Source organism: Metopolophium dirhodum, chromosome 1 (genome assembly GCF_019925205.1).
Source record: "Metopolophium dirhodum isolate CAU chromosome 1, ASM1992520v1, whole genome shotgun sequence".
Lineage (NCBI taxonomy): Eukaryota > Metazoa > Arthropoda > Insecta > Hemiptera > Aphididae > Metopolophium > Metopolophium dirhodum.
The window spans coordinates 96,518,267-96,662,445 of record NC_083560.1 but is presented as its reverse complement, the minus strand read 5'-3'; the positions used below and the strand labels follow the sequence as shown (position 1 = coordinate 96,662,445).

Genomic DNA, 144,179 nt, shown 5'->3' with positions numbered 1-144,179 from the left:
ATCGACAATGTATAATTTTGAACGGTTTAAAATTATATACATAAATTTTACACAACGAGAATTAACTGAAAATTTATTAAACACCGGCGATCGTGTTCAATCGTTAACGATAACATACAGTTTTTTGGAAATTGTAAATCGCTGTACTTTCCAATGCGAAAAATCAATTGAAACAATTGATTTATCTAATAATAAAATTAGTTTTATAGAAATGGATACATTTAAATTTTTAAAGAAATTACAATTTTTAAATCTTTCAAATAATATGGATTTATTTTTTGACAAAACATTTATTTTGCGATTACAACCACAGTTTTTACAATCGGCATCTTTGTCGTCATTATCAGATTTAGATAATTTAAAAGTTTTAGATATACAAAATACATTAGTTATTGATAAATATTTAGATGTATTTGAATCTTATTCTTTTAACGATGAACCAATTATACAATCCATGATCAATCGAAGCTCTTTGGTATTATATACATCTAAACATTTTATCGTTACGTCAAAAAATAATTGTACAATGTGTGATTCAAATATGTTTTCTTATTATACATCAAAAAACGTACAATTTTTTTGTACAACGACAATATATTCTTATATTATAAGAAATCGTGAACAATTTGATAATATTTTTTGTTACAACTTATTACAAAAAAAAAATTTCAACGACACTAATGACGTGGTGGTAGAAACAAGAATCAATAATTTCAAAACAAAAACTATGCATCAGATATTGTTCGACACGTTAGTTATTGCAACTCCATATTTACCAAGTAAATCTTTATTTTTGAATTTAACCACTGAATTTAAGAATTTTGTTTGTGAAGATACAAATACAACTGTAAAGCAATTATCAATTTTAAACTGCAATAATACATCAAAAAATGACAAATTATCAACTATAAACGTTTCTGATTACAAGTTTAATTCAACTACACAGATTAGTCCAGTTATTTATGTAAACGAATCGTTCGGCGGTACCGTGAATGGTACCGATTTGGATAATCGTAGTTTTGAACAACAAATACATTTAAATACGACTACACAATCTGATACAATTACATCAATACATAACAATACTGTTCAAAAGACACTTTTACACGATCAATTTAAAAAAGAAGAAATAGAAACGATCACAAACGTGTCGTACACGGAAAATAAAACCGAATCGGAAAGTGTTTTTGATCGTGTTTACAATGAAAATAATTCGGATATGAATCCACAAGTTGAGAAAAATTTAAATCTTCAATTTCTTACAGCCATAGACGATAAATCAAATAATTTAAATATATTTGTTTCGCCAACAATAAATGAAACGTGGAAAGAAAATAATCGTAATTTAGATTTAGACAACAACTATTCGGATACACCTACACAATTTCGTTCTTTTTTACCAAAAACAAATATAACATCAACAGAAAAAACCGACGTCGTTGCGACATCTTCTGCGACAAATCTAGAACAATCTGTTTTGATATGTTTTCTCGAATTTATTATTATTTTGTTAACAATTATAAGTACATTGATTGCTTTTTTTTTTATAGGAAAATATTTTGCAGATAACTTTTACAGAAATATCACGGAAATGAATTACACGCCCGGACCCGACATTGAAATCGATGGACCTAATACCTACGAAGCTCTACGTCCTACAACATATTCATCAACTTTATATACAGTTGACGATGACATCACATCGATTACTACGGAAAATCCAATAACGCTTATAAAAACAACAGAATTGTAAAATTGTTTAAAAAAAAAAAATTGTATTTTAATTTTTCGTCATTTAACGGGTAATAATTTTTATTATTTTATTCAATATTTTTTTTTTTTTGGTAATATTATGATATAATATGTTTAAGTTGAAAGTTGCAATCCTTTGTTACACAAAAAGTTATAAATAATTTACAATACGTTTAACTCTATTGTATTTTATTTACTATTAGATTATAGTATTTGTATTTTAGTTTTTAGTTATTTAACGGGCAATAATTTTTATTATTTTATTTAATAAAATTTAATATGATAATATTATATAATATTCATTGTTTTTTTTTGTTGGTAATATTATAATATATTTTTATGCTAAAAGTTGCAATCCTTTGTTACACAAGGATAAAACATAAATAATTTACAATTTAATACAATAATCATTATGGTTTAAAAATTTCTAATTTCTATGTTAAAACTTAAGATTTATGAAATAATGTATTCAATATAGTGTATACAACAAAGTACGAGTATTGGTAAAGTAAAAAAATATATTTTCTTTTATTTGGGTAAAAAATATCGTATGTTTCCTTTATTTAACTCTTCATGTCTTTCTACAAACCACCATTCGGACGGTATCAAAGTTTCTATTGTTAATTCTTTGTTTAAAAATCGTACATCTGTAGTAGACGATCGTGAATATGGCTCACGTGAATCGGTGCATTGGTTAAAATTAGACACTTTTATAGTTTCGTATTGTGGAAAATTCGGAACGTTTAACTGTGGTAATTTTATAAATTGATTTTCATCAGAATTTTGTTTTTTTGTTTCGGGTGAGTCAATTTTGTAAGACGTTATAAAATCTGATAAATTAGGAACCATATTTTGTTTTATATTTGTCTTGGTTTGTGATTCTTCAAATCTTACAGATTTACCAATAGATTTTCCTAAATTTTTACAACCTTTATCTGACGACGATATGTAATTTTCATTGAGATTACAATGGTTTACGTCTTTTAAATTTTGTTCACACATTTGTTGTTTACAAAATATATTTTCTTCATTGTCTACGTCGGCCATTTGTCTAAAAGAGTTAGGAATTGAAAGTATTGGTGGATGTACTACAGAGCTAGTTTCGTCGTGTTCACGATGATTTGCAAACAATGTTGTGGGTCTAGTAAACGACGTCTGTGGCTGCAAGTCTGGATGTAATTCATAATACGCAAGACATGAATATTTACCGTGGGTCCCGTTTAAAATGATACCGTGATCGTAATACCACCATTCTCCAGAACAACACATTGTATAAGGTATAAAGGATTCGGGACATTCTGTAAAATTTTCGCACTTATCAAAAGATACGATCCATTTGTCGGAACAACAAGTGTTGACCGACCGATCAATCAATCGTAAAACCTCGTATGTACAATGTACTTTACTGTTGGCTAATTTTGAAGTAGTTTCGCTGCGTACGATTACCACTGTGTTTTCAGAATCGGAGGTGTATAAACAAAAATGATTACGATAATTTAAGATTCTATTAGTAAATCTAATCTTGTCGTTAGAACATAAATAAACCATAGACATTATAGATTTATATTTAGAAGATTTTGGTACATTTATGTAACCGGTAAACTCGCGAGTATTTATACCTTTTTCTTGGTTTAGAATTAAAGTTTTTATTTTTTTTGACGAGTTATTATCATTTTTTGAAACTATTTTTACAGTCACATTGTTAATTTTAAAGAAATCATCCGTTAATTTTGAACTTTTTTCATTTAATTTACAAAAGGAAGACATTGTTTTTAATTTTTTTTTTTTATAAAACTTGTAAATTTGTATTATAATAACTATATTGAAAAAAAAATACATAACACATTCAGATACAAATAATAATTTTTTTTATTAAAAAAATATGCAATCGTTATTGTTGATTTACAATGATGATTATGGACAAAAAAAATATTAAACATATTATATAAATTTGACTGTTGTAAAAAAAAATACAATTTTCAATACAATACAATTTCAATGTTAAAATTCATAGGTTTTAGTCCTGTTACATTGTAACAGTTCTGACATTATCAGCGTAAACAACTTCGAATATATTATTTTCATTTTGATGATTATATGTTTTCAATACGATTCGTAAAATAATTATTAAAAATACAATTAAAACTATAACCACTGTAAACATTGAAAATGAAAATACAACGTACGTAAAAAAAATTTAAAAATAGTATTATTATCTATATATATATATAATCTAATTACAAACTGTTTTCAAATATTTCCGTGTAGAGATTTTCTTCATAATCTATTGATTTATTTTTGTAATCTCTATTATTTACGATCACGTCAACTGCATCATCATTATAACAAATGAATTCGTTGTGTAAAACATTTCGATTGTTATTGTTTTTTATTTCATCTACACCGTCTGCTGTCCAACGACCATAAGACGTGTCGTGGTTGTCTTTTTGAAGTTGTAAATTTATGAGAAAATATATAATCCAAATCAGCGCTATACACGAAATGAACAAAAACACTGTCATAATTATACAAAACATTACCAAGGTCCATATTAAATACAAATAATAATTTTGAAACGTCATTGGAAAAAATTCAAAATCTTCATCAGAATATGTATTTTTTATATTATATTCTTCGTCGAGTCTAACCAATTGTTTTATACGATTTTCATTCAACGCGTTTGGTGGAAATAACAAATCGTCCAAACAAGTTATTTCTTGGACAACTAATTCATCAGATTTGTTTTGCATATTTGTCGATGAACATTCAGCAGATAGTGTATTATTTTTATTCAAAAACATTACGTGTCCACATGAAATGTTTTTTTTTAAAAACAAATTTAAATAGTAAACATTTTGTTGGCAATCACAAACATAACTTATCGCTCGAGTATCATTGAAGTCTTCGTATGTTATACATAACAAAAACCATGGTTTTATTTCTGACAACGTTTTCAACGTTCCCAATTGAACAGTTTCTCTGAAAACGTTTGTCATCATTAAATTTAACGTTATTAAATTTTTCATCGATGATACGTCGAATAATGGTAAACTTTTCAACACCAACAATGGGTTGTATGATAAATCCAACGTTTTCAATTTAAATTGGTGAACAAACATTAATGTATTTACGTGCTTGATACAATTGTGCGAAATATTTATATGTTCTAAATTATATTCGTGTTTGAATAACGCTTCGGGCAAGTATTTTAAACACTCGCTGTATGTGAGTTTGAATGATCTAACTCTGTTGTTTGTGTTTAACAAAGTTTTATGTCTCATCAACCGTTCTCCTCTAAACGATATTATTTCAATATCAATGTCCGTCACGTTGAATAAAATTGTACGATCAAAAGGTTTGAAAATCTTATGGCATTGCACCGAATTCATTAGACATTTACACGTTTCACAAGTAGTGAACATATTTGATTTGGTATCCGATACGATTTCCATATCGTTTGTCATTGTTTGGATTAATTTATTGAAACGTTTCATATTTGCAGATAGATTATTTTCTATATAATTTCGTTTAGTCGTATAGATCGACGGAAAAATTAAAAAAAATGCGTAAATAAATGTAGAAAAACGCATTGTTAATAATTATTATACAAACTAGAAAAAAACTATATATAGAATATAATTTTATAAATAAAAATAACGTAAACAGTTTATTTTTTTTTTCAATCGGTTTTTAATTTCTTGATAAAAGGCTCTATACTCAACTGTTGACTAGTGCCGTGTCTTTCGAACTGGTTAGGTATTGCAAATTTCAAATCTCTTTTAACACTTTCTGATGGTGTCAAATTATTCGTCACGGCTGTTGTTATTTTCCCCTCTTTTGATTTTTTGATTTTTATATCGTTCAGTCGCCGTTTTAATTTAGAATATATGTCACAATCGTCAAACTTGACCGTTAACGCGTAGACAAAAGCGTTGACATATTGTTTCATACCGTTTTCCGCAGTTATTTCTACAAATTCGCATTCCGGATATTTTTTAGTGATTTGTTCAAACGTTTGTTCTTCAGCGATTGTTTTTAAAAAATGTTTTGTATTTTCATTGGCGGCATACGTATTAAATTTTGTCAAATCACAAACCCTGTTAACAATTTCGAATCGTATCAGATCTCTGTCTTGTACGAATATATCATTTTTATTAGCGCATAATGCATCTTGCATACGAGATTCTTTTAGACATTCGTGAATCCAAGCACGACTTTCAACGAGCGGTAGACTGGCTAAACTCATTATTGTATTTTTCATGCGTAACAACACCGGCATTGTAGTACTGTATGTGAGTTTTTTTTTTTTTTGTTTCTGATCGCGTGACAAAACCCGTGTCGGCACACGTTGATTGTAAACTAAAAATTGCAAATGTTCACGAGCTTTACATCTTTCTTCAAAAGTATCTTTAGAAATAGAATTTATGGCTGCAAATATTATGTCATTTGCTCCTACCGGAACGTCGTAATATAAATAATTACCGTAGAGCAATTTTTCGCGTATTTCGTCCAATGTTATTGGTTTCAGATCAGTAACGTTAAAATTTAACAATACCGACACCAAATGTTTCAATTGATTTGGAATTTCGACACAATTGATATTTTTTGCAGACGTTACTCTAGAAACTGCAACGTACAGACTTTGAAACGTCGATTCGTGTAGTAAAAAAGAAACTTTATTAGATATAGTTCTCCCTTGACTCATATAAATTGACATAGTAAACGCAGGGTATATAGGAAAATTAAACAGGTCACCACGATCTATTATATTTTTTTGTGTATCGTTTCCGTCATTTAACATGTAACTTAAATGTTTTTCAAACACAACGTTTGAACATTTTCCGCGTTGAATTTTTATTAATTTTTTTGTCTTGTTCAAACGTACAACCAAAGTTTGCGCGGTATCCGGCTCATCGCTACGAAATTCTATTTTTTCCAAAATGCATAGAGAACGTTCAGTCATTTGATTCAAAAAATATATATTACCCACGACGAGTGGTAAAAATGGAAGATATTTACCGGGACACCATTGTTTGGAAAATTTTAACAATTTCAGAGGTTTGATTGACGACGATGAGCCGCCTTCCGAATTAATAAGTTCTACGGCTTGATGATATCTAAACGTCGGGTTTGGTAAATACATACCAGAATTGCAGAAACGTTTTCCGAATATCTTCTCGTGATCTACACTTGGTTTTTTTTCTATAACCCATTCGGACGTGGGTATTTGGTGTTCGTGTACAAGAGCGTGAACTTTGTCTGTCAGATATTTGTGGTACATTGACAATATCGTGTCGTCTGTGTTTACACTCTGTGTCATATTTTCATAAAACATGGCACTTATCAATGCGTAACCCCAGTCGTCTAAAATGTTTTCCGACGATAAAGTTCCGATAAAATTTACTTTTTCATTGTACGATTGATCGGTACAACGTTCGTTACGAGACAAATGAAATATTTTAGCGGAAAAAGCCGAAACGATGTTGAATGCAGAACATTGACCAGCGTGACTAGAGTTGTGTATATTTTGTAATTGATAACGATCACCACATATCACCGCTCCAATATTGTATTTACGTAATGTCATCATTATTAAAAACAAAAAAGGTTTCGGTATTACGGTATATTCGTCTAAAATCAATAACGGGTTGACAAAGTCTTCGGAAAGTATGTTCAGATCAATAATCTTCAAAAGACTGACAATAGCGTTTATAAAATGTTCAACACTCATGCAACTACTGAGTTGCATTTCAAGCGTTTGATATGTGAAATATTTTATTTTCAATAAACGCATTATAAACGACGCCGTAGTAGAACCGTTAGCAGAAAATCTATAAGTATGTAATAAATCACGTTTGTAAATTACGACATTTGGGACGATTCCAGTGACTAACGATAAATGATTAGCCAACGTCAACATTGTAAAAGTTTTACCAGTACCCGGGCCTGCTTGCAAAATTACAATGTCTTTGGATTGAGATATCACGTAATCGAAAACAACACTTTGTTCTTTATTGAGATTACTACGTGCGTATAATTGTCTTTCGAATCGTATGTCTTCAATGTCTTTTTCCGGAGTAGTTTTCGACATCGAGTACTCATGTTTGATTTTTAAACCATACGGTATTTTGTAACGTTCTCCGGTTTCCAAGTCTAATATCGTATATGTCGGCGAGCATTTTGGTATTAACGGTTCGGGTTTAGGGACATCGTTGATATTTAACTTATCGACAATTTTTTTATAAACTTCGGAATTTTCCATTTTCCAAAACAATTGAATATGCACTAAACTGTATATTGTTGTAAAAAAAAAAAATTGTCACGTGTACGAGCCAAGGCGGTCATGCGGTCACTGATTGCGATATAAATAAATCTCGTAGTTTTATAACAGTATCGTCATTAATTAAATGTCTATTTATACCCAACAAAATCAACAAAACTATTAAGAATAAAAAAGCCAACAAGTATACACCTGAAAAAGCAAAAACCAACACACCTATAGCCATCAAAGTCGCGTAGTCGGTACAGCTACCCGTAATGGACACTCTGTCTAGAAATTTTTTATTAAACGCGTCATAGTCTTTTTTGTCAAAAGTAGATCTTTTTACAAGTTCACGTAAACTCGCGTTCGTAGCCATCTCATTCAAATCTATATCCATACCTTGAGAGAGATCATATACTTCAGATTTATCTATAAAAACACCGTCACTATTTGTCGATAAACTATTTATGTACACCGCACGTTCAAAAAATGCTAAAATAGTAAATTCCAAAATGTCATCAGAATCCAGTAGCAAATCAACAAGATGTTGAAAATTGTAATCAACCGTTGCCATGTTAAAACGTTGCCGTTGCTCAATTTCACCGCTACGCATAAAAGCCATCGGAAAATCGACTGGGTTTATGCTTTGATATCCATAAGGATCCCACCAACCAAAAGCAAAATCTAATGCCATAGCTACGAGTAAAATCCAACTTATAGGGTTGGTCGCGTACAAAGTAACTTTGGCCAACATTAATGCAGATTTTGCGGCGATTTTTAACACTACTCTGGTTACCATAGTTTTAGCCATACTTCGCACCACAGCCGTGATTACTGGTCGTGAAAAAGATTTTTCCATCAATGTTATCATATTTTTTGTCAGCACCGGTTGAAGCGTTTCAATGGTTTTTACACAAAATTTTCTGAGTTCAGACAAAGTCGTTTCGAACGCCAGATTTATTGCAAGACTTTCCCAAAGCTCTGGCGATTTAACCATTTGTATCAAAGATTCTATTGTAACTTGTATAGTTTTTTCAACTTTTTCAGATGTAGTCATTATAGGTTCGTTGTTTTCTACGTCGTTCCTGTTGTTGTCGTCGTAGTCGTCGTCGTCGTCGTCGGTGTTGTTGTCAATTATTTGTGTAGATGATTTTTTTTCGACATTGCGTTTGGAACGTGTTGATTTAATAGGTTTTTCGTACGGAACATTCATTAACTGTGGTAATTTAAAATTTGTGTTGACATCCGACCGCCAACCTTTGACCGTTAATAACGGATCGAGTTTTTCGGGCAATTTTACTAGATCTGTAGGCAAAGCGAAAGGTTCTTTAGATTGGTTAATTACGTAACTACGTACTGTTGATTTTACAGTATTGATGAGATTCATTCCAACAACCACGTCCAAAACGTGTTCTGTCCCCGTGTACGAACACGGCCCGTATTGTTTACCTTCTTCTTTGATCATAACGGTATCGTAATAATTACAATAAGTTTCGTTATTTACGTACGTGAAACCGCAACCGTATGGGTCAGAAGTGTCTTTTATTCTAGAATAACCGGTCGGCATGTCGTTTACACGTTTTTCGTATTGAACATCGCTTCGATAAAATGGTTTTTCTAAAAAATTTACAGTCTCTTGGGGTACCACACGACATTCCCCAAACGCATAGTTCAACCAAGGTGTGACGGTTCGAGCTTCTCCATTTTTTTCATACGTAGGTTTATCCGTCATGTTAAAACACGCGGGCTGACATTGTACGTCCCATTTATCGTCGCCGACTCGGTAATAAGAAGCTATATGATCGGGTGTGCACATGTCTTTTTCACGAGTCTTATTGCATGATAATTTTTCGCATAATCGTTTCGATATTTTAATGTCAATAATTTTACATTTGTTTTTCAGTGAAATTGGTATATAAAAATCTGCAGAAGTCGCGTCACGCACAGTGTATTCTAAATAGCTGGCCAAGTGAGGAGCTTTTTTTAACAAACGTTCCAACATTCTTACTTTAAAATTATATTCCGCGTATTTTTCTGCATTCTTGTGATCTACGGAAGTATATTCCATTTTATATTACTTATAAGTGTATTTGAAAAAAAAATCCGTCGAAATAGTTTTCTATATTATATAATCGTAATTATATACGTAAAATGTGTGAACCTACTAATATTATGTCGTCGTCGTCGTCGTCGTCGTCAAACGAATCTTATAAAACAATTTTAAATCGGATCGAAACTATATTGGATAAAACTATAAAAAACTCTAAAACAAACGTATTGTGTTTAGACGGAACTTCTTGTTGTAAAAAATCATCAATATTACAAGCGATTACAAACGGCCCAGTGTTAAAAGTTCAAAAATTTAGAAACATTGTAAACAGTACAACTTACGCACCGTCAACAATGGGATACGTATGCGCCGGTATGTTAGATGTACTTAAAAGTACAAATGTAACCGTGATGGATAGATCACCGTTGAACGTTTTAGAATGGCATTTGTTGTGGAAACTCATGGACGCGTACGTAAAACAATTTGGAAATACAACTCCAAATCTTCAGAATAAAAAACATGTTGAATTTTTCGATTCTTTCGATGACGTTTTTGATAATCTAAAAGACACAAATTTTTATAAATTTTTTCGCTGCCGTTTAGATATCTTGACCGTTATCGATAGCAACATAGTCCGATGTCGCAATACACATTTGACTCGAAACATGGGTTCTGACTCGGAAAGAGCCAATTGGAAATTTTATACATTTTTTCAAAATAGAATGTATACACGGTTATACGATTTTATAGATTTATCTTGGTTTGACGAGGACGATACGTGTAATCAAAGAGACGCAATCGATACAATTTCGACAATATTGAAACGATGGATGTTAAAAACACCAACAATAAAACCCGCAGACGTTGTTTACAGACAAATAAAAATGCCGAATTCCATGGTTACAAAAGATTTGACGTTACGAAATTATAGTTCTTTTGTCTATAGATCTATGATTAAAAGTCATGTGAACAAAATTGTGAAAAAACATAAAACGAGTTTAACGTGTGACGACGATGACAATGATATTATTTTAGACGTACCAAAATTGGCAACTATTGCAGAACCCATTTCAGGTTTGTTAATAAAAAGTGCTGAGTTTACAATACCGACTAAGAATTCAAACGATTACGAAGACAAAAACATTAATAATGATTGTACGTACAATAGTGATGCAGACAGTTTTATCGAAAATACCAACAACGAAGACTATTCTGATGAGTCTGAAGACGAAAAATAGTAATATTAATTATTTACTCAATGAAAATTTCAATAAATATAAACTTTATTTATAATTATATTTTATACTTTTACATTATAAACTTTTACGTTTATCAAAATATTAAAAATATGCTCTACTGATTATATTATTATTGTGTGTGTGTGTGTAAAAAAGTATAACATGTATAATGTATAATTTATAATATAATATGTTATTGACGATATAGCTTTATTTAGACGTTTATAAGATATTTTTTTTTTTTAAAATACAAACATTTAAACAAAAAAAAAATAATTCATATATTGAAAGACTATATTATTATAATATAATTTAATAAAATTGTATTTGTTATAATTATTTAATTTTTTATTATTTAAAAAAAAGTGTGTCGTCAGTGTCGTCGTCGTTGTTGTCTCTCCTTGTACGATAATAGTGGATAGTATTGTCGTGCGTGTTGATTCTGTTGTGACAAAAAATAAAATAATAATATTGTAACAAAAAAAAAACATATTATTAAAAATATTTACATAAGGAATATATGTTTACGACAATTTAAACAATGCTTTACGCTTCGGCGATTGTGTATTTTTGTGTTTTGTCCGGATGAATAACATGTTAAAAATATCTGTACATCAAAATCTAGATACACTATCGGAAAAACAAAAAATACAAATCGATAATTTTTCAATCGTACACGCTGTCGGATTATTAGATAGACACGGCAATGGTTATAATTTTTACGAAACGCATGTCGCTACACTTTCTTCTGATAATGATCGAATTCACAATAAATTTCGCGTGAAATATCCTCACGACATTGTGCCATTCTATATGATAAAATTTTACGGAATTGAATATTTCATAGACACAGACACGGACTATGATCGAAACAGTGTTTTAAAACAGAATAATGTCACATCTACTACACTAGGTGAAATGTTTAAAACTTATGGAATATACGATACCGACATTAATATGCATTTTTATGAGTTATCGAATTATTCGGAAAACAATTTGTTTCAATTGTTATTGAAAAAAATTTACGAAAACAAATACTTTTTTGTACCGATATTTTTCTGCGAAGCGTTAGAATTTTTAAAAGACGATCAGAGTCAAATTTATCAATTGAGCGCTAAAGGCGAATTGGATCCACGCATAATTGAAAACAATGAAAAAATTACTTACAATTTTAATAAATACAAAGATATATTGTATTTTTACGAATCTTGTAAATCTTTGAAATATAAATATGTAGGAGCTTGTAATTTATTCAGTACTAAAACAAATCGTAAAATTTTTTCAAATGACACCGCAAGATTAATAAAATATTTTCGTATTCTGACGAACAAAAACAATAGTAACGTGTTTAAACTCAAAAACAAAAACGGTAGACCTGGTGTAAGAATTACTTGTGATTACATTTTAATACGGTCAAATGCCACAAAACAGATGAAAATCAATTGTGCAGCGTCGATAAACGAAACTTTTAGAGAAAGATATGAAAAATTCCGCAAGTAATGAATGAATCGGACAATAATATTGATTTTACATTGGAGCATAGAAATCGTAATAATAATAGAGTTATTTTTTATTTTTATTTGTCGTATCGGCAAACAGGTAAAGTAACATCCTTTATTGATCCGGAGACTCACCTACTGTCTCTTGGTATTTGAAAATATTTTTTACTGCTTGTTTTCCAAGGCTGAATATTTTACGATACAGAGACATACCTACCGTCTCTTTTTGGAGACTGTAAGATTTTTCATTATTATTCGACGAGTAATGTTTACGATTTTTCAATTCAGAGACCTACCTACTGTCTCGTAAGACTTTATTATTAATTTTCTACGATTGAACGTTTACAATAATTTTCGACTCGGAGACCAACACTGTTCTCGACTTATGGAACAGCGTTTAAAACTCTTTGTTGTGGTGACTTACCGCGTTTACCTATAATATTTTTAAATTTGGAGACTTACGTACTGTCTTTTGAAATTAAATATTTTTTTGGGTTTAGAATTTTTGATCTGGATACCTAACTACCGTCTTTTTCTACGTGAAATCATTGTTAGTACATGTGAATAAACCGTTGAACCCGCGAATTTAAAATTAATTTTTTTTTTTTTGTTTGACAAAATCTAAATTTAGAATATTTTTACTGCGGAGACTCACCTACTGTCTCCCGAAACTTGATATAAATATTACAATTCAATTTTTTCTCGTAAAGTGTTTTGATAATATTATACAGACTTTTGCGATAGAGAATTATTATAAAACGTCTTTGAGTACGTATAAATATTATGTAATAATGTTTAAAACCTAAATTTAACAGATTCAGAGACCTACATACTGTCTCTCAAAAGTTAAAAAATTTTGTTATACTTTTCGATCTATAATTTTATTATAGAGAATTACAAAACGTCTTTGTGTGTGTATACAATATTAATATTATGTAAAAATATTTTTTTTTTTTACAAATTAGGTTGAAAATCTAAATTTAGAACGTTTAGAGACCTACATACTGTCTTCCAAAAGTTAAAAAATTTTTTTATACTTTTCGATCTATAATTTTATTATAGAGAATTACAAAACGTCTTTGTGTGCGTACAATTAATATTATGTAAAAATATTTTTTTTTTTACAAATAAGGTTGAAAATCTAAATTTAGCACGTTTAGAGACCTACATACTGTCTTCCAAAAGTTAAAAAAATTGTTTTTATATTTTTTAATTAATAGTTTCATTATACACTGGTTAAGTACATATTATTATTATTATTATTATTATTATAAATATTGATACGTAAAAATTTAGTACAGAATTAAATCTAAATTTATCATATTTGGTTTCAGAGACCTACGTACTGTCTCTAAAAACTGAAAATATTTTTTTTCACGTGTTACGTTCAGAATATTAATATACTCAATATCGACATGCCGAATGTAATATTTCTCTTTGTCATATACAATTAACATTTCATGTAATATTACCTTAATAATTAAGAGACCTACGTACTGTCTTTTTTTCAGGGGACAAGAGTACGTACGCCGCGTACCGGTTCCGCCGGCGCGCGACGGTCGACGTCGTCCCCACTTTTTTTTTGACAGTCGTCGGTACGCGCTTGCGCCGTTCCTTTCCCGCGCAACAATTCACCCCTCCTTCTCATAATATGTCTATAGACTTTTTATTTTTTTTTTTTCGTCAATCGAAAAGCATAAAAATCGCTGAGAGTCTCACCCTGTTCGGAACATACTTTATTTATTCTACATTAATTGCACTTTGAGACAACCGTATGATCCAAAATTTGATAAATATCCGGTAATAATTAGATACCAACCTGGTTTTTTCAAAACTTAATCAATATTTTTTTTTTTTGAATTAAACTCATAAAATAATCATTATTGTTTTATTAAAAATAATCGCATTTGATAAACTGTAACAACTTGATTATTTGATGTAAAAAAAAAAAAAGTACAATATTCGTTATTAATATAGCGTTAAATCAACAATACATTACATTACATTTTTCATCACAAATATAGATTAGTCTGATTAACGAAAACGTTTTCGTGTTACGTAATCCATAACTGCAGAATAGAATATAAATTATTATAAATATATGGATATGGATAATACTCGAAATGTAATACATCGCGAAAAATGTATACAAAATAATAATAATATATAAAACTAGTCAAAGCAAAAGATTATGAAGAAAAAAATAACGTTAAAAGATCAATCGACAATGACGTTTTGACGGTAAATCCGATAGCAGAAAAACATCCGACCGATGACGGACAAAAAATTATAGACGTTGATTCGAAAAATAACATGGAACAAATTTACGAAAACAGTACAATAATATCGGTAAACAAAGACGTGTCGCTTACTTTAAATAAAATAATCTTCGATAATAATCAACAATTTACAGAAAACATGACAATCGATCGCGTGTTAGATTTGAACCGAGCCCGTCGATATATACCACAATACCCTCGTTTACCAACAAATTTAAACGGTTATAAAATACAAAATGTCGAGACTCTGACAAACACTGGAATATATAAAGATTGGAACACCAAAAGTGAAGATTGATCTAATATATGTACGGTCATGTTGGAAGCCGTGAGATTTTTACATACTCAAAAATTAAAAAATATCTCAGAATACGAGTCTGAAGTTTCGACAATAAAAGCGTACGTTGATGATTTTATTAGCAGAGTTTTAACGGTTTTTGACGTTAAAAGTCCAGCAAAATTTGAAAAACAACCTTGGGGTAAAAATCTATATAGTTTTGTATTGATGGCCTCGTTTTTGGCACAATATTTATTGCTCAGAGATTCGATTAATCGTGAAAAGATATCAGAAATAATAATGAAAATAATACCGGACCCAGCGCACGTTTTTAACACAAATCGTCATTCGTACCATTCGGCACAACTACTCGGACCGTGGTTATTAGCATCTTATTTTCTCAACTCTTTGGACACGGCTGTTCAAAATAAACAATACATAAATGCTCGTAAAAACGTTTTAGCTACGATTACGTATAAAGTTAACGATTCCGGATTGCATATAGACGGTTCTTGGATCAGTTACAAACCACCAATTCCAACGTATTGCACGCTTTTAGAAACTATTTCTGAAAAAACTCTTTATTATTATTACATGGATAATTCATTACGCGATAAACAAACATTAAAAGATGTTTGGCCGATTGTCAATAAAATATTACTACATCCCACTATACCTCTGGGCAATATTGGGCTTTTTGGGTGTAAAACTACAAATAAATCATTTATAGAACCAGACGCTCCGTTTGGCATCCGTGTTCGGCCGTTTTCCCGGTATATACGGTTTTTTACGTCAGACAGACAATTTAACGTACGAGCACAAGCATCGCATTTGGCTTATTGTCAATCAAACGCCAACACGCGGTATTTAGCTCGATTTTGGGTACAATATCGTGTTGTACACACAAAAGAATCTGTCGAGGAACAACTTAAATATCCAATGCCCGGCTTAATAGGTTTGTTTGGCGAAACGTCTGTTCCCAACGCACCTACGGCCCAAGTCAAACAAAACGAAAGTTTAGTGGGAAATTTACCCGTATCTGCAAATTCTTTCGTGATGCATTACAAAAATTTAGGATTTATGTATCAAACTTATGAAATTGCAGAATTTGGAAATTATACTGTTACAGAGTACATAGTAATGAATAGCGAAACAAATAAAATAATTTTACGCATAGATATTGTGAATAAAAGCAAAGACGTCGATTTGGAATACGTTCTGCCAAACCGGCCAACGTTGACTATTGAAAGAAAAAATAAAAAAAGTATACATATAGAATACGATTTATACGGTCAAACCGAAGTACGACAAATTGATTACAATATAACGTTTCCGTTGATTTATTCAAATATTATATCGATTTACAAACACGAAGAAGGATCGGCATATGTAATGAATCTTGACAATATTCCGATTATAGCGTCTTTTGAAGACTTGGCAGACGAACAATTATATCGAGTATTGAAAATAAATAAGACCGATGTAACGTTTTCGTTTAATACTGAATTAAATCAATATGTATGTGATAAAACGTTACAAAAATGAAATAAACCGTTTGTTTGTAAATATTATACAACAACAACTATCACCACCACCACCACTTTTTTTAAATTGTAATTGTAACATCTGTTGAGTAATAGACTATAAATACTGTAAGTAAGTAAGTGTAAGTCACAGTTATACAATCGAACATCCAAGCGTTGTTACAATGGATATTTTCTAAAATATTTACATTAAACTTAATTAAATGTAAATATTTGAGTTTTTATTTTTCGAAAAAAAAAGCAAAAGTTTGTGTTTTATTTATATTTTATTTTGCATTGTCTTGTTTTTATAAATCTACATTGTCAATGAATGATTAACTGAAAATGTACAATTTGATTAGAATGATGATGATGATGTGCATGAAAGACAGCGAATTCAAAAAAATTAAAAGACTACTAAAGTACTAAGTATTTATCGGTGAGTGTTATTTTAAATTCTGAGCAAAACAATGATTTATAATGTACATATTTTTTTGTTTCAGTGTCCAAACATATTCAATTTTTATTAAAGTTTTTGTAAAACACTGTACGAAATCGGGTAAAATGGTTTAATTCAATATTTTTTTAATTCATTTTTTAAACATTTAAACATATAATAACAAATATAACATACAATAAACCATATTCTTCAATATGTTTAATTTAAATTGTAAAAATTTTTAAACAAGTTTTTGATAATTTATTTATATTATATAATAGTATTATTCGACATCCATATCTTTAATACGTTTGTTTACTAATTTTTTTTATTTTGAAAAATTTATATTATATATATTAACGTATTGTAATTTTCTAAAAAAAAAACTATGAATAATAATAATAATAATAACAGTAAAAAATTTTAATATTATCCCCAATTTTGCAAAGATATTATATTATATAGTTTCACTATACGCGTTTACTGTATTAATACATAATCGATACAAAATGGATAGTTTAGTTCTATTTAATTCATGTTTTTTAATATTTTAAACTGGACTGTAATCAATATTATGTAATATGTTTAAAACCTTTTTGAATTTAACATAATATGTTTTGAACGCAACGTATTATAATATCATTAATATTGTTGACTTCAATTATATTATGATATATTTAGTATATATGTTTATAAAATTTTTTTACAATCTTTTTTCAAATATAGATCGCATATTTGTATACATATTAAGTTTTTGAAAGTAACTCAAATGAAATCTATTATTAATATACTAACAAGTTTTATTTATTTTATAATATTGTATTTTAATCCCATATCAATACCCAAAAACGTATAGTAGATCTTTTTACTGTTTATATTTTTTTTCTTGTCTTTTGAATATTATCTATTTCTATTAACGCAAGTCGTTCTCGATCTAATACATACATTTAATTGTTCTTAATTGTTTTTCTTTTACATACAACTCGTTTTATTTGCATTATTATGTACTTTGTATTTCAATAAAATCAATATTAGAATATTACAATCTTTAACATTAATTACATGTTTTGTCTTGTTTTGTATATTGAGAATTTTAACACCGAAATTGTTTCGTAGTGATTGCCGCTCGTTAGTAGTAAATTAAATATTTGGTTTTTCTTTTTATCAAAAAGTATATCTTGATACGTTGCGTTTTCATTTTTTTGATAAATAAATTGAATATACTTGTTTTTTTTTTTGATAATATAATAATTATACATCAAAGTTTTACTACTTTAAGATTTTAGTGTATTCAGTTCTTATCCTTAATTAATGAACATTTTCAATACTAACCCGTAATAATAGATAAATATCTTTAGTAATCTGTACCGTCAATTGAATATATTAGTTTTTTTTTGATAAAATTATTCTAATAATTATACATTAAAGTTTTTAGAATATTCAGGTTTTAATTTTTACTTAATTAATAAACATTTAAATACTTTTTTTTAATAATTTATATTGAGTAATTCACAAAAATAAATTTCACTCGATATAGTAGTAATGTCAGTAATATCCAGTAAATGTTTTATCATTTTTACAGTCTTATTTTATTTATGGGATTAAAATACAGATGCGATTAATTTACAAATTTTTTCTATGTTTTTATACTTTTATATATATTTTTATTAATTTTTTTTACGTATTAAACATAACTAAAACTATATCAACAATAATTTTTTATCTATGGTGTACGGTGAAATACATCTTTTATTTAAATCGTTGTGAAGTATTCAAACACTTTTTTTAAATGATTTTTTTTTTTCCACAACCCAAATATATTATGGCTGTATAAATATTTTTTTTTGTATTATAATTAAATAATTTTTTTTTTATATTTATATTAATAACATGTTGCATTTTTATTTGATGGTAATACATTTTTATTATTTTATTTTCACGACACAAATATAAACAAGCATGTAAAAATTTTTTATTTCTATTAATAGCATTTTCATTTTTATTTAATGTAATACGTAGAAATAATACTTAATTTTATTTCTTTTTATGTAAAAATTTTGTAATAATGTAACGTAATATTGTAAACAATATTACATATTGTTTAAAAATATATTTTTATATAATAATGTATAATATTTTTTTTATTTCTGAACACAAACCCCAGCGTCCATATATTAATAATAATAATAATATAGTGTAATCAATACAAAACGAAAATTTTTGTCAATTGTATTTTTTTTATAAAAAAAAATGATTAACGCCACACCGACGTGTTCTTCGTTTTTTGACGAGAGCGTTTTCATGGATTGTAATGTTTTTAAAAACTATAATAAACCCATATCGGTATTCAATCGTGCCGACAAATTTATAGTTGGCGATATATTCGGTATAGACGTAATGACTGTTTGTACGCCAAACGAATCTGGATTTAGTTTAAACCCCATTACGCCTTGTGCAAAAATAAACATATATAGTTTGGACGCTTCTCGGTGTAGAACACGAGACACTTATTCTCACAAGTCTATAATGGTCGTAGACAAATGTGCGGAAAACGGCAAAGAAACAGAAATAATAAAATTAGAAAAATTTAATTTTGACATAACTGAAAAAATAGTTTTAACAATTAACGAGAATTTAACAGATTTTGAAATGGCTATAATGTTAAAATATTTTACTATACAATCGGCTTATCTGAAACCTGAATATCATATAAATATCACTAACGAATTATATTTTAGAGTGTCTAAGTTTTTTGCATCAGACAAACGTAATTGGTTTGTGATGGATAAATCTAAACGTTCGATAATAATGCGTAATGATTTTGGTGAACTTATCTTGGATAACCGTATAATAAATGTACCCGAACAAGACTTTTTATATTTTTACGATAAGTCTATAATATAAGTCTGATTGGAATCAATTAAAACACATACGTTTTTATAATATATTTTTTTTTTTATTATTAATAGTGTTTATTGACAATGTTTAATTTTATATCTTTAACATAATATAAAATAATATCATTGTGCAGAACAAAATGCAACGTAATGCGTATAATATAGTCTAAAATTACAAATGACAAACATTACCTGAAAAAAAAAATATAATAAATAATGTAATAATAATAAACGAAACGTTTTTTTTTCTATTCAAATAAATACTAATAATTTTTTACAAACAATTGTTTTCTTTTATTTTACAAATACATTTTATCATTTCATATAGTCACATGAGTTCTAGACTTTTGACAAAAATTTCGTATTCTCTATAAGTACTACACAATAATTGATCTGTACGTTTTCGTAAAATTGATAGTTTAGGCGAAAGTTCATATATACAATCCACTTCACATTTTTCTTCTGCACGTTCACTGGCATCTACAATTATAGTTATCAATTTTGTTCCGTTACCGACCATAAATTTTCTTGCTCCTAAATATTTTGCATCGATTGTGGGTTGTTTCCATTTAATCAACATGGTGTCTTGCGTTAATATAAAACCATCGTAAAGAGACTTATCGTAATCGTCAGGTCTAGGTGAATCGTAAAATGTTTGCACACATATTGGTAAATAAGTAGAATTGTCAAGACTTTGCACGGCACATGCGTCCGTCAACAACGGTCTCAAATGATCTAAAAATTTTACACTCGTAGACGGTTCGATGACGTATAATTTATCAAAAAACGACACACATATCGCTTGTACCAATACAATACACATTGACATTAATTCTACTTGAAAATTGATAGAATCTAATAATTTTAAACCGTTACCGATATATGGTTTTGTATGAACAGCGTCGGCGTCTGGCCACACAAAAGCCATATCGTTTTGAATCATCATTTTTGCTTTTACTCCATTCCACTTGTACGCCCATTTATAAGATTTTATAGGATCAAAGCATGACCATATCTGAACTTTTGGCACAACACATGCAAACAAGTCGTTTAAATTTTGATTGTCTATCGGACATTTTATATATTTTAAAAATTTTAAAAATTCTTTAAGCATTTCATTTTCCAATTTTACTAACATGTCGTATTCTGTATCTACATTGTATTCCGTTTCGCACGCAATGTTATAGAAAATTCCATTTTCATCGATTTCTTTGTTGTACGACAATCGTGTTTTATACTCTGACGTTGTTTCATCGGACGACGATATTGGCGTGAGTATTATTCGATAAATACTTTTTACAATTTTTCCCAAATTTTTCATCGATTTTGGTAACGGTAACAATGTCTCTATGGCTTGAGTTCGTAAAATTGGAAAAAATCTACCGTCAAACAATACAGCTACGTGATCACGAGTTTCGATTTTTTTTGTTTGATACACTCTAGACGCCAACCGTGATCCGTCGTCAAAAATTAATATTACAGTTTCTCGAAAAACATAACTTTTATCGTGTAAAGTTTCACAAACACACTGTGAAACCGTATCACTGTTGTTTATTGATTCTGCACTGACTGAATCTTGAAACAAAGCGTGTACTTTTTTAAACAAGTCTTTGTGTATGGGTAAACGCAACGTACTCTCGCGTTCGTATTCAGAACGTAATACGCGTCGTTGATTTTGCGTTATTGTTTCGCCGTCCATATTGTGTAATTGTGGCTACGACAACGACTGTAGTGGAAAAAAGTAAATCTACAATATTGTAAACGACCGATGTCGTGAAAAAAAAAATTAATGATTGTCCTATGTCAAATTGTTTACTGTGCATATGCTGTCTCTTGTCGATCTTTTTATACTTAAAACGACAAAAAAAAAAATAAGTAAAAATTTATTCATTTATGGCCGGGCATGATATAATTTTATTGACATTTGGTATGGCGTAGAACATTGCGGCCACTGTTAGCAAACTTGTTGTCATACTACTATAATAGCCTAAGTACAATAATTTAGATTTTGCGGCCATACCTTTTTCGTCACCTTGTGTAATTACTTTATAATAATTGTACAAATAACAACTTATTATTATAACGCTGGTCATTATGCATAATATTAAAATCAAACTCATGGTGAATCTTAAAGGTTTCCATGCTTTTTCACAAGCAGTTGGTATTAATTTAGCACCCAGCTTAGTGTTTCCAAACGAAGTTGATTGCATTTTCAAAACTTTCTATATAATTATCGTCGCAATTAGTGAAATACAATACTTTATATTTTTGTAATAACTCGTAAACGTGTTTGGCCTGTGTTTTTGTAATAAACTCTTTAGAATAATCAACGCTACGATAACTATATATAGGAACTTTCCAAATTGTATAAACGTTTTCCGTTTGTATACCAAACGTTGTGTTTGTCACGTTTTCTGCGTCAAAAACTGGAGGTGTTTGTTCTTCTTCCTACATATAACAACATTAGATTCTATTATTATTACTATATAAAGACATTTTATTTTAAATTATATTCTCACTATGACGTTATAATACACACAATACATATTATTCATTTCTTATATTAAAATAAAAAACGACAACGACTCACATTTTTTTCAAAACGCGTTACAATTTCTAACGCTTGAGTTCCATGTAAAAACACAATATCATATGACCCAGACTGTGGTAACAGAGTAGTATTAGATAAAAAAATACGTTTTGAATTAAATAATTCTTCTTGCGGTTTAAATGAAAAACAAGATCGAGTGTTTACGTTTAAAAGTACGCAATATAAAGTCATAATAATAATAATAATAATAACAACAACGACAAAGCGTAGTGTCGGAATAATTTTTTTTACCAACGACTTGAAATTATTATGTTAAAAGAATTTAATATGACGATGATATTATTATTATTATTATTATAAAAAAAAAATAACTAAAATTCCACCTCCTATTTTTTTTTTTACTATCCCCACCTATAAGTAAAAATACGAGTTGTAAAATCTGAACATTATAAATTTGCTTAAAGACAAAAAATGTCTACGGACATTATGCATTTTTGACAAACGTTCGCATAAAATTTTAAAAATTGTAGTTTAAAATAATTTCTGATATTTTTGAATACGTTTTGAAAAAACGCATTAAATTAAAAAACGTGAATAATAATGTCTGCAAATGTCAACCGATTACCGTTTGAAACAGCAGCCGTACGTCGTCGAAAATTATACGATCAGAACCCTAAGGTGTGTTTTGACCAAATCAAAACAATGATTAATTAATTATTTTATTGTGTTTACATTTTTTTTTTTTCAAACAGTTATACAATTACATATATTGTAAATCACCTGCGTTATTATTTTACGCAACCAGTGCATACGAGCGTAAAAAGTTCAAAGATCAATTTAATGCTACAAATGTTCAAATTGTTTCAAGTCGTGATGCTGAATTATTATCCGGACCAGTGTTCATGGACAATCGGAAAATAGTAATTGTCACATATTCTTGGTACAACGTACCGAATAAAGACATTGTTCAATTGATACGTCTTAATTAATATTATAGTATTATGTACGAAATAAAAAATATATTTATTTCAAATATGTTTTTTGTTTTTTTTTATTAAGTTGCAATAGTTGCACATTTAGGACAATGTTATAAAAAAAATATGATCGACATATGAATATAATTTTTTGTATTCTATGTTGTGATATTTTCTATGAAATAAAAAAATATCAATCCGATATAGATTCTGCAGAACTATTTGAATCCATAAGAGTGTCATAGTGTTCTGTTTTTAAAATTTTTAGAAATTTGCGTTTTAAAAGTTGTAAATAGTTTTTAAAATCTCTAAACGAATGATGATCTGGTAATTGAGTTAAAATAGAATTCAAATGGTGAACATCACTTGTTAAGAAATCTATATTGTTATGATTTTTTATTAAATCATATTCAAAATGTTTTTTAACCTCATTTTTTGATTTTGTTACCATTCTCTCCAGATCTTGAGTAAATACTTCAGGTAACATATGAGACTTTAAATGTCTTGCGATTCGAGCCGCAATGGTGTGTATAAACAAAGCTGTAATGTCATCATATACCCAACTATGAGATATAACATTAAAAATCGATACCAGCCGATTTAGTGACGTGATTTCCTTACTAGTTTCGTTTATATAATCTTTCATTGTTAAATCACATAATTGTTCTTTTTCATTACAGGTCAAAGCGTCATTGTTATACTCGAACGGCCATGTATTGTTTACCGGGGGATATTCTGTTTCGGGAGGAGCAACCGTTTGAAGTTTAACAAAATTTAGAAAATCATCATAGTTGGTGAAACATTTAACCGGTATATCGTTAAAATTAGTTTCTTCGATTATCGCAGGCATTGCGATATTTTTAAAAGATTGCCGTTGTAAATTGCTTTGATTTGTCGATATACTAGATAAACTACTGTTAGTATCGGAATCCGTGTTTGAATAGTCATTATCCCATAATTTTAGTATTTTATTTTTTTCTTCTTGTTCAGCCGTTATTAAAGATTTTTTTTTATTATTTTTTTCGTTATAAACTATGGATCTCATTTTTGGTATATGATTGGCTTGTTCGTTTTCGGAAATATCTAAACAAAGATCAGATCCTACTTTACGTTTACAAGTTTCCACAGCTATATCGTTTACGTTTGATGACTCGGACGGTAAATCTGATACATCTGACATTGGTTGATCGTCATCTGACAATATTGGCAAATTTAAATCTGACGGCTCGGTTGGAATCAAAAGAGCCGTATCCAAAGGACTTTGTTTAAATATGATTTTATTAAGTAAAAATTCGTCTTTTGATTTTTTATCTTTTTTTAAATCTTTATTGTAAGGTTTAGTATCTTTTATAAAAATGCCACTCCTTTTTTTTATATCACTATTTTTCGGTAATATTTCCTGTTGTGGTACAATATTTTGATTAATTTCTATTTTTTCGTTTTCAGACATTGTTGACGGTATGATATTATTAGATTCCGTTTGTATGTTTATGTTATCGTCGATATTTTCATCAGAGTTTAAAAATAAGGAAATTGCGTTTTCAAATCTGTTTTCAGAAATTGGTAACAATGTTGTTTCTGGCATTAACGGTAAATTAGATTCAATATGCTGTCGGTGTGCGATTTGTGCGTTTTCGGTATTTGAATTATTAACAGTTATTATATCATCATCATCATCATCATCATCACTGTCGTTATTAAATTTCCATGTTTTTGCAACGTCTGCGATATTGAAATTTGTATCATTTTCTACTGAAATAGGCCACGATAAAGTTGGTGATAGTTCAATATGTTGCGGTTGTAAACTAGATCCTTGTTGTTGTCTATCAGTATTGTTTTCAATTTGTAAAATTTCCGACTGTTGGCTTTCAATATCCACGTCGGCGTCGTCTTCGTCATTTTCCGAATTGTCAGAATTGTGTAAATAAAATTTCTTAATTTTACGTATATTTTTTTTCTTGAATTTTTTTTGTTTTTCAAACAATTTACCCTGTAGAAACTTTAATTTTCCTATTACCCGGGTGTGAGTCTTTTTCAAAGCTACTCGTGCCTTATATAACGCTTTTAAAGGTTCTTCAAAAACTTTTGAAACGTTCGGATCAGTTTCAATATAGTTTAACAGCATAATTATTATTTGTTTGGTATAAGATTCGTATTCTTGGTGTTGATTCATTAAGTCTTCTATTAATTTTTGTAAAGAAATTTTATTTTCATTTTTACGGCGGCTACCGTGCTGTACTGGTGGTAAAGACATGGAAATGTTATTAAACATGTCCGAATCGAATGTTGACAATTCATGTGCCACAGCGTTTACATCTAATTGGTCCAAATCCATAGATTCGTTTGTGTTATTTATTTTTTCCTGAAGAGCATCGCGTTCGTTTATCAATTTTTCTATAAGCTCGATATGTTGATTAAATTCTGGTCTTTCATAAATTTTTGCAATTTTATCACCTAATTCACTTATGGTTTGCTGTAACTGCGTTATAAATAATTGTAATTGTGATATAGTTTGTGTTGATATCATTTCGTCGTTTGTCATTTTTTCTTTTGTTTGTACCAATTCTATATTTAAATTTTCAATAATCTTTGAATTTTCGGAATTTTGCAACACCGTTACATTTGTATTTTGTAACTCTTTTATTTGTTTTTCTAAATCTTGAATTTTTTCCGAATACATTTGTTTTTGTTCTAAACGATTTTTGTTACAACCATCTAAACTCTGTCGTGTATCGGATAATTGATCTTTTAATTTTTGTATTTCATTTTTTTTCACCTTGAGTTCTTCCGCGAACTTTTCTAAATTCTCTCTGTTACGTTCTTGCATATGCAGCTCAGAATTGTCATATTTTTTTTCATTCTTGTCTAAATCTACAGTTATTGCTCTTATTAAATCATTCTTTTCTGTTTGCTCTCTACTGTGTTTCTCTTTCAAGCCAAGTATTTCCATTTCTAATTGTTTTATTTTATTTTTTAAAGTTTCTACCGCAGCCTTGTCCATCGTTTGGATTTTAATTGTTGACGGTTTTTTTGCTGTAATAATTTTACGATTTGGTTGGCGGTCGTCAATACTTGGTGGTGGTGGTGGTGGTGGTGGTGGTGGTGGTGGTGATGTTTTTTGTATAGAATTTTTTTCGACTATTGTTGGTTTTTTATCTTTCATGTACGTGTCTAATATATGATTTACTACAAGTTTACAAATTTCTTGTATTTGGTGGGAATGTAAATCAGTATTGGGCAAAGGTGGATTATTTTTGTTACCAAATAATTGCGAACAAGTATTATTAGCATAACTGGCAATAGCCGAAAATTTGTCAAGTTTATTTTTAACGTCGTTAAAATCCGTTATTATATGTTTCGTTATTTCTTCGGCAGAAGTTGTCGTGTTGTTAGATTGAAAATTTATATCCGACAATGTATCAGGTTTGACGTTATTCCATTTACGAGTATCGATATTTAAACCGTATACACTATTTAATAATTTATCGTCAGTTTGATATTGGTACATGCCTGCGATTAAAATTTCTAAAGGTATAATATTTTGTCCAGAAACGGATTTCATTACGTCGTTTATAGCGTAAATATTTACATAATTACCGGATATTTTATTTGTTGGTATGTGTCCCCGATTGAATTCTTTCACAAGAGTTACAAGTTCTTTAACGTGGTTATGTAAACGTTGGTCTTTTTCAAAAAGTTTTTCAGTTTCTTTTTTTATACGGTTCATCAATGTTTGTTTTTTGTCAAATTCTAATAATTTAAAATAATTTTCATTGTTTTGTTTAGTTTCTATGTCATGGTGCAATTTTATTAAATCATTTTTTACACGGTCGTACGCTCGAATAGCGTCGTAAATGTCTATTACACAATCGTTATAAATATTTATCCAAAAATCTACTGCTGAAAAAATTTGTTTAGTAATATTTACGGACACGTCTAGTTTTTCTTGAATTTGTGTGGAAACTTTCTTATGTTGATACGCATCCAAAAAACGGTTTTGAACGGTAATAATGTTTGTTCGAAACTCCGTTACGTGTTTGTTTATATTTTCTATTGAGATTTCTAGGTCTTTAATTAATTGTAAAGTATCTATGAAATTTATTGTGGTTTGGACGTCAAGATCAGGGTTTAAACGTATTTGAATAACAGAATATGTATTTTCACTACTTTCAGATGTTTGAGGTACAAAATTTGTTGAAAATAATAAACTCATTATTTTGCTAATTAGTAGTACTGTTTACGTAATACTCATTAAAATTTTTTACCTTTATTATTTCAATACTACTATATTCTGAATAAAGCGATATAATTATACGTTTTATTTCTAATAAATCAACGTGTTACAAACATATTGTACATTATATATATATATATATATATAATTTTTTTTTTTTACTAAACAATAACGAAAAAAATACAACTTTTTACAGATCTTTATTATTAATTTTTATTTGTGTTTTATAAAAAAAAAGTACAATATATTACAATCATATTTTCTAAAAAAAAAAATAAAATTTAAACAAAATAAAAACGTTACTATTACGTTACTATATACGTTACTATATACGTTTAACAAAAAAAAAAAAATACAAACATAAAAATATTATAAATTATGTATATTCATTAAATAATTATCAATAATATTATCCGGTCTTAATATCGAAAGAGGTATGTCTTGTGCGCGAAAAGATTTCAATTTATCGTTTAACGTTCGCACTCGGTCTATTCTTGAAAAATCTACTAACCAATTGTGTACATGTATAAATTCTTCACGAACATTTATTAAATTATATACAATTCCACCGACAGTTTTATTGTAATAATTTAGAATTATTTTATGGTTAAGAACCCACATAAAAGCTCGCATAAAGGGGACGACGTTTACGGGAAATTTTCTATAAAATTGTTCGTCAGCTAATATATAAACGTTTACTGCCATTTTTAGAGATTTGAATAGATTTTTTATTCTTTGTAATATAAATTTTACATTACGTACCGTACAATTACACAATTTTAACAATATTTCTGCAAATTTTTGAATTATTTCATTAATCAATAAAAATCCAACGGCTCGAAGTTGTAACGAATTTGCAGTAAAATTTTCTGGGATTATGGATATTGGTTCAAACGAAAATAAATCGGTATTATAACTTCTAATTGTCGAAGGTATTATGAGATGTTTTTTTAAAGAAAAGTTACGAACAGGGGATACGTTTATTTTATACTCTAAACTTGCTCTATCTGCGTCATACGTTTCGTAACTTGTTATATCGCCTCGACATTGTGGACAAGTGCTTAAAACCGTCGTACTAAGAGATATTATCTTGTCTAAACATTCTTTGCATATGATGTGTTGACAATGATTGATTTTAGAAAACTTTTTTACAATATTTGAATCCATGCATACAGGACAAAAATTTGCATTCAAAAACCATACACTGCTGGTTACATGATTTTCAACTTTTGAAATATCAAAATTTGTTATAAATTTTTGAAAATTCTTAAATCTTAACAAATTTGGATTTTCTTCAAAAAATAGTGTTTGATCGTTGACCGTCCAATTCTCTATTACCTTTTTTTTAGACACCGAACGATTTTCATTTGAATTGTTTTTCTTATGATTATCGAGTTTTATTAAAAAATTTTTCAAAATATTTAATCTTGTTGAATGTTTAAATCGGTCGGAAGAAAATTCTTTTTTTTCTTTAGCCATAGGATACGGTTTAGTTGAATACGGTTTTACTAAAAAGCTTTGACGAGTACGTTTTAATTTATTATTTACCATAATTTTCGAAACACCAGCCAAAATACCGTTATTGTTTACGACCGTTGGAATAACAGCAATTGTTGTTGTTGTTGTTGTTGTAGTAGTAGTAGTATTTGCAATCGTTGTAGGTTCGATTGATGAATCATTTGTAGTTGTATTGTTTAAATTCATTTTTAAAAATAATACTTATCGTTGTTTTTAAAATGTAAATTAATATCAACTATTTGTAATTTTAAATGTACCGCGTTTAAAAACGCAACTTATAAGGTTTGAGAGACTTTATTTTCTTTGACAATAATATTTATAAAGTCTCTTCAGCTGTTTATATACAAAAAAAAAAAGAAACTTGTGTTACGTACGCACATACCCACACTCGTATATATATATATGTGTGTATACTGATGCCCCTCCCCTCGCACAATAACAAAAAAAGATTAAAGTACTGATAGGGTTTTAGTAATATAAAATTATAATAATAATTGTAAACTCTTTAATTGATTGTTTTTCCACAACAATGAAAAAATATACGAGTGTATTAATACTATTATCGATAATAATTTCTTGTATAGTCGTTATATCATATTCGTTGATATTATATCATGATTGTATTGTTTCTACGCCACAAAGATTGGCACGTAATACGTATAATTCTAAACATAAAATGGCGTTAAAAAATATAATGTATTCCGAACCGTTTAACGTGAACGTTTCTGCTAAAATTCCGCTATATTCGCATAATGGTCTTCCAAAAGATATTAATTATTATAAAAATATCGATATGCCGATTCAAAAAAAATACACAATGACTGTGTACGATACATGTCACGATTTAATATCTTTAGAACGACTACGACGACAAAAACAACAAGAAAAAAAAAATCATCAGTCTGTCATAGATTTTTCGACGAAAACTTTGAATATAGACGATTTTGATACTTTGACAAATTACAATTGGTTAAATAATTTTATCATAGACACGTGCATAGATATATTTATTAACGTTTCAAGTTTACAAAATACGTCATCGGAAATAGAAAAGTTTTCATTTGCAACATTGTCGTGCGGATTGATTTCAGCGTTTTTATCCGCAAAACAAACACCAGATCCTTGGATAAACAGCGAAAAGTTTATAATACACGAAGACACTGTCCTCATTGTTCCAATAAATATCGACCGAATTCATTGGATTATAGCTTTTTTAAATTACAAACAGTTAACTTGCACGATTATAGACCCTAAAAATCCATACGCTAAAAATCGAAAATTTTTCAACAGTATCATGAGCATGATAGCGCATACTTGTATGTTTATTAATCGTGTCCACACTTTGGAAACGTCTACATTGCTCAAGAACAATAACTTTCCGGAATTGTACTTGGAACCTATGAATAGTGCGTTAAAAATTCCAATACAAACAGATAATTATAATTGTGGAGTTTATGTTTTATATTATGTACAAATGATGATTGTTCGTTTGAAACAAATAGAATCGGATTCAAAAATAGTTACGATTAACGACGAATTTAATCCTTCGGAATACAGGATTTTTTTAAAACAATTAATTATTAAAAATTCAAACGCGTTGTTATATATGTGTTTATATTGTAGTAATTTATATGATAATCACGTAAAAACCGAATGGTTACATTGTTATCGGTGTTGTCGTTGGGTAGGACTATCATGCATACCTAATGATTTAAATATGAATAAATGTTTAAAAGAAAAACGATTTACTTGTAAATTGTGCGCATTTGAATAACGTTAACTTTTAACACCGGCAATTCCGGTATTGTATTTTTTTTTAATATTAAAATGTCGTCATTTATCATGTTTTGATAAAATACATAATATAATATCTGTCGTATTCATAATTTAATTAAATATTGTTTATTTTTTTTTTGTTTTTGTAAAATATTTTATTAAAATAAAAAAATGATTTTTATTAAATGTTGAACAAAAATGTTTAACTATTTAGTATAAAATTTAAAAATATATAATGTTATAATACGTATATACAATTTATTTAATAAAAAAATTTTATATTTTACAATATTGAGTTGTAATGATGTGTTGATTATGCTTTTGGTATCTCTGATGATTTTTTCTCTTCTTTTTCTTCTTCTTTCTTTTCGGGTACATTATTCAATACGTATATTGCTGATTTTACTCTCATCATTATCCAAATGATTAAAACAAAAACCACAATTATACCTACGACTATACCTAAAACATAAGGTATTCTTATACAAGGTTCGTCGGTTAACAAAAGTTGACCACCGGGCGTTACAGAATTTGCCATATTTTTTTTATCACGTTTATTTGACAAATTTAAATAATTAGCTTATCAGAAAAAACGTACAATTTTTTTTTTACGATACTATATTACTATATTGCTTCAAAATCAATTTTTTTTTAATTTTCATCATTGTATTTGTGTGTGTGTGTGTGTGTGTGTGTGTGTGTGTGTGTGTGTGTGTGTGTTACAAACGTATATATATATATAAACAATGTTTTATAGAGTTTTTTCTATAGCCGAATAATATTTGTTCAATTCCTCAAAAGCTCTTGGATTTTCATTCGTGGGTTGTGTTTCTGTCGCAGCTTTTCTCTCGGCGTTACTCAAACAAAACATTGTCTCGGCAAAACAACGACCGACTATCACTTGATCGTCCAACATATAAACCGAAAACATCGGTATAACTGCAAACATAAATTCTGCGGCAAATTCTGTATTTTGTGTCGTACGTACGTCTGTGAGTTTTGCATACGTTTGAAGTTGTTTGGCCGAAGTGTTTATGTGTTTAGCTGTGTGTCCGCAACATTTTGAAATAAATTCTAAAATTTTATCCGCACTGTCGACTACGTTATAAACATAATTTACAACCGACCGTTTGTTTAGTCGACATAGTACGGGTATTGAAAACCGTATTTCTGCTCCTTTTACGTCACGTTTATGCGGTTTAGAATATATTTTTATGTTTGCCATTTTTGCCACAGCTTCGGATATCGAAAAATCCAACGGTAAAATAAATTTTGATATTACGCTTCAATGTATGACAAAACGTTGGTGTTATACACTAGGTACACTATTTGCATTGTCACAACTCATTTTTTACTAATCACTAACTTACAATTAACTTACTCGCTCATGTTACACTTACTTTATACTACATACTTACCATAGACACTACACTTTACATAATGTATAACTTATTTCAATTTCGTTACTGCTGTCTCTGATTAGATATTGGTTTTTTTCTATTTCATTTATAATACCTATGCTCACAGCTAATAATTTCTATACATTATTTATTTTTTTGTGCATTTTGTGCGTACACTACTCCTATGTACAAAACTCAACTTCTAATTCAATATTTCTCATTTCATTTCAATTGAACACTAACACACGTGCCTAGAGTTAGAGTAATGAATTCTACGGATTACTTTTGTTTGTGTTTCTTATGTACTTAAATACACTTCAACTCAGTGTATTTAAACAAAACACTTTGTATTCTACATTGTAATACATTTTGCATTATGCTACTCTTTTTCATTTTTTTACACCACCACATTACTTTTGTTGACATTATGTGTGAGCATCAATTAAATAAGACTCTGTTGTTGACACTTCTGAGAACATCAACAATACACCAATGTATGCGCTACAAACATGTACCTACACAAGGATTAATCAATTTCAATTTTGTAAAATAAATCAGAAAACCGTGTTACTTTGTTACAGAACAATGCGAGAAGTGTGGGCTGGAGAAAACGCTCCCGGCAGAGATCCTCAGTTGCTTCCAAGGAGAGTGAGAATGCATTTTGTCGCCGACGGAAATGTGGACAGGAGTATTGTAGGGCCCGCCACTTTAAGTGCGAGGAAACAAGCCCGAATCATTTTTCTACATGCTGCAATAACGGTCTGATGGCCGTTTCAGGACCGCGTGTGTTGACACCTGCACCGCATTTACTACAGAGGTTGTTGGTTGAAGATTCGGTAGAAGGTAGACACTACCGAAATAACATCCGCCGGTATAACAACACTTTGGCATTTGCTGCTTTCTCCACCGACCTCAAACACACGGCGCTTGCCAGGTCGGGGACCGAATGTGTTCACTGTTCATGGGCAGGGATATTGGACAATAAGTAATGACTTGATCGGGAACGATCCTATCCAACGCAGATTCTGCCAGCTGTATTTCGTCGAATCCGGCGAGGCAAACCGGATTCGTAGGGACCAGCAGCAATTACTGCCTGCCGCACACCGTCTATTGCCAAGTGTACTCGAAGACTTAGACGGGCTGTTACGGGACATCAATCCATTCGCACAGGCTTTTGAGTAGGTAATATATTTAATTAATTTTACTGAACAATTCACATTTGCATTACACTACACTATAGACAAATCATGTTCACATTGACATTTAGTTTCTCAAAATCGGCTAGCAAGTACGCATGTCATTATTCCAATTACCAATTGTTATAATTAATTACACTATTTGATTAACCTTATCACAGTGTAGATTTACCTGCCTACTTAAACTAGGTATACATTTTGGTTGTGTATTTTTTACTTTGTTTGCATTCATACATTTTCAATTAGTTACAAATACTTACTTTAATAAGTAACTAGAAAAAGATAAATTCTTATTCGCAATCACAACACATTATTTCCTAAATATATTAACAATGTTCAGTCACAAATTAAAAGTTAATTTTATTTTGTTCATTTTCAGTTACGGATACAGATTAATTTCTCTTAAAAGTATTGATATACTTGGTAGGTACACGGAAAATTCTTTACATACACTGCTTTTTAATATATACTATGCTACATAAGTTTCTGATTGATGTCAAGTGCTGGTTCTCTATCCCAATAATTGTTGGTCAGCAATTACATATACTAGCGTCATTACGCTTCAATGTATGACAAAACGTTGGTGTTATACACTAGGTACACTATTTGCATTGTCACAACTCATTTTTTACTAATCACTAACTTACAATTAACTTACTCGCTCATGTTACACTTACTTTATACTACATACTTACCATAGACACTACACTTTACATAATGTATAACTTATTTCAATTTCGTTACTGCTGTCTCTGATTAGATATTGGTTTTTTTCTATTTCATTTATAATACCTATGCTCACAGCTAATAATTTCTATACATTATTTATTTTTTTGTGCATTTTGTGCGTACACTACTCCTATGTACAAAACTCAACTTCTAATTCAATATTTCTCATTTCATTTCAATTGAACACTAACACACGTGCCTAGAGTTAGAGTAATGAATTCTACGGATTACTTTTGTTTGTGTTTCTTATGTACTTAAATACACTTCAACTCAGTGTATTTAAACAAAACACTTTGTATTCTACATTGTAATACATTTTGCATTATGCTACTCTTTTTCATTTTTTTACACCACCACATTACTTTTGTTGACATTATGTGTGAGCATCAATTAAATAAGACTCTGTTGTTGACACTTCTGAGAACATCAACAATACACCAATGTATGCGCTACAAACATGTACCTACACAAGGATTAATCGATTTCAATTTTGTAAAATAAATCAGAAAACCGTGTTACTTTGTTACAGAACAATGCGAGAAGTGTGGGCTGGAGAAAACGCTCCCGGCAGAGATCCTCAGTTGCTTCCAAGGAGAGTGAGAATGCATTTTGTCGCCGACGGAAATGTGGACAGGAGTATTGTAGGGCCCGCCACTTTAAGTGCGAGGAAACAAGCCCGAATCATTTTTCTACATGCTGCAATAACGGTCTGATGGCCGTTTCAGGACCGCGTGTGTTGACACCTGCACCGCATTTACTACAGAGGTTGTTGGTTGAAGATTCGGTAGAAGGTAGACACTACCGAAATAACATCCGCCGGTATAACAACACTTTGGCATTTGCTGCTTTCTCCACCGACCTCAAACACACGGCGCTTGCCAGGTCGGGGACCGAATGTGTTCACTGTTCATGGGCAGGGATATTGGACAATAAGTAATGACTTGATCGGGAACGATCCTATCCAACGCAGATTCTGCCAGCTGTATTTCGTCGAATCCGGCGAGGCAAACCGGATTCGTAGGGACCAGCAGCAATTACTGCCTGCCGCACACCGTCTATTGCCAAGTGTACTCGAAGACTTAGACGGGCTGTTACGGGACATCAATCCATTCGCACAGGCTTTTGAGTAGGTAATATATTTAATTAATTTTACTGAACAATTCACATTTGCATTACACTACACTATAGACAAATCATGTTCACATTGACATTTAGTTTCTCAAAATCGGCTAGCAAGTACGCATGTCATTATTCCAATTACCAATTGTTATAATTAATTACACTATTTGATTAACCTTATCACAGTGTAGATTTACCTGCCTACTTAAACTAGGTATACATTTTGGTTGTGTATTTTTTACTTTGTTTGCATTCATACATTTTCAATTAGTTACAAATACTTACTTTAATAAGTAACTAGAAAAAGATAAATTCTTATTCGCAATCACAACACATTATTTCCTAAATATATTAACAATGTTCAGTCACAAATTAAAAGTTAATTTTATTTTGTTCATTTTCAGTTACGGATACAGATTAATTTCTCTTAAAAGTATTGATATACTTGGTAGGTACACGGAAAATTCTTTACATACACTGCTTTTTAATATATACTATGCTACATAAGTTTCTGATTGATGTCAAGTGCTGGTTCTCTATCCCAATAATTGTTGGTCAGCAATTACATATACTAGCGTCATTACGCTTCAATGTATGACAAAACGTTGGTGTTATACACTAGGTACACTATTTGCATTGTCACAACTCATTTTTTACTAATCACTAACTTACAATTAACTTACTCGCTCATGTTACACTTACTTTATACTACATACTTACCATAGACACTACACTTTACATAATGTATAACTTATTTCAATTTCGTTACTGCTGTCTCTGATTAGATATTGGTTTTTTTCTATTTCATTTATAATACCTATGCTCACAGCTAATAATTTCTATACATTATTTATTTTTTTGTGCATTTTGTGCGTACACTACTCCTATGTACAAAACTCAACTTCTAATTCAATATTTCTCATTTCATTTCAATTGAACACTAACACACGTGCCTAGAGTTAGAGTAATGAATTCTACGGATTACTTTTGTTTGTGTTTCTTATGTACTTAAATACACTTCAACTCAGTGTATTTAAACAAAACACTTTGTATTCTACATTGTAATACATTTTGCATTATGCTACTCTTTTTCATTTTTTTACACCACCACATTACTTTTGTTGACATTATGTGTGAGCATCAATTAAATAAGACTCTGTTGTTGACACTTCTGAGAACATCAACAATACACCAATGTATGCGCTACAAACATGTACCTACACAAGGATTAATCGATTTCAATTTTGTAAAATAAATCAGAAAACCGTGTTACTTTGTTACAGAACAATGCGAGAAGTGTGGGCTGGAGAAAACGCTCCCGGCAGAGATCCTCAGTTGCTTCCAAGGAGAGTGAGAATGCATTTTGTCGCCGACGGAAATGTGGACAGGAGTATTGTAGGGCCCGCCACTTTAAGTGCGAGGAAACAAGCCCGAATCATTTTTCTACATGCTGCAATAACGGTCTGATGGCCGTTTCAGGACCGCGTGTGTTGACACCTGCACCGCATTTACTACAGAGGTTGTTGGTTGAAGATTCGGTAGAAGGTAGACACTACCGAAATAACATCCGCCGGTATAACAACACTTTGGCATTTGCTGCTTTCTCCACCGACCTCAAACACACGGCGCTTGCCAGGTCGGGGACCGAATGTGTTCACTGTTCATGGGCAGGGATATTGGACAATAAGTAATGACTTGATCGGGAACGATCCTATCCAACGCAGATTCTGCCAGCTGTATTTCGTCGAATCCGGCGAGGCAAACCGGATTCGTAGGGACCAGCAGCAATTACTGCCTGCCGCACACCGTCTATTGCCAAGTGTACTCGAAGACTTAGACGGGCTGTTACGGGACATCAATCCATTCGCACAGGCTTTTGAGTAGGTAATATATTTAATTAATTTTACTGAACAATTCACATTTGCATTACACTACACTATAGACAAATCATGTTCACATTGACATTTAGTTTCTCAAAATCGGCTAGCAAGTACGCATGTCATTATTCCAATTACCAATTGTTATAATTAATTACACTATTTGATTAACCTTATCACAGTGTAGATTTACCTGCCTACTTAAACTAGGTATACATTTTGGTTGTGTATTTTTTACTTTGTTTGCATTCATACATTTTCAATTAGTTACAAATACTTACTTTAATAAGTAACTAGAAAAAGATAAATTCTTATTCGCAATCACAACACATTATTTCCTAAATATATTAACAATGTTCAGTCACAAATTAAAAGTTAATTTTATTTTGTTCATATTCAGTTACGGATACAGATTAATTTCTCTTAAAATTATTGATATACTTGGTAGGTACACGGAAAATTCTTTACATACACTGCTTTTTAATATATACTATGCTACATAAGTTTCTGATTGATGTCAAGTGCTGGTTCTCTATCCCAATAATTGTTGGTCAGCAATTACATATACTAGCGTCATTACGCTTCAATGTATGACAAAACGTTGGTGTTATACACTAGGTACACTATTTGCATTGTCACAACTCATTTTTTACTAATCACTAACTTACAATTAACTTACTCGCTCATGTTACACTTACTTTATACTACATACTTACCATAGACACTACACTTTACATAATGTATAACTTATTTCAATTTCGTTACTGCTGTCTCTGATTAGATATTGGTTTTTTTCTATTTCATTTATAATACCTATGCTCACAGCTAATAATTTCTATACATTATTTATTTTTTTGTGCATTTTGTGCGTACACTACTCCTATGTACAAAACTCAACTTCTAATTCAATATTTCTCATTTCATTTCAATTGAACACTAACACACGTGCCTAGAGTTAGAGTAATGAATTCTACGGATTACTTTTGTTTGTGTTTCTTATGTACTTAAATACACTTCAACTCAGTGTATTTAAACAAAACACTTTGTATTCTACATTGTAATACATTTTGCATTATGCTACTCTTTTTCATTTTTTTACACCACCACATTACTTTTGTTGACATTATGTGTGAGCATCAATTAAATAAGACTCTGTTGTTGACACTTCTGAGAACATCAACAATACACCAATGTATGCGCTACAAACATGTACCTACACAAGGATTAATCAATTTCAATTTTGTAAAATAAATCAGAAAACCGTGTTACTTTGTTACAGAACAATGCGAGAAGTGTGGGCTGGAGAAAACGCTCCCGGCAGAGATCCTCAGTTGCTTCCAAGGAGAGTGAGAATGCATTTTGTCGCCGACGGAAATGTGGACAGGAGTATTGTAGGGCCCGCCACTTTAAGTGCGAGGAAACAAGCCCGAATCATTTTTCTACATGCTGCAATAACGGTCTGATGGCCGTTTCAGGACCGCGTGTGTTGACACCTGCACCGCATTTACTACAGAGGTTGTTGGTTGAAGATTCGGTAGAAGGTAGACACTACCGAAATAACATCCGCCGGTATAACAACACTTTGGCATTTGCTGCTTTCTCCACCGACCTCAAACACACGGCGCTTGCCAGGTCGGGGACCGAATGTGTTCACTGTTCATGGGCAGGGATATTGGACAATAAGTAATGACTTGATCGGGAACGATCCTATCCAACGCAGATTCTGCCAGCTGTATTTCGTCGAATCCGGCGAGGCAAACCGGATTCGTAGGGACCAGCAGCAATTACTGCCTGCCGCACACCGTCTATTGCCAAGTGTACTCGAAGACTTAGACGGGCTGTTACGGGACATCAATCCATTCGCACAGGCTTTTGAGTAGGTAATATATTTAATTAATTTTACTGAACAATTCACATTTGCATTACACTACACTATAGACAAATCATGTTCACATTGACATTTAGTTTCTCAAAATCGGCTAGCAAGTACGCATGTCATTATTCCAATTACCAATTGTTATAATTAATTACACTATTTGATTAACCTTATCACAGTGTAGATTTACCTGCCTACTTAAACTAGGTATACATTTTGGTTGTGTATTTTTTACTTTGTTTGCATTCATACATTTTCAATTAGTTACAAATACTTACTTTAATAAGTAACTAGAAAAAGATAAATTCTTATTCGCAATCACAACACATTATTTCCTAAATATATTAACAATGTTCAGTCACAAATTAAAAGTTAATTTTATTTTGTTCATATTCAGTTACGGATACAGATTAATTTCTCTTAAAAGTATTGATATACTTGGTAGGTACACGGAAAATTCTTTACATACACTGCTTTTTAATATATACTATGCTACATAAGTTTCTGATTGATGTCAAGTGCTGGTTCTCTATCCCAATAATTGTTGGTCAGCAATTACATATACTAGCGTCATTACGCTTCAATGTATGACAAAACGTTGGTGTTATACACTAGGTACACTATTTGCATTGTCACAACTCATTTTTTACTAATCACTAACTTACAATTAACTTACTCGCTCATGTTACACTTACTTTATACTACATACTTACCATAGACACTACACTTTACATAATGTATAACTTATTTCAATTTCGTTACTGCTGTCTCTGATTAGATATTGGTTTTTTTCTATTTCATTTATAATACCTATGCTCACAGCTAATAATTTCTATACATTATTTATTTTTTTGTGCATTTTGTGCGTACACTACTCCTATGTACAAAACTCAACTTCTAATTCAATATTTCTCATTTCATTTCAATTGAACACTAACACACGTGCCTAGAGTTAGAGTAATGAATTCTACGGATTACTTTTGTTTGTGTTTCTTATGTACTTAAATACACTTCAACTCAGTGTATTTAAACAAAACACTTTGTATTCTACATTGTAATACATTTTGCATTATGCTACTCTTTTTCATTTTTTTACACCACCACATTACTTTTGTTGACATTATGTGTGAGCATCAATTAAATAAGACTCTGTTGTTGACACTTCTGAGAACATCAACAATACACCAATGTATGCGCTACAAACATGTACCTACACAAGGATTAATCGATTTCAATTTTGTAAAATAAATCAGAAAACCGTGTTACTTTGTTACAGAACAATGCGAGAAGTGTGGGCTGGAGAAAACGCTCCCGGCAGAGATCCTCAGTTGCTTCCAAGGAGAGTGAGAATGCATTTTGTCGCCGACGGAAATGTGGACAGGAGTATTGTAGGGCCCGCCACTTTAAGTGCGAGGAAACAAGCCCGAATCATTTTTCTACATGCTGCAATAACGGTCTGATGGCCGTTTCAGGACCGCGTGTGTTGACACCTGCACCGCATTTACTACAGAGGTTGTTGGTTGAAGATTCGGTAGAAGGTAGACACTACCGAAATAACATCCGCCGGTATAACAACACTTTGGCATTTGCTGCTTTCTCCACCGACCTCAAACACACGGCGCTTGCCAGGTCGGGGACCGAATGTGTTCACTGTTCATGGGCAGGGATATTGGACAATAAGTAATGACTTGATCGGGAACGATCCTATCCAACGCAGATTCTGCCAGCTGTATTTCGTCGAATCCGGCGAGGCAAACCGGATTCGTAGGGACCAGCAGCAATTACTGCCTGCCGCACACCGTCTATTGCCAAGTGTACTCGAAGACTTAGACGGGCTGTTACGGGACATCAATCCATTCGCACAGGCTTTTGAGTAGGTAATATATTTAATTAATTTTACTGAACAATTCACATTTGCATTACACTACACTATAGACAAATCATGTTCACATTGACATTTAGTTTCTCAAAATCGGCTAGCAAGTACGCATGTCATTATTCCAATTACCAATTGTTATAATTAATTACACTATTTGATTAACCTTATCACAGTGTAGATTTACCTGCCTACTTAAACTAGGTATACATTTTGGTTGTGTATTTTTTACTTTGTTTGCATTCATACATTTTCAATTAGTTACAAATACTTACTTTAATAAGTAACTAGAAAAAGATAAATTCTTATTCGCAATCACAACACATTATTTCCTAAATATATTAACAATGTTCAGTCACAAATTAAAAGTTAATTTTATTTTGTTCATTTTCAGTTACGGATACAGATTAATTTCTCTTAAAAGTATTGATATACTTGGTAGGTACACGGAAAATTCTTTACATACACTGCTTTTTAATATATACTATGCTACATAAGTTTCTGATTGATGTCAAGTGCTGGTTCTCTATCCCAATAATTGTTGGTCAGCAATTACATATACTAGCGTCATTACGCTTCAATGTATGACAAAACGTTGGTGTTATACACTAGGTACACTATTTGCATTGTCACAACTCATTTTTTACTAATCACTAACTTACAATTAACTTACTCGCTCATGTTACACTTACTTTATACTACATACTTACCATAGACACTACACTTTACATAATGTATAACTTATTTCAATTTCGTTACTGCTGTCTCTGATTAGATATTGGTTTTTTTCTATTTCATTTATAATACCTATGCTCACAGCTAATAATTTCTATACATTATTTATTTTTTTGTGCATTTTGTGCGTACACTACTCCTATGTACAAAACTCAACTTCTAATTCAATATTTCTCATTTCATTTCAATTGAACACTAACACACGTGCCTAGAGTTAGAGTAATGAATTCTACGGATTACTTTTGTTTGTGTTTCTTATGTACTTAAATACACTTCAACTCAGTGTATTTAAACAAAACACTTTGTATTCTACATTGTAATACATTTTGCATTATGCTACTCTTTTTCATTTTTTTACACCACCACATTACTTTTGTTGACATTATGTGTGAGCATCAATTAAATAAGACTCTGTTGTTGACACTTCTGAGAACATCAACAATACACCAATGTATGCGCTACAAACATGTACCTACACAAGGATTAATCGATTTCAATTTTGTAAAATAAATCAGAAAACCGTGTTACTTTGTTACAGAACAATGCGAGAAGTGTGGGCTGGAGAAAACGCTCCCGGCAGAGATCCTCAGTTGCTTCCAAGGAGAGTGAGAATGCATTTTGTCGCCGACGGAAATGTGGACAGGAGTATTGTAGGGCCCGCCACTTTAAGTGCGAGGAAACAAGCCCGAATCATTTTTCTACATGCTGCAATAACGGTCTGATGGCCGTTTCAGGACCGCGTGTGTTGACACCTGCACCGCATTTACTACAGAGGTTGTTGGTTGAAGATTCGGTAGAAGGTAGACACTACCGAAATAACATCCGCCGGTATAACAACACTTTGGCATTTGCTGCTTTCTCCACCGACCTCAAACACACGGCGCTTGCCAGGTCGGGGACCGAATGTGTTCACTGTTCATGGGCAGGGATATTGGACAATAAGTAATGACTTGATCGGGAACGATCCTATCCAACGCAGATTCTGCCAGCTGTATTTCGTCGAATCCGGCGAGGCAAACCGGATTCGTAGGGACCAGCAGCAATTACTGCCTGCCGCACACCGTCTATTGCCAAGTGTACTCGAAGACTTAGACGGGCTGTTACGGGACATCAATCCATTCGCACAGGCTTTTGAGTAGGTAATATATTTAATTAATTTTACTGAACAATTCACATTTGCATTACACTACACTATAGACAAATCATGTTCACATTGACATTTAGTTTCTCAAAATCGGCTAGCAAGTACGCATGTCATTATTCCAATTACCAATTGTTATAATTAATTACACTATTTGATTAACCTTATCACAGTGTAGATTTACCTGCCTACTTAAACTAGGTATACATTTTGGTTGTGTATTTTTTACTTTGTTTGCATTCATACATTTTCAATTAGTTACAAATACTTACTTTAATAAGTAACTAGAAAAAGATAAATTCTTATTCGCAATCACAACACATTATTTCCTAAATATATTAACAATGTTCAGTCACAAATTAAAAGTTAATTTTATTTTGTTCATTTTCAGTTACGGATACAGATTAATTTCTCTTAAAAGTATTGATATACTTGGTAGGTACACGGAAAATTCTTTACATACACTGCTTTTTAATATATACTATGCTACATAAGTTTCTGATTGATGTCAAGTGCTGGTTCTCTATCCCAATAATTGTTGGTCAGCAATTACATATACTAGCGTCATTACGCTTCAATGTATGACAAAACGTTGGTGTTATACACTAGGTACACTATTTGCATTGTCACAACTCATTTTTTACTAATCACTAACTTACAATTAACTTACTCGCTCATGTTACACTTACTTTATACTACATACTTACCATAGACACTACACTTTACATAATGTATAACTTATTTCAATTTCGTTACTGCTGTCTCTGATTAGATATTGGTTTTTTTCTATTTCATTTATAATACCTATGCTCACAGCTAATAATTTCTATACATTATTTATTTTTTTGTGCATTTTGTGCGTACACTACTCCTATGTACAAAACTCAACTTCTAATTCAATATTTCTCATTTCATTTCAATTGAACACTAACACACGTGCCTAGAGTTAGAGTAATGAATTCTACGGATTACTTTTGTTTGTGTTTCTTATGTACTTAAATACACTTCAACTCAGTGTATTTAAACAAAACACTTTGTATTCTACATTGTAATACATTTTGCATTATGCTACTCTTTTTCATTTTTTTACACCACCACATTACTTTTGTTGACATTATGTGTGAGCATCAATTAAATAAGACTCTGTTGTTGACACTTCTGAGAACATCAACAATACACCAATGTATGCGCTACAAACATGTACCTACACAAGGATTAATCGATTTCAATTTTGTAAAATAAATCAGAAAACCGTGTTACTTTGTTACAGAACAATGCGAGAAGTGTGGGCTGGAGAAAACGCTCCCGGCAGAGATCCTCAGTTGCTTCCAAGGAGAGTGAGAATGCATTTTGTCGCCGACGGAAATGTGGACAGGAGTATTGTAGGGCCCGCCACTTTAAGTGCGAGGAAACAAGCCCGAATCATTTTTCTACATGCTGCAATAACGGTCTGATGGCCGTTTCAGGACCGCGTGTGTTGACACCTGCACCGCATTTACTACAGAGGTTGTTGGTTGAAGATTCGGTAGAAGGTAGACACTACCGAAATAACATCCGCCGGTATAACAACACTTTGGCATTTGCTGCTTTCTCCACCGACCTCAAACACACGGCGCTTGCCAGGTCGGGGACCGAATGTGTTCACTGTTCATGGGCAGGGATATTGGACAATAAGTAATGACTTGATCGGGAACGATCCTATCCAACGCAGATTCTGCCAGCTGTATTTCGTCGAATCCGGCGAGGCAAACCGGATTCGTAGGGACCAGCAGCAATTACTGCCTGCCGCACACCGTCTATTGCCAAGTGTACTCGAAGACTTAGACGGGCTGTTACGGGACATCAATCCATTCGCACAGGCTTTTGAGTAGGTAATATATTTAATTAATTTTACTGAACAATTCACATTTGCATTACACTACACTATAGACAAATCATGTTCACATTGACATTTAGTTTCTCAAAATCGGCTAGCAAGTACGCATGTCATTATTCCAATTACCAATTGTTATAATTAATTACACTATTTGATTAACCTTATCACAGTGTAGATTTACCTGCCTACTTAAACTAGGTATACATTTTGGTTGTGTATTTTTTACTTTGTTTGCATTCATACATTTTCAATTAGTTACAAATACTTACTTTAATAAGTAACTAGAAAAAGATAAATTCTTATTCGCAATCACAACACATTATTTCCTAAATATATTAACAATGTTCAGTCACAAATTAAAAGTTAATTTTATTTTGTTCATTTTCAGTTACGGATACAGATTAATTTCTCTTAAAAGTATTGATATACTTGGTAGGTACACGGAAAATTCTTTACATACACTGCTTTTTAATATATACTATGCTACATAAGTTTCTGATTGATGTCAAGTGCTGGTTCTCTATCCCAATAATTGTTGGTCAGCAATTACATATACTAGCGTCATTACGCTTCAATGTATGACAAAACGTTGGTGTTATACACTAGGTACACTATTTGCATTGTCACAACTCATTTTTTACTAATCACTAACTTACAATTAACTTACTCGCTCATGTTACACTTACTTTATACTACATACTTACCATAGACACTACACTTTACATAATGTATAACTTATTTCAATTTCGTTACTGCTGTCTCTGATTAGATATTGGTTTTTTTCTATTTCATTTATAATACCTATGCTCACAGCTAATAATTTCTATACATTATTTATTTTTTTGTGCATTTTGTGCGTACACTACTCCTATGTACAAAACTCAACTTCTAATTCAATATTTCTCATTTCATTTCAATTGAACACTAACACACGTGCCTAGAGTTAGAGTAATGAATTCTACGGATTACTTTTGTTTGTGTTTCTTATGTACTTAAATACACTTCAACTCAGTGTATTTAAACAAAACACTTTGTATTCTACATTGTAATACATTTTGCATTATGCTACTCTTTTTCATTTTTTTACACCACCACATTACTTTTGTTGACATTATGTGTGAGCATCAATTAAATAAGACTCTGTTGTTGACACTTCTGAGAACATCAACAATACACCAATGTATGCGCTACAAACATGTACCTACACAAGGATTAATCGATTTCAATTTTGTAAAATAAATCAGAAAACCGTGTTACTTTGTTACAGAACAATGCGAGAAGTGTGGGCTGGAGAAAACGCTCCCGGCAGAGATCCTCAGTTGCTTCCAAGGAGAGTGAGAATGCATTTTGTCGCCGACGGAAATGTGGACAGGAGTATTGTAGGGCCCGCCACTTTAAGTGCGAGGAAACAAGCCCGAATCATTTTTCTACATGCTGCAATAACGGTCTGATGGCCGTTTCAGGACCGCGTGTGTTGACACCTGCACCGCATTTACTACAGAGGTTGTTGGTTGAAGATTCGGTAGAAGGTAGACACTACCGAAATAACATCCGCCGGTATAACAACACTTTGGCATTTGCTGCTTTCTCCACCGACCTCAAACACACGGCGCTTGCCAGGTCGGGGACCGAATGTGTTCACTGTTCATGGGCAGGGATATTGGACAATAAGTAATGACTTGATCGGGAACGATCCTATCCAACGCAGATTCTGCCAGCTGTATTTCGTCGAATCCGGCGAGGCAAACCGGATTCGTAGGGACCAGCAGCAATTACTGCCTGCCGCACACCGTCTATTGCCAAGTGTACTCGAAGACTTAGACGGGCTGTTACGGGACATCAATCCATTCGCACAGGCTTTTGAGTAGGTAATATATTTAATTAATTTTACTGAACAATTCACATTTGCATTACACTACACTATAGACAAATCATGTTCACATTGACATTTAGTTTCTCAAAATCGGCTAGCAAGTACGCATGTCATTATTCCAATTACCAATTGTTATAATTAATTACACTATTTGATTAACCTTATCACAGTGTAGATTTACCTGCCTACTTAAACTAGGTATACATTTTGGTTGTGTATTTTTTACTTTGTTTGCATTCATACATTTTCAATTAGTTACAAATACTTACTTTAATAAGTAACTAGAAAAAGATAAATTCTTATTCGCAATCACAACACATTATTTCCTAAATATATTAACAATGTTCAGTCACAAATTAAAAGTTAATTTTATTTTGTTCATTTTCAGTTACGGATACAGATTAATTTCTCTTAAAAGTATTGATATACTTGGTAGGTACACGGAAAATTCTTTACATACACTGCTTTTTAATATATACTATGCTACATAAGTTTCTGATTGATGTCAAGTGCTGGTTCTCTATCCCAATAATTGTTGGTCAGCAATTACATATACTAGCGTCATTACGCTTCAATGTATGACAAAACGTTGGTGTTATACACTAGGTACACTATTTGCATTGTCACAACTCATTTTTTACTAATCACTAACTTACAATTAACTTACTCGCTCATGTTACACTTACTTTATACTACATACTTACCATAGACACTACACTTTACATAATGTATAACTTATTTCAATTTCGTTACTGCTGTCTCTGATTAGATATTGGTTTTTTTCTATTTCATTTATAATACCTATGCTCACAGCTAATAATTTCTATACATTATTTATTTTTTTGTGCATTTTGTGCGTACACTACTCCTATGTACAAAACTCAACTTCTAATTCAATATTTCTCATTTCATTTCAATTGAACACTAACACACGTGCCTAGAGTTAGAGTAATGAATTCTACGGATTACTTTTGTTTGTGTTTCTTATGTACTTAAATACACTTCAACTCAGTGTATTTAAACAAAACACTTTGTATTCTACATTGTAATACATTTTGCATTATGCTACTCTTTTTCATTTTTTTACACCACCACATTACTTTTGTTGACATTATGTGTGAGCATCAATTAAATAAGACTCTGTTGTTGACACTTCTGAGAACATCAACAATACACCAATGTATGCGCTACAAACATGTACCTACACAAGGATTAATCGATTTCAATTTTGTAAAATAAATCAGAAAACCGTGTTACTTTGTTACAGAACAATGCGAGAAGTGTGGGCTGGAGAAAACGCTCCCGGCAGAGATCCTCAGTTGCTTCCAAGGAGAGTGAGAATGCATTTTGTCGCCGACGGAAATGTGGACAGGAGTATTGTAGGGCCCGCCACTTTAAGTGCGAGGAAACAAGCCCGAATCATTTTTCTACATGCTGCAATAACGGTCTGATGGCCGTTTCAGGACCGCGTGTGTTGACACCTGCACCGCATTTACTACAGAGGTTGTTGGTTGAAGATTCGGTAGAAGGTAGACACTACCGAAATAACATCCGCCGGTATAACAACACTTTGGCATTTGCTGCTTTCTCCACCGACCTCAAACACACGGCGCTTGCCAGGTCGGGGACCGAATGTGTTCACTGTTCATGGGCAGGGATATTGGACAATAAGTAATGACTTGATCGGGAACGATCCTATCCAACGCAGATTCTGCCAGCTGTATTTCGTCGAATCCGGCGAGGCAAACCGGATTCGTAGGGACCAGCAGCAATTACTGCCTGCCGCACACCGTCTATTGCCAAGTGTACTCGAAGACTTAGACGGGCTGTTACGGGACATCAATCCATTCGCACAGGCTTTTGAGTAGGTAATATATTTAATTAATTTTACTGAACAATTCACATTTGCATTACACTACACTATAGACAAATCATGTTCACATTGACATTTAGTTTCTCAAAATCGGCTAGCAAGTACGCATGTCATTATTCCAATTACCAATTGTTATAATTAATTACACTATTTGATTAACCTTATCACAGTGTAGATTTACCTGCCTACTTAAACTAGGTATACATTTTGGTTGTGTATTTTTTACTTTGTTTGCATTCATACATTTTCAATTAGTTACAAATACTTACTTTAATAAGTAACTAGAAAAAGATAAATTCTTATTCGCAATCACAACACATTATTTCCTAAATATATTAACAATGTTCAGTCACAAATTAAAAGTTAATTTTATTTTGTTCATATTCAGTTACGGATACAGATTAATTTCTCTTAAAATTATTGATATACTTGGTAGGTACACGGAAAATTCTTTACATACACTGCTTTTTAATATATACTATGCTACATAAGTTTCTGATTGATGTCAAGTGCTGGTTCTCTATCCCAATAATTGTTGGTCAGCAATTACATATACTAGCGTCATTACGCTTCAATGTATGACAAAACGTTGGTGTTATACACTAGGTACACTATTTGCATTGTCACAACTCATTTTTTACTAATCACTAACTTACAATTAACTTACTCGCTCATGTTACACTTACTTTATACTACATACTTACCATAGACACTACACTTTACATAATGTATAACTTATTTCAATTTCGTTACTGCTGTCTCTGATTAGATATTGGTTTTTTTCTATTTCATTTATAATACCTATGCTCACAGCTAATAATTTCTATACATTATTTATTTTTTTGTGCATTTTGTGCGTACACTACTCCTATGTACAAAACTCAACTTCTAATTCAATATTTCTCATTTCATTTCAATTGAACACTAACACACGTGCCTAGAGTTAGAGTAATGAATTCTACGGATTACTTTTGTTTGTGTTTCTTATGTACTTAAATACACTTCAACTCAGTGTATTTAAACAAAACACTTTGTATTCTACATTGTAATACATTTTGCATTATGCTACTCTTTTTCATTTTTTTACACCACCACATTACTTTTGTTGACATTATGTGTGAGCATCAATTAAATAAGACTCTGTTGTTGACACTTCTGAGAACATCAACAATACACCAATGTATGCGCTACAAACATGTACCTACACAAGGATTAATCGATTTCAATTTTGTAAAATAAATCAGAAAACCGTGTTACTTTGTTACAGAACAATGCGAGAAGTGTGGGCTGGAGAAAACGCTCCCGGCAGAGATCCTCAGTTGCTTCCAAGGAGAGTGAGAATGCATTTTGTCGCCGACGGAAATGTGGACAGGAGTATTGTAGGGCCCGCCACTTTAAGTGCGAGGAAACAAGCCCGAATCATTTTTCTACATGCTGCAATAACGGTCTGATGGCCGTTTCAGGACCGCGTGTGTTGACACCTGCACCGCATTTACTACAGAGGTTGTTGGTTGAAGATTCGGTAGAAGGTAGACACTACCGAAATAACATCCGCCGGTATAACAACACTTTGGCATTTGCTGCTTTCTCCACCGACCTCAAACACACGGCGCTTGCCAGGTCGGGGACCGAATGTGTTCACTGTTCATGGGCAGGGATATTGGACAATAAGTAATGACTTGATCGGGAACGATCCTATCCAACGCAGATTCTGCCAGCTGTATTTCGTCGAATCCGGCGAGGCAAACCGGATTCGTAGGGACCAGCAGCAATTACTGCCTGCCGCACACCGTCTATTGCCAAGTGTACTCGAAGACTTAGACGGGCTGTTACGGGACATCAATCCATTCGCACAGGCTTTTGAGTAGGTAATATATTTAATTAATTTTACTGAACAATTCACATTTGCATTACACTACACTATAGACAAATCATGTTCACATTGACATTTAGTTTCTCAAAATCGGCTAGCAAGTACGCATGTCATTATTCCAATTACCAATTGTTATAATTAATTACACTATTTGATTAACCTTATCACAGTGTAGATTTACCTGCCTACTTAAACTAGGTATACATTTTGGTTGTGTATTTTTTACTTTGTTTGCATTCATACATTTTCAATTAGTTACAAATACTTACTTTAATAAGTAACTAGAAAAAGATAAATTCTTATTCGCAATCACAACACATTATTTCCTAAATATATTAACAATGTTCAGTCACAAATTAAAAGTTAATTTTATTTTGTTCATATTCAGTTACGGATACAGATTAATTTCTCTTAAAATTATTGATATACTTGGTAGGTACACGGAAAATTCTTTACATACACTGCTTTTTAATATATACTATGCTACATAAGTTTCTGATTGATGTCAAGTGCTGGTTCTCTATCCCAATAATTGTTGGTCAGCAATTACATATACTAGCGTCATTACGCTTCAATGTATGACAAAACGTTGGTGTTATACACTAGGTACACTATTTGCATTGTCACAACTCATTTTTTACTAATCACTAACTTACAATTAACTTACTCGCTCATGTTACACTTACTTTATACTACATACTTACCATAGACACTACACTTTACATAATGTATAACTTATTTCAATTTCGTTACTGCTGTCTCTGATTAGATATTGGTTTTTTTCTATTTCATTTATAATACCTATGCTCACAGCTAATAATTTCTATACATTATTTATTTTTTTGTGCATTTTGTGCGTACACTACTCCTATGTACAAAACTCAACTTCTAATTCAATATTTCTCATTTCATTTCAATTGAACACTAACACACGTGCCTAGAGTTAGAGTAATGAATTCTACGGATTACTTTTGTTTGTGTTTCTTATGTACTTAAATACACTTCAACTCAGTGTATTTAAACAAAACACTTTGTATTCTACATTGTAATACATTTTGCATTATGCTACTCTTTTTCATTTTTTTACACCACCACATTACTTTTGTTGACATTATGTGTGAGCATCAATTAAATAAGACTCTGTTGTTGACACTTCTGAGAACATCAACAATACACCAATGTATGCGCTACAAACATGTACCTACACAAGGATTAATCGATTTCAATTTTGTAAAATAAATCAGAAAACCGTGTTACTTTGTTACAGAACAATGCGAGAAGTGTGGGCTGGAGAAAACGCTCCCGGCAGAGATCCTCAGTTGCTTCCAAGGAGAGTGAGAATGCATTTTGTCGCCGACGGAAATGTGGACAGGAGTATTGTAGGGCCCGCCACTTTAAGTGCGAGGAAACAAGCCCGAATCATTTTTCTACATGCAGCAATATCGGTCTGATGGCCGTTTCAGGACCGCGTGTGTTGACACCTGCACCGCATTTACTACAGAGGTTGTTGGTTGAAGATTCGGTAGAAGGTAGACACTACCGAAATAACATCCGCCGGTATAACAACACTTTGGCATTTGCTGCTTTCTCCACCGACCTCAAACACACGGCGCTTGCCAGGTCGGGGACCGAATGTGTTCACTGTTCATGGGCAGGGATATTGGACAATAAGTAATGACTTGATCGGGAACGATCCTATCCAACGCAGATTCTGCCAGCTGTATTTCGTCGAATCCGGCGAGGCAAACCGGATTCGTAGGGACCAGCAGCAATTACTGCCTGCCGCACACCGTCTATTGCCAAGTGTACTCGAAGACTTAGACGGGCTGTTACGGGACATCAATCCATTCGCACAGGCTTTTGAGTAGGTAATATATTTAATTAATTTTACTGAACAATTCACATTTGCATTACACTACACTATAGACAAATCATGTTCACATTGACATTTAGTTTCTCAAAATCGGCTAGCAAGTACGCATGTCATTATTCCAATTACCAATTGTTATAATTAATTACACTATTTGATTAACCTTATCACAGTGTAGATTTACCTGCCTACTTAAACTAGGTATACATTTTGGTTGTGTATTTTTTACTTTGTTTGCATTCATACATTTTCAATTAGTTACAAATACTTACTTTAATAAGTAACTAGAAAAAGATAAATTCTTATTCGCAATCACAACACATTATTTCCTAAATATATTAACAATGTTCAGTCACAAATTAAAAGTTAATTTTATTTTGTTCATTTTCAGTTACGGATACAGATTAATTTCTCTTAAAAGTATTGATATACTTGGTAGGTACACGGAAAATTCTTTACATACACTGCTTTTTAATATATACTATGCTACATAAGTTTCTGATTGATGTCAAGTGCTGGTTCTCTATCCCAATAATTGTTGGTCAGCAATTACATATACTAGCGTCATTACGCTTCAATGTATGACAAAACGTTGGTGTTATACACTAGGTACACTATTTGATTAACCTTATCACAGTGTAGATTTACCTGCCTACTTAAACTAGGTATACATTTTGGTTGTGTATTTTTTACTTTGTTTGCATTCATACATTTTCAATTAGTTACAAATACTTACTTTAATAAGTAACTAGAAAAAGATAAATTCTTATTCGCAATCACAACACATTATTTCCTAAATATATTAACAATGTTCAGTCACAAATTAAAAGTTAATTTTATTTTGTTCATATTCAGTTACGGATACAGATTAATTTCTCTTAAAAGTATTGATATACTTGGTAGGTACACGGAAAATTCTTTACATACACTGCTTTTTAATATATACTATGCTACATAAGTTTCTGATTGATGTCAAGTGCTGGTTCTCTATCCCAATAATTGTTGGTCAGCAATTACATATACTAGCGTCATTACGCTTCAATGTATGACAAAACGTTGGTGTTATACACTAGGTACACTATTTGCATTGTCACAACTCATTTTTTACTAATCACTAACTTACAATTAACTTACTCGCTCATGTTACACTTACTTTATACTACATACTTACCATAGACACTACACTTTACATAATGTATAACTTATTTCAATTTCGTTACTGCTGTCTCTGATTAGATATTGGTTTTTTTCTATTTCATTTATAATACCTATGCTCACAGCTAATAATTTCTATACATTATTTATTTTTTTGTGCATTTTGTGCGTACACTACTCCTATGTACAAAACTCAACTTCTAATTCAATATTTCTCATTTCATTTCAATTGAACACTAACACACGTGCCTAGAGTTAGAGTAATGAATTCTACGGATTACTTTTGTTTGTGTTTCTTATGTACTTAAATACACTTCAACTCAGTGTATTTAAACAAAACACTTTGTATTCTACATTGTAATACATTTTGCATTATGCTACTCTTTTTCATTTTTTTACACCACCACATTACTTTTGTTGACATTATGTGTGAGCATCAATTAAATAAGACTCTGTTGTTGACACTTCTGAGAACATCAACAATACACCAATGTATGCGCTACAAACATGTACCTACACAAGGATTAATCGATTTCAATTTTGTAAAATAAATCAGAAAACCGTGTTACTTTGTTACAGAACAATGCGAGAAGTGTGGGCTGGAGAAAACGCTCCCGGCAGAGATCCTCAGTTGCTTCCAAGGAGAGTGAGAATGCATTTTGTCGCCGACGGAAATGTGGACAGGAGTATTGTAGGGCCCGCCACTTTAAGTGCGAGGAAACAAGCCCGAATCATTTTTCTACATGCTGCAATAACGGTCTGATGGCCGTTTCAGGACCGCGTGTGTTGACACCTGCACCGCATTTACTACAGAGGTTGTTGGTTGAAGATTCGGTAGAAGGTAGACACTACCGAAATAACATCCGCCGGTATAACAACACTTTGGCATTTGCTGCTTTCTCCACCGACCTCAAACACACGGCGCTTGCCAGGTCGGGGACCGAATGTGTTCACTGTTCATGGGCAGGGATATTGGACAATAAGTAATGACTTGATCGGGAACGATCCTATCCAACGCAGATTCTGCCAGCTGTATTTCGTCGAATCCGGCGAGGCAAACCGGATTCGTAGGGACCAGCAGCAATTACTGCCTGCCGCACACCGTCTATTGCCAAGTGTACTCGAAGACTTAGACGGGCTGTTACGGGACATCAATCCATTCGCACAGGCTTTTGAGTAGGTAATATATTTAATTAATTTTACTGAACAATTCACATTTGCATTACACTACACTATAGACAAATCATGTTCACATTGACATTTAGTTTCTCAAAATCGGCTAGCAAGTACGCATGTCATTATTCCAATTACCAATTGTTATAATTAATTACACTATTTGATTAACCTTATCACAGTGTAGATTTACCTGCCTACTTAAACTAGGTATACATTTTGGTTGTGTATTTTTTACTTTGTTTGCATTCATACATTTTCAATTAGTTACAAATACTTACTTTAATAAGTAACTAGAAAAAGATAAATTCTTATTCGCAATCACAACACATTATTTCCTAAATATATTAACAATGTTCAGTCACAAATTAAAAGTTAATTTTATTTTGTTCATTTTCAGTTACGGATACAGATTAATTTCTCTTAAAAGTATTGATATACTTGGTAGGTACACGGAAAATTCTTTACATACACTGCTTTTTAATATATACTATGCTACATAAGTTTCTGATTGATGTCAAGTGCTGGTTCTCTATCCCAATAATTGTTGGTCAGCAATTACATATACTAGCGTCATTACGCTTCAATGTATGACAAAACGTTGGTGTTATACACTAGGTACACTATTTGCATTGTCACAACTCATTTTTTACTAATCACTAACTTACAATTAACTTACTCGCTCATGTTACACTTACTTTATACTACATACTTACCATAGACACTACACTTTACATAATGTATAACTTATTTCAATTTCGTTACTGCTGTCTCTGATTAGATATTGGTTTTTTTCTATTTCATTTATAATACCTATGCTCACAGCTAATAATTTCTATACATTATTTATTTTTTTGTGCATTTTGTGCGTACACTACTCCTATGTACAAAACTCAACTTCTAATTCAATATTTCTCATTTCATTTCAATTGAACACTAACACACGTGCCTAGAGTTAGAGTAATGAATTCTACGGATTACTTTTGTTTGTGTTTCTTATGTACTTAAATACACTTCAACTCAGTGTATTTAAACAAAACACTTTGTATTCTACATTGTAATACATTTTGCATTATGCTACTCTTTTTCATTTTTTTACACCACCACATTACTTTTGTTGACATTATGTGTGAGCATCAATTAAATAAGACTCTGTTGTTGACACTTCTGAGAACATCAACAATACACCAATGTATGCGCTACAAACATGTACCTACACAAGGATTAATCGATTTCAATTTTGTAAAATAAATCAGAAAACCGTGTTACTTTGTTACAGAACAATGCGAGAAGTGTGGGCTGGAGAAAACGCTCCCGGCAGAGATCCTCAGTTGCTTCCAAGGAGAGTGAGAATGCATTTTGTCGCCGACGGAAATGTGGACAGGAGTATTGTAGGGCCCGCCACTTTAAGTGCGAGGAAACAAGCCCGAATCATTTTTCTACATGCTGCAATAACGGTCTGATGGCCGTTTCAGGACCGCGTGTGTTGACACCTGCACCGCATTTACTACAGAGGTTGTTGGTTGAAGATTCGGTAGAAGGTAGACACTACCGAAATAACATCCGCCGGTATAACAACACTTTGGCATTTGCTGCTTTCTCCACCGACCTCAAACACACGGCGCTTGCCAGGTCGGGGACCGAATGTGTTCACTGTTCATGGGCAGGGATATTGGACAATAAGTAATGACTTGATCGGGAACGATCCTATCCAACGCAGATTCTGCCAGCTGTATTTCGTCGAATCCGGCGAGGCAAACCGGATTCGTAGGGACCAGCAGCAATTACTGCCTGCCGCACACCGTCTATTGCCAAGTGTACTCGAAGACTTAGACGGGCTGTTACGGGACATCAATCCATTCGCACAGGCTTTTGAGTAGGTAATATATTTAATTAATTTTACTGAACAATTCACATTTGCATTACACTACACTATAGACAAATCATGTTCACATTGACATTTAGTTTCTCAAAATCGGCTAGCAAGTACGCATGTCATTATTCCAATTACCAATTGTTATAATTAATTACACTATTTGATTAACCTTATCACAGTGTAGATTTACCTGCCTACTTAAACTAGGTATACATTTTGGTTGTGTATTTTTTACTTTGTTTGCATTCATACATTTTCAATTAGTTACAAATACTTACTTTAATAAGTAACTAGAAAAAGATAAATTCTTATTCGCAATCACAACACATTATTTCCTAAATATATTAACAATGTTCAGTCACAAATTAAAAGTTAATTTTATTTTGTTCATATTCAGTTACGGATACAGATTAATTTCTCTTAAAAGTATTGATATACTTGGTAGGTACACGGAAAATTCTTTACATACACTGCTTTTTAATATATACTATGCTACATAAGTTTCTGATTGATGTCAAGTGCTGGTTCTCTATCCCAATAATTGTTGGTCAGCAATTACATATACTAGCGTCATTACGCTTCAATGTATGACAAAACGTTGGTGTTATACACTAGGTACACTATTTGCATTGTCACAACTCATTTTTTACTAATCACTAACTTACAATTAACTTACTCGCTCATGTTACACTTACTTTATACTACATACTTACCATAGACACTACACTTTAAATAATGTATAACTTATTTCAATTTCGTTACTGCTGTCTCTGATTAGATATTGGTTTTTTTCTATTTCATTTATAATACCTATGCTCACAGCTAATAATTTCTATACATTATTTATTTTTTTGTGCATTTTGTGCGTACACTACTCCTATGTACAAAACTCAACTTCTAATTCAATATTTCTCATTTCATTTCAATTGAACACTAACACACGTGCCTAGAGTTAGAGTAATGAATTCTACGGATTACTTTTGTTTGTGTTTCTTATGTACTTAAATACACTTCAACTCAGTGTATTTAAACAAAACACTTTGTATTCTACATTGTAATACATTTTGCATTATGCTACTCTTTTTCATTTTTTTACACCACCACATTACTTTTGTTGACATTATGTGTGAGCATCAATTAAATAAGACTCTGTTGTTGACACTTCTGAGAACATCAACAATACACCAATGTATGCGCTACAAACATGTACCTACACAAGGATTAATCGATTTCAATTTTGTAAAATAAATCAGAAAACCGTGTTACTTTGTTACAGAACAATGCGAGAAGTGTGGGCTGGAGAAAACGCTCCCGGCAGAGATCCTCAGTTGCTTCCAAGGAGAGTGAGAATGCATTTTGTCGCCGACGGAAATGTGGACAGGAGTATTGTAGGGCCCGCCACTTTAAGTGCGAGGAAACAAGCCCGAATCATTTTTCTACATGCTGCAATAACGGTCTGATGGCCGTTTCAGGACCGCGTGTGTTGACACCTGCACCGCATTTACTACAGAGGTTGTTGGTTGAAGATTCGGTAGAAGGTAGACACTACCGAAATAACATCCGCCGGTATAACAACACTTTGGCATTTGCTGCTTTCTCCACCGACCTCAAACACACGGCGCTTGCCAGGTCGGGGACCGAATGTGTTCACTGTTCATGGGCAGGGATATTGGACAATAAGTAATGACTTGATCGGGAACGATCCTATCCAACGCAGATTCTGCCAGCTGTATTTCGTCGAATCCGGCGAGGCAAACCGGATTCGTAGGGACCAGCAGCAATTACTGCCTGCCGCACACCGTCTATTGCCAAGTGTACTCGAAGACTTAGACGGGCTGTTACGGGACATCAATCCATTCGCACAGGCTTTTGAGTAGGTAATATATTTAATTAATTTTACTGAACAATTCACATTTGCATTACACTACACTATAGACAAATCATGTTCACATTGACATTTAGTTTCTCAAAATCGGCTAGCAAGTACGCATGTCATTATTCCAATTACCAATTGTTATAATTAATTACACTATTTGATTAACCTTATCACAGTGTAGATTTACCTGCCTACTTAAACTAGGTATACATTTTGGTTGTGTATTTTTTACTTTGTTTGCATTCATACATTTTCAATTAGTTACAAATACTTACTTTAATAAGTAACTAGAAAAAGATAAATTCTTATTCGCAATCACAACACATTATTTCCTAAATATATTAACAATGTTCAGTCACAAATTAAAAGTTAATTTTATTTTGTTCATTTTCAGTTACGGATACAGATTAATTTCTCTTAAAAGTATTGATATACTTGGTAGGTACACGGAAAATTCTTTACATACACTGCTTTTTAATATATACTATGCTACATAAGTTTCTGATTGATGTCAAGTGCTGGTTCTCTATCCCAATAATTGTTGGTCAGCAATTACATATACTAGCGTCATTACGCTTCAATGTATGACAAAACGTTGGTGTTATACACTAGGTACACTATTTGCATTGTCACAACTCATTTTTTACTAATCACTAACTTACAATTAACTTACTCGCTCATGTTACACTTACTTTATACTACATACTTACCATAGACACTACACTTTACATAATGTATAACTTATTTCAATTTCGTTACTGCTGTCTCTGATTAGATATTGGTTTTTTTCTATTTCATTTATAATACCTATGCTCACAGCTAATAATTTCTATACATTATTTATTTTTTTGTGCATTTTGTGCGTACACTACTCCTATGTACAAAACTCAACTTCTAATTCAATATTTCTCATTTCATTTCAATTGAACACTAACACACGTGCCTAGAGTTAGAGTAATGAATTCTACGGATTACTTTTGTTTGTGTTTCTTATGTACTTAAATACACTTCAACTCAGTGTATTTAAACAAAACACTTTGTATTCTACATTGTAATACATTTTGCATTATGCTACTCTTTTTCATTTTTTTACACCACCACATTACTTTTGTTGACATTATGTGTGAGCATCAATTAAATAAGACTCTGTTGTTGACACTTCTGAGAACATCAACAATACACCAATGTATGCGCTACAAACATGTACCTACACAAGGATTAATCAATTTCAATTTTGTAAAATAAATCAGAAAACCGTGTTACTTTGTTACAGAACAATGCGAGAAGTGTGGGCTGGAGAAAACGCTCCCGGCAGAGATCCTCAGTTGCTTCCAAGGAGAGTGAGAATGCATTTTGTCGCCGACGGAAATGTGGACAGGAGTATTGTAGGGCCCGCCACTTTAAGTGCGAGGAAACAAGCCCGAATCATTTTTCTACATGCTGCAATAACGGTCTGATGGCCGTTTCAGGACCGCGTGTGTTGACACCTGCACCGCATTTACTACAGAGGTTGTTGGTTGAAGATTCGGTAGAAGGTAGACACTACCGAAATAACATCCGCCGGTATAACAACACTTTGGCATTTGCTGCTTTCTCCACCGACCTCAAACACACGGCGCTTGCCAGGTCGGGGACCGAATGTGTTCACTGTTCATGGGCAGGGATATTGGACAATAAGTAATGACTTGATCGGGAACGATCCTATCCAACGCAGATTCTGCCAGCTGTATTTCGTCGAATCCGGCGAGGCAAACCGGATTCGTAGGGACCAGCAGCAATTACTGCCTGCCGCACACCGTCTATTGCCAAGTGTACTCGAAGACTTAGACGGGCTGTTACGGGACATCAATCCATTCGCACAGGCTTTTGAGTAGGTAATATATTTAATTAATTTTACTGAACAATTCACATTTGCATTACACTACACTATAGACAAATCATGTTCACATTGACATTTAGTTTCTCAAAATCGGCTAGCAAGTACGCATGTCATTATTCCAATTACCAATTGTTATAATTAATTACACTATTTGATTAACCTTATCACAGTGTAGATTTACCTGCCTACTTAAACTAGGTATACATTTTGGTTGTGTATTTTTTACTTTGTTTGCATTCATACATTTTCAATTAGTTACAAATACTTACTTTAATAAGTAACTAGAAAAAGATAAATTCTTATTCGCAATCACAACACATTATTTCCTAAATATATTAACAATGTTCAGTCACAAATTAAAAGTTAATTTTATTTTGTTCATTTTCAGTTACGGATACAGATTAATTTCTCTTAAAAGTATTGATATACTTGGTAGGTACACGGAAAATTCTTTACATACACTGCTTTTTAATATATACTATGCTACATAAGTTTCTGATTGATGTCAAGTGCTGGTTCTCTATCCCAATAATTGTTGGTCAGCAATTACATATACTAGCGTCATTACGCTTCAATGTATGACAAAACGTTGGTGTTATACACTAGGTACACTATTTGCATTGTCACAACTCATTTTTTACTAATCACTAACTTACAATTAACTTACTCGCTCATGTTACACTTACTTTATACTACATACTTACCATAGACACTACACTTTACATAATGTATAACTTATTTCAATTTCGTTACTGCTGTCTCTGATTAGATATTGGTTTTTTTCTATTTCATTTATAATACCTATGCTCACAGCTAATAATTTCTATACATTATTTATTTTTTTGTGCATTTTGTGCGTACACTACTCCTATGTACAAAACTCAACTTCTAATTCAATATTTCTCATTTCATTTCAATTGAACACTAACACACGTGCCTAGAGTTAGAGTAATGAATTCTACGGATTACTTTTGTTTGTGTTTCTTATGTACTTAAATACACTTCAACTCAGTGTATTTAAACAAAACACTTTGTATTCTACATTGTAATACATTTTGCATTATGCTACTCTTTTTCATTTTTTTACACCACCACATTACTTTTGTTGACATTATGTGTGAGCATCAATTAAATAAGACTCTGTTGTTGACACTTCTGAGAACATCAACAATACACCAATGTATGCGCTACAAACATGTACCTACACAAGGATTAATCAATTTCAATTTTGTAAAATAAATCAGAAAACCGTGTTACTTTGTTACAGAACAATGCGAGAAGTGTGGGCTGGAGAAAACGCTCCCGGCAGAGATCCTCAGTTGCTTCCAAGGAGAGTGAGAATGCATTTTGTCGCCGACGGAAATGTGGACAGGAGTATTGTAGGGCCCGCCACTTTAAGTGCGAGGAAACAAGCCCGAATCATTTTTCTACATGCTGCAATAACGGTCTGATGGCCGTTTCAGGACCGCGTGTGTTGACACCTGCACCGCATTTACTACAGAGGTTGTTGGTTGAAGATTCGGTAGAAGGTAGACACTACCGAAATAACATCCGCCGGTATAACAACACTTTGGCATTTGCTGCTTTCTCCACCGACCTCAAACACACGGCGCTTGCCAGGTCGGGGACCGAATGTGTTCACTGTTCATGGGCAGGGATATTGGACAATAAGTAATGACTTGATCGGGAACGATCCTATCCAACGCAGATTCTGCCAGCTGTATTTCGTCGAATCCGGCGAGGCAAACCGGATTCGTAGGGACCAGCAGCAATTACTGCCTGCCGCACACCGTCTATTGCCAAGTGTACTCGAAGACTTAGACGGGCTGTTACGGGACATCAATCCATTCGCACAGGCTTTTGAGTAGGTAATATATTTAATTAATTTTACTGAACAATTCACATTTGCATTACACTACACTATAGACAAATCATGTTCACATTGACATTTAGTTTCTCAAAATCGGCTAGCAAGTACGCATGTCATTATTCCAATTACCAATTGTTATAATTAATTACACTATTTGATTAACCTTATCACAGTGTAGATTTACCTGCCTACTTAAACTAGGTATACATTTTGGTTGTGTATTTTTTACTTTGTTTGCATTCATACATTTTCAATTAGTTACAAATACTTACTTTAATAAGTAACTAGAAAAAGATAAATTCTTATTCGCAATCACAACACATTATTTCCTAAATATATTAACAATGTTCAGTCACAAATTAAAAGTTAATTTTATTTTGTTCATATTCAGTTACGGATACAGATTAATTTCTCTTAAAAGTATTGATATACTTGGTAGGTACACGGAAAATTCTTTACATACACTGCTTTTTAATATATACTATGCTACATAAGTTTCTGATTGATGTCAAGTGCTGGTTCTCTATCCCAATAATTGTTGGTCAGCAATTACATATACTAGCGTCATTACGCTTCAATGTATGACAAAACGTTGGTGTTATACACTAGGTACACTATTTGCATTGTCACAACTCATTTTTTACTAATCACTAACTTACAATTAACTTACTCGCTCATGTTACACTTACTTTATACTACATACTTACCATAGACACTACACTTTACATAATGTATAACTTATTTCAATTTCGTTACTGCTGTCTCTGATTAGATATTGGTTTTTTTCTATTTCATTTATAATACCTATGCTCACAGCTAATAATTTCTATACATTATTTATTTTTTTGTGCATTTTGTGCGTACACTACTCCTATGTACAAAACTCAACTTCTAATTCAATATTTCTCATTTCATTTCAATTGAACACTAACACACGTGCCTAGAGTTAGAGTAATGAATTTTACGGATTACTTTTGTTTGTGTTTCTTATGTACTTAAATACACTTCAACTCAGTGTATTTAAACAAAACACTTTGTATTCTACATTGTAATACATTTTGCATTATGCTACTCTTTTTCATTTTTTTACACCACCACATTACTTTTGTTGACATTATGTGTGAGCATCAATTAAATAAGACTCTGTTGTTGACACTTCTGAGAACATCAACAATACACCAATGTATGCGCTACAAACATGTACCTACACAAGGATTAATCAATTTCAATTTTGTAAAATAAATCAGAAAACCGTGTTACTTTGTTACAGAACAATGCGAGAAGTGTGGGCTGGAGAAAACGCTCCCGGCAGAGATCCTCAGTTGCTTCCAAGGAGAGTGAGAATGCATTTTGTCGCCGACGGAAATGTGGACAGGAGTATTGTAGGGCCCGCCACTTTAAGTGCGAGGAAACAAGCCCGAATCATTTTTCTACATGCTGCAATAACGGTCTGATGGCCGTTTCAGGACCGCGTGTGTTGACACCTGCACCGCATTTACTACAGAGGTTGTTGGTTGAAGATTCGGTAGAAGGTAGACACTACCGAAATAACATCCGCCGGTATAACAACACTTTGGCATTTGCTGCTTTCTCCACCGACCTCAAACACACGGCGCTTGCCAGGTCGGGGACCGAATGTGTTCACTGTTCATGGGCAGGGATATTGGACAATAAGTAATGACTTGATCGGGAACGATCCTATCCAACGCAGATTCTGCCAGCTGTATTTCGTCGAATCCGGCGAGGCAAACCGGATTCGTAGGGACCAGCAGCAATTACTGCCTGCCGCACACCGTCTATTGCCAAGTGTACTCGAAGACTTAGACGGGCTGTTACGGGACATCAATCCATTCGCACAGGCTTTTGAGTAGGTAATATATTTAATTAATTTTACTGAACAATTCACATTTGCATTACACTACACTATAGACAAATCATGTTCACATTGACATTTAGTTTCTCAAAATCGGCTAGCAAGTACGCATGTCATTATTCCAATTACCAATTGTTATAATTAATTACACTATTTGATTAACCTTATCACAGTGTAGATTTACCTGCCTACTTAAACTAGGTATACATTTTGGTTGTGTATTTTTTACTTTGTTTGCATTCATACATTTTCAATTAGTTACAAATACTTACTTTAATAAGTAACTAGAAAAAGATAAATTCTTATTCGCAATCACAACACATTATTTCCTAAATATATTAACAATGTTCAGTCACAAATTAAAAGTTAATTTTATTTTGTTCATATTCAGTTACGGATACAGATTAATTTCTCTTAAAAGTATTGATATACTTGGTAGGTACACGGAAAATTCTTTACATACACTGCTTTTTAATATATACTATGCTACATAAGTTTCTGATTGATGTCAAGTGCTGGTTCTCTATCCCAATAATTGTTGGTCAGCAATTACATATACTAGCGTCATTACGCTTCAATGTATGACAAAACGTTGGTGTTATACACTAGGTACACTATTTGCATTGTCACAACTCATTTTTTACTAATCACTAACTTACAATTAACTTACTCGCTCATGTTACACTTACTTTATACTACATACTTACCATAGACACTACACTTTACATAATGTATAACTTATTTCAATTTCGTTACTGCTGTCTCTGATTAGATATTGGTTTTTTTCTATTTCATTTATAATACCTATGCTCACAGCTAATAATTTCTATACATTATTTATTTTTTTGTGCATTTTGTGCGTACACTACTCCTATGTACAAAACTCAACTTCTAATTCAATATTTCTCATTTCATTTCAATTGAACACTAACACACGTGCCTAGAGTTAGAGTAATGAATTCTACGGATTACTTTTGTTTGTGTTTCTTATGTACTTAAATACACTTCAACTCAGTGTATTTAAACAAAACACTTTGTATTCTACATTGTAATACATTTTGCATTATGCTACTCTTTTTCATTTTTTTACACCACCACATTACTTTTGTTGACATTATGTGTGAGCATCAATTAAATAAGACTCTGTTGTTGACACTTCTGAGAACATCAACAATACACCAATGTATGCGCTACAAACATGTACCTACACAAGGATTAATCGATTTCAATTTTGTAAAATAAATCAGAAAACCGTGTTACTTTGTTACAGAACAATGCGAGAAGTGTGGGCTGGAGAAAACGCTCCCGGCAGAGATCCTCAGTTGCTTCCAAGGAGAGTGAGAATGCATTTTGTCGCCGACGGAAATGTGGACAGGAGTATTGTAGGGCCCGCCACTTTAAGTGCGAGGAAACAAGCCCGAATCATTTTTCTACATGCTGCAATAACGGTCTGATGGCCGTTTCAGGACCGCGTGTGTTGACACCTGCACCGCATTTACTACAGAGGTTGTTGGTTGAAGATTCGGTAGAAGGTAGACACTACCGAAATAACATCCGCCGGTATAACAACACTTTGGCATTTGCTGCTTTCTCCACCGACCTCAAACACACGGCGCTTGCCAGGTCGGGGACCGAATGTGTTCACTGTTCATGGGCAGGGATATTGGACAATAAGTAATGACTTGATCGGGAACGATCCTATCCAACGCAGATTCTGCCAGCTGTATTTCGTCGAATCCGGCGAGGCAAACCGGATTCGTAGGGACCAGCAGCAATTACTGCCTGCCGCACACCGTCTATTGCCAAGTGTACTCGAAGACTTAGACGGGCTGTTACGGGACATCAATCCATTCGCACAGGCTTTTGAGTAGGTAATATATTTAATTAATTTTACTGAACAATTCACATTTGCATTACACTACACTATAGACAAATCATGTTCACATTGACATTTAGTTTCTCAAAATCGGCTAGCAAGTACGCATGTCATTATTCCAATTACCAATTGTTATAATTAATTACACTATTTGATTAACCTTATCACAGTGTAGATTTACCTGCCTACTTAAACTAGGTATACATTTTGGTTGTGTATTTTTTACTTTGTTTGCATTCATACATTTTCAATTAGTTACAAATACTTACTTTAATAAGTAACTAGAAAAAGATAAATTCTTATTCGCAATCACAACACATTATTTCCTAAATATATTAACAATGTTCAGTCACAAATTAAAAGTTAATTTTATTTTGTTCATATTCAGTTACGGATACAGATTAATTTCTCTTAAAAGTATTGATATACTTGGTAGGTACACGGAAAATTCTTTACATACACTGCTTTTTAATATATACTATGCTACATAAGTTTCTGATTGATGTCAAGTGCTGGTTTTCTATCCCAATAATTGTTGGTCAGCAATTACATATACTAGCGTCATTACGCTTCAATGTATGACAAAACGTTGGTGTTATACACTAGGTACACTATTTGCATTGTCACAACTCATTTTTTACTAATCACTAACTTACAATTAACTTACTCGCTCATGTTACACTTACTTTATACTACATACTTACCATAGACACTACACTTTACATAATGTATAACTTATTTCAATTTCGTTACTGCTGTCTCTGATTAGATATTGGTTTTTTTCTATTTCATTTATAATACCTATGCTCACAGCTAATAATTTCTATACATTATTTATTTTTTTGTGCATTTTGTGCGTACACTACTCCTATGTACAAAACTCAACTTCTAATTCAATATTTCTCATTTCATTTCAATTGAACACTAACACACGTGCCTAGAGTTAGAGTAATGAATTCTACGGATTACTTTTGTTTGTGTTTCTTATGTACTTAAATACACTTCAACTCAGTGTATTTAAACAAAACACTTTGTATTCTACATTGTAATACATTTTGCATTATGCTACTCTTTTTCATTTTTTTACACCACCACATTACTTTTGTTGACATTATGTGTGAGCATCAATTAAATAAGACTCTGTTGTTGACACTTCTGAGAACATCAACAATACACCAATGTATGCGCTACAAACATGTACCTACACAAGGATTAATCGATTTCAATTTTGTAAAATAAATCAGAAAACCGTGTTACTTTGTTACAGAACAATGCGAGAAGTGTGGGCTGGAGAAAACGCTCCCGGCAGAGATCCTCAGTTGCTTCCAAGGAGAGTGAGAATGCATTTTGTCGCCGACGGAAATGTGGACAGGAGTATTGTAGGGCCCGCCACTTTAAGTGCGAGGAAACAAGCCCGAATCATTTTTCTACATGCTGCAATAACGGTCTGATGGCCGTTTCAGGACCGCGTGTGTTGACACCTGCACCGCATTTACTACAGAGGTTGTTGGTTGAAGATTCGGTAGAAGGTAGACACTACCGAAATAACATCCGCCGGTATAACAACACTTTGGCATTTGCTGCTTTCTCCACCGACCTCAAACACACGGCGCTTGCCAGGTCGGGGACCGAATGTGTTCACTGTTCATGGGCAGGGATATTGGACAATAAGTAATGACTTGATCGGGAACGATCCTATCCAACGCAGATTCTGCCAGCTGTATTTCGTCGAATCCGGCGAGGCAAACCGGATTCGTAGGGACCAGCAGCAATTACTGCCTGCCGCACACCGTCTATTGCCAAGTGTACTCGAAGACTTAGACGGGCTGTTACGGGACATCAATCCATTCGCACAGGCTTTTGAGTAGGTAATATATTTAATTAATTTTACTGAACAATTCACATTTGCATTACACTACACTATAGACAAATCATGTTCACATTGACATTTAGTTTCTCAAAATCGGCTAGCAAGTACGCATGTCATTATTCCAATTACCAATTGTTATAATTAATTACACTATTTGATTAACCTTATCACAGTGTAGATTTACCTGCCTACTTAAACTAGGTATACATTTTGGTTGTGTATTTTTTACTTTGTTTGCATTCATACATTTTCAATTAGTTACAAATACTTACTTTAATAAGTAACTAGAAAAAGATAAATTCTTATTCGCAATCACAACACATTATTTCCTAAATATATTAACAATGTTCAGTCACAAATTAAAAGTTAATTTTATTTTGTTCATATTCAGTTACGGATACAGATTAATTTCTCTTAAAATTATTGATATACTTGGTAGGTACACGGAAAATTCTTTACATACACTGCTTTTTAATATATACTATGCTACATAAGTTTCTGATTGATGTCAAGTGCTGGTTCTCTATCCCAATAATTGTTGGTCAGCAATTACATATACTAGCGTCATTACGCTTCAATGTATGACAAAACGTTGGTGTTATACACTAGGTACACTATTTGCATTGTCACAACTCATTTTTTACTAATCACTAACTTACAATTAACTTACTCGCTCATGTTACACTTACTTTATACTACATACTTACCATAGACACTACACTTTACATAATGTATAACTTATTTCAATTTCGTTACTGCTGTCTCTGATTAGATATTGGTTTTTTTCTATTTCATTTATAATACCTATGCTCACAGCTAATAATTTCTATACATTATTTATTTTTTTGTGCATTTTGTGCGTACACTACTCCTATGTACAAAACTCAACTTCTAATTCAATATTTCTCATTTCATTTCAATTGAACACTAACACACGTGCCTAGAGTTAGAGTAATGAATTCTACGGATTACTTTTGTTTGTGTTTCTTATGTACTTAAATACACTTCAACTCAGTGTATTTAAACAAAACACTTTGTATTCTACATTGTAATACATTTTGCATTATGCTACTCTTTTTCATTTTTTTACACCACCACATTACTTTTGTTGACATTATGTGTGAGCATCAATTAAATAAGACTCTGTTGTTGACACTTCTGAGAACATCAACAATACACCAATGTATGCGCTACAAACATGTACCTACACAAGGATTAATCAATTTCAATTTTGTAAAATAAATCAGAAAACCGTGTTACTTTGTTACAGAACAATGCGAGAAGTGTGGGCTGGAGAAAACGCTCCCGGCAGAGATCCTCAGTTGCTTCCAAGGAGAGTGAGAATGCATTTTGTCGCCGACGGAAATGTGGACAGGAGTATTGTAGGGCCCGCCACTTTAAGTGCGAGGAAACAAGCCCGAATCATTTTTCTACATGCTGCAATAACGGTCTGATGGCCGTTTCAGGACCGCGTGTGTTGACACCTGCACCGCATTTACTACAGAGGTTGTTGGTTGAAGATTCGGTAGAAGGTAGACACTACCGAAATAACATCCGCCGGTATAACAACACTTTGGCATTTGCTGCTTTCTCCACCGACCTCAAACACACGGCGCTTGCCAGGTCGGGGACCGAATGTGTTCACTGTTCATGGGCAGGGATATTGGACAATAAGTAATGACTTGATCGGGAACGATCCTATCCAACGCAGATTCTGCCAGCTGTATTTCGTCGAATCCGGCGAGGCAAACCGGATTCGTAGGGACCAGCAGCAATTACTGCCTGCCGCACACCGTCTATTGCCAAGTGTACTCGAAGACTTAGACGGGCTGTTACGGGACATCAATCCATTCGCACAGGCTTTTGAGTAGGTAATATATTTAATTAATTTTACTGAACAATTCACATTTGCATTACACTACACTATAGACAAATCATGTTCACATTGACATTTAGTTTCTCAAAATCGGCTAGCAAGTACGCATGTCATTATTCCAATTACCAATTGTTATAATTAATTACACTATTTGATTAACCTTATCACAGTGTAGATTTACCTGCCTACTTAAACTAGGTATACATTTTGGTTGTGTATTTTTTACTTTGTTTGCATTCATACATTTTCAATTAGTTACAAATACTTACTTTAATAAGTAACTAGAAAAAGATAAATTCTTATTCGCAATCACAACACATTATTTCCTAAATATATTAACAATGTTCAGTCACAAATTAAAAGTTAATTTTATTTTGTTCATTTTCAGTTACGGATACAGATTAATTTCTCTTAAAAGTATTGATATACTTGGTAGGTACACGGAAAATTCTTTACATACACTGCTTTTTAATATATACTATGCTACATAAGTTTCTGATTAATGTCAAGTGCTGGTTCTCTATCCCAATAATTGTTGGTCAGCAATTACATATACTAGCGTCATTACGCTTCAATGTATGACAAAACATTGGTGTTATACACTAGGTACACTATTTGCATTGTCACAACTCATTTTTTACTAATCACTAACTTACAATTAACTTACTCGCTCATGTTACACTTACTTTATACTACATACTTACCATAGACACTACACTTTACATAATGTATAACTTATTTCAATTTCGTTACTGCTGTCTCTGATTAGATATTGGTTTTTTTCTATTTCATTTATAATACCTATGCTCACAGCTAATAATTTCTATACATTATTTATTTTTTTGTGCATTTTGTGCGTACACTACTCCTATGTACAAAACTCAACTTCTAATTCAATATTTCTCATTTCATTTCAATTGAACACTAACACACGTGCCTAGAGTTAGGTCCATTTCCTTGGCCCCCCCACTTGAGAAATTCAGGAATCCGACCACGCCAATCGTTTGTGCCCTGTTTGTGCCGTTTGTGCCCTGTGGTCCCACGTTTGTGCCCCCCTCCCAACCAGATTTATACCGTGGGGGGCCAACGAAACGGGAGTCCCCCCACTTGAGAAATTCAGGAATCCGACCACGCCAATCGTTTGTGCCCTGTTTGTGCCGTTTGTGCCCGGTGGTCCCACGTTTGTGCCCCCCTCCCGACCAGATTTATACCGAGGGGGGGCCAACGAAACGGGAGCCCCCCAACTTGAGAAATTCAGGAATCCGACCACGCCAATCGTTTGTGCCCTGTTTGTGCCGTTTGTGCCCGGTGGTCCCACGTTTGTGCCGTTATGTTTAGTCAAAAAAATCTATAATTTGATAAAAAATAATATTTGAAAAATCTATTCTATAATTAAAAAATCTTAATTTTTAAAATAAGTCTATATTTAATGGAAAATCTATGTTGAATAAAAATCATCTTCTTAAAATCTCATAAAATATCGTTGTTTAATAAAAAAAATTGATTTTGATTAAAAATCAATATTAAATAATCATATATATATATATATATATATATATTTAATTAAAAAAACCATTCAATTCTTGTAGATCATGTTCAGTGAATTTTTTATTGTGAAGACAGGAAGACTTAGTGTTTTCTTGTTTTTTTGTTTACGATGCATTATAATATTGATTAATATATATAATCAGTACCTGTATCAGCGATATTAATAATTCATATAGCTAGTACTTACCAACACTATTTTAGTGTTATTTGAATCCTATAATATCTAGGTATGGTGTGATCATAGACAAAGGTACCAGGATTAACTACTAGTGCTATAGAAGGTTCAAGGTACTGGTCACGAAAACGCGTGTATGATTCTAGCGCCTCCGGTGGCGTTTTCTGTTAGGTAGGGCTATAGTATTTTAGATAGCTCTAACGAAAAAACGCCACCGGAGGCGCTAGAATCATCTGATCGTTTTTGTGACCCGTACTATAAACACCGCTTCGTGTCGCATTATCACACTCCGATTTCTAATCTATTTTTAGTGAAACGTTAATTTTTCAAGGAAGATTATTCTCTGAAATAAATCAAGTGGCTCTATATTTACAATCGTCCACTATTTTTGGTAAGTACCTACATAATGTGATAATAATTATAGATTATAATATACATATCATATAAAATAATCTAATGAAATCTATTTTATTAAATTGCAAAACACTATATTGTCATGATAGAGAATAGAGATTGAACTCATATTACCTACCAGATTAAATGTAGTATCTATTTAATGTTTATATATTTACAAATTTCATAATAATGAATAATGTACCTATTTTAATTAAAGTTTGATTAATTAACGAATTGTATAAAATCTATGATAGGTATACCTAATAAGGCATATTATAACAATAGTATAGATATGTAGAATAGTTTAAATTTAGTCATGCAGGTGCATTGATTTATGACATATCATTACATCACTAAAGAAATGTATAAGTAACTTAACAGTTATACTTATAAGATTGTATTGAAATTATTTAATTAAGGTAACAGTTGTATATTTTCGAAAACTAGTTTGTGGCAAATATACTAATTTTCAAATTCCTCATCATTTTCTACTATTCAAGGAGTGCCCTGTGGCGATACATTCAATTTTTCAAATGAAAATCCCCCTTTTATACTGTAAATTATTTAGTGGGTGATTATCATGCAAATCTATCTAAATAAAAATTCTTATAAATAGTTTCTGAGTTATTTAAATGTTCATAATAAAGATAAAGACCCCCAAATCTACTTAACCTATATAGGGCATAGACATATTATTATGCTTTGTACTTTGACCCTGTCCTATCGTAGCTATTTTCAATATTGTTTCTTTTTGAGTTTCAATTATAATTTTAATAACAAGATATTATACTGCTGTATGATTTCAATATCAACAGATTATCGTGCTCAAATAATTATAGTTAGAATAAATTTGGCAACGTTGGAAAAAAAACAAAAAAAAAGCATTCTCAATCGTGTTACCAAAAATAACCTTTCAATCGTATCGTTCTCGATCGTATTTTACCGATGATAATAAATAAAGATGAGATCTTCATTTTGTTTTAAACTATGGATACTAAATTCTTTAAATTGGTAAATGATAGCCAATTAAGTTTTCTTTTTTTTCAGTGTATAAAATAAACATAAAACGGTTTTTTTTGGTACACGGTTTAGGTTACGTATTCTAAAGCTGTGGTTACGAATGGTTATGAATCGGTTACTAAATTTGGTAGTTAATTCATTTGTTTTGTTTTTTTAATTTCTGAGAGGGCGGGGATTGTGCAGGAATTCCGGGATCAACAAGTATAGTGCAACCCATTTTTTGACAATAAGCAATTAATTAAAAATCTGTTGATGAAAATTAAAAGTTCCATTTCGATAGCATGTATATTTTCGATTTTTCCAATTTTCTTATATACCCAAATTATTTTGCGGATAATTTGCGTAATTTTGCGGACTAATTTTCAATTTTTGCGGACTAAATGTTTTTAAGCAAATCAAAAAAAAAACGATTGACATGCTGGTGGAATTTCGCATAGGTACATTAAAAAAATTCACCAAATTCATTAGAGTGAATACTGGTGAAATATGACTTTTTTTTTATTTTTTGCAAAGTTTTTATGTGATCGTTAAAAAAATTTATCCTCAAAAATTAAAAATTAGTCCGCAAAATTGAGCGAATTATCAGAAAATTAACGTATATATCAAAATTGGAAAAAATCGGAAATGTACATGCTGTCAAAATGGAGCTAAAATTAAATCATACTATTGGAATGAATGAATGATATATTTAGTTCGGCAACCTCTAAACGCATACCAATTTTTATTTTTTTTTAATATTATAACCATGAGATCACCCATTTAAACGAATATTTTTTATTTTAGGTATGGTATTGCAGTTTTAGTTTATAGTATTATCAAATACATAATGCCTAAGAAATTAGTAATATCATTTGACGATTTAAAGGAAGCAATTTTACGCATAAATGCATCTGACTATTTTGACGATAAGAACCGCCTTCATCCTCGTAGTCATGATATCTGGAATTTACTCTCTACGTCGTTGAATCACAAAATGAACTCCAAATATCTTCACACTTATGTAAAGGCAAATAGGGGTAATATTTTACAAGCCATTCGCGACTCTTTAGTTAAAAATAATGAAAATTTAAATTGCGTTGATTATGAGGGTTCTCAGTTAGATAAGGATTTTCATTCAAATACTGATTCTCAATCAGATAATGATTTTAATACCATAAAATTCAATATAACATTATCGTCGAAGGAATGGGATCAAATCTGCCCAAAGTCTGTGGTATATTATAATAATTCGTATCGTATGAATTCTGGTAGAACATATACAGTACTACAACCTGGACAATGGACTCCTTTAATAAATGAACATGTTTATGAACAAATAAAAATAAATTGTAAATTGGTATATAAGCGTGCCAAAATTTATAAAGATGGGACTTTTTATTTGGTAATGGATGGTTCGTGTTCTGAGTGCAATAGTACATTTAAAGGTTTAATGGACAAAAAGCCACACGAAAATTCTAGAGCCATAATAAACTGTACATATTCTGGAAATTTTGAGTCATGTTTAGGTGGAGGTAAAAGAAAACTAATTGGAAGTGCAAGGTCAAAGGCTTTAAAACAGCTTGTAGATTTGAATCAAACAGCATCTTTCATTCGTAGAAATGAAGCAAGTCGTTTGATGAATTTTGGAGACAAAGAGCCAAGTCATTTACCTTCACTTAATGCATTGCGTGTTCTTAAATCTAAAGCTATTAAAAAAGAGCAAGAACATGATGACTCCATATTGAGTTTATCTATTTTAAAAAACGATATTCCCTATTCCACAATAATTAGAGATATTGGTTACGACAGATTTTTTGTCCATTATTGGTCAACAATTCAGATGAATGCTTATCGGCAATACGCGAAACAATCAAAAACTCCATTAATTTCCATTGATGCTACCGGAGGTGTAGTTAGAAAGCCGGTACTTATCTCAGGGAGGAAATGCAGTGCAATTTTTTTGTATGAAATTGCTTTACACAATGGACAAAGTCAATTTCCTGTAGCTCATATGTTGTCCGAAAGACATGACAATAACAGTATATCACATTGGTTGATGCAATGGACCCGCGATGGCGCTCCATCACCGAAAATTGTTGTGACTGACCAGTCTATAGCACTAATGTCTGCATGTGTACGTTCGTTTACCCAGTATTCAAATTTAACAACATATTTAGAAGTGTGTTCCTCATTAGTTCTAACCCCAGGTAAATATTCTATCCCAAATTGTTTTATACGGAATGATATAGCACATATTATGAAACTTATAACAAGTTGGAATGAATTTAAAGGACTAACATATAGAATAAAAAATTTTTATTTGCGAGCTATTGGTTTAATTATTTCTTGTACCAACTTTAATGATGCAAAAAAAATACTGGAACTAATTTTTATTATTGCCTTGAATGAAACTGATGGGTCAAATATAGTGACCGGTAAAGCGAATAAATGTGATGTTGCCAAAACATATTTGAAAAATAGAATTGCCAATGATGAGTTTATGTTAGATATTATTCAAGAAAATGACCATGAACATATTGATAAACATGTAGAAAATATAGACGAAGAAATTCTAGACCATTTTCATTCTGGTTATAAATCACAAATGTTTAAAGTTATTTCTGATATTTATAATGAGTGCGTAATTGAAGCTAAAGAAAAAAACGATGAAGGTACACATGATAATATGCATTTTAACGAACCACTAGCCAAAAAATTGAAAGACTTTTGTAAGTTTATTCCTATCTGGTCTGCAGTTATGGTATCTATTTTTAAATATGGCAAAACCACTGAAAGTAGTGCTTCGAGTGAAAGTCTATTTAATGATTTGAAAAATCGAATTTTCAATCATAAGACTCTACCATTAAGAATAGATGACTTTATTAAAACGCATATTAAATCAGTCGAGGGGTCTATTATTCTATCTGAGTCAAGAAATATAAGTTCTACAGTTCATCAAATACAACCAAATAATGAAGATTTGATTCAGCCAAATTACGACACTGTAAATTTATGTCCAGCTTGCAAAAACGGTGATTTTCCAAGTGATGCTCATAAATGTATTATTTGTAGTGCCAATGTCCATGTATTAGATGAATGTTCTGTGTCGGTAGGTAATGAGGAAGGCTATGGTGAAAAACGAAAATGTATTGGATGTCACACATCCAATATATCTAATATTAATGCAATTAATGAAGATTTAATTTTGGAAAATTGGGGCAACGAAGCTTTGGTACCAGAAAAAAAAAGAAAAAAGAAGAACTACTTAGATAAAGATCCTACAATAGTTTTATATAATGACCAAAGTCAAACCAAAAGTATTGTTATTGGAATTTTACAAAATGGGTCGTTATCAAAATTATCTCCAGTTTTAATTAACAATAAACATTTTGTGGTAACAAATACATGTGCATTCGATTCGATAGTACATGCACTATGTGTCAGCATGTGTGATAGTCCGCTTTATAATCAGTTTATAAATAGTAAAAAAGAAGATTTATTATTATTCAACTTAGTTTGTAATGCTCTTCGAGATGGTGTCAATGTCCAGACGTATAAAAAACGAGCCATCATTTTAGAAAGTATCACAGATAAAGAAAATATCCTAAAATCCAGTTATATTTATCATATAAATTCAGAAACTACCATAGAACTTCTAATACAAAAATTGTTTAAAGATTATCCTTCACGCATAATTACAAGAAACTGTGAAAACTGTCCAGCCAAGAGCTTTTTTAGTACATTTTTAATTTCCAATATAGACAAAATACAAAATGTACAATCATCTATACAGTCTGAAGAAGAAAATTGTTATATGTGTGGAAAAATCATCGAGAATAATTTAAGGTAACATATCTGATAAGAATAAATGTATTTTTATGTTAATATAAAATTATAATTGTTATATTTTATTGTCTTTTATGTGTTTTAGGTATGGTTATCATATTTTCGTTCTTACAAAAAAACTTATTGATTATAGTAAAGTAAGCTCATCTAATTACGCTCAAGGAATATCATGCAAACTTGATTCAATTCAAAAAATGTTAAGCATACAAGGAAAATCATACAAACTTCGAGGAGCTATTGAATTAAAAAGAGGTATTTTTTAAAATGTTGAATGTTTTGACTGTGATATGTTATGGTATGAAGTTTTGAAACAAAATAAATTGATTTATTCAAAAATAATTTTCTAAACGATCTACAAAGGCGTTAGTGTGATATTTGAAAAAATAGTTAACTAGAAAATGAATACCTGTCTAAATAACTTGTTGGTATATTCTTGTTTCTTTTTTAACTAGAAAAATTATCCAAAACTCATTACCTAACTTTGGAGTATTAACTAAACTATAGGTTTTTATTAAATCTGATCATAATATCATACCTAACTTGATTTTAGGTATAAGCAGTGAGAAAACGGGCCACATGTTATTTCATTCTTTTCGGGAAGCGCAGAACCAATGGCAAATGTTTGATGACATGCAGAAGACAGTTGTAAGAAACAGGCCAAATAAGACTGTAAACTGCGAGATGTTATTATATACCTTGTAATAATATTTTATATTTGTATTTTTATTTGATTTTATATTGTTAAAAGACTAACATTAAAGGTATTTTTTAAATTTAATAAATGCAGTACTTATAAATGTTTTTATCCACTTTTTTGATACATAATATTAATTGCAAAGCTGTGCATATAATTTGCGTGGATTAAAGCAAAATTAGGGATACGTAGGTACCATAATATCTACATAAGACATACAAGAATCGATTAATCGTTTAACTAGTTTGTTCTTTAAAAAGGTGATCACTCAAATGTATACAAATATAAATAGGTATACAACAGAAAATTATGTAACAATAAGTGGTTGTATAAAATAATATTGACCGCAAAGTGAAAGTGGTATTATTGTGACACTTCAAATAACACTAAAATAGTGTTGGTAAGTACTAGCTATATGAATTATTAATATCGCTGATACATGTACTGATTATATATATTAATCAATATTATAATGCATCGTAAACAAAAAAACAAGAAAACACTAAGTCTTCCTGTCTTCACAATAAAAAATTCACTGAACATGATCTACAAGAATTTAATGGGTTTTTTAATTAAATATATATATATATATATATATATGATTATTTAATATTGATTTTTAATCAAAATCAATTTTTTTTATTAAACAACGATATTTTATGAGATTTTAAGAAGATGATTTTTATTCAACATAGATTTTCCATTAAATATAGACTTATTTTATAAAATTAAGATTTTTTAATTATAGAATAGATTTTTCAAATATTATTTTTTATCAAATTATAGATTTTTTTGACTAAACATAACGGCACAAACGTGGGACCACCGGGCACAAACGGCACAAACAGGGCACAAACGATTGGCGTGGTCGGATTCCTGAATTTCTCAAGTTGGGGGGCTCCCGTTTCGTTGGCCCCCCCTCGGTATAAATCTGGTCGGGAGGGGGGCACAAACGTGGGACCACCGGGCACAAACGGCACAAACAGGGCACAAACGATTGGCGTGGTCGGATTCCTGAATTTCTCAAGTGGGGGGGCTCCCGTTTCGTTGGCCCCCCTCGGTATAAATCTGGTTGGGAGGGGGGCACAAACGTGGGACCACAGGGCACAAACGGCACAAACAGGGCACAAACGATTGGCGTGGTCGGATTCCTGAATTTCTCAAGTTGGGGGGCTCCCGTTTCGTTGGCCCCCCCTCGGTATAAATCTGGTCGGGAGGGGGGCACAAACGTGGGACCACCGGGCACAAACGGCACAAACAGGGCACAAACGATTGGCGTGGTCGGATTCCTGAATTTCTCAAGTTGGGGGGCTCCCGTTTCGTTGGCCCCCCCTCGGTATAAATCTGGTCGGGAGGGGGGCACAAACGTGGGACCACCGGGCACAAACGGCACAAACAGGGCACAAACGATTGGCGTGGTCGGATTCCTGAATTTCTCAAGTTGGGGGGCTCCCGTTTCGTTGGCCCCCCCTCGGTATAAATCTGGTCGGGAGGGGGGCACAAACGTGGGACCACCGGGCACAAACGGCACAAACAGGGCACAAACGATTGGCGTGGTCGGATTCCTGAATTTCTCAAGTTGGGGGGCTCCCGTTTCGTTGGCCCCCCTCGGTATAAATCTGGTCGGGAGGGGGGCACAAACGTGGGACCACAGGGCACAAACGATTGGCGTGGTCGGATACCTGAATTTCACAAGTGGGGGGGCCAAGGAAATGGACCTCCTAGAGTTAGAGTAATGAATTCTACGGATTACTTTTGTTTGTGTTTCTTATGTACTTAAATACACTTCAACTCAGTGTATTTAAACAAAACACTTTGTATTCTACATTGTAATACATTTTGCATTATGCTACTCTTTTTCATTTTTTTACACCACCACATTACTTTTGTTGACATTATGTGTGAGCATCAATTAAATAAGACTCTGTTGTTGACACTTCTGAGAACATCAACAATACACCAATGTATGCGCTACAAACATGTACCTACACAAGGATTAATCGATTTCAATTTTGTAAAATAAATCAGAAAACCGTGTTACTTTGTTACAGAACAATGCGAGAAGTGTGGGCTGGAGAAAACGCTCCCGGCAGAGATCCTCAGTTGCTTCCAAGGAGAGTGAGAATGCATTTTGTCGCCGACGGAAATGTGGACAGGAGACGATACAACCCACCGCCTGAAACGGTTAACGAAGTCGCAGTATTGTTTGTCGGTGATGACGGTCAACCGTTAACAAACGTCGATCTGGTCATTCACGACTGGAATCCGATTGACCCGCAACATCGTCGGCTACAGACCATACCAGCCGGCTCTTCAAACGCGGATCCAATGCTGTATCCCCTACTCTTTCCACGAGGAGACCTCGGTTGGCATCAACGCTTGCTACAAAAGGGCCTTCGCCGTACCCCTGTTCGAAATCGGAACAGTATCAGGGAGTATACTTGCTATCGTCTTGCTATTCGTTACAATGGCAACAACGACACAATCAACGATACAATGAGTTTATTACATAATGGTTGATTTCTGTTGCAACAGTTTGTGGGTGATCATTACGTTCGAATGGAAGCGAACAACTTACAGTACATTAGATGGCATCAAGCTGAGCTTTTCACGGAATCGTATCAGGGACTTGTGGATCACATCAACCAACAGCTCCAACTCGACGCACCCATAGCGGGTGTCGGTCGTAGGATGATTTTGCCATCGTCGTTCACAGGCGGTCCCCGTTTCATGAAACAGTGTTATCATGACGCGATGGGCATTGTGTGTAAGTGTAGAAAGCCTAATCTTTTTATATCCTAACATGTAATCCTACATGGCCGGAGATCACACAGAACCTACCGAGATGGGCCACGGCAAGCGACGGACCGGACCTGGTGTCTAGAGTGTTCAACGCGAAACTCAAGCAGCTAATGCGCGACATAACGGTGAACAATATATTTGGTAATGTCGATGCATATGTTTATACTGTCGAGTTTCAGAAACGAGGACTGCCGCACGCCCACATACTGATCATTCTGAGTGAGGGTAGCAAGTTTCTAACCGCTGACGATGTTGACAATGTAGTGTGCGCCTTCTTACCAGACCCGGTGATTGATCCGCGTCTATTCGATTGTGTGACGAGACACATGATCCACAGGCCGTGTGGCACGCTAAACCCAAACAGCCCATGTATGGTGGAAAAAAGTTTCCAAAAGAATACAGCGAAGAGACTGTATACATTTCTGATGGCGGTTACCCGAAGTACCGCCGGCCAAACAACGGACCTGTGGCCAGGGTCAGAAATCAAGAGGTCAGCAACGAGTTTGTCGTGCCTTACAATCCGTACCTGTTAGCAAAATATGATGCACACATTAACGTAGAGGTATGCTCCACTGTGAAGAGTGTTCAGTATTTGTATAAATACGTATATAAAGGGCACGATGCTGCGACCATGGAAGTATGGAACGGAAATGAAATAGACAGGTATGTTATCAAAATGCATTTTTCTATAAGTTAACACATTTTATTCTTTAAACTATTGCATTTGTAAAGCTTTTTGGTGTCCTGGCCTCACTGTGACTCCCCAACCTAACGTACATTGCACTTGCAACTTATGTAAACTTAAATTATTGTACACAAACACAGCATAGAACAGGAGAGTATAAACTACTGGTGTTCATTAATTTAGAGTTGTTGAGTATAACTTGATATTATGTTTAAAAAAAATTGTTTAGAGTATTAGCTTAAAACAACTACCCACATAGTGCATGATATCTCTTATTTGATAGTCACTACAGTAGTATCAGCATGGCCAGTTGACAACTGTATATCACAATCATCATTCATATAATAATATTTACTCCTCAATCAATAACTGTATTCATTTTAAATTATTTTTCATTATTTCAATGCGCAAAACTACATGTAATACTCAATCATCTCCATCTCATTTCAATAGTAAAGACATTTTAGGAAAGCCGTTCAGCATAATATAAAATATTAAAACCGGTATTTTGTAAATTAGAAATTTCATATATATGTTATTCATTTGTTTCATTTGACAAGCATTTCTCTGTTCACACTACAAAAACTTAACACTAACAGTATATTATTAAGAAATTAATAATTACATCATATTATTAACATTTGTAATACATTAAAGAAATAAATTAGATTTTTGAAAGCCATTTAACACTTATTAGACTAAGTCTTAATGTCTTAAGTTATGTACATAGAATATAATTAAAATGCAAAAAAAAATATTTAAAAAAATTTTAATATGTAACCTCTTTTGTTTGTATATAATATTATTATATTATTATGGACAGATTGACTATTTAAAAAGTTCTGTATTATTTTTTTAAACCTTAACTACACTTGTGTTAAACTAAAAAAAAAAAAAAAAAATCAAATTGAAGAAATATTAATATGTTGTTATATTGAACCAGATAAACAAAAACAACATTTATCGTATTCTTCTTTATTAGCATTGCAATTGCAATAGTGTTACACTATACTCAGACATAATTACATTTATTATACATACATCACAAACAATAGTATTACAACATTTTACTCATGACAATATTTTATATACATATGTATATAAATATATTACATATGTAATAATGAAATTTTAAATAACTATTGATTTTTTTTTTAACAACTATTCTAAATATTTACATACATACATAAATGTTGTTTTCAGTTTCATAAATTCGAGGTACGTTAGCCCACCAGAAGCCATCTGGAGGTTGTTTGCGTATAAATTACACGACATCAGTCACACGGTAGTTAGACTTCCGGTGCACCTAGAAAACTACCACAACGTGTACTTTGCGTGTGGACAAGAACTACAGGGGGTACAAAACCACGCCCTACCTCACACAAAACTCACGGCGTTCTTCGCGCTCAACGAGAGAAACGTTTATGCCCGACAGTATCTGTACCACGAGATACCGATACATTACACTTGGCAAGCATCGTCAAAAGAGTGGAGACTGCGGTGTAGACAGGCACCTCGCGAGACGTTAGCTCGGATGTACGTCGTCAACCCACTAGATAGAGACCGTTATCATCTACGACTGCTACTCTTAAACAGAAGAGGCCCGCGGTCTTTCCGAGACTTGAAGACGGTAAACGGGGTCGTACATGCCACATTCGCGGCCGCAGCCGTTGCTTTGGGATTGTTGGAAGACGACGAAGCGTGGCGGGCGAGCTTGACAGAATCATCGTCGTTGGACACAGCCACTCAACTGCGTTATCTATACGTCACGATACTATTGTTTTGCCATCCCGCGGACCCCGCGGACCTGTACCGGCGTTTCGAGGTCAACATGATGGAAGACTTCAATCAGCGCTTCCAAAACGTCGGCCGCGCGAGGGCGGCATGTCTCAAAGCAACCGGAGACCTACTTCGTGCACGCGGAAAATCACTCAACGACTACGGTCTACCCAATCCAGACGACCATCTACTGGAACCGGATCAAGACGACCAAATGTTCGGTGCAATAGATGCGGTTGTTGCTTGGCAACAACGATTGTGCGACTTGAACGACGAACAGCGAACGGTGTACGATCGAGTGATGGCGGCCGTTGACGACTACCGCAACGTCCAGAAAATGTTCTACGTCGACGGGCCAGGAGGCACGGGAAAAACGACTCTATACGGATGCCTAATATCGTCGCTTCATAATAGACAACAAACGGTGTTGAGCGTGGCATACACTGGGATCGCCGCATCCCTCATGGAGGGCGGCATAACGATGCACTCGACTTTCGGATTGCCATTGGGAACGCTGACCGAACAATCTACTTCGAGCATCACCATGCAGTCTTTGCGGGCGCAAAGGATACGTGAAGCTTCGCCGATTGTCTGGGACGAAGCGCCCATGTCCCCGGGCCTACAATTCACGGTGGTCGATCGTTTGCTCAAGGACATCATGGGATCGGCACTACCGTTTGGTGGTAAACTATAAATAATATCTAATAATAAATGTCAGGCAGATATTGCCCGTCGTTCGCCGGGGGAACAGGAGCTCCATCGTCATGTCATCTATCAAACGCCACTCATTGTGGAGAGAGTTTGAACAGTTTCGGCTGACGCGGAACATGCGCGCCGACAACGACGCCGACTTCGCTGCTTGGCTACTTCAGCTCGGTAACGGTCAACTGCCGTCGGTCGACGGTATTCCGGACACTATCAACATCCTACCGCAACTGGTTTGCGACGTTGTGGATTTGACCGATTTCATCTATCCGCAGCAAATGTCGTTGGCCAACTCGACGAGTTCGCTCGGAGAATCATACTGTGTCCCCGCAACGAGGAATGCCACCAAATAAATTCCACAGTGCTACGACGCGTAACGAGCGCCGTAAGAACGTACTACGCCATAGACACAGTGATGATCGACGACGCCGAGGAAGCGGCAAACTACCAGACAGAGTTCCTCAACGCTCTGCATCCGGACGGGCTTCCGTCGCACGAGTTAACGCTCAAGGTCGGTTCGATCGTCATGTTGCTTAGAAACATTGATCCGAAGCGACAACTGTGCAACGGGACGAGGTTGGTGGTCACCGAACTGCGGAGACACAACTCCAAGGCGAGGAGGTTGTCCGCCGCTGACGACGCGCAAGAAGACATCATCTTACCCGCTGTTTCGATGACTTCCGGTGAGGAAGACGATTTGCCTTTTCGAATGAAGCGGATTCAATTCCCGGTACGGTTGTCGTTTGCCATGACAATCAACAAGTCTCAGGGTCAAACGTTCGACCGAGTCGGTTTGCTCCTGCCGTCACCCGCCTTCAGCCATGGACAGTTGTACGTTGCGTTTTCAAGAGTGAGGGACGCGCAATCAGTTAAAGTCGGCATGTACTGCGATGGAAATGGTCGATTCGTCACCAAGAATATCGTGTATGCAGAATTTCTCTGATGCGATTACAGGTAGCTATATAATTAATGTAATTATACAATATTCACCCAGGGGAAAATGTTATCCCCAAGGGGGTGTCTATGTGACCTCCGGGTCTTTGTGACCCCCCTCGCGGGTCTTTGTGACCCCCTTGTGACTGTGTGGAGAGAAAGTTTGACAACCTCCACGTGGTCTCTCTGGATGCGATTACACTCAACAGTGTATTCGTAACTAATGTCAAACGTTTGGTTAAAATTTTGAAAAAATAAAAAAACTAGGATACTTAGGGCCTAGATTTTTGTATGTTTTATTCTATACAACATACGTAGTGTTGTTTGTATTCCACCAGTTATTGTTATATACCATGTTATAAAAATGCCATTTGATTTGTAATTTAAAGATGCACCTAATAATAATCAAAATACCTGTTCATTTATTTACACTTACACTGCCACAGCAATTCCATATAATATGATTTGTAACAAATTGTTTTTATATAATAATTTAATTTGTATTCATTTACATACATTATACTCTATATATACATGTAATGTGTTGTTTGTATACTACCGACTATTGTTACATACATATATCATAAAATTAACATTGGATTTGTAATAAGTAACATTTTGTATATCTGTAATAATGTTATATAAATATGCATCAAATAACAAATACCTGGTAATTTATGTATTTATTTATTATTTATTATTATTATTAGTATTATTATTCATATATTTATTTATTTATATGAGTATTTTAAACACAGTTTTTAATGCCAGAACAATCTAAATAGTTTTTACTTTATCTGCACTACCTACTACTATACTACATCAGTAATATATGTAATAATTCTATTACTCAGCTTTAGGTTTTTTTTTTTTTTAAAGAGAACAATACTGTTCACATAGCTTTCTACCACTTATTTTTACATTCAACTGTTGTGTGATTTAATAACTTCTTGACCAATTTATTGCAATGTTCTAAAGCTCAATATCACCAATACCGAATCAGATATTACCGTCAAACGGGCCAACTTGGGACGTGTGTTTAACTCGGCCCAAAATATTATCTTTTAGTTTTACCTCCATAACGGTATCTTATCAATTAATTAGTGTAATACAAAAATTCTGTTCAAAATCTTAACAATTTTAACAATATTTAAAATCACTTTGGCAGTGTTGCAGCATCAAATTTTGTACATAAGTATTAATTTTTATTAATTAATTTTGTGTTTAATGTCTATCGTTTTGAAAAGGTCCGAAAACTTACACTAATACTCATTGAATTAGACGTTTTACATAAAAATTGATGATAAAAAATATGTTCCGACATCTGTTAAATGTACTACCTACTCTATATTGTAAATCCTGCATACATTTCTGTAAATTACGTTTTACTTATTTAGTCAAACTTGAGCCACTGTTATTCAAACCCAGGTTTTTTAATATTATTTACATATATAATTGGAAAACCAACATTTTTTATTTATTTTTTAATGTTAATATTAATATATTAATAATATTTGAAAATTTTAAATAGTGCCCCAAGTTGGTTTAAGTATAATATATATATATATATATTATAAATTATAAAATAGGTTTTTCATAAGAAAAACATGAGTGTCCCACGTTGTCGAAATTCAGTACAACCAGGGACATGCAGACAAAAAACAAAATAACATAGAAGGAATAATTTGTATGGTTCAAATGCAACAGAAATTAACTAATCAAACCTTAACTAAAAAAAAAAAATGTTACATTGAAAATTCCTCTAGATTAATTAATCTTAAAGTTATTTACAATAGAATTTCAAAACTGACCCAAGTTGGCCTGTTTGACGGTATACATTTCAAAACTTCACCATTTAAGTAGAGATATATCACCCATTATGTTATTGTATCTGTGTATAATCTGTTGTACCTTAGACACAGGCAAGAAACTAACATATGGAAAAAAAAAGTTTTTATTCAGCCGAAAAATATAAAATAAAACAAATTAAATAAAATACGTAACAAAACATGAAATTCAATGGATATTGTCCAACTGAAACTTACAACTTCCATTGCTCAGTGCATCGCCTACAATTCATAAAATTGGTAAGATTAGTTTCTTCTCAAGCAGCTATTAGAAATGTATATTAATGTACTAACATCGCTTACTTCCACCGATGCCATCGCCGCGGTCACCTGGGCCACTTCGTGGTCGTCCGCCGGTAGTTCCTGCGGCGGTGGTGATGGAATAACTTCATTTTGATGTGGCGGTGGTGGTGGCAGCCCTTGGCGAATAGGTGTAGGTGTATGTGAGACTAAGAAAATTATAAAAATTAATAATAGAACACGGAATAACAGTGGTCGTGGTAGAACAAAACACACGCTCACCCGGGCAATCTTTAATCATATGCCCCTTCTTGTGGCACTTGAAGCAACCTGAAACACAAATTAGATGGTACACATTTCATTATATTATTCTAGAATTTTTATTTTTTATGCATCTACTCACGTCGCTTCTCAATAATACTTTTTACTCTTATAACGCTTCCGGACCCCCCCCCCCCCCCCCCCCGGAAGCGTTATAATTATTTAAATCTTGGGGACGCGAGTATACAGGTGCGTTAAACACCTGTATACCGCTCCCCGTGTACTTATGTACAATTTTGTTCACTTTCATTCTAAAAATCAACAATAAAACGAATTAATATTAAAAATAGTCATTTTTACAGACACTTTTCTATTTTTGGGCCGTGATGGGTTGGCTATGGAAATTAATTATCAAAATGTCACGAGGCGGATTTCGAACATTGGTAAAAGGTTAACAAATACAATTTTTTCCCTAAAAAAATTAGTCATGCACTCAAACAAAATCAGAATACGCATCCAACAGCAATTATTGAGTATAATTAGCCATTAGGTACCTATAGTGAATTCAACAAAAACTTGGGTTTTCAAGCACCTCATAATATTCTAGAAGTGTTAGGTGTTTCAGTTAAGAGGATACCCGCATATATTGTCGCATGTATTTGAAAGTTAAACATTACATGAAAAAAAAAAAAAAAAGGGACACAAGGCCAGTCTAAGAAGGTATAATAAGCAATTAAATACGTTTACTTACTTGGTCAGCGTCCAAATGTTAAATGAAATATGTCCGGCGTTCGTCACCGATCATACAGCCTGACATAATTTTTCCCTTCACATATTATATGAACAATATCATACCTATAAATACACGACTCGACACACTCATTTTTTAACGTATACGCAAGGTATGACTGCATACGATCCATATATTTGTTGATGATGGCTGTAACATTTAAACTATTACTGTGACATTTAAACTAAAGTACCTATCTGCAATACATACCTGATATACCGTTGAATATTGTACGCGATCGACGTACTCGAGGTGCCTACCTAGGTGACTTCGATGAACGAACATCGAATATCACATGAGGCATCTACTTGCTAGACACTCCAACACGGTTTCAAACTTTTTATTGTTCCACAAACGAAAAGGCATCGGACATGCGACGGGTAACAGCACTGACACCGAAAGTTAAAAAATTTAAACATTCCCGCCAAACCACCAAGCGCTATCATGGCCATAACACAAATCGTTATCACCAACTCGACGACTTCATTATCATTCTACTACGACCACAGTTTTAGAATAACGACGAAGTCGGATTGTTCATCATTCATAAAGGTAGACGGTAGTCGAGTTTCACTTATAGCCGCTTAATGTTTGTAATACCTGCCTATCTGAACTGTGTCTCGTCTGAACGTACTAATTTAATTTAATTTGTTATCAGTGGCTCGGACACAGACACAGTGTCCGGCGGCTAGAGAGGACGGGACACGCAACTTCAGTGGCGCGAAACACACTCCGTGTCTGTGTCTCGTGTGTACGAGTGTATTTATAGCAATGTTATCTTAGTCGCGCGATTCTTTTCAGACACAAGTAGACGGCCACAAAGTGTCTCGTCTGAAAGCGCTCTAATTGTTTTGTTTTTGTTGTCCATACAAATATTTTTATATTTTGTACCTACTAATTACTATGGTACTATAGTACTATGTGACTATGTCAGTGTAGTTTGTAATGGCAACGGCCGCTTATGATAATTGATAATACTAGTTATACTACACAATATATTATTAAATAACATTATAAATAACAAATTACAAATATCAAATTGTATATAGATATTATCTTATTGATAGTCGCCCAAAACGTATAAGCTGGTACCGGCCCACTGTGCTATAGAATAGTGGCACACCGGGCCAGTCCGCTACTGATTATTACAATAAATTGTATTACATACATAATATTATACAAAAAATGTGTTAAGAATTTCAATTTTTAAATTATTTTATAATAAATAATAACTTTCTATTTATTTAAAAACAAATACTTTTTATTTCAGAACATTCTATCTACTATACAGTAAACGCTTATTCAAAAGGTATAAACTCAATTTTTAATTAATAAAAAACTTATTACATTATCATTAATTACAAATTAAAACATAACATTTTAATAAAAGTTATGAAGAACATAATAATTATAAGAATCAAACTAACATCATAATAATTTCAAAAGTTAAATTAATTATAATAGTCTTATTCATCAGCTATATCAACTTCCTCAGTATTTTGGCAATTATTAGTATTCAAATTATTTTAAAATGGCTTATAATAATTGGGGATACAATTTTCCTCACAATAGCCTAATTAAATCTTTTTTTTTTTAGTAATGTTATTCCAGGTGGCTTAGAATTGGCTTGTTGTAGATTAAGGTTTTCACTAAGAGCTTTGGGTCTTCGTCCTCGAGTTGCAACTTTTCTTACAGCAATTGTTTTGAATTCCTTTTCAGAAAATTAATTTTTATAAAACAGTTTATATGGAGAATCCTTTCTAGCTTCTAATACTTTAATTTTACACCATATAACTTTTTCACTTTCAGTATGCATTGTGTAATTAATTCCAATTTCAGAACATAATTTTTTGAAGTCAAGCATATATTCTGTACCCATTTGATTAACTTTATATGGCTCTCCTTTTCGTGCTAAACTTATTATAGGTATCCATTGTTCAGGCACATAAATTGGTCCACTTTTAAGACATTTTTTTTTTTTTTTCGATACAAGCATGCATTGCATCCCCTTCGTTTTGGGAATGACCACATAATAAAAACTTGTGTGTAATTTATGGGATATTCTACTTCATAAGTAGCATACATGTAAAGTGTAGCTATAAATTAGTTTTTATTTTGACCAGCACAATTGTCTGAATAAAATATTATTGGAATGTCTATTGAGTTCGGTTCATTTAAGTACTTCCACAAACAAGAAGCTATTTCAATGAAGCTATTTCCTCATTCCAAACCAAACAATAACCATCCCTTGAAGAGATCTCATAAATAGTAAAATTGTATACACCTAATTTTCTTTGATAGTAAAACATGTTAACATCCCCACATGGGGTTTGTAATACCGCTTGTAGATCATAACAACATACTTTAACCATTCCTTCTCTTCCTTTAGCTGAATCTTTAGATTTTTCCTCCCTACATTGTTCTTTAGCCATAATGTGTGCATCATAATCTCCACAACTAACCTCTTTTTCTTCCGTGGTCTTATTTGACCAACCCACACAAATTGTGCATTGATCTTTTTTTGGTTGAAAAAATCCAATGTTGGGCTGGTGGTTAAATACATCATAGTAAACATGTTGGAGTACACATTCTAATTTAATTTTGGTTTTGACTTATAACATACAATTTGTACATAGAACTCACTGATAAACTACCATCAATGTACTCTCTTTGGGTTTGGGCTCTAAAGTAGTGGGAAGGGATTCTAGGAAAAGAATCAATGTGTTTTAATACATCAAGCTTTAATTCATCTGAAATTTTTTTTCGATTATTATGTTTTCCTTGGCTTAAAGTCTTAAGTATCCCTTCACTTGTTAAACCACTAATACTGTTTCTAATCATTTTATCACTAATAACAAGTGTTGCCTCAAACATTCTTTTACATACTCTTTCTTGTATTGTACCATCATTAATATTTAAAGAGTAGGCCAAATTGTGTTTTAACCTTTTGGATTTAGGTGTCTTCATTGAATATAAAGGAGTTACTACTTTAGTATGCCTAACTGTAAATTCTCTTTGCCTATTTTTATCACCCATTGCCCAAAACTTTTTCTCAATATTTTCTCTTTGCTCTACATTTAATTTTGAATTACAATCAAAGCGACAATTTGTAAATGGGGGTTTTAATACTTTTGGACTTACAATGATCCCAGATGCATTAACATATTGTCCACCTTTATTTTTGGCTACTGCTTTCACATTTCTTTTCCACAAATGTGAATTTCTTGTACGCTTTCTAGTTGGTGTTATTGTTTTCTCAGTTTCTATTGGTTGGCAGTCACTTATTGCTTGCTCAGTTTCATTTTGACCTCCAGATTCTTGCACATTATTTGGAATGGAAATGAAAAACTGGAATGGAATGAAAAACTGGCTTGTTCTGAACATTACCAAGTGCTTCTTCATTATTTGGAAAGGAATTAATATCAATTGATTCAGTATCAACATAAACAAATTCATTTGGAACAGAAATATTTGCCTCGTTTTCCACATATTTTTTATCTTTTCTAGTTTCTACATTGCCTGAAAGAAGAATCAATCTTAGCCAATTATTTATTAAATTTATATTATTACTCTTTTCATTTATAAAATCTATTAATTGTTACTCATCTGGATATTCAATTATTTTATGCTTAGTCATAATATTATTTTACTCACTAAAATACATTTTGTATTGGTTGATTATTTTAATATACACTTCAGTATTTCAGTATAAATACTTTTTCATTAGTTACATATATTGTTATATTTTAATTTATAAAGAATATAATAGTTTATAAGACTAGGTGATACCTAACACAAATAATAATAGGAAAAAATCATAATAAAAGTAAAACAATATTAATATTAACAGTGGCGAAGCGTCATAGGAGACAAAGAGACAACGTCTCCCCACTTAGAAATTAGAACACGGGACAAATAAATAATTTTATTTTGTTTTATAAGATATTTAAAAATGTGAATTTTTTTTTATATTATAAAATTTATATGATGCATGTTTCACTGTATTTGTTAGAATCGGTTTTTCGTTGTACCTAGCGTTGTACAATTATAGAATTCTTGAAATAGATTAGAAGCGCGAGATACGGCCGTGCGTACGAGCTGGCGATACGGGTCATTCCAAATATGGTATTGTTGTCTGTATGCTATACACAGTATGATATATAGTAATAGTATAATATAGAATAGTGTGTAAGCATATTAATATGTGAACAGGCAGAGTCACACGGGCTAAGGGAATTCGCTGTGTGGACAGTTTTGAGCCCGAGCGAGCCCCTACCGTGTCTCGCTGTCTGTATAAGAGTCAGTGTAGTACTGTCAGACCATCGAGCAGAACCTCTGTTAATCTTTTAAGTCTAATTATTTAAATCTAAGTATTCTGTACAACTAAATTTCTTTTAAAATTGATTATATTAATAAAGTATTAGTGGTAACTCATACACCACGTATTTCTTATTAGCGAACAAACTCGGTTTTGGAGACGTCCATAACACTATAACAGTATATATTATCTAATAGACGTTGCGACGCAACGTCTCGCAAATATTGGCGCGCGGTAGTGCTCTGCATGGTCCGGTCTTAATCAGGTCCTAATCGGTCCGGACCTAACATAAGCAACCTATTGAATCGTCGGTTTGGTACGGTTCAATGTTTTTTAGGATTAATTTGGTCCAGTCCTTAGATAAAATGCAATATTTTCAGTCTCGTCCGGTTTCAAATAAAAATTTATATCAGTTCGGTCCGGTCTCATTCCGGTCTATATCTCTCGGTAATTATTTCTTAAAATCTAAATAAGATATTATGACATTGTTATACAAATAAATGATAAACACCAAATAAAAACGTACAACTATATGTATTAGGTAGGTATATATATTTTATTTATAAAGTGATTACACTGATTACTAAATGTCTGTTCTCCGTAAATATCATCGGCTACCACCCGTTACTGACGTGAAGGTCGAAGGATATAATTTTATTTTTATTTATAGAATTCATAAATTGTAATACATTAATACGTAATCTCGGGAAATTAATCGATATTATACTGAATATTATTTAGCATCGTACCATTCGTACCTATATGAATTGTATTAATATTGGTTTGAAATGTTTGAATGTGTTAGATGATCCAAAAATAACTAATCATTTGGATAATACGTAGAAAATAATACCGTCTATCGTCATACGGGCCAGCTTTTATAGAATCGTCGGTCACGCAATACGATAACGATAATCCATAATATTATATTATTTTAATATATGAGTGGCAATCAATGATATTATAAACGACTAGAAAACCTATCGTTTTGATCTAATAGCGACACAGCGTTATCACTACGCTCAAATACTCAATGCGACCAACACGTGTTGTATTTTTGTGTTCATTGATCATTCTTTTTCATCATTATTCATTACATGTTCGTGACTTTGTGTTAAAAACGTCAAAACGATAAATACTACTCGAACGATCACCTAGATAGTACATGCTCACTGGCTATTGCATCCATTGGATTGATAGGTAAGTCTTTGTTTTATAATTATTTAAAAGTTTATTATTATTTATTACATTTACTTAATTATAAAAATTTATAAACTTATAATATAACCATTAACATTCATAATAATTATACAATTTTAGTACATCTGAAAATATGTTTCTGTTTATAATGATATAATATATATTGTATTTATTCAGTATTTACAGTATATATTATATAATATACGTTTCAATTTAATTCATTTTTGTCATTACTCGTTACTCGTTTGTCTTTACTCTATTTGTTAACTAGTAGAATTTTCATTTTTTTGTTGAAATTGGGAAATACTACCATACTACCATTGTAGCGAACTTAGTGTTACAGTTTATTGAGATGGGTTTGGTATGTAGTATGTACCTAGTACCCACCACCACAAATTGAAATATTATAAGAAATTATTGTTTGCACAAGACACAAGTACTGTGTCTGTTAGTTTTTGAGTTTAAATTTTAGAATATATTTGAGTGATTTGAAAATGTAAAATAATTTTTAAGCGTATTACTGTTATTTATATGCCTAATATGAATATCATTTTAGATTTTAGCAAATGAAAATACTCACTTTGTGAATGAACAGTTATCTACTAATCTTACCAAATGTATAGGTAAATATTGACATATTATTTATATTTAAATATTTATTATTACAAAATAAATTTAGTTACCTATACATTTATCACAATAAGCATTTTATGCCAATAAAAAAAAATGCCAATTTTATGTGTAAATATAAATTTTAAATTTATGGATTAGACATTTAGACATAGTAATTATATTTATTTTTTACTTATATGATCAGTGGCGTATTTTGGGTTTTTTTTTGGGGGGTGTCCTGAGTCCTGACTCCTGATCTCCACAGTTATTTAATGACAAATATTAACATAGTTTCATCACTAAATCATACCTGATTATAATACATCTTAATACCTTACATAAGTGGACATTTTTTTGTAAAAAAATTATAGGATTGCTACTTACATTTTTAATTATAATACAATTATGACAGGAATAAAGTATAAACAATTTTACTGAATAAAATAAAACCAATCTAACACTTAAATTTACTGAGTATTTTTTCGTATGAGTTTAATTTATTTTGTATACTTATATAATATTATAGATATATTAAAAGAAAAAAAACCACTAAAATTTCAAAACTTTAACCTCACAGTATTAAAGGTAGACGTCTTTTTTTTACAGCCAATTCGTCCAATACTTGCTTACTTTCAATGCGATCCTTCCGATTGATTGATAACATGGCTAATCCATTTAGCCTTTTCTAAATAAAACAATTATTTATTTATTTAATTTTATAATTATGATTTAGACTTAGTCAAAAAAAAAATAAACTTACTTGGCCCATAGTATTACGTAAATAAGTCTTTATCTTTTTAAGTGATGAAAATGATCTTTCGTTCTGTGCAGTTGAAACTGGCAGTGTCGCAAAAATTGTTAACAATTTAAATATATTTGGGTATATTTCTGGATTACATATAGACAAAGCTTCCATTGCGTTTCTATAGTTAGAAGTTTCTAAATTTCTCAGTCGTCTTTGCCACAAATTATACTCCGATAATAATACTGTCTTGGAGGACGAAGAAAGATCTTCCATGTATGTTTCAGTTAATGACAAAAAATTGTTTTCATCCGTATTAAGACTTATGAGTGAATTAAAATTAACTAAAATAGCTTTATGGCCGGTAAATCGAACTTTCAATTGCTCAATAAATGTTTCAATATAAGGTATAAATATAGCGATTCTATAATATACTTCTATTGAATCAGTTTCAACATTTACACGGTTTGCTTGTCTTTTCGTAGTTCTAGGGATACATATAGTAACACCAAATTTATTACCAAGAGAAACAGCATTTTCAAAAATGTCTTGGAAAATAGAATCAGCATTTTTTCGAAAATCTTCAAGTTCTTTTATTGTATCCTCCGCTAATTGGATCGCTTCGCCAAGGTCAATATTAACCCGCTGAAGATGTTTCGATAAAGGAAGACCAACACTAAAGCATTTAGCTACTATAAGCATAGAAATAATAAATCCACCTTCTAATATAGCACTACACAGATTACTGGCATGCCATCGGGTAGCGCAAAGACGTTTTAATGATTTTTTTGAGATTTTTTCATCACTATTTTCAATTTGAGTTTTTAAAACATCTTTTCTTTTAGGAAAATTGAAAAAATCCCGAGCTTTGGAAATGGTCCCCAAACAATTTCTTATTTCCTGTACTTTGCAGGAGTTTGAAACAGCTAAGTGAAGGACATGTGCGGAACAATGCACATAAAGAGCAAGAGGATGAGTCTTACGAATTATGGCTTGAACGCCGTTAAATTCTCCTGACATTGCAGCCGCGCCGTCATAACCTTGTCCTCGCATGTACTTTGTTTCTATACCAAAATTGTGCAAGCTTTCTAATATTAATGATGCTAAACCTTTTCCGGTCGTATCAAACGTAGGTATAAATTGAATAAACTCTTCTTTTAATATCATATTTTTTTTATCGAGGTATCTTGCACACAATGCTACTTGTTCGATGTTCGCAATGTCAGCTGTTTCATCGGCGAGTATTGAAAAACATTGAGCAGAGTTCACTCTACTCACAATTCGTTTCAATAAAATTTGGTTACACGATTCGATGATTTCGTTTTGAATCGTCGCACTTGTGTATTTTAAATGTCCATTACTTTCTAAAAATAATTTAAGCTGCTCATCACCTCGAGCCCTATACCGTAAAATTTCCCGAAAATTCCCTTCATTGTTTTCATGTTCGTCATCAGTTTGGTCGATCATTAATTTACCGGAATCTCTGTGTCCTCTAATTGCTATATTCTGCCTGCCACATAAAATGATTGCTTCGATTATCGGAGTTAAAAGTTCGCGATTTTTCATTATTTGATTCTTTCTACTGGAGTCTAGTTTTACTGATATGTCTTCATTAATATTTTTTTGTACTTTAAGAAAATGTTCAGAATCGGATAAACAGGTTTTGTGATAATTTGTTTCACTATGGTTTTGAAATCCTTCCAGTGCTTTTCTCCAGTTATCGAATTTAGTCACTACAAAAGAATTTGGCTTTTTTGAGTTATATCCAACACCAGTCTTAACGAATGCTACACAAAATTTACAAAAAGCGCCGCATTCTTTTTCGGAATAACATAGCCATGGATACTTCAGAAGCCACGAATATTGAAACTTTAAATTTACTTGCTTGTTTTTTTTCATATACATTTTTATTGGAAATTTGTAGTTGATATCTGGCACCCATAGATTATTCATAATATCAGATATTTCATTTTGTGATAATGTACGGTTTATATAAAATCCTATATCATATACATTCATAAAATTAGTAGAATCAGCAACAATAGATTTTGAGACGAGATCTGATATTGGGGTTGAATCATCTGTATTTTTTATTGAAGAAATCATAGAAGAATGTGTTCGCTTTTTGGAGGGGGATGATAATGAACGTGACGTATCTTCTAATTCAGACGTAATACATGAGGAAATGTCCTGCTTAGAATCGGGTTGACTACGACAGTTCGATATTTTCATAAAATACGAAATAGAAGTTTGTTTCTTTTGTGCCATTTTCACTGTTTTAAAAGTACAATGGCATTATTAAATACTCTTTAATTTTATATTAAATTAATTAATTTCACTATTGTTTTTACATATTAGGTATAGTTCATAGTTTCGTACGAGTCCTTAAAGGCTTAAAAGCTATAAAAATAAATTACAATAATGTTGTACTTACGTAAATTTGATGTATTTACGACGTCAACAGTCGGCAGCAGTTCAGCAAAATATAATATTGTTGTACTTCGAGTGTACAACTGTCAACTGACAACTGTACATAGTACACTTTATATCGTTGGTCTTTTGCTATCGTAATTCGTAGATAATAATAATTGTTGTATTTGAAGAAAGATAATAAGGCGATAGCCAATAATACGGCTGGCCGAAACGATAATACAATTCTAAGAATTACATAGTTCACAATATTCTGTTTTATTTTTGGTTACCAGTTGCGACCGGTCCGACTACAATCGTCGTGCCACACTACAAATTACAATGTTGTGACTATTTTAGTTATTTCGCCACTGCCTGCACGGCTGCACCTAGAGAGCTATTTATATATATATACACGCAATATATATAATCAATGCTAATACCTATTGACTATTATCTGGTATAAGATGAAAATATAAAATATACATTATTCAATTTTCATTTTTCAAAGCAGTTTTAAAATATTTCGTTATTCGTATTTTGTGATACCTCAGTAATGAATATAACTAAGAAAAAATTGGGGGGGGTTTTAACCCCCAGGACATCCCCCCTAAATACGCCACTGTATATGATAAATATTTATAGACATATTGAAAATGTTAATAATATTTAGATGTTGTAAAGAAAATAATTTCTAATTCAATTTAATATTATATTGGTATCATCACTTTTGAAATTCCTTGCCTAGGACCTCACTTATAAGTTTTTGTTTATTATTTTTTGGCATTTAATTATTAAATCATTACAATGGACCAGTGTGAAATACTTCTATCATACTATAATATTGACTATTTATTTTGAGAAAATATTTATTTTTTTGTTACCCAGAGAAAATTCTTTAAAAAAAGCATTGCCTGTGGTACTAAGTAATTAGTATTATTAGCTTTGTTACTCATGCGATTATCAATTTTAACTCTTTATGATCTTCCATTCAAGTATCAGCTAAATAATTAATAAGCATTACCTCGAATACCACAAAAGAACAATAATTTATTTAATAAAATATTATGGTCAACAGAATTTAATGCTTTTCTAATAGGTATCAAGGAAAACACCTAATACATTCTGATTATTATCAATATGTCCATAAGTTAATTTAATAGTACTATACATACCATTGTTGGTTGACATATTGTCCCTACTGTCAAATTGATTTTTGTGAAAACAGTTGTCTTTGTCTAAGAATTCATATATTGATTTGAATTTTGTTTAATACATTAAAAATACATTATTCTGCACGAAAAAACCAATATATTCTTAAAACAATAAGACGTACCAAATTGTACAACATTTTTTTAACCTCAAATTCTGTATTTTTATGCAGTATGCAATATGTGATTTAAACATTTGGTATACAACTTTATTCATAGATTAAATGTCGAGAAAGCTTATATACCCCCAATTGGCAGTTACATCTGCATATTCTCAATAACAACATACAAATCAGGTCTCTAGTAATATTTGTTTTTCCTCAATTAAATATTTACTATATTTCTACTAGTGGCAGGCTCATAGCCAAACTAAATCTTTATGTGAGGTACACCAGATTTTAGTTTTGGGGCAATAAAATGCATACCTTACTAACAATAACATACACTACAAACATACAATTAATAAGTATTTGTTGGAGTGGATTAGTTGATGATTAGGTTCAGTGTCCATGACTAGTAGTACTGTTGCATTGTTAATATATTGATAAATTGCGTACATAGTAAAAATTAGGTTATGATTGTATATTAAAAAAATTATATATACTTTTTAATTTCAGAATATGGATAATTCTCAAGACATTAGAGATCTACTTGACAGATCACTTTCACCTGTTCTGACACCTGAAGACTTAATATCCAGTATAGGAAGTAGCAGTACTCAAATATTTGATGAAAATCAATTGCATGATGTTTCTTTTGCATCGGTATCCACAATTAATTCACAGTCAAGGTCAACTGATGTTCAACATGCTGTAAGTACAGGCTTTTCTAAAATATCAATTAAACGTAGACTATTAAAAGGAGATGGTGAGTTTATTCTTGTACAACACATTGGGAATAGTGATGTATGGAAAAAATTCAAGAATGTTATGCATATTATTCCTTGTCCGGACGACCCAGACTCCCCCGAACAAAGTTCCACTGATTATGTCGCATGTGTTTCATGTATGGAACTATATGGAAAAACTACTAGAACTGCTACCCTTCGTAGACACAAGTGTAGAATGACATCGTCTCAAAATACTATTGAAACGTATGGTGTATTTAAAAATAAGAAACGACTGCCAACTCATGTAAAAGATGAGACAATTAATAAATGTGTGAAGTACTGTAGTCTGGATATTCGACCCATGTCAGCCATCAAAGGTCTAGGTTTTTGTGAAATTAGTCAATTTTTTTTGGATTTGAGAAACATTCCTTAAATAAGCTTATAATGAAACAGTTAGGCCAAAAGGATGGTTTAGAATGGGACAAAGTCAGAGCTATGATTAGATATATATTCAGAAACACTGGAATAGAAATCATAATTTGTTCAAAAATGGAATATACGGAGGTAGAAAAGTTAACCATATTCAAACAATTTCATGACTCAATACTTGAAGGACATGCAGGAATAGGCAAAACCGTTAGGAAGATAAAACGTCAGTTTAATTGGCCAGGACTCAAATCTGATGTTAAGGATTACATTGAGAAATGTGAGTCCTGCCAAAAGAACAAGGTCACCAATAGGAAAGTTAAGCAACCCATGGTCATAACCACTACAAGTTCAAAGCCATTCGAAAAAATATTCTTAGATATAGTAGGACCATTAGTAACTACTGCTTCTGGAAATACTTATATTCTAACAATGCAGGATGATTTAACTAAATTCTCTTTGGGAGTACCATTACCAAATCACACAGCCAATACTGTCGCTGAGGCTTTTGTCGTACATTTTGTTTGTATTCATGGAATACCAGAGACCATACTTACTGATCAAGGGACAGATTTTCTAAGTAAAACATTTACCGAAGTATGCAAATTACTAAAAATTAATAAGATAAACACTAGTCCATACCACCCGCAATCCAATGGGGGATTGGAAAGATCGCCCAGAAGCTTAGCTGAATATCTTAGACATTACGTAGACAAAGATTTAAACACCTGGGATCAATTATTACCTTATGCGTTATTCGTTTACAATTCGACAGAACATTCGTCTACAAACTATCAACCATATACATTGTTGTATGGAAAAGAACTAAATATTCCAGTAAATTTGAAAAGTAATCCAGAACCTAGGTACAATTATGATGATTATTTATATGATTTGAAGCAAAGAATGCAGGAATCTCATAAAATCGCTAGGGAAAGGTTAATTAAAAAGAAAATCAAATCGAAAGCTAATTATGATAGTAATGCGCATAGCGTAGAATTACATGTAAAGGATACTATATTGTTACGAGATAATACTCAACGGAACAAACTAACACCTTTATGGAAGGGACCTTTTGAAATTTTAGAAATATTAGATACTGAAAACATTATTATTCAAAGAGGAAGAAGAAAGGTTACAGTACACAAAAATGATGTAAAAAAGTATCACGAAAATCCAAGTTAAGGAATTATTAGAATTATACAAAAGAAATTAGAATTAAGAAATAATTAAATTAATAGTCACCATGAATAGCTAAAAAAAAAAAAAAAATGTATGTATATTATTAAGAACGTTGTTGTGTCAACAGATAAGCGGCCGAAAGGGGAGTACCAATAGGTACGGCGACCATTATTTATAGGGAACTCGGGCCACCGACCATTACAGGCCACGAAAGTGTAGAAGAATTAAAGACCGGGTGGGCACTATCGAAACTAGTGGCCAGAAACTTTTACGAAAACAATCCAAAGATCGACCGTCAATTATGGACCGACTACGGAGTGTGGTGTATGAAGAAAGTAAAGGGTAAACCCATGTAAATGGCCTAGGAAAGGCGTAGGGGAAATTGAATAGCTGATAAACTATTAAATATATATATTATATTATTACTATAGACACATATTGTTTCATTTATTGAATTCTAATGACCCAATTACCTTAGGTAAAACAGAGGAATCTGTTATTGCACGATTCTAACATGATATGACCAACAATAGGGAATGGTTAGGCAAATGTTTTTGTGAAATATTGTTAGATTCCATGGAGTTTATACCAGAACCAGAAGACCTACTGGAATACAAAGAATAACCAGTTAATTATATTATAGATTATTCGGTATACTGGCGATTCATGGACAAGCAGGGGTTACAGATGATGCGACAAAGGATAATAGAATATTACTTAATGAAAAGACACCACTAGGAGACCTTGTGGTACAAAGCATAACTGGTATTCAGAACAAAGTGATAAGGTTACCAGACATATATAAACAAAATTGTAATTTACAATACATACGTATAAAATGCAATGGAATAATTGACGATGACAAACTATATCAGCAAAATGAGATATATCTATCCGTGTACATAGGCAAACATTGTTCAATGCACTTACTGGGAGCAGAAGGAGAAGAAAACGAAGGAACAGCTGTAATACAATTCGGGTTGACAGGAGAAAGGATAGTAATTAACCCTTTCACTGCTGACCATAAAAATCTAATGCAACTGCTCTGTGCTGACTATATTTCATAAATTATTTAACTGGTATTTCCACCTTAAAAAGATAGCTAAATACTTATTGAATCTGAAAAAATTAAAAAAAAAAAAATTGGAACAAAACTTACCAAGTTATTGCTAATTGTATAACTCTTAGCCAGGGTTTCTCAAAATGTACTCCGCTAAATAAATTAAAGCACAAAATCAATGAAACATTAGATTTTTTTATGTCATACATTTATTTTTAACAGTTAAAGTATTTAAAAAAAAAATTTACAAATCTCTCATAAAAAGTCATAGTAAACAATATTAACCATAAAAATTATATTATACACACTCATAAATTATAAATTACTAATAGTATAAAACCAACGGTAAATAATTTTTTTATAATAACAAATTTAATATAATAATTGAGTAGCTTTGTAATTGGTTTTTGTATGGTAAATACCAAAACAAGGTGTTACACATAATCCAACATCACATAAATCACACATATATAATGTGTCTTTTCTTTTATTATTTTTAGAGCATACTATACATTTTCTTCGGTTAGCTTTTCCAACTTCATTTTTAGGCACATCTGTTGGAAAATGACGGGCTGTAAGTCGAGTTGGCTCATCTTTTGTACTTGCTCTCCCTCTATTAGGACTATTATTATATTTTCCATATTTATCCAAAAGCTGTCTAATAAGTTCTAATTGAAAATTTGCTATTGGTATATTCTTGCCACTTACAGTTTTATATGCCGAAAAAGAATTTAGAAGATATAAATCAACTAAATGAAAGAATATTTTTTTATACCACTTCATGGTTTTTCGTACACATTCAACAGAACTAAGCAGCATATCACATTTATCAATATTTCCCATGCATGCATTATAATTTACAATACATGTAGGTTTTTTTACAACTTTACCACTAGCTCTGTCAATTTTGTTTGTGCTGGCTGAACTAGAATCATATAATGACGATAACATATAGACTTCCCTTCTATCCAACCACTTCAGTGCCATCATTCTTTGTGTGTGACTACTCTGTACTTCACCTAGTTTTAATTTTTTTTTTAAATCAGGCATCCCTCTTCTATTTTTCCTGACAGTCCCAGTTAATGTTGTTTTTTTTTTGTATAGATGTTGACATAAAATAGGTGAGGTGTACCAGTTATCTGTGTACAAGTTATGTCCTTTTTTTAGATGTGGTGCCATTAAAGTCATAACAACTGCCCCAGATATGCCTATGTTCTTATCACATTGCAATAGACGAGTTTCAGCACCAGTATAAATTATAATATCTAAAATAAAATCGGTTTCAACATCGCATAATACGAACAGTTTTACTCCAAAGCGATGCCTTTTAGACTTTATAAACTGCTTAAAACTTAACCTCCCTTTCCACAACACTAAACTTTCATCGATTACTAAATTCTGAAATGGTACCATACCAGCCTTGAAATTGGCACGGATTTCATCCAATACCACATCTAATTTAAAAAGTCTATCTCCAGATTTTTGATTTTCATTATTACAAAAGTGTAACATACGTAAAATTAATAGATACCTATCTCTGCTCAAAATTTTACTGAAAATGGGTGACATTAGAAGTGGATCTGTTGACCAATATTCATTTATTTCTAGCTTTTTGTTACGAGCCATGAGCATACTTGTAGCTAAAAACACATAAAGTTCTCCAATATTTGTTGGCTTCCAATATTTCATTCTCGATTTTGGGGCTATATCTTCTTTTTTTAAATATTGCTCTGCGTACCGATTGGTTTCAAACGCCACTTTTCCAAGGATAAATTCTGACATAAATGCTTCAAAAAAATCTGAAATAAGGGAGTCATCACTCAACCCAAATTCCTGTTTTTGAACTCCACACTATGTAAACAACATAAATTACAGAATAAGAATAGTTAATTTTTTGTATTTTCCCTACTAATACAATAAATAATAATTATTTATACAAAAATTATAATAGTAAAAGTATCAGAACTATTATATTATTATAGTAATACTAGTATTTGTTAGTTATCTGAGTTACAACTTCTACTTGTACTGTAATAACAATTATAAGTATTATAAAAATATAATTACAAAAAAATATTATTATTTTAGAAAAACACATATTTTATTCATAGTACATAAAATGTATTACCTTAGATGAGTCAAAACTATTTGTCTTAGGGCTAAATTTTCCTGTTGACTTCCATTTTAAGTCCGGCGTATACAAAGGTTTATTCACAGGTTTTTTTCTAATATTTTTTCAAAGACATTAGTTACACCAGTAATGTGTTGAGCAACTGGCACGTCTAAATAAGTTTCAGATGTTCCTGGTAGACCTAAAATAGATAAATAGTAAATAAAATTACTATCTATTATATTTGTGAGGTAAAACAATTGGGAATTAGAAACTACTATGTATCGCACAACTGTAGGTATTTACCTTGTTCGATATTATCATCATATGATTGAATTTGTTCTTCTCTGTTACGGCATGACAGAGGTGGCGATGCCAATGCAGCTGTTGAACAGAAATGATTGTTTTACAATAATTTATAGTAAAAAAATAAAAATGGTGTATTATAATTACCTGAATCATCATCATCAAAACACAAATCGTCAAGGAACTCATCATCTGACTCTTCGTTAGCTAATATATTATCTAGTTCTTCTAAAATATCGAAGTCTGACAACATATTTGCAAATTGTTTTCGTTTAGAAAACGAATAAAACCACTCGTTGTAATCGTACTTATGACGAAATTTAACAAATGAAAACATAATCACAGGCTAACTAATGATATTATAATATATTTTATAAATAACTATCTAGATAAACAAACAACACTAATATAGTAATAATATTAAAACCAGAAAATAAAATATAAGATATGCGAGTAATTGCTGCAACAGCGTAATCAAAAATCTGATTTGAAATATTTCGGTTTATCATTAATTAATGCAAGTTTGGGAACCCTGGAAAATAAAATATTTTATTTTTCTTATAACTTCTTTGATAATTGTCAGATTTTTATTTTTATTATCTCTTTGGATTTCTCTAATCATTTACTACATGTTAATGTTATCACATCAATGAAAACAGCTATTGTTGATTTTTAAAATGAAAAGACGCATATGTGCGTCCATAGCACCACAGAGTTGCCTACGTTGGACGCATATATGCAAACACTATTTTTAGAACCCACCGGAAATCAAGAATATCAAATCAATAACTATTCAGTAAATACGGAAAATTTAGAAAAGGAGACAAAGAAACGATCGCTACCCGAAATTTTAGAAACAACCACCCAGTTGAACACTGCTGAACGAACAATGAAACAACCACCGGAACAATTGAAATCAAATGCAATTATCACTACGTCTACTACAGTCACCCAGTTACAAGATGAAGAAATTACCACAGAACAATTGAGTACAACAACAACCGAATCCAATCTTGTCACCACTGTCAGTGAATCGCGCGTAACTACCACAACTAGAGAAGAACTCACCGAAACCAATAATCTAAGGGATGTAACCGAATCCAGTGAGTCAATAAGGTCTACTACAATATGCAAGGAACCAGCTAACAAAAACGGGTCAGAATCAAAATATATACATGTGTTAAGTTTTATAATGGGAATAATAATAATTGCAATAATCATATCAGTAATTATGATAGCACGTTATTACAAATTGGTAGAAATAAATCGATTAAATTATTTAAATACAATGAATCTTATTTCATATAAATCTTATGATGATATAGACCTCGCAGATACCCAATTATAATTAAGAATATTCTACAATTTCCAGTGCTTCGAAGTTAATGTGAATCATGGTACACGACCTTTAGTAAAACTGTAACCATGTGAAACAGAAATGGAGAATGAACTGGGGAATTATAATATTAAGTATAGAAAAAGAAAACATAAGTATAGGTATGAGAATAATTATAAGTATAAGAAAATTCGTACTCACCAGAGGTACATGTAGCTAATTAAGATAGAGATATTGAATTAAGTATATCAACAATTATTGGAACATAAATATATATATATTAGCAATAGATATTACGATTTATTATTATTGATTTGATACATTGAAGTTGACATGAAACATGGTTACATGACCTTTAGTAAGACTGTAATCATGTAACATGAAAACGGAGATTAAAACAAACATTTAGCATAATTATAGGAAGTTCATAACAATATATATTGTTATGATGATTTTGAATTATTTTCTTATATAGGTTGTTATGCATCCCTATCATTCAAGGGCAACTACCGTACATTAATGAAGAATTTAAAAATGAGACAGCTATATTTTTTGAAAATCAGGGCGAATTAAGAATTGTAGGAGCACATTGGGAACTTGTAACTTATGTACCTTTAATTAATTACGATACACGTTATGATCAATTATCAAATGAAATTACTCCACCATGTCCCACTATTGTAAGGATATAATATCTGAATACGAAGTATGCACAAGACTCGCACATGTAGTAAAAACCGTGTTTAAGGAAATAGCGACACAACGAGAACAAATGTATGAATCCATTGGTAGATATGTAGTTACTGACAACAAAATGTCTGCAGTTGACAGAAATAGGAGAGGGCTCATAAACATTATAGGTAGTGCCATGAAAACACTATTTGGAGTATGCGACGATTATTGCACCAAAGAAACTAATAATAAAATTGAAAAAATTGAAAATAGTAATGAAAATATGTTACACATTTTAAAAAGTCAGACCACTGTTGTAAAAGCAGCAGTACAAGGAATAGGGAACACAACCACTGAAATGAATAAACTGCATGAGGAATTAGTAGAAAAACAAGGTGAAATTTATAAGAACTTAAAGGCAGCGGTTAATCATACATATACTATGCAAACAATGATACTTAGTAATAGGATACATAACATTTTTACTGCACTAATCACACAATTTTCTTATGAAACTACAACTATAAGTGCCATAATAACAGCTGCTAGAACAGGGATCTTACACCCAAGCTTAGTAACTCCTAGAGAGCTGGCTAGACAATTAACCCAAATCAAATTAAATTTACCCGTTAATCTAAATTTACCTATGGGGTCAAAACCAAATGAAATTTATGAATTAAGTAAGATAACTAAAATGGCCGTATATTATAGTAGAAACCAAATCGTTTTCCTAATTAAAATACCTTTAGTAATCGAACTAGAGCTAACATTATTCAAAATAATACCTATTCCACACAAATTTGACTTCCATCATAGTATAATTTTAAAACCAGAGTTCCAATATGTAGGAATAACCAGAAATAGAAAACAGTTTACAACTTTCACTGAAACCCAATTACTAGGTTGTACAGAGACTGAAATTTTCAATATATGTCCAGAATTTCAACCCGTACAACATGAATCAATTATGCAACCTTGTGAAGTTTCATTATTCAAAAATCCGGATGAGCTACCCAGTAACTGCGAAGCAGGAATTATAGTAATTACCAAAAATATTTATCATAAACTAAAGTATGCCAATACATGGATTTATACCACTACTAGTGACACATTAACAATAACGTGTCAGGGCGAACAAGAACCATACATAGAAAAATTACAAAATCAAGGGTTAATCAATGTAAAGCAGGAGTGTAGAGCTTACGCCAACGATATAGTTTTAAATCCCACCAGAGAGGTTAAGTCAAAATATTATGTAAATTTCATACCCAAATTAGGAATAGGAAGCTTGACATTAAGAATTCCACAACTCGAAGCCATAACAATACCAAAATACACACAGAAACATGATTTATTAAAATTAGATAATGTACATGAGTTAGCCCATTCTTTGAGTGACATCCAATCAATGATAGATAAGGAAACGGATAGGCAGAGTGGAAATGCAGAAGATACTAAATATTATATGTCTTATGTTTTGTTAGGATTGATTTTATTTATATTAATTTTAGTATTAGTAATATGTAATGTATCGTTACACTAATGTGTTGAAAAAACCCCGTACTAGTAGGGCAATACAAATAAATGAACCTATTAGTAAAAGTAAATTTTATACACAACAAATGTATGAAACAATAAACAAAGACAACCCACATTCATACGAGTTACAAGGACCAGTAATACAATGTAAGTCGTATGAAAATAACGAGATAATTGAAAACAAAATTATGCTAAGTAAAGAAATAGCAGGTACAAGTAAATTAAATACAGGTACTAAATTGCCGTCAATAATAAATAATTGAAATTATTGATTTGAACAAGTATAACAAATTATAATGTAATTAGTAAATAATTAATTAATGTAATTAATATAAAAATGTTCATGTTATATATAGAAAAAATACTCACAAATTCGTAATCATAGATTTCGAATTCACCAACATCCACAAGACTAGTATGGTACTGATATCAGGTGCTATCTCAAATAGTCTGGACCGTTTTAAAATAAGAAAATTGGAAGGAAGACCGTTATATTTACCAAAAGACCAGGAAGTAAGACCAATGAGAGACAAGGAAATATTAGTGGCCCGAACAGCCTTAGCACGAATCTTTAGGACAAAAACGGAGATGAGAGACATCTGTTTAGATCAACTCAATTGTTATGGACGTCTCCAAAACCGAGTTTGTTCGCTAATTAGAAATACGTGGTGTAGGAGTTATCACTAATACTTTATTAATATAATCAGTTGTACAGAATACTTAGATTTAAATAATTAGACTTAAAAGATTAACAGAGGTTCTGCTCAATGGTCTGACAGTACTACACTAACTCTTATACAGACAGCGAGACACGGTAGGGGCTCGCTCGGGCTCAAAACTGTCCACACAGCGAATTCCCTTAGCCCGTGTGACTCTGCCTGTTCACATAATAATATGCTTACACACTATTCTATATAATACTATTACTATATCTTATACTGCGTATAGCATACAGACAGGGGTTCACAACACAATCAAAGTTTGAAAGCACCAGTAAATAGCTTAAATGTAACATACATAAGGAACTATATAATGCGAGACAACAAGATTAATATAATAGTAGCATGAGGCGGGAGTTCGGACAAAATCATACTAAAAAGGTTAGGATTAACAGAATTTCCATTATTAAATTTGCGTTGTTACGACAAACATTTAAATCAACAATTCTATTTACAATTAGAAAGAGTATAACCTAAGGAACTAATTTTTGAAGTAGAAGCAGGGTATTGTGATAAATCGGGAAGGATACTTAACCTTACCGAAGGTCATAATTTAATATGTAAAAAGAAACATAAGGTAACTCATGCCCACGATCCACGCACAGATGTCATATACACAAAATGTATTTTCGACTATGTGGTTGGGATATACAAATATGAAAATCTAATTAGTCATTTTCCTGGTTAACAAAAGGAATTATTTTACAGTTTTTAAAATAAGTACATTTGAAGTTTGATTGAAGCATGGCTACTCGACCTTTAGTAAAACGGTAACCATGTGACATAAAAATGGATATTACTTATTGTTGTTATAGAAATTTAAAAAAAAAAAAAAGCACACTTATTATTATAATGGTCTATAATGCTATAGGAGATTTTTAAATATTATATCATTTGTGAAATATTATGATTAACAAACATTTATTGTAATTAATAAGTATCTAATCATAAACAATTTACTAATCATATATTATTGTATTAAATTAAAAAAAAAAAAAAAATTTATTAAAGAAAATTTTATATTATATAAAATAAAAATTATTATACTATGAAAAATGAAAATTACTATATTATATCAATGAAACAGTTATATTATATAAGATGAAAAATATATATTGTTATGTATGTAGAAGACCACCTACGTAGTTGTAATATTATTAACACGTAGTACTAATCAATACTTTATATTCAATGAATAGATAGCAAGGTAATGGTTGTGCAATTGTGCAAAACATTATAGTCATAAGGAAAGTAACACAAGTATGTAGTGCGAATATAAATTGTTTAATTATAACATAGATTCAGATATATAAGTCCATTGTAAAGGACAGTAGAGGAACAGTCTTACAACAAGCGTATGACTCGTACTTTATCATTGTCGATATATGTGTGTTTATTTTAAAATATACTTAATTAATTAACAAATTGTTATTTATTTTGAGTTACCTTCACTTTCTACAAAAAACTCGTTGTAAGCCTACCTGGCTTATAACATAATTGGTGGCAGCGGTGCTCTTCAAACATAATATACTGTATACTATCTGCAGTAGTAATACAATAAGTATAATTGTTGAAGCGGACATTCAGGAGGTGAACAATTTTTTTCATACAACACACGGACAAGGAGGTTCGGGTCAGGCGTGGCTTGTGTTAAGCCTGGTTCAAATCGGGAGTTGGTGGACAAGGAGTGCAATCATAGGATAAGTCAGCAACAGGAAAGGAACAGTGGGTACGGACAACAGAGGACAACAAAGTGACAATCAATCAAAGGGGAAGTACAATCAGGGCGTCATGTTGAAGTAAAATTTTGTTTTTTTTTGTTTTTTTTTTTTTTTGTAACTGTTTATGTCCGACGATAGTCAAAGTAGCGATAGTAGTAGTATCGAATCTAGCGATTGTAATTATCAGTTGGCAGAATTATTTGAAATTGAAATAGTAGAAATGACTATTCCCAAATTAACTTATGAATCAGGGATTAAATTTATACCAAGGTACGGGGGAGAGGAAAACGAATTGGGTAGTTTTATTAAATCATGTGAATATGTTTTAAATAATGTCGTAGATACTCTTCAACCATTAATTTTAGAAGGGATATTGGCAAAATTATCAGGTAGGGCCGATCAAGTAACTAGGTTTAAAACCATTGGTACGTTTGAGGAATTAAAAGCCATTTTAACGGAGAATTTTGGAATATATCAAACAGTGAGTCAGTTGCAATTAGAATTAGCAGCATGTGTACAAACTAAGAATGAGGGAATAAAAGCATATTATGAAATGGTCGAAGGTATTTGTTTTAAATTAATAGAGGCAATGGTATTAGAGAATCCGAAAAAAACGGAAGAGACAGTGATAAACAAAATAGTGAAAAAGCAAGCATTAAATGTATTTATAGCAGGACTAAGAGAACCATATAATATATTAGTAAAGGCTCAGAGTAGAAATACACTAAGAGAAGCGTACCAGGTCGCATTAGAAGAGGAAAAAGCGTTATTAGCTCAGGAACATAATAGGAAATTATTTGTAAATACTGACAAAGGAGTAAAATCGGGTATTAAGTGTTTTAAGTGTAATAAAATAGGACATAAGAGTTTCCAGTGTTATAGTAAAGGTACAGGGCAAGGAAAAAATCAAAGTTACGAAAAGACAAATAGGGAAAGTGATAAAAAGAAGTGGGAAGATCAAGCGAAAATAACGTGTAATTATTGTAAGAAACCAGGACACGTAATGGCGAACTGTTATAAAATAAAAAATAGAAATAGGTACCAAGGTGAAAATAGTAGTAACAGTAGTGGAAGTAATGCACCGGTAGCGAACTCATTAACAGTCAGTGAGTACCAAGCGCGAGTATTGACCATAATTGAAATGAAAAACGAATGTGTTAAGTGTGATGTACCATTGTTAAGAAATAATGTCGGAGAATTTTTAGTGGATAGTGGTGCTGATTTAAATTTGATTAAATTTTCGAAATTGAAGGGAGAAGTGAGAATGTTCCCAAGTAAGACGGTACAACTAAGAGGTATAAATGCGACACCAGTTTTAACATTAGGTAGAACAACATTAGAGTTAATAGCGGGTGACGTAAGACTATCATCAGAATTCGAAGTAGTATTTGATGACTTTCCGATTTATGTAGACGGTATAATAGGAAAAAAATTATTGAAGGAATATAAAATGTGCATTGACCTAGAGAGGAACGTGTTAGTAGTACCGGACAGCAAAATTAATATTCCACCACGCGCGCAAACGATAGTACCGATACGAGTGAATAAGTTATTACAAAACAAGTGTTTGGTGATTCAAAGCCAACGCATTAATGAGGACGTGATAATTGGTAGTACAGTAGGCAAAGTAGAGAGAGAATATATGAAAGGAATAGTGTTAAATAATTCGGACGAGTGGCAAGAAATAAATGAATTGGAATTAGATAAATTGGAGTATGAAGAATACGAGGACTGTGAACAGGTATTAATATGCAGCAACGAGAAAAATAGGATTGACTTACTATTAGACGCGTTAAGAGTAGATCATTTAAATACAGAAGAAAAAGAAACTATATACGAAGTATGTTTTAAATACGCGGATTTATTTTTGTTAGAGGGGGATAGGCTATCGACAACGAAATCAATTAAGCATTCAATACCAGTCCCAGACGGAATTACACCGATAAACGTAAAACCATATAGGTTACCCAGAGCACAGCGAGAGGAAATTGATAGAAAAATAAGAGAATTGGAAGAGAATAAAATTGTAGTAAAAGCCAATTCGGCTTGGAATGCACCGTTAATAGTGGTTCCGAAGAAAGAGGGATTATCAGGAGAAAAAAAGTATAGAGTATGTGTAGATTTTAGAAAATTAAATGAAGTAACGGTAGGCGATGTATTTCCTTTACCACAGATAACAGAAATTTTGGATGAATTGGGGAAATGTAAGTATTTTACAACCCTTGATTTGGCGGCAGGATATCATCAAATTGAACTAGATGAAAAAGATACAGACAAAACAGGGTTCTCAACGGGGACAAATCATTACAAATTTTTAAGACTACCATTTGGACTAAAGGGAGGACCTAGTACTTTTCAAAGGTTAATGAATAATGTACTGACAGGATTACAAGGGGTAGATGCATACGTTTACCTAGATGATATAATAATATTTGCACCAGATCTAAGGACCCATAATGAAAAATTGGAAAAAGTGTTAAGTAGATTACGTGAACATAATTTAAGAATTCAACCGTCCAAATGTGAATTTTTAAGGAAGGAAGTGACATATTTGGGGCATATTATAACAGGTGATGGGGTACGTCCAGATGAGAAAAAAATTGAAAGCGTAGTGAATTTTCCACAGCCAAAGAACCAAAAGGAGTTAAAAGGATTTTTGGGGTTAACAGGATTTTATAGGAAATTTATTAAGAATTATAGTCAAATAGCAAAACCTTTGACGGCATTATTAAAAAAAGATGTAGTATTTGTATGGAGTGATATGTGTCAGAAGGCATTTGGTACCATGAAAGAAATATTAACGAGCGAACCTATACTACAGTACCCAAATTTTGAGGAAATGTTTATTTTAACGTGTGATGCCTCAGGACAGGCAATTGGGTCAGTACTTTCACAAATGAGTGCTGGGAGAGATCTCCCTATTGCATATGCATCTCGAGTATTAAATAGCGCCGAAGAGCGGTAAAGTACTACGGAAAGAGAGTGTCTAGCAATAGTGTGGAGTGTGAAACACTTCCGCCCTTATTTATGGGGTGCTAAATTCAGGGTAGTGACAGATCACAAACCATTAACCTGGCTATTTAATGTCAAAGACCCCGGGTCGAGATTAATTCGTTGGAGACTAAAATTAGAGGAGTATGACTATGAGATAGTTTATAAAAAAGGAACAGAAAACCAAAATGCTGATGCATTAAGTCGAATACTAATAGCAGCTAATGAGGAGGAGATAACGTACAGTAATTTTAATCAAGCGTTAGCTAGTAAAAAAAATAGTGAATAAAAACATAGAAGAAGTAAAAGGGACACTATTAGAAGCGGGTGAGGATTACCACATAGGGTTACCAGTAACAGGGGATTTATCGATTAGAGGTAAATTAGCTATGGATTTTTTATATATGTCAAAGCAATTTAATATTCAGGAGGAGAAACAAAAGAAACATGAAATAGGACAAATTATAAAAATAAGTGGTTGTGAAGACAGGAAAATATTTTTTTTCATTATTGCAGAAAAATACCCATTAGTGCCAAGTTATGAACAGTTATTTGAAATCTTATTAAAGGTAAAAATATTTTGTGTGGAGTATGATATAGAAAAATTAGCAATTCCACGTATAGATTACGAGACTTGTAACCTAAATTTTGAAATCGTTACGGCAATGGTAAAAATGATTTTTCACGACACGTTATAAAGATACAAATTTTTTTAGATAATACGGATTATAATCAAACGTTTCCAAGCGAGGAAAAGTTACAAATTATTCAGGAATTTCATGAGAATAAATTAGGCGGACATTTAGGGGTAACCCGCACAGTCAAAAGAATTAAATTAAACTTTAATTGGAAGGGGTTAAAATCGGAAGTAAAAAAATATATAAAGAATTGTGAATTGTGTCAAAAAAATAAAGAAAGTAATAGGAAAACTAAGCAACCGTTAATAATTACAACAACGGCTACCAGGCCGTTTGAAAAAATATTCATGGATATAGTAGGACCATTATTAAAAACGATTAGTAACAAGGAGTATTTGTTAACCATTCAAGATGATTTAACCAAATTTAGTTTAGCAATACCCTTAGAAACAACGGATGCGAATACTATTTCAAAACATTTCGTAGAACAGGTGATTTGTACATACGGGATACCGGGTTCCATACTAACTGATCAAGGACAAAATTTTATGAGTAAAGTGTTTGCTAACGTATGCAAATTACTACAGGTAAAAAAAATTCACACCACGGCCTACCACCTGGAAGGAAACGGGGCGTTAGAGAGATCACACAGGACGTTAAAGGAATATTTAAGGAGTTTTGTAAATAAAAAGTTAAACGACTGGGATGAGTTAATATCATATGCCATGTATACATATAACACGTCGATTCATACTAGTACAAACTATACACCGTTTGAACTAATATATGGTTATCCGCCGCGAATACCTAATTCATTTTCGAAACCGGTAGAGCCGCAATACAATTATGACGATTATTCATTCATGATGAAACGACGAATGCAGGAGTGTTACGAGGTTGCACGTGACACTATAATAATAAATAAAAATAAAAGCAAAGATAATTACGATAAAACGATGAACCCATTAACGAAAGGATCGTGTAAAAAAATATTACTTAAGAATAATCAAATGAAAAATAAATTAGCATCTAAATGGGAAGGCCCATATGAAATAATAGAGTGGCATGACAATGAGAACATAACAATACGAAAAAACAATAAAAATGTACGTGTTCACATTAACAATGTGAAAGCATTTGATGAGTAAATATTAAATTAGAATTTTGTTTGTTATTTAGGTTAGTTTTGGCAACTTCATTAATATTAGATATCATATTGGCAGACAGTACGTACAATATATCTCAAGTACCAAATACGTCAGGGTTATATTACGAGAATGAAGGACAGTTAAAATTAACAAATATAAATTGGAATATAATAACTTCGGTTAATTTAACTAATTATGATTTAAGAATAACTACGTTAAAACAATATTTTTTAGTAATTGAGGTAGTATGTAGAAACGTAACGAAAGTAGTAAAAAATGCTAAATGTAATGATGTGAATACTACAATAAACTCATTACTAGAGGAAGTAGAAAAAAGGAAAAATCAGTATTTTCTTATGTTAGGAACTACACCCACATCACGGAAAAAAAGGGGTTGGTTTAATTTTGTTGGGGATGTGTATAAACAATTATATGGTACTCTAACAGAGGAAGATGCGGATAAATTTTCTACTCAAATTTCGGAATTACATTCAAGTAATTATAGAGTATTAAATATTATAAAAGAACAAATTTATGCAGTTAAGTCGAATGTAGAACTTTATAATAATACATTTTTTAATATAAATAAAGAAAAAATATTATTAAATGAAAATTTTGGAAAAATAGAAAATCAATTAAGAAATATGAATGAATTAATAATGGATATAGAGTTAGAACAATTGGTGGAACAACAGATTATATTATTTAATTTAATGATAAGTCAGGTATTATTTGAAGTAGATTTATTAGGAGAAATTGCAACAGCAGCACAAGGGGGTGTTAGGGCATGTTATTCATGCTAGTGTTTTAACACCGAAAGACATTTTAGAACAATTAAAAAAAATCGAAAACGATATACCTAAACACCAGAGATTACCAGTTCCATTGGACATAATAGGAGCTCATACATTATTAAGTATAGCCGACGTAGTATGTATATATAAAAATAAAACTTTAATATTTTTGATAAGGATACCTTTAATTGATAATTACGAATTTACATTATATAATTTAATACCATTACCAGTAAGTGGGAATAACGATCCATTACATATGTACATAAACCCAAAAATGGATTATTTAGCTATAAGTAAAAATTATGAAAATTACATTTCATATAGGACAGAGGAATTAAATAAATGTAGACAAACACCAAATTATAAATTGTGTGCAGGAGGACAAGCAATATACAATAGACATGAAAGAACAGTGTGTGAAGTAAAGTTACTATTAGAGCCAGTAGAAATACCAAAAACATGTCATGTACGACACATTACGTTAGTAGAAAACAGATTTCATAAATTAAAATTTAAAAACGCATGGATATATTCGGTTTCAAGAGAAAATGTTATATTAGATTGTGAGGAAGCAAAAGCAAGTATAAAACTTAATTTAACAGGGACAGGGATAATTTCAATAAGGGAGGATTGTAGGATTTTTACATCTGATTCAGTCCTAATATCAATAAAACATTTGTCAACTAATAGGAACATAGATATAGTGCCATGGTCTAAAATACCGAAAACATTATTGAATATTAAAAATTACACAAAACTCGAAGATTTAAAATTGGAAAAATCACGCGAAAATATATATAAATCTACTAATGATATATCACAATCGCTAGATGAGATAGACGATTTAGTAGACATAGAAATTAGATATAAGGAAAAGGAAATTATACGAACTATATATCAATATTTTTATTATATAATTGCATTTGTAATAATAATATTAAGCTATTATATATATAAAAATTGTAAAACTAATAATAGAAGTAACATACATATAGTTAACAGGAGAGAATTAATACCAATAACCACTAGAGTTTAAGAAAAATGTAAGGGCGAAAGATTATTCTTATTGAAGTATAATCCTTCGTCTGGTAGGGGAGGTGTAGAAGACCACCTACGTAGTTGTAATATTATTAACACGTAGTACTAATCAATACTTTATATTCAATGAATAGATAGCAAGGTAATGGTTGTGCAATTGTGCAAAACATTATAGTCATAAGGAAAGTAACACAAGTATGTAGTGCGAATATAAATTGTTTAATTATAACATAGATTCAGATATATAAGTCCATTGTAAAGGACAGTAGAGGAACAGTCTTACAACAAGCGTATGACTCGTACTTTATCATTGTCGATATATGTGTGTTTATTTTAAAATATACTTAATTAATTAACAAATTGTTATTTATTTTGAGTTACCTTCACTTTCTACAAAAAACTCGTTGTAAGCCTACCTGGCTTATAACATGTAATTGAAAATTGTTCTGTTATAAAAACAAGAATACTGTTATGTTATGAAAAACAAAATATTGTTATGTAATGAAAATTAATATGTAAAAAAAAAAAAAAAAGAAAATATGTAAAATGGAAACCATTATGTCATGAAAAGAAATTATGTAAATTGTCGTTATGACAATAATTAATAATTTATATATAATATTATTGTAAACTTATGAACTATGTAATTATGTATGTTGTCCATTGTTTTATGTAAACGTTCTTTCATGTACACTTTTAAAGATTTTTGTAGTTCTACAAATTGTAGCCCTACAAAAACCTTTGAAAGGGCGATGAGGTGTAACGAGCTGTGACTACGTATATAATAATAATAATGATATATTCAATAATATACATAAATGCTGCAGGGAGCACGTAACCCCGGACGGCATACATCGATAAAACTAATAGTAGTAATATCAGTAATCCCGGAAAGCCTACATCGATAGGAGTACAGGACTCATAGTAATAACATCAACGCTACCGCACAACACGTGATAAGTATATGCACGCATTATCCATATTCTAGGAAAAACGAATAATATAATAAGCGTAAAATATCATGACTTTGTACAAAATATATACTCCTAAAATAACATAATTATACGAATGACGTCTAAAGGTGACCTCAGGAGTACGCATAGATTTACCGTTTTTATACTAAAAATGCCATAGGAGGGAGCTATTAGGAATTACCGACGAGGTACGTCGATGGACAAGTGTCCATCAGACGAGCACCAGCAGAGAAACCACCAAGTCAATTATTAAGTCACATCTCGTTTACCAAAGTTATTAGTTAATTATTTTGGACTTAGAATATTTACGTTTAAATTACAAATAAATATACATAACTCCAGTCAACTTGTTAATTTATTTCAAAATACTTCCATTATTGAGCTGAAGTAGTTGGTTCGTTACACTTATTATTATAAATTAACAGTGATGTTATTTAATTATCCGGTTACATTGATGTTTGTACATTATAACATTTTGCTTAAAATATGTTTTTTGCCTCCCAATCTAAAGGAATGAAATGATGTCTTCTTTTTTCTGAAATTTTTTTAAATTAAAAAACGAATTAACATTTTATCATGGATATGTTTTAATTTCGATTCCTTTGATTTTCTAGAATGTCCCGTTTGCTTCAAGCGGGGTCATACCTCCGCCCAGTGCATTTTCGGTAAGCGAGCCGCGGATGCCACCAGAGACCCGGTTGCTGAGGCTGCTAAGAGAGCAGCCGGGGCAGCTTCTGCTGCTGAATCATCCATCACATTAGCTAATAAATTAAAAGAAGAAGCTGCTCTGGTTGCTCTGCAGCAGCAGGGAAAACAGCGACCACCCCACAACAATAGTAGCAGCAGTACCACCACAACCACATGTAATATATTATGTATTGTCAACTAAAATATAAAAAAAAAAATGTATTCAGTGTGTTTTCATTTCCTTGTCATCATTATAGTGTATTAATTGGAGTTACTAATTTGTAGGTGTCTTGCAGTCTTGAAAAGAATACTTTTATTTTGTATTCGGAATATATATTCGAATAAATGTATTCTGAATACTTTTATTTGTAATTTTTATTCATAAAAAAATACTTTTTTTCGATACAGAAAAATAGTTTTAAATATGTAACAAGAAATATTATAAGTCATGAACATTAATTTTATTCATTGAACGAAATATTATATTGGCCCATGATATGATTATTTTTATGAACACCAATGTGTTGTATTCCGTATGGTCTGTATCGGCCGTATCATACGTGGTCAGAATTTATGTGGGGCAGGTCAGTGTCGGCGTTTTACAATAATATAATTATTAAATTTTATGAGACAGGTTGTTCTGCCGGTGTTATGATGATGCCGAGCACGACCGAGGAATCCAGCGCGACAATAACACTGCGGCATTCAGCTCGAGCCTAGGAATCGATAACGGTTTAAGCGGCGCTAACTTGGTCTTGGAACCGATCAACAAGACCGACGTCGCGGGAGGAGCATCGTTGATGCGCAAAAACACTACCGCTGCATAGCCGCGTTGCGACGCGTTGTAAACTCCATACAACGAACACGGAGCTCTAGCGGTTGTATTGAAATAACGCGGAACATGCACGGAGGCTAGCGCGGGCAATTCGTTCACAAACCGCGACCAATCTGAGTGAATCTCGGTAGGCAACCGCTGATCCCACGTACAATTGGACTGCCAGGTGCGTTGCATAATGTGCTTGGCGAGGAAAAGTGTCGGCGCGAATAAACCTAACGGATCGAAGAACCGTGCGGTAAGTGACAATATAACACGTTTGGTAAATACCGGTGCTGAGTCGAGGTGAGCTTCGCATCCGAAATAATCGCCACCGGTATGCCAAGACAATCCAAGTACCTTCGTGTCACCGGCAAACGTTGTAGATTTAATCACCCGGAATTCTTCCGGGACAGCATGCACGACCGCTACGGTATTGCTCGCCCATTTTCGCAGTTCAAAACCCGCGCTGTTAAGGACAGCCGTTAACTCTACTTGAATACTGAGCGCGTCGTCCACAGTGTCGGCGCTGTAACAAATGTCGTCTACATACGTCTGGTGACGCAACGCGTCGCACACACGGGCGGAACCGCGGCAGTCGACATCAGCGACCTCTTGCAAGACCCGTAGCGCGAGAAACGGTGCACAATTTACGCCATACGTCACGGTATTTAATTCGTATTCGACGAGCTCCATGTGCGGGGACGGTCGCCATAGAATGTGCTGATACGCACGATATTGCGGAAGGACCGTAATTTGTCGGTATATTTTACAAATATCGGTGATAAATGCGTGACGGAACAAACGAAACCGCGTGAGCACATCTACGATGTCTTGTTGTAGCTTTGGACCCGGGAATAACGAAGTGTTTAATGACGAGCCATCAGCGACCGAAGCGGACGCGTCGAACACTACGCGGAATTTTTCATCGGCGCCACACACAGCATGATGCGGAATAAAATACCGGCCAGGAGTGGACGCCACTGGGCACTGACATGTGTCCGAGTGACAAATATTCCGACATAAAATCGTTATACTTGGTGCGCATTCGATCGTTCAAGCTTAGCTTTCGCTCGAGATGATCGAACCGTTTGGCTGCGACCGCCGGAGACCCAGGAAATAGATTATCATGCAACGGCACACAAAACGGCAATGGAACCGAAAAACGGCTGGACTCGTCACGGACAACATTATCACGGAATACGGCTTCGCATTTGCCGGCGTCGGTAAACTTCAACGGGGCTACGTCGGGCTCTTCGATGTGCCAAAACTGGTCGATTAATTGCTCCACGGACGTGAGTAGAGACACGACAGGTGGTTGCGGGATCGATATATCGTCGATGGGCAAGTAATACGTCGTATCTCAAAAAAAATTGATTTTGTGATTTATACATAAAAAAAAGCAGGGAAAAATAACACATGTTTAGATTAAACAATATCTTATCATTATTTAATTTCAAAGAGGTTAGAGACTAAATGGTAATATGATCGTAACTCAATTATAAAATGTTTGGTCATGAAATATGTCGTATCTCATTTCATATAATTGATAAAATAGCACCTTAACTTAATATTATGTTATCGTTCCATTTAAATATTATTTAGAAAAATCTGAATTAATTTCTGTTAATACTGAAATGTAATGAATGTTTTATCCTAGCCTTAATTATGAATAGTAACTACTATATGTAGCATATTATATTTTATTCTATAGTTTGTTATTATAACAAAAAAAGTTTTTTTTAAATATTTATGATGGACGAAGAAGATATTGATCAGCTTTTGAATGAGATTGACAATATGTCAGATTATGGTTAGTTATAATATTTTGTCACATAATATAAAATCATTCTTGCCTAATTAAAATATGTAATCATAATCTTTAGATATGGATATAAGTAGTAATGATATTGTAATGAATAATGCTGATCACGTAGAATATTATGATAATGTTGAGTGTAACCTTGTAAACAAAGGTAAGTTTTTTAGTAAAAGCTGGTAGGTATTTGATAAATTCTAATAATGCAATATTATAACAATATTTAAGTAGAAAAGACTGTTAGTCCCAGCTTATCTGTTGAAGAAAATGTTGAAAGTGTGAGAAAGAAATTGTGTTATGATGAAATTAGTAATGATAATGACAAAAATATAACTGAAGAGACAGGAGAAAATGTAGTTGATGTGGAAACTTGTCTGCCACACAAAAGTAGGTTTTTATTGTTAAACTAAATAATAAAATATTATAAAATAATTAATAACAAATAGATTAATAATGTTAAAATCAATTTTTTATAAATTTAAATATAGTTGATGATGAACTAGTTTTTGATGGTGTGGAAGTGTTATGTGCTGATGATAGTAATGATTTGAATAATACGGATTATGAAGTAACACAAAGTAAAGAAAGTATGCCAGTCAGTTTTAAAAGAAAAATTAATCAGAAGTTAAGAATGAAAGGAGAACCATATTTAGGATATAGCCGGTCAAAAAGAAATCAAGTTTTACATAATGTTGATAGAGTAGGTAAAAATATTCAGCCAGGTTGTAATAGTGAAGTATGTAAAAAATCGCAAAAAAGAAAATGCAATGAAATAACTGAAGTAGATAGATTAAGAATATTTAATAATTTTTGGAAAAACTTGAACTGGGATGAAAAAAAACTTATGTAAGTTCTTTAGTAATAACCACTGTTGTAAAACAACAAACTGTAGAATCTTCACGTAGAAACAATACTTTGTCTTATAATTTAAAACTTGAAAATGCATATTTATGTGTACCTATGTAAAAAAATGTTTTTAAGTACACTTGGGTTAGGAGAAAAACAAGTTCTAACTTGGTGCTTAACTGCAAAAGATAATGAGTTAAATTATGAGAAAAATAAAGACACCAACAAAAGATCTCCTTCAAGAATTACTCCAGAAAAAACAAAAAGGATATTTGTTACTGAGTTTCTTGAAAAATTGCCAAAACTACTATCACATTATTGTAGAAAATCTACTTCTAGATTTTATTTTGAGCCATATATCAAATCTATGTCTCAATTATACAATATGTATATTATAAAGTGCAATGAAGAAAATAAACAATCAGTGTCTAGAAAAATATTCACTGAGGTTTATAACAAAACCAATTTTTCTGTTTACCATCCCAAAAAAGATCAATGTGACATCTGTTGTTCTTACCAAACCAAAAATATTGGAGAGGATGAGTGGAAGGAACATATAAAAGATAAAGATCGAAGTAGGGAAGAAAAAAATAGAGACAAAGAAAAAGCTATGCTTAGTGACATCATTGTATTCACTATGGACCTCCAGCCAGTAAAAATTTGGCCCTATTTAAAAGCAAGTGCTTTATACTATAAGTGCAAATTATGTGTGCATAATTTCACTATGTATAACTTATCTTCATGAATGCACATGCTACTGGTGGGATGAAACACAGTCAGACCTCTCAACATCATCTTTTGTAAGTTGCATAATGGATCAAGTAACTGAGTATAACTTAAAAAATCCATTAAAAAATATTGTACTTTGGAGTGATGGTTGCTGTTACCAAAACAGAAATTGTGTTTTGTCAAACGCATTATTGGAATACTCTATTAATAATAAAATTATTATTGAACAAATGTACTTGACCAAAGGCCACACACAGATGGAATGCGACTCTGTCCATTCAACAATAGAAAACAAATTAAAAAATACTGATATTTATTTGCCATCTGATTATATGAAGATAACAAAAAGTGCTAGGACAAAACCATTCCCATACAATGGAATATTGTGATATAACATTTTTTAAAAATTATGAACTAGAATCATACAGGTTTGATACTATTAGACCTGGTAAAAAGGCAGGAGATCCTACAGTGATTAATATTAAGGCTCTTCGCTATAACACTGATGGCAGTATAGACTTTAAACTGAATTTTGATGATGAATATTTAAACCTGAATTCTGTACAAAAACAAAGAAAAAAAAACAAGTACAGTTTCAACTCCAATAATATATGAGCCACTTAATACATCTGACTTAAAAATTCAAAAAACCAAGTGGGAACATTTGCAACAACTAAAATCTGGTCTCCCAAAAGACTGCCATGAGTTTTATAATAAAATCAAGTACTAAAAAAGATATTAGCTTGAATTTTAAATAGTTTTTATTTTACATAACAAGTTGTTATATTTATACCAAAAATTGTTTTATTTATTACTAATATTTATTTTACTTGGTATTTTTAAATAATATTAATTTTATTTCATCATAAAATGGAATACTACCAAGTAACAATATTTAAGTTCAGTTAGTTACCAAGCAGGTACTAAAAAATAATTAAGTTTGAACACTTTTTATAAGTATTTTATTAATTGTTAGTTGTTTTAATAAATTAAAATGTTGAATAATAAAAGGATTATGTTTTTACCAACCAGGTACTAAAAAGTTTTAATAATAATAAAGACGGAAATTAACTAAGTATTTTGTCTGATATATTATATTAAGTTATATTATTATATTTGTATTATTTATATAGTACTATAGTATTATACACTGCAAATAAGTCGTATCTCAAAAAAAAAAAAAAATTACGAAATACATCGTATCTCATGGAAAACATTCTAATTATAAATTATTGTAAAAGTGACGTAATATTACAATCAAAGATTATTATTTTATTGATAAGAAAAAAAGACTAGACGTTTATCAGCTAAACTTGATGTTATAAACACGTTTTAGTCTCTCCTGAACATTCTACTTTTCTGAGATACGACGTATTACTCGCCCATCGACGATATCTGACGGCGACACTGACCCAATAAGGATCCACCCGAAACATGAACTGAACGCGGCCGGCAACGACTTATCCACAACAATCTGACGCCCGTCAATAATAGATGAAAACAGGTCTGCATCTAATAATGGATCAACCGGCGCGGCGATATGGAAATCCGGGTCCTCCAACGCCGAGTGCGAAAACTTATCCCGTACAGACGATTCCAACGAATGCCGCGGGAGGTCACCGGTTATAGACGGTAAAACCCATGACACGAACGCTAAAACTGGATCGGACGCGAAGCGCGGCACAACATGGCAATCGACTCGTCCTTGTACCGTGACTACCGGCACGCCGGCTAAACCCGAAATTGGTGCCGACCAAGTTGACCAACGGAGACCTAGCCGCTTCGCGCATGGCAGTGAAATCGCGTTTATTTGTGAGGCCGAATCGATCAACGCGCGGGCCACTTGGAAACTCCCAGAACGATCGCGTATATGTACCAACGCCGTGCCAAGCACGACGGACGGCGACCCGAGCCCGGATAATAGCGATGTGGGGATGGCAGCTGACTCCGCCTCCGACGACGGCGCAACGTCTGTAGCCGTCGGATGCAACAAACTATGATGACGGCGTAAACAAATTGCACATTTGGCGGGCGCCTTACAACTAGGTGACCAATGACCAGGACTGAGACACGAGAAACAAATACTTTGAGCACGCGCCCATTTCGTGCGTTCCTCCGTGGGTAGTGAACAAAATTTACGGCACACATCGAGCGCGTGTGACTTATTGCAGTATTGACACGACACCTGTGTGCGGCGACGGCGCCGGTACTTGCACAGCTGAGACTAATAACGTCGGTGATGGTCGATCCATTTTACGTGACCATTTCGACGGCGCAGACGGTCGGTCCTTAGGACGGGACGCGAGCACGGCCTGTTTTCCGGCGGCGCCCTGTACGCGCTTGAGTATAGCGATACAGTTTTTGATAAATGTGAACAAATCATCTACCGTGGGAAAGTCACCTGTTTCCGACTCAAACAACGTGCGACACGACGACGAAAGGCACCGTGACGCCAGTGAGAACAAAATGAAATCACCTAAGTCTGGAACCTGTAATGCGGTAAGGACTGAAATACCTTCACCGAACACCGACATAAATTTATTCAAGTCCGACAAACTGTCCACGGACGCCACAGGTACTTGCATTAATTGATCGACTAAAGATCCCGCGACTAAACACGGCTTGTCGTAACGCGATACCAATGCGGCCCAGGCTACGGCGAAGGTGGCTTTCGAAACCAATATCCCACGGATGACGTCGGCGGCACTTCCCTGGATACAGCTACGCAAGTGATAAGACCGCTCGATGTCGGGTATGTCCGGAAATTGAGACATTACCGCGAGGAACTGATCACGGAATGCGGGCCACTTGTGAATATCGCCATCGAATTGCGGTAATGGAATTTCAGGTAGTCGACGGAAAACGCGGGGTTGTGCCACGTGAGGGTCACCCCCGGCGACGGGTTGAACACGATAGCGTGAAGCAATCGACTGGATATCATAAACCCACTCGTCTACTTCAACAAGAAGGTCCGTCGTATACTCGCCCAACATATCGAGAGCACAATAAGCTTCGAACACAGCATTGTCCTCAATCTCGAACCCAGTCAACAAATTATCCAGCTTGGCGGATGCCGCGAGCAACCGCGGCGCCTTGGTCGCATCATCGCTGGCCGATAGAGCGGTCGCGTGGATAGCCTTAATGCGAGCGACGTACGATTCCCGTTTAGCCAATGCCCGATCCTTCGCGCGCTTATCCCGCTCTAATTCATCGTCGGCAACCATGGCGACTGGTTACGAGTTCGGAAGGATGCAGGAAAGAGGTGCGCGCACGTAACCCCGGGACAATCACTCAATCGAGCAGCGCTCAACTACAATAAAAACGGGGCAATGGTCCTATCTAAACTGTCACGAACCCAATCCACACGTGAACACCAAAATTAAATAATAAAATAACCACGCTCTGCTACCAAATGTTTGGGCTGCCGGCTATTAGCTTGCATTTGGCCGGGCAGCTACTTAAATATAGGGAAAATGATGTTCAACTTGGGACGGGATAGGTGACCACTAAATATAAATAATAGCACGTCGTATATAAATGATAATAATATATTAAAGATACAACAAATGTGTATATGTCGGTCGGGAAAACGTCTCTTCCCGAGCACGACTTAAAACAATAATAATAACAGATTATGCCTATATGGGCAAATAATAACAACAGTGATGATAAAATAGTAGATAATATATATTACCGATCGGCACATACGCCGCGGCGGGGCGGGGTATCGGCGGCAGCGGCGGCTGCGGCTGCAACAGCTGATGCGGTTATGTGACGACACGCAGGTGAACGGGGAGCAGCGGCTGTTGGCGGCGGCGACTGCGACACCGGACGATGGCAAGCGGCCGGATTAGGCCAAGCGCACACGGTGCAACTGTTCTGGGACAAAAGTTGCAGATCAGTTACAAACGCAACTGTTTTGTGACCTTGGTATCGTACAGCTTTGGCGTCCGCACACGAGGCGATAAAACTAAAATTAGTTTGCAATCAGTTTACAATCAGTTGTACACAATCGTTTCCCGCGGTTGCAGTTGCGTTGTTATTATAATTTATAAACCACGTGTAGTATTCGTGCTAATATACCTAATATATAATATATTCAATTTGTTGTTTACGTTTCTTACGATTTCTGAAAATGAGTGACCAGGAACTTAACTTAAAATTTGTCAAGGAGGTTGAGAGCATGAGGAGCTGTATAATTATAGACTTCCTGCGTATTCCAGGAAAGATTTTACGGAGAAAGCATGGCAAGATGTGGCTGCCCAAGTTAATATGCCAGGTATGAAAAGTTCAGTAATTTATATACTATTTAAAATGTATTGTATTTCATGTATTTGTATTTTGTAAACGTAAAGAAAATTTGCATTAAAATATTACCTATATAGTTACAAGACTGCATTGTGGTATAAGTATTGTATATCGTATATACATATTACATAATATTTATACGAAATTTCAACTACAAAATTATTTGCAAATTTATTATGGTCAATAATAAATATTGTAGATGGCAAAAATAAGATTTATATTTTTGATATTACGCTTATATTTTAAAATAATCTTTAAAAATAAAAAATGTAGAGTAGGTAGGTTGTACGATTAATTAAAAATGAATGAATTATAATATTTTTTTATGCTAGTGAAATACTCGCATTTAATTAGATTATGTTAAGAATGTTTTAAAAAATTAAGTCATAACTGTACAATTATTCTGGATTCCCTTCTGGTACTGCGAATTTCCACTTCCAGGGTAGACTTGCACTTGGAGAAAGGAAATAGTTTGCCAAATAATTTCTCAAAGTAGTCGCTGAAGAACCTTCGTGTATCGATATATCTCGTACTCGTATGTTGGTCGGTACTTCCGCTGTCTCGTTCATTTGTGCTGTGTCGTGGGGTCTGTACTCAATTCCTTCTCGTTTCCGTACAAAATTGTGAAGGACGCAGGCAGATTTTATTATATTATTCACTGTCGTTGGATCACGACATCGTATGGGCCCATTCAACACTGCAAACTTTTCTGCTGCCATACCAAACACACATTCAATAGATTTTCTTCCACGGCTCAATCTATAATTAAATATTCTCTTCGTATTATCGAGGGTTCTACTTGAATAGGATCTCAATAAGTTTCGAGACAGTGGAAACGCTTCATCTCCGACAAAGTAGTAAGGAAATGGAGTGTTCCTTTCATTATGTCGTAATGGGGAGGGTGAAGGGATGTTAAAACCTCCATGGGTTATCCAGTAGTTCATTGCACATGCTTTAAAAATTCCTCCGTCACTGTTACGTCCGGCAAAACCCGGTTCAATAACGGTGAAAAGGCCATCTGCGTCACAACATGCCATAAGTACTGTAGAGTGAAAGTGCTTATAGTTGAAATTTTCAGAACCTGTGTGTGGAAATTTCTCAATTCGGATGTGCTTCCCGTCCAATGCACCAATGCAATTGGGAAGGTTCCATAGCAGCTCAAAACGATCAGCAATGTGTTTAAATTGATCTTGTGTTGGTACAGGCATATGAATATCTTTCAGTACATTCCAGATGATCTCTGTAGTTTCCTTGATAATTTTTCTGACTGTGCTTTCACCTCTTACAAAATATAACGAAAGCGCAACAAATGTTCCACCAGTAGCCAAGTACCTGTAATAATACGAATTTCAATACAAAGTTCTACAACTTTATCGATGATAAATATTTATTTATTTTCCTACATATCATATAATATATTATTTCGTAGGCCATATTCTAGAACATTATATTTGGCATCACCTATGCATGGTATAACTTTTGAAAGATAAGGAGATTAAAACTTAAACTAAAACCAAAAATTTTTGAGATAGTAAAAATTTAAAAATTTAAAAATTCAAGCGTAAGGTTAGGTTATATTATATATTATAGTGACCTACTCTATGACCGAGGTCCACTTCACCCCAACTGTACAGCAGAGCAAGTTTTCGATTTCTTTTTTTGATTTCAGCTGCTGAATGCAAAGAGAAGTGGCAAAATCTACGTACAGTTTTTATGCGTAAAATTAAACCACCACCAAGTGGAGCTGGAGCAAAAAAAAAGGCATACTATTTGGAAAACGCCATGCATTTTTGTTTGCCATTTATAAAAACATCCGCTCCTCCATCAACCGGAAATTTGCCACCAGTACCACTCAACTCACCTAGTGAAGATGTCGAAAACACGGAAAACATCCCAAATGGATTTATCTCAAGCATTTGTACATACCCAAACATTATTCCCTAACTCTCCAGTACATTCACCGTCTCATCTTAGTAATTCAACCGAAAATATAACACCATCTCAACAAACAATTGATCCACCGGTACAGTTTTCATCGTCCAATCAAGCCAAGAAAAAATTGACTTTGAAAAAAAAAACATCAGCAGCAGATGCAGATCATTCTGTAGCTAAATATTTTAAAGCAAAACGAGCAAGGTTGCAGATAAATGAGGCAGAGAATTCCTCTCACGCGTCGCAAACAACAGATTTTTACAACGATTTTTCACATAATCTACAAGATTCAGATATATAAATTGTATTTTTAAAAAAAAAAACCGTTTCTCTAATTGTAAATTTAAATAAAATTGATTTGCTTACCTATTTTTTTTTTTGTATATCTAATAATTTAAAATATTTTGTAGAATAAAATTAAAAATGAACTTACCGCAATGTGATCAATATTCTTTCACCGGCAGGCACACATTCCCTCATATTTGTGTTCATTTTCTCCAGGAAAGGGCCAACCATCCTAGCTAATTCCTGATAAGTTTCTTTCGACTTTCTGTAGAAAGAAATAAACTTTCTATCCGTCTGAGATAATTCCTGTGCTGCTACAAATAGCCTTAAGTTCGCATTTTCTTTTATGTATGGATGTACCCAATGCTCCCTCTGTATTCTGCGTAGCTTGCGGTATTGATAATAATCAATGATGTCTTCTTCATTTGAATCTGAATTTGACATAGCAAAAAACCGAAAAAACAACTGCACTGTTCGAATAGATTAACACCAACTGATCTAAAATCAGTCATGTCCATGTGCGGACACCAGTTTTGTACTGGTTTCAAACTGGTTGTAAACTCAACTGATCTGCAACTTTTGTCCCAGAACAGTTGCACCGTGTGCGCTTGGCCTTACGTAAGGCGCAAAGGACGTAATCCCGGCACTGAAAACGTCGTCGGACGCGAAACACACGCAATAATAATATCGACGGTGGACGATATACGCGTTGCCGATCGCGACGCGAATTATGGCCCGTCGGAGATCAACGACAACTCGACTAATGAGTCAAGACGAAATAACACTGGGCGCGAACGTCGGCGACGAATACGCGACGACGAATCGTGGTCGTGCAACGGACCAGGGCGAACGTAGTCGATGCAACGTCGAACACGACGACAACAGCGTAGAAAACACGATAATCGCGCGAGCGCGAAATAACAATACACAACTAGGTACTTAAAATCTGCGCGGATAATTCGAACTACATGCGGCTATCGATAAACGGCACAAAACAACGGCCGGACGCGACGCACGCACGGTCTGCTTGCGTAGAGCGTAGGGCAAGGACGTTTTAGGGGTCACCAACTGGCGGACCGCGGTCCGGATACGGACCTCGAGCACTTTTTTTACGGACCGCACGCGCGTTTTCATTTTACATTGATTAAATTCATATGCACCATACCGGCGAGGGAAACGCGCCATCGTCGGAGTGGCGCGTATGAAACGGGCCTTATCCACGGAATAGTTTTTATCTAGTTTAAATCCGATAATAAATAATAAGATAAGATCGAGCGTCTGTCTACGTAGAACGCGTGTATAGTTCGCAGTAATCCGTAAGCGCCGCGACGCGACAGACGAGTTTCGAGTATAGATAGTGTTCATAAGTTCAAACCGTTTATTGCACTGTGACGTTTCGTGTTCGATTATTAGTTTTTCTTGTACAAATTTTGAATATGGAAAGAAAAAAAAGAAAAGTAGAAGCTGAAAATCGACAGTTTCTCGCAGAATGGAGTGATTTATATTGCTTTACATTACCTAACCGTGTTGGAGCTTTACCTGTTTGTTTGATTTGTCAACAAACAGTAGCATTCATCAAAAGTTCAAATCTGAAAAGACATTATGAGACTAAACACAAATCGTTTAGTGGAAAGTACCAGGTAGGAAGTAATCTTCGTAAATCCAAAATTGAGAGTTTATATTTATCTTATTCAACATCGACTCAAATTATTAACAAGGCAATGAGTGAACAAGAAAAATGTACAGAGGCTTCTATGCGTATTTCATGGATACTTGCTAAACACATGAAACCGTTTACCGATGCTGATATAATCAAAGAATGTATGATTGAAGCTGGAAATGCGTTATTTGATAGTAAAAATGATATTATGGAGACTATTCGTAATATTCCGTTATCTACGTCTTCAAATACTCGAAATACAGAACTATTAGCAAAGGAGAATCATTCTAATTTAATACAATCTTTATCGGCCACGGGTTATTATGCTTTAGCTATGGATGAATCGTGTGATAAGACTGATACAGCTCAGTTGTGTATTTTTGTACGATATTTCGACAATACCAGTGAACAGTTTGTTGAAGAAATATTAACTATTTTACCACTTTTAGGGACCACTTGTGGTGAAGACATATATAAAGCTGTTATAGAATATTTCGAAAAATATAAATTAGATATGAAAAAACTTATTTCATTAACAACAGACGGCGCGCCATCGTTGATTGGAAATAAAAAAGGTTTTGTTCAGAAACTAATTAATAATCCGAAATGCAATAACAAGATAATATCTTATCACTGCATTATCCATCAAAGTGTGTTGTGTTGCAAGTTAAATTTAAATCTCGAAGCTACAATGACACAAGTGATCAAAATAGTAAACTTTATTCGAGCCAAATCATCATTGAAGCACCGTCAATTTAAATCATTTCTCGATGAAATTAAATCACAATATGGTGATTTACAGCTATACAATAATGTAAGGTGGTTGAGCAAAGGTTTGGTACTTCAACGATTTTTCGCAATATTGGACGAGATCAAGTTATTCCTTTCTAGCAGTGATCAATTATGTGCAAAAGACTATTTAGATTTCCTTGAAATAAAAGAACATGTCACATCTATCGCTTTTTTGACAGATATATTTAAACATATCAACGATTTAAATTTCAAACTACAAGGTAAAGGAAAATTAATGTGCCATCTACTGTCAGAAATCAAATGTTTTTCAAGGAAAATGGATCTCTTTTGCGAAGATATAGAAAACGAACGTTTGCACTTTCCTAACTTAAATACTGTTTTTGATGACGCTGAAGAAAATAATGATATTGATCTCAATCAGTTCATTAATTTTATAAAGAAACTTAAATCTGAATTTGAAGATAGATTTACTGATTTCAAAAAAATTGAGAATGTAGTGCAAATTTTGAATAATTGTTTTTCATTACATCCCAACGGCGAAGGGAGTAGTGAAGCCCCAAGCGTTTTTGGCTCTAATAAAGCTGCACTACAGATGGAGATAATCGAATTCCAGGAAGACATTAGTTTAAAGGAAAAATTTACTCAAGTCACCAACACTTTACAGTACGATCAATTCTGGATGAAATACGTTTGTTCAAGTAAATACCCAGAACTAAAACGCCTGGTTTCAAAACTGTGTACAATGTTTGGATCAACATATGTTTGTGAAGCCGCTTTTTCTAAGATGAACTTTAATAAAAACAATTTCAGGTCTCGGTTAACAGATGAACATCTTAACGAGTTAATGCAAATCAGTTGCACTAACTTCACTCCAAATATTAGGAAGCTCGTGAAAACTAAAAAATGTAATTTTTCACATTAAAAATGAAATATTTCAAGTATAATCTTTTTTTTTTTTGCAAATTCAATGTAAATAAATAAATATAAATACAAATTTAAAAATGTATATACCTATTTATTAATGTGTGTAAAATACAATTTGAATAAATAAATAAATATAAATACAAATTTAAGAAATGTATATACCTACCTATTTATTAACGTGTGAATAATACAATCTGAATAAATAAATAAGTATAATCACAAATTTATAAATTATAAATACCTATTTATTAACGTGTGTAAAAGTCATTGAAACTGTTTGGACCGCGTAAAGTTTGGTAAGTTTCAAAACGGACCCCCATAGAAATTAGTTGGTGACCCCTGGACTATTGTATGACAGTAGGTACGCTCGGGGACTATTTTTAATAAATAATACGCCAAAAAATGCTGTGAAAAACTTATTCAAAATGTTCTTGTATGTACTTTGGTTGCATTAACTTTGTTTTAGTTTCACACAAAGATAAAATATTGATTTTTTATTTCATGCTTATTATTATAAATTAACAGTGATGTTATTTAATTATCCGGTTACATTGATCTTTGTACATTATAACATTTTGCTTAAAATATGTTTTATGTCTCCCAATCTAAAGGAATGAAATGATGTCTTCTTTTTTCTGAAATTGTTTAAATTAAAAAACGAATTAACATTTTATCATGGATATGTTTTAATTTCGATTCCTTTGATTTTCTAGAATTTCCCGTTTGCTTCAAGCGGGGTCATACCGCCGCCCAGTGCATTTTCGGTAAGCGAGGCGCGGATGCCACCAGAGACCCGGTTGCTGAGGCTGCTAAGAGAGCAGCCGGGGCAGCTTCTGCTGCCGAATCGGCCATCGCATTAGCTAATAAATTAAAAGAAGAAGCTGCTCTGGTTGCTCTGCAGCAGCAGGAAAAACAGCCACCACCACCACAACAATAGCAGCAGCAGTACCACCACAACCACATGTAATATATTATGTATTGTCAACTAAAATATAAAAAAAAAAATGTATTCAGTGTGTTTTCATTTCCTTGTCATCATTATAGTGTATTATTTGGAGTTACTAATTTGTAGGTGTCTTGCAGTCTTGAAAAGAATACTTTTATTTTGTATTCGGAATACATATTCGAATAAATGTATTCTGAATACTTTAATTTGTATTTTTTTATTCATTAAAAAAATACTTTTTTTCGATCCAGAAAAATAGTTTTAAATATGTAACAAGAAATATTATAAATCATGAACTTATTCTCCCTAACCCAACTTTATTATGTAATTGATATTATTATTATGATGTTCCTAATTAAAATATTATGTTCCCTCGAATTGCTAGTCTATGGTCTTCCCCAAAAAATTCTGCGCTCTTCCGTTACAACAAATAGTTCTCAGGTATCCTTGCAGAACACCTTCAACAATTTGTTGGGGGGTTCTGTAACATCACAGCATTTTTTGCCTTATTATTATAAATATAATAAACATACCCATACCCATATGGGCGTAACTCCTTTCGCCCAAAAATGACCTTCCTCTTTTCGCCCACGTCCTCAAGTATGATAAAATAGTTTCCTCTTTTCGCCTAAAAATAATTGCATTCTTTTCGCCCACCGTTTCATGTTCGACATTTTGGAAAGCACTGTCTCAAAAATAAATTTAATAAAGTCTTTAAATATTAATGAAACTGACTTAAAATCCGAAATTTTGGTTGCAAAAAATTGTTATGATACTCAATTGGAAAAGATCATTAACAATCATCTGGAACATTTAAAGCAGTTAAAGGGTATCGTGGAAAAATCTGTTTTCCCAAATTTATACAAAATGATACATTTAGCGCTTTCAATTCCAACAAGTTCTGCATCTTGTGAAAGAACGTTCTCAGCAATGCGTCGAATAAACACTTACATAAGGTCAACCATGCTACCAAATCGATTTTCAAAGTTATCTATCATAGCAATTGGGAGAGATTTGTCAAACGTTCTAAACAAAGAAGACATTTTAAATAAATTTGCCAATACTGAGCGGAGGCTTAAGCTGAAATAGTTCTCTTTAAAATGTCTTTAAAGTTCACTTACGTTTTAAGAATTATCTTGTATCTAAAATAATACTTACTAATATGTTGTTATTTTAATGTTTACCTACCTCAATACCATTTTTTTATTATTTGTTTTATACATGCCATACACACTACAAAATGTTTAACAAATAATAATCAAATAATATTTTAATTTAATAATGAATGTTATTTGAGGAATGTGTATAGGGGGTGTGGGGGGCAGAGCCCCCCACGTTTTATTTTTTATATTAAATATGTTAGGGCTGGAGCCCCCCTATCTTTAAGGTCTAGTTACGCCTATGACGATCATGCCTTAATTATTAATGTACTGTAATATTCTGTAGTAGATAAGTGACTTATCTAAGATAACGATCCCCGACAAGAAATGGAATTATTACTACACTTCAAAAATAGCTCCAGGCGTTCGATTATTACTACATGTACGGTACAACACTGCAGTGTCGCGTGACGTGTAGTGTTGACATGTAGTCATTGGTTTTTACTTGTTTATAATGCCGAAAACACCATCAACTAAATTAAAAGATTTAATTTCGCAGTGGATTCAACCATTAAATAAAAACAATATAAATTTTACAACTGATGGCACAAATCTTTTTTGTCAAGTGTGTAATAAAAATGTACCGTGCATTAAAAAGTCTCAGTTATCACAACATGTAGATACATTTTCACACCAAGAAGCTCAAAAGCGTAAGTTAAACACTTCAAAATAAATGTTTTTATCAGAATCGACTTCTAAAAAAAATGTAAATGAATTTTATGAAGATTTATGTTTGAGTCTTGTTGTCGCAAATATTCCGTGGTATAAATTGCAAAATCCACAAATTTCGGGCATTTTTAGAAAAATATACTGGCAAACTATAGACTTATACGCAGTTTGTTTTCGTCCGTCGCGTTCTTCGGTGCACTGTATGTTTAGCGTGTAGTGTATTGTTTGTATAGTGTATTATGGCTAGTAGAAGTGCGCTTTCAATAAGTGAAAAAAAAGTATCCTAGCCGATTATGACAAGCTTCCCGAGAAGACGAATCAGAGATTAGCAGCACAACAATTGGGCATTCCTCCGTCAACATTAAATAAGTTACTGAAATCCCGTAACGAAATAAGTGACTGCACTGAATCTCAAAATAGAAAACGTAAGCGTGAGAGCAAAAGTAAGGCAACCGATGAAGCTCTTTTCATGTGGTTACAACAGGGCTGTACTATAGAGCAACACCTGACTATTGCATGATTTTAAAAAATGCACCGGCTTCTGCAGGGATAAAGAATAAAGCGAGGATCACTGTGGCCTTGATGTGTAATATGACGGGTACTGTAAAAAAAAACCAATAGTCATTGGTAAAAGTAAGCAACCAAGATGTTTTAAAGGTGTCAAGAACTTACCTGTTGACTACTTCAGCAATACAAATGCTTGGATGACCTCTTTTATTTTTGAAAGTTATTTGAGAAAATGGGATTCAACACTTGATCACAAAATTGCTCTAATTTTGGACAATTGTACAGCGCATCCCAACTTTTCTTTAAAGAACATTGAAGTGGTATTTCTTCCTCCCAATACAACATCTTTAATTCAGCCCCTTGATCAGGGTATCATCAAAGCTTTAAAGACTTTTTACAGGTCCGATATGAGTAGGCAAATTATTGACGCAATCGATGACGGACAAGGGAATGGTAACGACATAGCTAAGAACATGACAGTGCTACAGGCAATTCACATGTCACACAATGCTTGGATGAAAGTTACAACTTCATGTATAGTGAATTGCTTTGAAAAGTCTGGTATGGTTCCCATAACCACGAATGAAGCCCTTGAACTCGATTTACCCGATGTACCAGTAGATATTTCATGACTCCAGATAGACAAAGAAACCTTCAATGAGTGGCTGGATGTAGATAAGGACTTACCAGTTTTTCAAGTGATGAATGATGACGAAATAGCTGCTGCAATAGTTTCACATAAGGAACAGGGAAATGATGTTGAAGTGCATGATGAAGACGAAGTTGAATATGCAGAGGACCGAGTACCAGTAACCAGGAGTGAAGTATGAGGGGCAACCTAACCGACTTTTTTAAAAGAAACTAAGTTTTAAATTTCGTATGTATGAATGTATATTATTTTATTATATTAATTTTTAAATTTAAATTTAATTAATATGTACTACTGTATTTTGATATTTTGCACAGTATTTTTAATGTTTTGTACAAAATAAAATATGTATTTAAAAAAAATTTTGTTATTTTTTTCGATATTTTTTGAGTCGCCGATTATAGTGATTTACGGTTATAGTGATCAAAATACTCTCGGACGGATGTGATCATTATAAGCGGCGACCACTGTAGTTGCATATTACTTTTTATCAGTTTTTTTTGTATTATTTTGCATATAAATGAATATTTTTATTTCAAGAGAATATATTCATAAAAAAGCATATTTTTCGCATATTTTATTATGATTTTTAAAGAATATTGGAAGAATATTTTCAACTTTTTTAGAGAATATTAGCATCTTATTTTGGCTATTTTAAAAGAATATAATTCCAGCCCTCCCTATTCATGAGTGTAAAAACCAATATCTCGAAGTCGTTCGTTGCGTTCTTTCTCGTCTCAGTATTCATCGTAATATATTCTGCGAGCCAGGACGATTGCTTAAATTGTATAAATTAAATTAAACCTAAACAAAAAAATTTTTTATTGAAACTTGAATAATAATAAAACAAATTATGTATATACTTTTTCAACTATAAGACCGTTTTTAATGGCCTGTTGTAGATTCCTATAGTGAATAATATAATTTTTTTTCGTCTCAAATGTCACCATCAGTTTTTGAACTTTTGAGCCTTTAGGTATGGAATTTTGTGGTAGGAATGGTAGGTCATTATGGTGCACAATCACCATAGTTGTTCTGGATATGATATGTCTACCTCATAAATTCTGTTATAAATCCATAACTCAAAGGGACATGCTTTTGTATTATCGTGGTATTTCTACCTTTCGCCTCATCGGTCTTCACAAGGAGTGCCTCAAAGTCAGCATAAATCACAAAATTATGCCTATGTGTATTCCCCCACGTTTTAAATTCCGTACACTCACCCGCCACCGGTAATATGGGGAATACAGCCTTATGTGATCCAAAGATGAGTTTATGTGCATTCAGCGCTGCCTGTCCACTCGATTTATGCTTCAATGACCTATCGTCAAATGACGTGAAACATCGTTTACTAAATGATCAGCTTTCTTCTCTTCTACGACTTTTAATGGAAAAACTAAATGTGACACAGACTTTAATGAGGGATCGAATTTTTTTTCAATTCCATAAACATTTATTGACACGTTCTGATTGTTACGCTCGAATATCATAACATCGCACAAGGGTGTAGGGAACGAGAGACCGGCGAAGTCATATTTATTTTCATGTTGGTAATAATTATTACTTATGTATTACTTATTTCTACCCGTTACGTGTTTAGCTAAAACGCACCACTTTAAGCATTTGTGGTCATTATTTTGGGGGTTAATTGTTCCATTTTTATTTTCAATTATAGCTGGCAACGGTAAATATGACCCAGTTTCAGGGTTGAATTTAAAATTTGTGGATTATCTATATTAATGTCACCTTCATTATTATCGTACTCAATTTCGCAATTTATTATCGTCAAAATTTTCACCGTCATTATTACCGTCAACATTTTCACCATCGTTGTTATCATCATAATAGGGGTAGGGATGTCAATATCGACCAAAGGTGCGATATTTAAAATATCGATATATAAACCCAAAATCATCGATCACGATAAATATCGTTATTTTAATATCGATAAAAATCGATATAAATTCATATATCGATAAAAAAAAACCGTGTTATATATCAAATTAGATGTTTTCCGTGGTATAGAGTGGATAAACTAAAGGTGAACCCAATTTACATAAGATTAACCTAGTCATTATCGAAGGACGTAATGATAGTAATGAAAAAAAAACCATCAACATAGGTAATCTGATAAATTCCATTTATTATCATTATCTTAAAAACAATTATAAGATTGACTATCAACATTGTACCAGTTACTACTTACTAGTAACCAGTTTTCATAATCAAAGACCAATAAAAGAAGTTGTTTATATGTAGTGGTCCATGAAAAGAGAACATTAAAATATTTTAATACCAGGAAGGTATTAAAATAATTTATGTAACCCAAATTAGATACCTATAAAAATTATAAAAACAACAAATATATTGAATGTATTTTAAACAACATGAATAACAGTAAGATTAGTAGGAAATGTATTATAATATACTTTAATAATCTCTCTTTAACAAAGTAACAAAATAGAAAAACAAGAATAAAAATAAAATAAACTTTTGATCACTCAACAGTCAACAGTAGTAACTTATTATATGTACGAGCTATTGAGCTCATAAAAACAAATAAGTATATAATTAAAAACTTTTTTTTAATCTAACCAACTACGATTTATAGGGGTGTTGAAATTTCAAACCAGTCTTGTTCACTTAATGAACCCATAAAAACAATTTTCGACAGCCCCTTACTTGTTAATCTGTTTCGAGTTTGTGATAGAGTATGACCAGTTTTGGAAAAAAGTCGCTCTGAAGGAACAGATGTGGCAATTATACTATTTAACTAAACATAGTTCATTATTATCATCATCATACCACTGATCATTTACTCGTATGGGGGCAGGCACGACTTGCCGGCTGTTGGATGGACCAGCTTGACTGTCAGGTACAAATATTTGTGGCGAAACTTCGGTATATCCACGTTTGACGGCTCTAGGGTGAATCGATGTGTCTTCATTGTTGGACACAATGACTTGTGGATTGAGTACTACTCTATTACTCCGAACTGCAGGGACGCGAGCAATACCTAAAATAAATAAATAATTAATTAATTAATTAATTTAAAAAAAATAATAATAATAAATTAACTTCAAAAAAATGTATAATATCTGTAATGTTCTGAATATACCATGGATGTTTTTCGTATGGCGTGACAAGTTAGACTCGTTATTAAATGTCGTTATACAATGAGCATGATAGTCGAACTGCATCATGCCTTTTCTCATGCCTAGTCAAATTACACTTACGACCAGAAGATGCAGGACACTTACCACAATTAAACATTATATTTTTAAAAGAACAGTGAATATACTTTGTAAAATGAAAATGTAAAACACTTTGAAAAAATCACGGATTTAAAGACTAAGAGTAAAGAGGTATGTCGATCGTGAAATGTGCGTGTATACCGGGCAAAAGACTGGGAACACACTGACCGAACATAGTCACTTGACGGGGTAAGATAGCCAGAGCCCGTTGATCCCAAGCATTTTTGTGGAGGTGGTAACATTTTATGTTTGATAACGTTCATGTAATATTTTCTTAGTATTGGATGAAAATAGTTGGTATACCACTTAAGATTGTATATGTGTGTGTGTGTGTGTGTGTGTGTGTGTGTGTGTGTGTGTGTGTGTGTGTGTATTAGATTTAAATACAATAAATGATATTTTAGACCCAAATCATACCGCTTACAATAGATCTCAAATTATTACACCCTTCATGTGTATTACTCGTTCGTTATATGGAGCCTTAAAAAAATAGTTACTAACATACCAAGAAATGCGACCATATATTTTGTCTGTAAATACTACAAGCTAACGACATCATAATTAATATTAATAAAGAATAAAAATATATGAGAATGTAAAAATAAAAAGTATATTAATAATAATAATGATAATATTCACATATTATTTAGCATTAATTCATTAGTTTCTCCATAATCGCTACCCCACCCTTCGTATGTGTCCATATGCACGTTCAACTCTTCATCATAACCGTCATCACCCCACTCCATTGCATCTGATTGTTCATATCCGGAACACTCCATCGTATTCAGAATTTCACCCACAATTAAAATGTTATGTTCCGAAGTCGGTCGGTGCTGTACCAGTTGCAGAATGCTAGGCGAAAAAGTAGACTGAGATTCTGAAACGGCGTACAGGTCATTTCTGACCATCAGTGAGGCAGGTCTTGGGGTGGTCGGTGCGGAAACAGTTGACGTGGAGATAAATGTCGCGGTGGTAAAGTTGGTGTATAGGGGGAGGGTATAACAGGGGAGGCATGAAAAACATGCTGAACTGGCGAAACACGGTGCCAATCAACCATCTGTGACTCCCAGTGAGTCAAATACCCACTATCTTCAGATGGAGTCTAAATAATATAAAATTAATTTTATATTTAATCTATGTAATAATAATAATAATTATAATTTATTTAAAACTAACCATTGTGGCATATCTAAATGGAGGATTCATTATCGCAGGGGGGCTCCATTGTTCGAAGTCAAACCGTTGACCACACGGACTTAAATCTACTGGAAATTCAACATCACCCCCAAACCTGGACGTGTAACTGGACTAAGAACCACCTAAAAACCAGATTAAACAAATTTTATAAATAATTTAAATATAATATACCTAAATCATATATATACATACCAAGGCGGCATTTCTCCTCGGTCTCACAGGAGAAAAAAAATCTGAGCTAGAATCTTCTTCCAAAGGTATTCCGGCCAGAATTCTATTATATTCATCGCCACCATAACTGGGTGTAATTGGTGATGAACTATTAGACATCTAAAAATAGGATTATATAAAATTCTTAAATTATATAAGAAAATTGCAAAATAAAATACTTAAATTTTACAGTGGCTGAAAGTGATATATTGTAAATATAAATATTATATATAATATACAAACCAAGCGTGTGAAATAACAAAAAAACTTATATACGATCGTAGGGCGAACAAACCAGTGATTGAACAGTTAAGGATTTGTTTGTAATCAAAATGTATTCATAAATTGGTTTTCAGTATCAAATTTACACATTTTAGATTTTAAGATTGGTATAACTGTTTATTATCAAACTAAATTGATAAAACCATATAAAACTAATTGACTATTAAGCATATTAGTTTTTGTTTTTAAATAAGTCAAATCCTAGTGATTGAACACACCAGGCTAGTCTATGAACACTTCAAACCCAGTGTATGAACACCTACAAATATTTGATAAAACAATTTGTATTTAATATAATTCATGAATAAAATGTAGTTCCTTTATTAAAAAATAACACATAACTTAAATATATACATATATACCTAATTACAAACTTAGTAACAGGATTAGAATAAAAATTTTAAACAAACATAACTTATAACTTAAGTAAATATATTAGTAAAAACCAACTTCATAACCATTAAAATAAATATCTTTTTAGGAAAGTAACAATGTTAAAATTATATTATATAACAGTAGTTGTATATAGTGTTTAAAAATTAACAATTGCAACTTGTAAGTAAAATAAAAAAACTTAACGGCAGAAATCACAAATGTAAGCAGCTGTCTTTTCAGAATCAGCGCAGAGTTCATTCAGCACATCCACAACATTTGATCCATGGTTCACCACTTTTTGACGAAGTGTAAGGTTCTAAACAGTATATACATGTGGCATCATCTTCAGACTCTATAGTTTTACTCAATACTGGTTTAAATTTTTTTGTTCATTTTGATTTTCTTTGTTCCTGTTTTTGCGTTTTTGTTGTTTTTTGGCAACTTTAAGACATTTTTCTTATTTTATTTCCTCTCTACGTTTTCGTTTTTGTGTAAGTTCTTCTTCTTTTCTAAGTTTTTCCTGTTCTTTATTTGCATAATATTCCCTCCACTTCACTGCTGTAACAGCAAATGGTAATTTTACTTGACTTCTGTTTATTTTCTTTTTTGTGTCAGGTTTTGGCCAAAACAAATGTTTGCTCCATGACTCTTCGATTGTTGTAGGGCTCAAATTAGATTTGTTTACACTTGATGCTTTTTTACTGGTTTCACTTATACACTTATCAACTATATTAATTTCCATAACTCCCTCACTTATTATACTATCAGTTTCTTTAACATTACAATCTATTTTATTTTTAGTTTGTATATCACATAATTCAGTTTCGTTCATATTATTTTCAGTCTCATTAACAGTTTCCAATATTATACTACCAGTCTTATATACAGTTTTACTAGTTACATTGTTATCTACTGTACATTCAGTATCATTAACAGTTTCAAACATAATATCAGTCTCATTCACAGCTTCATACATATTTCCTATCTCATTTACAGTTGTATCTATTGTACATTCAGTCTTATTAAAAGTTTCAAACCTAATATCAGTTTCGTTTACAGTTTCAAATATGATAAGAGCAGTTTCATTTTCTTTAAAAACTTTATCTAAATTAATTTCCACATCTTCAGTTGTTAAGTTATTATTATTTTCAGTGTATGTACTTCCAGCACTAGGTGTTTCAGATTCTAAAACAAAAATGTATAAATTAATAAATAGTCTTTAGAATATTAAAAAAAAGTTATTTTATTGATAGAGGTATAGTTACCCTAGATAATATTGTTATGATTCTCCAAAAAATCAAAATCACATTCGTACAACTGATTATCACTATTATCATATGCAATTTCTACAGGCATATCTTCAATATTAAGATTTTCAGTATTTTTTTTATTTTCAACCCAAAAATCAAACAAGGAATGTGATTTTTCAACTTCAAGAAGAGGGTCTTGCAATTTTTTTTTCAAATACATTAGTATTTTCTCTCCCAATATAATTTTCTAAGACTTTCAGTGCAGCTTTATATTCTTCTGAAGTAGGTTGAATAGTAATTTGTAAGCTTGGATCATTATTTAATCATTATTTGTTTATTCCTTCGGTATGAAATGCATTTAGAAAAATACACAGCATTAGGATCAAATGGATATAATCCACACTTTCTAAAACCATTCACAATTGAACTTGTTTGAACAGAGTCAAACGCTTCTTGAAAATGGCTTACAAAATTATTCTTAGTTATTGTATTGCCAGACCTTTTATTTTTTGCAACTACATTTCTCCAGCTTGACTTTAGAGGCTTAAAAATGGCTACGTCACATGGTTGCATTATATGTGTACTGTACGGGCCGGGAGCCTATGACGATAATACGCGCACCCCGGACACCTTATAATCGCTCACCACTAACACCTAGGTCTTAAATATGCGAGCACTAGCTGGGTGTGTAATGGTGTAATAGTTCGAACAGCAGTGGTCGGGATCGCCGGGCAAATACTGTCGAACTACGTAATGCGTGTAGTGTAATTATGTGTATTATCTGTGTGTTAAGTGTGTATATATGTGGGTGTGTTTATAATAATTAATAATAAGGAAAAATGGTAACACAGTTGCTGGTATAAATGAGTTGCTGTATAATACAATAATAATAATAAATAACAAATAATAAATAAGGCAATAAATCACAGCAACACAATAATGGTGTAAAAAAATATAATATAATGAATCGCAGCCCTTATGGCTAAACGAGATACATGTATGCTATTATGGCCATTCTCACCCAAAACAGAATAAATTATATAAATTAGCCCTTCTGGCTCAACAGAGTTAAGGTTTAATATTATGTGCAGCTATGTGAGCTGTAGGTATATAAATTCGTTAAATAATATTACAATAATATGTAGTCCTTATGACAAATCAGAATAATGATAAATTAATAATACTATGCGGCCCTTCTGGTACAACAAATAATAATTATAATACGAAATGGGTAATAGTAAAAATAATAATAGTAATAAGAATAACTCACAATTTGTGGAGCGCAGACTGGCCAGCTGGTCTCATACTTCTGCTATAACAATAATGTATAAAAAA

General features: G+C 32.9%; 9 protein-coding genes and 1 pseudogene across 9 annotated transcripts; 5 read left to right on the top strand and 5 right to left on the bottom strand.

Moving 5' to 3' along the window:
* Window positions 1–8,093: 8,093 nt before the first annotated feature.
* Window positions 8,094–10,082, bottom strand: LOC132947391 (uncharacterized). The gene has a single exon (XM_061017670.1). It carries the CDS (start codon window positions 10,080–10,082, stop codon window positions 8,094–8,096), a length of 1,989 nt encoding a protein of 662 aa, XP_060873653.1.
* A 23,172-nt stretch (window positions 10,083–33,254) lies between these two features.
* LOC132947381 (uncharacterized) lies at window positions 33,255–52,388 on the top strand. The gene is given in 28 exon segments (XM_061017659.1): window positions 33,255–33,357; window positions 33,447–33,654; window positions 35,124–35,190; window positions 36,997–37,329; window positions 37,331–37,593; window positions 38,870–38,976; window positions 39,027–39,202; window positions 39,204–39,466; window positions 40,743–40,849; window positions 40,900–41,075; window positions 41,077–41,339; window positions 42,616–42,722; window positions 42,773–42,948; window positions 42,950–43,212; window positions 44,489–44,595; window positions 44,646–44,821; window positions 44,823–45,085; window positions 46,362–46,468; window positions 46,519–46,694; window positions 46,696–46,958; window positions 48,235–48,341; window positions 48,392–48,567; window positions 48,569–48,831; window positions 50,108–50,214; window positions 50,265–50,440; window positions 50,442–50,704; window positions 51,981–52,111; window positions 52,177–52,388. Coding segments are annotated over 28 exon segments (5,139 nt in total).
* Window positions 52,389–54,163: 1,775 nt separating this feature from the next.
* LOC132947375 (uncharacterized) lies at window positions 54,164–80,085 on the top strand. The gene is given in 28 exon segments (XM_061017649.1): window positions 54,164–54,247; window positions 54,318–54,650; window positions 54,652–54,914; window positions 56,191–56,297; window positions 56,348–56,523; window positions 56,525–56,787; window positions 58,064–58,170; window positions 58,221–58,396; window positions 58,398–58,660; window positions 59,937–60,043; window positions 60,094–60,269; window positions 60,271–60,533; window positions 61,810–61,916; window positions 61,967–62,142; window positions 62,144–62,406; window positions 63,683–63,789; window positions 63,840–64,015; window positions 64,017–64,279; window positions 65,556–65,662; window positions 65,713–65,888; window positions 65,890–66,152; window positions 67,429–67,535; window positions 67,586–67,761; window positions 67,763–68,025; window positions 69,302–69,408; window positions 69,459–69,634; window positions 69,636–69,898; window positions 79,617–80,085. Coding segments are annotated over 28 exon segments (5,517 nt in total).
* Window positions 80,086–80,124: 39 nt separating this feature from the next.
* Window positions 80,125–83,525, top strand: LOC132947365 (uncharacterized). The gene is made up of 4 exons (XM_061017638.1): window positions 80,125–80,328; window positions 80,400–80,654; window positions 80,705–81,030; window positions 82,256–83,525. Exons 1-4 carry the CDS (start codon window positions 80,125–80,127, stop codon window positions 83,523–83,525), a joined length of 2,055 nt encoding a protein of 684 aa, XP_060873621.1.
* Window positions 83,526–83,658: 133 nt separating this feature from the next.
* On the top strand, window positions 83,659–84,479 carry LOC132947355 (ATP-dependent DNA helicase PIF1-like; annotated as a pseudogene).
* Window positions 84,480–93,947: 9,468 nt separating this feature from the next.
* On the bottom strand, window positions 93,948–94,674 carry LOC132937375 (52 kDa repressor of the inhibitor of the protein kinase-like). The gene is made up of 2 exons (XM_061004197.1): window positions 94,498–94,674; window positions 93,948–94,422 (listed from the first exon to the last, which is right to left on the bottom strand). Exons 1-2 carry the CDS (start codon window positions 94,651–94,653, stop codon window positions 94,309–94,311), a joined length of 270 nt encoding a protein of 89 aa, XP_060860180.1. The 5' UTR covers window positions 94,654–94,674; the 3' UTR covers window positions 93,948–94,308.
* A 149-nt stretch (window positions 94,675–94,823) lies between these two features.
* On the bottom strand, window positions 94,824–96,045 carry LOC132947347 (zinc finger MYM-type protein 1-like). Its single transcript, XM_061017621.1, has 3 exons — window positions 95,841–96,045; window positions 94,915–95,588; window positions 94,824–94,853 (listed from the first exon to the last, which is right to left on the bottom strand). The coding sequence occupies exons 1-3, from the start codon at window positions 96,043–96,045 to the stop codon at window positions 94,824–94,826; spliced, it is 909 nt and encodes a 302-aa protein (XP_060873604.1).
* A 5,923-nt stretch (window positions 96,046–101,968) lies between these two features.
* On the bottom strand, window positions 101,969–104,265 carry LOC132947332 (piggyBac transposable element-derived protein 4-like). The gene is made up of 4 exons (XM_061017598.1): window positions 104,160–104,265; window positions 104,013–104,090; window positions 103,850–103,908; window positions 101,969–103,447 (listed from the first exon to the last, which is right to left on the bottom strand). Exons 1-4 carry the CDS (start codon window positions 104,263–104,265, stop codon window positions 101,969–101,971), a joined length of 1,722 nt encoding a protein of 573 aa, XP_060873581.1.
* A 14,656-nt stretch (window positions 104,266–118,921) lies between these two features.
* LOC132947314 (uncharacterized) lies at window positions 118,922–119,782 on the bottom strand. Its single transcript, XM_061017577.1, has one exon. The coding sequence runs from the start codon at window positions 119,780–119,782 to the stop codon at window positions 118,922–118,924; it is 861 nt and encodes a 286-aa protein (XP_060873560.1).
* A 10,659-nt stretch (window positions 119,783–130,441) lies between these two features.
* On the top strand, window positions 130,442–133,279 carry LOC132947306 (general transcription factor II-I repeat domain-containing protein 2-like). Its single transcript, XM_061017566.1, has 3 exons — window positions 130,442–131,911; window positions 132,011–132,116; window positions 133,056–133,279. The coding sequence occupies exons 1-3, from the start codon at window positions 130,442–130,444 to the stop codon at window positions 133,277–133,279; spliced, it is 1,800 nt and encodes a 599-aa protein (XP_060873549.1).
* The last annotated feature ends 10,900 nt before the right edge of the window (window positions 133,280–144,179 follow it).

Coding starts and splice junctions, on each gene's coding strand:
- LOC132947391 (XM_061017670.1), bottom strand. CDS start 10,082: ATGGAATATACTTCCGTAGATCACAAGAATGCAGAAAAATACGCGGAA.
- LOC132947365 (XM_061017638.1), top strand. CDS start 80,125: ATGGAAGCGAACAACTTACAGTACATTAGATGGCATCAAGCTGAGCTT. Junction 80,329..80,399: donor ATCATGACGCGATGGGCATT/GTGTGTAAGTGT, acceptor GAGATCACACAG/AACCTACCGAGATGGGCCAC. Junction 80,655..80,704: donor GCGCCTTCTTACCAGACCCG/GTGATTGATCCG, acceptor CATGATCCACAG/GCCGTGTGGCACGCTAAACC.
- LOC132937375 (XM_061004197.1), bottom strand. CDS start 94,653: ATGGAAGCTTTGTCTATATGTAATCCAGAAATATACCCAAATATATTT. Junction 94,423..94,497: donor TACGTAATACTATGGGCCAA/GTAAGTTTATTT, acceptor TGTTTTATTTAG/AAAAGGCTAAATGGATTAGC.
- LOC132947347 (XM_061017621.1), bottom strand. CDS start 96,045: ATGAAAAATCGCGAACTTTTAACTCCGATAATCGAAGCAATCATTTTA. Junction 95,589..95,840: donor GCTTAAATTATTTTTAGAAA/GTAATGGACATT, acceptor CGACCGGAAAAG/GTTTAGCATCATTAATATTA. Junction 94,854..94,914: donor TTGAAACTGATTCAATAGAA/GTATATTATAGA, acceptor AGCAATTGAAAG/TTCGATTTACCGGCCATAAA.
- LOC132947332 (XM_061017598.1), bottom strand. CDS start 104,265: ATGTTGTCAGACTTCGATATTTTAGAAGAACTAGATAATATATTAGCT. Junction 104,091..104,159: donor TTTTGATGATGATGATTCAG/GTAATTATAATA, acceptor TCTGTTCAACAG/CTGCATTGGCATCGCCACCT. Junction 103,448..103,849: donor TTGCTCAACACATTACTGGT/GTAACTAATGTC, acceptor TTGTTTACATAG/TGTGGAGTTCAAAAACAGGA.
- LOC132947314 (XM_061017577.1), bottom strand. CDS start 119,782: ATGGAGCTCGTCGAATACGAATTAAATACCGTGACGTATGGCGTAAAT.
- LOC132947306 (XM_061017566.1), top strand. CDS start 130,442: ATGGAAAGAAAAAAAAGAAAAGTAGAAGCTGAAAATCGACAGTTTCTC. Junction 131,912..132,010: donor ATTTCAAAAAAATTGAGAAT/GTAGTGCAAATT, acceptor GCTGCACTACAG/ATGGAGATAATCGAATTCCA. Junction 132,117..133,055: donor GATGAAATACGTTTGTTCAA/GTAAATACCCAG, acceptor TTGATTTTCTAG/AATTTCCCGTTTGCTTCAAG.